We start from the raw sequence: 132,852 nt of genomic DNA, 5'->3' as shown, positions 1-132,852 counted from the left end.
GTGGAGCGGCCCCGGCGGGCGGTTCGGCGGCTCGGCGACCCTCCCCCCACGGCCCCCGGGGCGCTGCCGCGGGGCGTGCGCGGAGCAGGGCGTAGTCCGGGGCGGGGGCGCGGGGAGGACGGACGCTCGGAGGAGCGCCGGCTGGTCCCCGCCGCAGACTCGGGGCCCTTCCCCGCCGGCGAGCTAGGCCCCGCTCGGCCCTGCGGGCGGAGGGCGCGCGCAGCGGATGGAGGCTTCTCGCGGTCTGCAGGGCCCCCCTCCCCGGAGGCCCCAGATGCTGGGCCCGGGCAGCGTGCTGCGTGGGCCACCGACGTGCCCCGGGGTAGGGCCTCGCAGTAACGAGGTGGCTGTTACCCCATGTTAAAGATGAGGAGTAGGTAAAGGGCGAGTGAGCCGTTCCAGGGGGGAGTTCTGATCGCGGTCACGTTGCTTCCAAGGCAGGTGCTTTTAACTTCTTGGAAAAAATCAGAAAACTGATGGGTGCTGAGTGGTACTTAACTGGTTTTTATTTTTTGTCTCAGCACCAATTTGCCCAGTGAAAAGGGAGAGCAAGCTTTTGTTTTGCTGGGTGTCTAAAGTTAGAAGTTTCACGCTTGTTTGCAAACAGGAGTTAGTAGGTCCACTTAAAATGCATTTTTAAAAAAATCGAATCCGTAAAGTGGTAGCTTGAACCTATACAGTTGCGTGTTTTCTTTTTTTTTTTTAAGTTTATTTGTTATGAAAGAGAGAGCGAGCACGAGTGGGGGAGGGGCAGAGAGGGAAGGAGAGACTCCCAAGTAGGATCCAGGCTGTCCGGGCAGAGCCCCACTGGGGACTGGACTTGGGACTCCAGCTTAACGAACTGAGATCATGACCTGAGCGGAAACCAAGTGTCTGATGCTTAGCCGACTGAGCCACTGGGTGCCCTTGGATGTGTGCTTTTTAATTTTTAATTAAATTTTTAATTTTTAATTAAAGCAAATATGATGCAAATCACTTAGACGAAGAGATAGCATAATGATACTTTTTACTTATGACTTATCAACGTGCTACACAAGAATAAGCTGGTATCCACCTTGTAAAAACCCAACGCCTCAATACTGGAAGTTAGCCATCTATTTAATATTCAGAAAATCAAGGAAGTGGAAAGGTGCTTATTGATGCTTATCTCGGCAATGAGCCTTTTCCCACATACTTAACATCACTGAACCATTTCACTTGGAGAGTGACAAATGTCATTGATAAATGTCTCCGTGAAAATATAATCTTCAGCATAGGTGCAAATACTGCTCAATGTCCCATTTCAGGAGCGGAGATGGGAATAACCTCAGGAAAGCTAACACTTAAATGACAAGACATGTGTGTGAAAGTGTTGTGTTTTGGGGGCAGAAAAGCAGTGCCCGTGTTCATCGGTCTCTCTTCACTCCTCAGCTCTGGGCAACCCCTAATCTACTTTCTGTCTCTCCAGATGTACCTATTCTGGACATTTCTTAAAAGCGAATTCATACAGTCCTTGGTCTCTTGTGGCTGGCCTCTTTCCCTTAGCCTAACCTTCATCCATATTGTAGCATGTCAGCATTTTATTCCTTTTAGCGGCCAAGTAGTACTCCATTGTACGGATGGATGTCCGCATTTCGCTTGTGCGTTCGCCAGCTGGTAGACTGTGGGGCTGTTTTCACCTTTTGACACCGACACATAATGCTGCGGTGAACACTCACAGGCAAGTTATCAGATGGATGTGTTTTCATTCCTCTTGGGTAGCTAGCCAGGAGCGGAATTGCCGGGTCATTGGTAGCTCTGTGTGTAACATTTCGAGGGAAGGGCCAGACCCTTCCAAACCAGCTGTACTATTTGAGATGGTCCCCAGCAACGCGCGTGGGTTCCAGTTTCTTCACATCCTTGCCATTGCCTGACTTTGGACATAGCCCTTCTAGCATGTGTGAAATGGCAGCTCATTTTGGCTTCATAGTGACTAATAATGTTGAGCACCTTTTGTGTGCTTATTGGCCATTTGTATATCTGCTTTGGGGAAAACTCTGTTCGGAGACTCTGCCCATTTTAAATTGGGTAACGAATGGTAAGACCTTTAAGAGTTCATCCTGTATTCTAGGTTCAAGTCACTTATGAGATAGGTGATTTGCAAACATTTCCTCCCATTCTGTGGGTTCACTTTCTTGATGGTATCCTTTGCAGCACCAACGTTTTTGGATGCTAGTGCAGTTTATCAGTTTTTTACTTTTGTTGCTTATGTTTTTGGTTAGAGTATCTAAGCCATCTAAGGTTATGAAGATTTCCTTCTGTGTCCTTGTAAGAATTTTATAGTTTTCCTATATTGAGGTCTGTGATCTGTTTTGAGGTAATTTTTGTGTATGGTGTGAGGAAGGGGTCCAACTCCATCCTTTTGCATGTGGATAATCAGCTGTTGCAGCACCATTTGTTGAGAAAGCTCTTTCCCTGTTTACTCATATTGGTACCATCGTGGCACAGACGTTACAGACTAAAATAAGCTTTTCAAGAATTTGGTACAGAATCACTTGGGACAACTTGATTTGTCCTAGAGAACAATGCATAGGAGTTTCATCATTTTATTTTTTATTTTAAATGTTCGCTTAGAGAGCGTGAGCAGGGGAGGGGCAGGAAGAGAGGGAGAATTCCAAGCAGGCTCTGCCCTGTCAGCGCAGAGCAGGGACATGGGACTGGGGACGTGGGGTGGGGTGGGGTGGGGTGTTGTCAGGAGATCATGACCTGAGCTGAAATCAAGAGTCAGAGGCCTAAATGACTGAGCCCCCCACATGCCCCTCCTGATTTTAGAATACCTATAAAATGCGTATCGCCTTCTATGCTGTGGCAGATGTGTCCATTGAATCCTTATATAAGGTGAAAATACCGGAGCTCTGTCTAAACAGAAGTACATATTTTAGTATCAGTGAGTTACTGCTTATCCACCACTTAACTGAACAGTTGTTCTCCTGTGGTGGAAATTGCTCCCCAAATGCTCCTATTTTAACGAATGACTGAACAACTTTTCATTCATATGAGGAAAATTGGTTTGAAACTAATTCACGTCTAGGCCTGTAGGGTTACTTTTTTTGGTCTCTTGCCTACAACCTGATTAACATTTGATGAAATGAACTAAATCAACAAAGATTAGAGGGAGTGGAGAGAGAGAAGTGGGAGTTACTCACCGGGGGTTAGCGCCACCCCCATGTCTCATATATAAAACTGGATGAAATTGCTTCCTGCCTTGTAGTTTAAGCTTTGGTTGAGTTCGTCATGTCACATGTAGGGAAAAGGGGGTGAAGCTGCACTTTTCGCTTCCGTATCTTTTCAAAAATATTCGGAATGACCCGTCTCCAGAGAAAGGGCCTTTGGGGCGCCTGGGGGGGCTCTGTCGGTTAAGCGTCCCGACTTCGGCTCAGGTCACAATCTCATGGTTCATGGGTTCGAGCCCCACGTCGGGCTCTGTGCCGACAGCTCGGAGCCTGGAGCCTGCTTCGGATTCTGTGTCTCCCTCTCTCTCTCTCTGCGCCTCCCCCGCTCATGCTCCGTTTCTCTCTCTCTCTCTCTCAAAAATAAATATTAAGGAAAAAAAAAAGTAAAAAGTCCTTTGTCCTTATGCCATCCTGGGTCAAACCTGCTCAGCAGCACATAAAACCAAAGGTTCATCATGCCTGGGCTTCCCTCCACAGGCAGGCCGTGAGACCAGAGAAGAGTCAGCATTTGCCCTTGGGGGACACGTGCTGAGATGCAGACTTTTTGCTATTGGCCTTTTTCCTCCTGCTTGGATATTTGTGCATGTGCTCAACAGAGAGAATAAGAACCCAACAAATTAGCAGTTCTAACACAGAAATGAGCCCTTAGGAAAGTGGCATTGTAAATCAGCAGAATCCTTTCTGTATTATCCTGATGACTGTAAGAAGCCTACGCTGGCAAAAATATTAGAAATCTAAATGTCTACAAATAGGGAAGTGGGTAGAAGTTAAAACTGGCAACCAGAAGTGATTTAGTCACTGTAAAGGAAATTATGAAATCTCAGTACATACTGTCTGTAATATAGTATTTATATGTGCAAATAGATTGCATATGCATTATATATAAGTATATACATGTATTGTCATAAGTATATAATACATTCTGTCAGACACTAGGATAGATTTCTCAGACTATGATCACAACTTTGTAAAACTTATAAATTTTATACACAAAGAATTACTAGGGGTGAAAAGGGAATCGGATACCGTGAAATCTTTACTCATGTGTGACTTTCTTTCTGTTAGTATGGAGACTCTAGATTTTGAGGCTAATTTTTACTGCATAAATTCTCAATTTGTGGCGACATGGTACTTAGTACCTTTACTATGAGAACATACCCCTCCCTCTAATAGAGGGCATTTAATGATTTGGAGAAAAAAATTAATTTAACGGCGTTGGCTTAATTAGAATTACAGAACTATTATGTACTCTACTCAGTTCCTGATTGTTTGTTTTTTCTTCACAGCAAAGTATCCAGAGATAAAGTCCTTGATGAAACCCGATCCCAACTTGATCTGGATTATAGTGCTGATGGTTCTCACTCAGCTGGTTGCGTTTTACTTGGTGAAGGACCTGGATTGGAAGTGGGTCCTGTTCTGGGCGTACGCCTTCGGCAGCTGCATTAACCATTCCATGACCCTGGCTATCCACGAGGTCTCCCACAACAGCGCCTTCGGCAACAACCGAGCTCTGTGGAATCGTTGGTTCGGAATATTTGCTAATCTTCCCATTGGTGTTCCATACTCCGTTTCCTTTAAGAGGTATCACATGGACCATCATCGCTACCTTGGGGGTGATGGCATCGATGTGGACATTCCCACCGATTTTGAAGGCTGGTTTTTCTGTACCACTTTCAGAAAGTTCGTGTGGGTTATCCTTCAGCCTCTCTTTTATGCTTTTCGACCTCTGTTCATCAACCCCAAACCGATTTCTTACCTGGAAGTGATTAATACTGTGATCCAGATCACTTTCGACATTATAGTTTACTACGTTTTTGGAATTAGATCTTTAGTCTACATGTTGGCAGCATCCTTACTCGGTCTAGGTTTGCATCCGATTTCTGGACATTTTATAGCTGAACATTACATGTTCTTAAAGGGACATGAAACTTACTCGTATTATGGGCCTCTGAATCTACTCACCTTCAACGTGGGTTACCACAACGAACACCATGACTTCCCCAACGTTCCCGGGAAAAACCTCCCACTGGTAAGTAAAGGATTTGAAACATTCTAATGTCATTTGAAACATTCATATGACCAAAATCAGTTGTAACTTGCCCATTTTATTTTTTTATTTTTTATTTTTTTAATGTTTCTAAGAAAGAGAGAGAGAATGAGCAGGGGAGGGGCAGAGAGAGAGGGAGACACGGAACCCCAAGCAGGCTCCAGGCTCCGAACTGTCAGCACAGAGCCCAACGCAGGGCTCGAACTCAAACGGTGAGATTGTGACTTGAGGCGAAATCAGACACTTAACTGACTGAGCCACCCAGGTGCCCGTAACTTGCCCGTTTTAAAAGGAATCTAATGTATTTTGTCCACCTGAGTTGCTCATCAAAGCAGACAACAAGTAGAGATCCCGAGTCCGCCCCCCGCAGTGTTACAGGGTTTACTCTCCGAATCCCTAAGTCTGGGGGTGGCCCTTGGGGGTTAGGAGCTAAGGGTCTGCCAGCTTGCGAAGTATATCCGAGATGGAGCAGTGCCTATGCAAAGGGAGCCGGAGTTGACGTTGCTTTATCACTGTTAGATCGATGGGCTCAGCTAAGATTTATGTGCTGGCTTGTTGGGAAATACACACGTCCTATGGAATTGGCCTGCACGGTCTGTGAACGATCCATTCCAGAGCTGCAAACGTCCCGCGGGCAGGGACTGTCTGTCTCCCTGCCCGTCAGACTTGTATGTGTTGTTTGTGGAGCACATGAAGGAACACGCTTGGATTTCCCTGTAGGTTTTTAAATGCTGACTGATGACAGACACACATCACATGAACACTAAATGGGGACAAATCATTGTGGACTGGATTTGTGCTTGAGGAAGGAAAAATCCAGAGAGAGGACTTTGGGTCTGTGGGGAGGCTTTCAACCTATACCGTGTAATAGCTAATACCGTGCGGATACTCACTTTCTTGAGTGTGAACATGGTATCATGGCTTTGTGGGAGAAGGTCTTTGTTCTTGGGGAATACTGAGGTGGAACGTGAGGGTAGGTTGTCACAGAATGTCTGCACCTTACTCTCAAAAGGCTCAGCAAAGAAAGCAAATTACGTGGCGCGAATCTGTGCAGAGAGAGAGACTCAACGGTTTCCGTTGGGGGGCCAGGGGAAGGGGCATGTGTCTGTTTTGCTCTTCTCTCAACTTTTCTCTAAGCTTCACGTTTTTCAAAATAAAATGGAATCCACACAGCTGAAGACAACTTTGAAAGCATCTTAATGTGACACTGGCACAGCTCCTTTGTGTCTTTCTGGCCGAGTACAGGCCTGAAGACAGCGTGCGGCCCGTGTTCACTTCTGCCCTGAGGAAGTGGACTTTTTACTTACTTGAAAAAAATTTTTTTAATGTTTATTTATTTTTGAGAGAGAAAGAGAGCGTGAGCAGTGGTGAAACAGAGAGAGAGGGAGACACAGAATCCGAAGCAGGCTCCAGGCTCCGAGCTGTCAGCACAGAGCCCCGGGCTCGAACTCATGAGCTGGGAGATCATGACCTGAGCCGAAGTCGGACGCTTAACCGACTGAGCCACCCAGGCGCCCCTTTGCTTACTTTTTAAAGAGGCTATAAAGGTGGTTGCCCTTTGGACAAAGTCATTTTTTCAACATTAACCATACAGTTGATCCTTGCACAACACCGGGGTTGGGGTGCCAACTCCCCGCATGGCTGAAAATCCACATGTGACTTTTGACTCCTCCCAAATGTAACTGTGAATAGCCCTCCTGTTGACCGGAAGCCTTACGGATGACGTAAACAGTCGTAAACAGTGGGTCCACACATGTTTTGTATGTTACAGTGTTGCGTACTGTGTCCTTGCAGTAAGGTAAGCTGGAGAAAGGAAAATGTTAAGAAAATCATAAGGAAGAGAAGACACATTTACAGGACTGCACCGTGTATCTGGAAAACACGTCTGTGTGTTAAGTGGACCTGCGCGGTTCACACCGTGTTGTTCGAGGGTCAGCGGTACTTGAACTCACGAGTTTCCCGAATAGCCCCCAGCACGCTTGGCCCGGTTCAGGTTCACTTGACGTAAGGCCCAGGGCTCTGTAGTGTCCTCTTGGCTCCCGCTCAGTGCGTGCGGTCTTAGTCCTTAGCTCCTTACACGTGTCCGCGTCCTCAGTGCTGTGGTCGCCTTCCCTCTCCTGCCCTTCCTGTCCAGTGCGTATCAGGGAGCATTCTGCTTCCTCCGCGAAGAGCTGGTATTTACCAAGTAGTGACAATGCGCGTAACTAGCGCGTTGTTAACCGGTGTGCATGACGAGGTTTCTTTTGAACACTTTATTGAGCTGTAACTCGCGTACACAGCTCACCTATTGAAAATACACAGTTCAGAGCGTGATGGGAAAGAGTCCATAATCCTCGAGGGTCAAGTATATTTTGGTGTTGAAATGCAAACTGCCTTGTGTTAGAATTCCCGAAGCTGCTGCCTTTCCCGAAGTGCTGGCTTTCCGGAGGGCGGAAGGTCTGGTGGTTTCTCCGTGTCCGTGTCGGGCATCCGTCTGTCCCGTTCGATTGCACTCGGTCAGCGCTCACTACCCACGTTGCTGTGTGTTTGCTCTCGTAGGTGAGGAAGATAGCGGCTGAGTACTATGACAGCCTGCCTCACTACACCTCCTGGGTCAAAGTCCTGTACGACTTTGTGATGGATGATACAGTGAGTCCCTACTCGAGAATGAAGAGGCACCAGAAAGGCAAGGCAGCACTGGAGTAAGTGTCACTACGGCCGAAGGAAGGTCCTCTGTGAAACTTCACCACAGCTGAAAAGTGGCATTTCTGCAGTATTCATCCAGGACCGCGATGTTGAGAAGCCCCTCTTACGGTGTCTGCACGTGACCCCCGCGCCACCAGGAGCTTACGTGGCTGTCAACAGCCGGCCCGCCCGGCCGCCTTCAGCTGCGCTCACAGGAGACGTGTGTGCTGCGTCATTGTGGGGGAAGTTTTCCCTGGTGTCTGAGGTTTTGTAAGCATATCATAAAAAAGCTTTAAAAAAGCTCTTTCTAGTATGTTATTTTCACTATAAAGTTGTACTTTATTAAAACAGCTAATAAACTGAGCTATTAATCACGGTAGCGTTTGTGACATTTTCGTACTTGACTGTCCTCATCTAATACGGTACTGGGGTGAGTCTACTTCAAAATGTCACTGCCCTCCAAAAAGAACGATCCGTACACCTCTTTCCCTGTAAGCCGAATTTTTAATTTCTCCTGTTGTACACAGAACTTACATCACGCTGCTGAAACTCGTAGCCTGTTCCCAAAGAAGGTGCCGCGTTTAATCACATCCAACATTTCACTTCCTTTTTCAGACGCACAGACTCAAATTAGGAGCAGCTGAGCTGAGGTTTCGTGTCATCTCACTGCAGCGGAAGCGGGCTGCGATCTGGTGGCAAGGAGCGGCTTCCGGCAGCCGGCATCCCGGGTGTCAGGCTCGCAGCCCTGCGTCCCCGGACGGTCACGTGGGTGAATTTAGTGTAATGCGGTACAGTATTTAAAGATAATACGCGGGATCAAAAAGTCAAGGAGGTCTCCAACACAGCCCTCAGGTAGCCGTACTGTGAGATGTGACAACATTCCTCTAACGTCATGACCGCCCCGCTCAGGGTGAAAACAGAAGCCTTGGCCTCCGAAGGGCCAGCAAACCTGCTTGACGGACCTCGGCTCACCCCCACAGGACTTTGCTTTCCCCTCCTGGCCCTCCCGCCTAGGAAAATCCCCGGTCCCCGAACTACTGCTTACAGAACCATCGCGTGAACAGTGAGCAGCGTTCAGAGCACTGACACGATGCCAGACGACACCATCTGTGCAGCACGCCCTGGACTCGATGCGTTGAGTCTGCTGTGTCCTCTCCTGCTGTCCTTGCCTGCGGGACGCAGCCACGCAGGCTGATGGCCCCCGAAGCCCCCCCGTCAGGCGGCTCTGCCTTCTCCGAGCCCTGTCACTGCACAAGTACACGCCCAGTTGGTCACCCTCAATATACTTGGTGCACACGCTTCACCCTTCCCCAGGCCTGCGGCTGGCGGTCCCGTCACCCGTCCTCACCTGGGTGGTGGGTCTCCTGACCCAGCAGCCCCTTTTCTGTCCCCAGCAGTGACTTTTCCCAAGCGAGGCCTCTGACTCGGGGGGCCGGACCCAGCGCCCGGGGAGCTCCAGGGCGGGGCGTGTGAAATCCTCCCGTGGCTTTGCACAACTCCCTTCTGCCCACATTTCCTTTCCCCTTCCGGTCCGCTTGGCTCACCTCAGAACTCACGCCAGCCCTCGCGGCCTGTCCCCACTCCCCAGCAGTCCAGCGCCGCTCCTGGACTCCCCGAATGATTCACGGCCCCGCGTTCTGCTTGTACATGTGTGGTTTGTGTCCCCGTGAGGCGGTAGCTCCCGGGGGGCAGGAAAGATCTTTACTGTCATCTGCCAGACCTAGCAGGGTCCACGCTTGGCTCTGAGGTGGGCTCGTAGTAGATGGAGAGCAACTTACGGAGATGGTCCTTGAACAAAGCCAAAGGTGGAGGGCGTGTGGGGTTCCGAAGACAACGACCCTACCGCTCACGGAGCCTGCATCCGGCCTCCTTGGGTTCATCCTTCCGCGACGCACACAGAGACGGCTTGGCAGCGCTGAGACTGGCCCGAGGCCGCCCTGGGCGAGTGGCAGGGGCGGCTTATCTGCCGAGCCCGGCTCAGGAACACGCAAGAACGAGTTCCTTCCAGGGCCTGGGCGAGCACTTCCTATGTGCCTGCGGTCAGGCTGTATCTCTGGGGTTTAAACTTTTAACCATCCAAACTCTGGTGTTTTAGAGTTTGGCTTTTTATCGAACGTGTCGCAGCAGGGGTTAGTCAAAAAGCCCAAAGGCCAAGCTGCCGCCAGACGTCTCAGATTCTTCCTCTTGTGTCCACTTTCTCCTGGGGGGAGGGTGGCACCGGGGGGAGGGCAGGGCAGCTCCCCCAGCTCCTCCGCTGCCCGTGAGGCCCCCGATGTGGATGCCGGCCGGCGCCTCTGCAGACGAGCCTGCCAGAGAGGTTCAGTATTTACGCCGGCATCGCTCTCCCCTAAGTGACGTGCCCGTCATGCCCAGGAAGGGGACCGAGGAGACGCGGGCGGCGTGCACACGGCTGCCGGGCGTGGTGAGCGCCAGATGAGGCGAGGGCCTCACCCCGACGCACCCGAGCGCCTAAGCAGAAGCTGCGGAAAGGGCCGGCCTAAAATGCTACTCTGGAACATCAGCGTGTAAACTCAGAGCAAAAATGCATTTCCTTATTCAGTCTACAGGCACTGCGTCAGGCAGTGAGGACGTGGCCAGAACCCGGTCCCAAATTAAAGAGCTGATGCTCTGGGGCAAGGACTGCGTGTGCAGAGATTCCCCCTAAAACGGGGGGGTCCCGTGCGGCTACCGCCGAGGGGGGGGGCACACAGCCACCTGCAGGCCACTGCGTACCTCGTGCTGGGCTAGCCCGGAGGGAGCCCACACTTTCTCAGGAAGAAACGTGGGGCCCGAGGGACTGGCCCGAGGATGTGTGCGGAGCGGCCGGGCCACGGCCCGGGCGCCTGTCGCACTCGCCCGGCCGGCTGGGAGGCTGCGCGTCGGATGAGGAAATGTGTTCTCTCTTGTCTTGCCGGAGCATCTTCCAGGAGCCTTAGTCATGTGGAATGAAGAAGGATGGGCCGGCAGGCCCGGAAACGCCACCCCAGAAGCCCGAGACCCTGGAGCGGCAGCAGCTGGTGGGGAGGCCAGGGGGAGGAGACAGAGGGCGGGAGCCACGCGGGGCGGAGGCGAGTGCCACCTCCCGGGCAGCCCCAAGTGGGAGAAGGGCAGGCCGTGCAGGTTGCATCGGGCCGGTGCACTTTGGAAAGTCGCCTACGCGGTCGAGGACACAGAATGAGGAGCGGGGGTGGGGGGGGGGGGCCAGGGCGGCTTCGTGGCTTTGTGGTCGCCGGGTCCGGCCCGCCGTGGCCGACGGCCCAGGAGGGCCCAGCGGAGGGAAGCTCTCCCCCACACCGACGCACGCAAGCCTCGGGGCGGTTGGGAAGGCAGCTCGGGCGGGCGTGGCTCAGCAAGGGGTTGGGACCCTGTCCGAGACGTGTCGTCTGTCACGGGGCTGCGTGGGGGTGCGACACACCCCTTCTTGGCCTGGGACACACACCTGGCATTTTCTCCCAAAAGGCAGGATGCACAGACACACAAAGAGCGTGTTCACAGCCCACGTCCTTTTATCGGTGGCCCCGGCGAAAGGAAGAGAATGGGGCTTTGTGGGAAAGGCCTGGAGGAATTGCAGTGTCCTCCACGTGGGGCTCCGGATCCTTGCAGACCAGCAGTTTGCTGATCCAGGACGGCCTCTAATCTACCCCCACAAGGCCGCTGGACGGGCCGTCGGTGGGGGGCGGGGGGGGTGGGAGTGACCCTGAGTGAGCAGCCACTTGTCAAAATGGGGACAGGGCCGGCAGGAGCCCGGGGTGGGGGGTGGCGGTTTAGGCCTCGAGTTTCCCTCCCACTTAGCGGAGGTGTCCCAGCCCCAAGCACACACGCACCATCCGCCTTCCTCTGCGGTGGCTGTTGTCTTGACCGGCACATCGTGTCCCCTCGCCAGCTGGGGCTGTCAGAGCGCTGACGGGAAAAGGGCCCCCAGCCCCGTGCCCCTTGCGGCCCCTTCGGCGCCCTGGCGCTCCAGGGGCATCGGCTCTGGGCCACCCACAGCCAGGTTCCCCGGTCAGGAGCCCGGTGCTTCTCCTCGGCCGAGGGGGCTCCCCGCTGCGCCCCACTTGCAGACTCCAGTTCACACGCTGCCTCCTCCCCAGTTTTGTAAAAGCGACTCTTAATCTCCGGCTACCGTCTCAAAAACAGACAAATACAAGCGAGAGGGCTCAGCGACAATCAAGACGGAGTGACAAACTCAACACACTCTTGACAGTTTCTTTCTCCCCCTTGAACGCATGTGACCCGCGGACCCCAGGCCGCGCTCTGGGCTTCCCCCGCCACCCACCGGGGGCCCGGACCCCAGGACAGACCCAAGCAAAACCCAAACTCCCGTGGCCCCTCGGGAGCGGAGGTGGTGCCCGGCTAACGGCTCCCGAGCCCCGGGCCCCACGCGGTCCACCCATCCCGGTGTTGGCTCCTTTCTCCGTGGACCAGAGACGCGTGACGACGCCCTACGAGAATGTAGCCACGTTATCTCCTTTCAAATCAGACGACTCGGTTAAAGGAGCAGGACAGAGACAAAGGCCGGCCGCCCGCTCTCCGAGGAGCCACAGAACGACAAGCTTCAACTAGATCCTTCTAAGCAGGAGCCCTTGGCGCCAGGCCACCTGCCTCCCAGCACCCGCCTCTCTCGGTTCCCCATGTGGACCGAGGGCGCTGGGCCACGTACGAGGGGCCCTGGGTCTGACTGGGGGGATGTTCTGCGCTGAGGGCTGGGCCCCAACATCTCCCCGCCTCCCAGGGAGAAGGACCAGCCGTCTCTGCACCTCTAGGGGCCACCTGGCACGGCTCCAGGCCCCGGGCGACCCGGCGGCTCAGACGCTGCCCTAGCTCTGCACAGGTTTGCACGGGGCCATCTCTGCCGCTTTGCAGAGTTACATGTTACGAGGGCAAACGAATTTTCTGAGGAGGAGAAGCCAGCGGATGCACATGAGCTACATATGCACAGAGTCCTGCCCGGGGGTGGGGGGTGGGGGGTGGGGGGCTCGCGGTGCCGAGGGGGCTCCTGGGGGCGGGGTCTGCCCATGTGCCGTGAGTCCCATCATCCTCATTGTGCAGCTAAGGAAACAAATTCAGAGTCTGTGAGATTTTTCTTGAATCCAGGGCCCACTTCCTAGTCTGACAACTGAAGTGTCAAAGACGGGATCAGGTCTGTCACTCCCAGGAATGTGGCCCTCCTCCCCCACCTCCTGGCCATGTGGCCGGGCGGGTGTGACTGCTGCTCTTCAAGCTGTCTCCTCCAAGTGCTCCCGAGGCCCGGAGCGCACATCTAACCTAGCATTTCTTTTTTTTAATGTTTATTTTTGAGAGAGAGAGAGAGTGTGTGAGCAGGGGAGGAGCAGAGAGAGAGGGAGACACAAAATCAGAAGCAGGCTCCGGGCTCCCAGCTGTCAGCACAGAGCCCGACGCGGGGCTCGAACCCACGAACCGCGAGATCGTGCCCTGAACCGAAGTCGGATGCTCAGCTGCCTGAGCCACCCAGGCGCCCCAAACCGAACGCTTTTAAGAGCTGGCTCAGGGGGCAGCTGGGTGGCTCAGTCAGTTAAGTGTCCGACTTCGGCTCAGGTCATGATCTCATGGTAGGTGAGTTTGAGCCCCACGTCGGGCTCTGTGGTGACAGCACGGAGCCCGGAACCTGCTTCGGATTCTGTCTCCCTCTCTCTCTGCCCCTCCCCCACTCACACTCTGTCTCTCTCAAAAGTAAATAAACATTAACAAAAATAATAAAACAAAAAATAGTTCAAAAAAAAAAAAAAAAAGAGCTGGCTCAGAATCATACGGTTTGCAAAGGACGCAGCTCTGTAGAGACCATCCCGCCCCTGTTCTTGGAAAAGCAGGCAGGACCTGGGCCCAGTTAGCCAGCAAGAAAGGAGGTGGGCACGGGACGCAGTGAGCACCCCCGCCTGGGAGGACGGGAGTGGGGGGGCGGCCGCTGCAGACCCAGCTCCAGGGCCCAGGGCCCAGCCCCGGCCTGTGAGTGGGGCCCTGGGAAGGGAGCCCGGCCGGGCCACCGCTGTTCCGTGGCGCTTGGAGGACACCACGTCACCTCTCGACACCTTGGAGACAACAGGGAAGAGAAACCGCAGCAAAGCCCTCTGTGCCGCTTCCCTGTCCTTCCGTCCATCTCCCAGGGCGGGGGAGGGGGGGACGTGCCGGGGGACCCTGTATTGAGGGCACGGTCACTGCCTGGCCTTAGCTCCTCCTGCCCCTGGGAACGCCGCGGTGTTGAAACTGGTCACCAGCCATCTGCCGCACGGCTAGCTCTGGAACGGGCCCCCCTACGGAACGGGCGCGTCTACACCCACGGGACGACTGCCCAGACGCTCCTCCTGCCCCCGAGGCCACCACTCCGCCTTCCGTGCCTGTGATCGTGACGCGGGTATTCCTGTTTGAAAAGAAGCGCAAGTCTTAACCGCGCACCGGCACCCACAGCAGTCGCTGCGCGGGAGGCCTGTGTAGGGGCAGCCGCGCCCACCCCGCTCGGCTGGAGGCAGCTGCCGGCCCCTGGTCCAGCCGGCGGCTGGGGTCCACGGGCACAACCCCGGCCCGCGGAAGGTCTGCCTGCCACCGGGGCCTCTGGGCCTGGGGACCCGCACGTCCCGCGTTACCGACATGACCTGCTTTTCTCACCGCCTGATTTGAATAGATTCTTGTCCCGGGACTGGATTGGCCGCGTGACGTCGGCTTTTCAAAACTCAGCTCGCCGTGAACGTGCGCCTGAATGTGGACGCGCGGGTGCAGTTGGGCGGCGAAACGGGACGAGCGGGCGGGCCTCGCGCCTTCTTCCCGCCTCCCCCGGGACTCACATACGTGTGAGCGAGCACACGCGCGCACACGCGGGACCCGGGGGCCCCGTGTGACGCGGCCTCGGCTCCCCCACTCGCTGGCGGGGCCCCGGCTGCGGGGTCTGCCGCGCACACGCTCGGAACCCAGCGGCTCCAGGGGCTCCGGCTGCCTCTGCCCGGAACCGCGTCTCTGCGGGACCCTTCCTCCCCGGCCCGCAGGGCGTGCCTCGGCCGCCTCCTCACCAGCTGCTGCCGGGGTTTCACCTAGGGCCCACCTGAGGTCACGGTGTGGGTACAAACAGCTTGTCTGCAAGGTGATCGCGGGGAGCGGGGAGCGGGATCAGGACAGAAGTGGCCCTCGAGTGAGCCTGGGCGGACGTGCCCGGGCAGTCCTGGCGGGGGCTGCAGGGTCGGGACCTCGGAGCAGCTCCCGAAGCCCCGCATCGGTCCCGTGTCTTCTCCTGGGTGTGCGCTGACGACAGAGGGGTGAGGGAGCCGGGCGTGTGCACCCGCCAAAGCCTGTCGCTCTGGTTGACCGTGTCTCCTGGGGACACGGCTAGTCTGCTGGGGAGGGGACAGGCAAAGCCCGGAGGCACAGAGACCGGGAAGGCTTCTGCACGACGTGGGTGGGAGGTGGGGTCCCCGAAGACCTGCGATGTCCCCTCGAGATGGAACACCCACGTCCGTCCACCACGCGGGTCTCCGTCCTGCCCCCGGGGCCAGTGCCAACGAAGTGTAAGCCTTGGAGCCACTGGCGGCACTGCCCTTGTCCGAGGCCCCAGGAGGACCCTGGCCTTGTGCTGTGCGTTGAACTGTCTCCCCCGAAAGACGTGCTGAAGCCGAGCCCCCAGACCTCAGAATGGGGGCCTTATCAGACACGGGGCCACGGTGGATGCAATCACTTCCCACGTGGTCACGCCGGTGTCCTTGTGATGGCCACCCTGGGCAGCGAACTCCCCGTGTCGGCACGTGCTCACACATGTCCCACGAAACTCGGGTCTGATTCATCTGCTCCAGGCGCACAGCGTCGTGCTCAGGGGCCTGCTCCCTGCAGGTACCAGCCCATCGCTTGGCCGCGGGGGCCGCCTCCCCTGCCCGGGGCACTCGCTCCCCACGGAGCCCGGCGGCGCTCGCCACCCTTCTGCCGAAAAACCAGCCGGGTCAGGCCTCTGCCCCCGTCCCTCGAACTGGCTTCCGAGGGGCCCTGGGTGCAGGGGGTGAGGTGTGATGTGGTGGCCGCCTCCAGCCTCCACGTGAAGCCCACCGTGCCTGCGCCTTGGCCTGGGGCTTTCGGGTGGTCGGCACCGCGGCCGGCGGTTTCTGCCGTCCAGTCATCTGGTGCGCGTGCCTCTGTTACGGCTGGGTGGACAGTGCGTGTGGGAAAGTCCTGCGTGTTTTCACTGACGGCAGAGGAGGGGAATTAAACACGGACACGAAAAAGAAAGCGCGACTTGGGCGCCGGCCCGGCGCACTCTGTGAAGCACCAGGCGGGCGTCAGGGAAACGTCCCGACGGTGGGGAGGCCCGCAGAGCTGTGGGATCTGTCTCCCAAGGGCCCCGTGTCCCGGAGGGAGCGTAGGGACAGAGGCAGGTGACCGGTCAGGGACGCGAGGCCTATTTGACGGGAAGCGTTGATCAGGGACAAAACCGCCTGGCACGTCTGACGGGAGGAAAACTCAGGCACAACGTTTGAAACACGTGAACAGTGCTGGTCTCGGGGACGTGGGATTCGGCCACCTTTCTGTAAGTTTCTAGGGACTCCTGTAGCGGCGGGAAGGTCAGCATCAGCATCACGAGCGAATCACAAGCTGGTCAGCGGACCCGGCGCCGGGCGCCCCCTCATCGCGTGGACCTGAGGCCAGGCTTCCAGGACTCGAGTCGTCTCTCCCCGGATGAGTCACCGCTCTGCCTCGGGACGGCTCGTGGAGCAGCGGCCCAACCCCGGACCAACTGTCCCCGACCGTCCTTTGTGTCTGTAAAGAAAGGGATTTTCAGCCACGAGGCCGGCCGGCTGCTCCTCTGGCTGTGGCCGGCTCCTCGCGCCGTCGGGGGTCACTTTCCTCACCTGCTGACCCGGCAGGCTGCCAGGACTGCCCCGGAGCGTCTTCGCGGAGGGGGCGGGACGGACGTACAGACACAGGACTGCCCGGCTGCAAGGCTGCGGCCTCGAGGGGCCCACGGGGCCCACACCGTGATCCCACGCAGGGGAGCCCCGCGGGCCTTGCCGGCCGCCTGTCTGCTATTCCCGACGTGTCCGCACACAACGGCACGTTCAGCCCCTGAGCCCCGTGTGCCCCGTGTGCACGTGAGCATCCGTGTGTCCGGCTCACTGACCGGACCCCCACCCCCAGGAGAGCCCCACGGGGACTCTGGGTGTGCTCAGAGCGGAGCGGCCAGGGACCATTTTTTGTTGAACCAATTCACGAAATCTTTGTCTGCCCTTGGGTCTCCAGTCCCAGGCCACGGTGGACGCCGGACGGCCGTGCCCACCAGCCTTCAGGACGCGCTTCCCTGATGACCTTGGTTGGCGTCACTTGCCGGCACGTACTACGGGCCCGAGTGGACAGAAACGGGGGTCCTTCACGGTTGGCGACCTGAGCGTCTCCCAGGTTCCTTCTTTGAGCTTTGCGGCCCTGCGTTTGTCCCTGATCCCCCCTCACTGCTCAGCCCGCCTGCCCCCGGCCCGGGCCACCCCGCAGACTCTCAAGCAGAGGCGCCCTTTCACCTCAGCAAACACCTGCCGGGCCTGGCGCTCGGGGAGGGCAAGGGCAGGAGCAGGTGCCGAGACGCCAGTCTGCTGGGCCGGAAGGTGCTCCTACGGGCTTCACCCCGCGAACAGGCAGGCCACCCGCAGCCCCCGAGGCGGGCACATCTGTGTGGTGAGTCAGGGCTGGAGGGAGGCTGAGGGTTCCCGGCCCGTGTAACTGCCTCTGTGACCTTGAACCTGAGATCGCGTCTCCCTCAGCGATTCTCTCAGTCGTGCCGTGTTTCCCGAAAGCGGCCCCGACTCTAAAAATGCTTCCTTTGTGAAAGATGCCACAGACACAGGAAGGAGCGTAAAATGTCCACCTAGCACTTGAACGGTCACAACAGAGCAAGGATGGGGTCACCAGCAGTCAAGGGCACAAAGCGTGTCGCAGGAGATGAACCGTGTGTGTGTCGTGCCCTGAGCCGTGATTACCAACGCCGCGCCGTCTGCCTACAAACTCAGAAAGCGGGTGGATCTAAGGTCACATGTTCTTATCACGAGCAGGAAAATTAATGAGGGTGGGAGGAGGTGACAGGTTTATGCCACGGAATGTCCTAATGACTTCACAGGTGGCCGCTTATCTCCAGTCTCCTCCAGCCGTAGTCAGTGGGCACGGCGGTTTTGTACACAGTTGTACTTCAATAATGTGGGTCAACAGGAACGAAGCAGGACACGCGCGCCACAGAGGACCCCGGGCGCCCGCCCCGCCCCACCCCGTCCCCCCAGAGGAGACCATTACGTGCCTCTTGTGCCAATCCCTTCCTTGTATTTCTTCTCTTTTTGTGAAATTCTCCACGAAAAAGTGTTCTGGAGGTTTTCGAGGAAGCGGAGATCAAAAGCACTGTGAACACACTACCTTCTAAATTGCTGCAAAACGTTTCTCATCTATTCGTTCATGGAATTTCTTCAAATTACTGCCACAAATTTTTTTTTTAACAAGATAACACTTTTTCATTAAAGCATAATCGGCGTGCGATGTTCTGTCCATATTTCAGGCGCACAACAGTGTGGTCACCCTCTGCCATCACACGATGCCGTGACAGGAGTACCGACGGCATTCCCCATGTCGCACGTCACATCCCCGCGACTTACTTCTTTGTAACTGGAAGGTTCTGCTCTGGATCCCCCTCGGCCTCCCTGGGGCTCCCTGGGGACGCCGAGGCAGGTGCCAGGCGCGGTGTGAACGAGGTGCCCCCTGTCCGGCAGGAACCCGATCAGAAGCTCGGAGGGAGTGCGCCGCTCTGGGCCTCCTGCCTCCAGGCCTCGCTGGCTGCCAGACGGCGGAATCCGCGCACTCGGGTGCTCGGGAAGCGAGGTGACCAGCTCTCCGGGGAAGGGACAGAACACGTGCTGAGGGAAGGGGGCCAGGCAGGCTTCATGTTCAAAAGACCGTGGGAGGCGGGCGTTCGCGCCGTGGTTACGCCCCGTGGCGGGTCCGTGTTGTGAGCGGCTGCAGGCTGGGCAGGCGGCCTCCCCGAGGGCCCCCGGCCTCCTCCCTCTGTCCCCCGTCTTCTGTTCCTTCTGTTCCTCATTCTGGTGGGGCGCATCCGGACACCCTCCTGAAGGGTGGAAGGGGCGGAAGTAGACAAGACACCCCCTGCTTCCCGGGACCCACCTCGCCTCCCTGGAGGTTGGGGGGGAGGGGTCCCGGAAGAGGGCTTGCCACTGGGCTCAGGAGAAACTATCAGAGCAGCCTTCGGGGCCGATGGGGTCGCAGAAGACTTAGGAGGGGCAAGTCCCAGCCCGGAAGAACTTCCGTGAGACCTGGCTGGCCGGTGGGAACCCTTCAGAAAGCGGTGAATGGAAACCCCGGGCCCTCCGGGCAGGCTCAGACGGGGGTGCGTCCCACGCCGGTGTAGCCGCTCTTACTGCCCGGAGCCTGGACGCGAGGCCTGGGCGCCGGGCACCCTCCATGGAGCACGTGAGGTCTGAAGGGTTGGGGTTCAGACCCGGCAGCCAAGAAAGAATTCTTGAGAGGTCTTCCGTGCAAAAAGGTGGTTTCATTAAAGGACGGGGACAGGATCCGGGGGTAGAAAGGGCCTCCCTGGGGTCGTGGGGAGTGACTGGTTATAGAGTTGGGGGAGGTAAGGACAGAAGTTTCCAAAAGGACTTTCATATGTGAAACTCCCAGGATCCTGGAGGCCTGGCTATTGTCAAGCTAAGGTTGTTTTTCTCTAACAAAGCATTAACGTTAAGACGTTAAGGCGTTAAGGCAGGGAGTTCCTGGAGAAACGTTTTCCTCTGCCAGCTTCAGGTGTCCCTCAATGGGCTGCAGGTCATAAGGAAACTTAATTTTTTCTGCCATTTCCTTCTGCCTTTGTTCCCATTATCAGAGGATAGGCCAGCCGGCTCTGCCCAGGAGGAGGGGCCCCGCCCGCGGTCTGCTCTGCCCCTGCCCATGTGCTGCAGGGGTGGTGGGTGGGAAGGCGGTCTCAAATCAGTCCAAGCCATCATCTCCCCATCTCAAGGCTGGCGAGCGTTTGCGGTCGTAGGACAAGCACCTGGGCCCCACCCCTGGGCCCCACTGATGGTGTTTTTGGGCAGTTCGTTCCTGGGTTCCCCACCTTTAACTGCAAGGTGGGGTTTTACGGGTCCTCCCCGGGGGAGACCGAGTGAGCGGGGCCCCCCACGCCCCACCCGGGGACCCCGAGTCAGCACGTATCACGGATGGGACACCCCGACAGGCGACTCACAACCCAGAAGTTCTGAAAACCAACCGCAGATAGTATTTTCCCAAACGAAATCCAAATGGTGCAAACGGCAGTGTGCCGCGTGAGCTCAGCCCCTCGGTGGGCAGCCCCAGAAGACACGTCCACCGTTCTCCGGAATCTAGAAACCACTTCTGCTTCTGCGGAGGATAGGTGGGCACATTCCTGACTGTCCCGGGGGTTAAACATTCACCCATTTCCTTAAATCTTTGACTCGTGAGGCTGGACAACAGGGTAGCGATTTCTTCGCCCCCACGGTATCCATTTAAAAAAATCACTGAACTGAAATAAATACATATGGATTAAACGATACATGGTCTCAGGTTCATTTCCCAGTAATCCATGGCGGGCAGTCTTGAGGGACGGACAGAAGGAATGAGACTGGCCACGAGCTCATCGGCGGAGAAGCCAGGTGCGGGCGTGTGGGGAGTCACCCTGTCTGGACCAGGTGACATTGCTGTGTTTGGACCAGGTGACGGTACATTGCTGTGTTTGAGCTGCAAAACAGCCGCTGCTTATGGTTTAACCAAGTACTGTTCTTCCATATGTATTCAAAAGTTTCCATAGGAAATCGCTAAATCACACATTTGTTTTTACCTCAGTGGCTACATCTTGCTCCATAGACCTTGACCTGCAACCCGACAGTCATTTCAACAGGCGGTTGGTTTTCACAACTGGAGAGCTCACAAGTGGCTCGCGCCTAGAGGCTTCGGATGCTAGTTGCTCGAATTCAAAGAAACGTTATCCATTATTTTAAAAAGATTATCGTTGTTTCGAGTCATACTCGTTAATGGAGGCAGGACCTCTTACGGACCCAGGAGACACGACACAGAATTCCACTTCCTAACAAAGCAGCCAGTAGGATGTAGGAGGACAGAGGCTTTAGACTTAAGCCAGTCTTGGTTCGAATCCCCAGATGTCACTTGTTAGCTGTGTGACCAAGGGCAAGTTGCTTAACCTCTCTGGGCCTCAGTTTTCTCAAATATAAAAGGAAGATACTCTATTCCTCAGTTTTGATGTTTTAGTAAGATAATGTCTACAGTTCACCTTCCTCTGCATGCCCAACCCAGGCCACCGGGCACAATGGCAAAGCCGTGACGTTTTGTGTTAAAGCACAGATACTCCAAACCTGTGCCCTGCAGAGCGTATGATGATAGTGGAAGCACGTGAGTCCCTGTTTAATAAGCAAATCTAAGCTGGAAGCAAGGGTTGAAAGGTCTGCTCGTTACTTCAACATCAAAGTTCTTCGTGAGCTAAGAATCAAGGAGGCACCCGAAAGTCAGCAGATGTGAGGCAGGGCTCACGAAGCGTGTGTTGAATTAACACGAGAACTCGCATCCGGCGCTTAGAGCTGATCTGGTGTGGGGGCCACAGTCCAGGTGGGCACAAAGCAGTTTGTGCAGAACCCAGAGGGAGGGATTGGGCGGGGCTGCTTGGGAAGAGGCACTTTCGGCCCGGGGCGGGGGGCTGTTCCGGGGAGCAGGGACATCCCAGCAGTGGTTCCATGTGAAAGAACAATGCGCCTCACTGGAGTGACAATAAACGTGGTCAGGGGAGGGGGCGGGACAGGGGCCAAAGCTGGTGTATCACAAAGGTCCCTGTGTTAACCTGAGAAGTGACACTGTGACCCAACAGTGCACAAGTGACGAGAGGCTGATGGCTGTTCCAGGCAGGGATTTACTGGGGCCCCGAGGAGTCAGGGGGGGTTGGGGGGGGGGAAAGGCAGGGACAGGTCAGCATGTCCCCGAGGAGAGGTCAGGGAGGGTCAAGAGGGAAGGCAGGGACAGGTCAGCACGTAGAGATGGGACTTTAAAGGTCCTGCTGCTTCTTGGGCTGTGAGTCTGCTGACACGTTAAACCTCCGCCCTGGGCATGGGTTTTAGGATGGTAATGAGGGAGCGCGGGGGTCCATCGAGGCACAGATGGGGTCGCCAGTCCCTGCTCGGCTTCCTTCCTACCACATGGGCTTCGCAGGCACCGGGTTTTTACGTCTTTCCCTCTTCCGCACGGAGCATCTGGGTCACGCACTGGATCTGGTGGCTGGGGCTGAGGGGACCCGGGTGCTGGCCCTGCTCTGTGTCAACAGGAAGAATTAGAGATCTGGAAGGGCGACCCTGTGCGACAGTGTGCGAGGCTGGAACGGGACAAGGCGCCGCCGCCAGGGCCGCGTCTGGGGAACTCTCAGAAACGCTCCTACGGAAGCAGGGCCTCACCGCCACTCGGAGACCAGAAGCCGCCTTCAAGACTCGAGCGCGGGAGAGCAGGGTGGCAGGTGCAGAGCAGGTGCTGCTGGGACAGAGGGACCGACCCACGTTCGAGTTCCTCTGTCTCGCTGTGGTCTTCGGAGACGGAATATTCTGGGCCCTGACAGAACGTGCACTACTGGCCTCCGTGGCTGAGAGCCCCAACCTGACAAGCCTCCCTCCTGCCCCGGGGCAAGGCTCACTCGGTTGCACAGTCATATCAACACCCAAGAGGGGAAACGGTCCAGGAGGCAACTTCTGTCTACCCGCCCTCAACGGCTCACCCTCTGCTCCTGGGAGCACAGAACAGCACTGGCGTTCAGGCCAACTGAAATAACGCTCCCTCCCTCTTTACCTCAGTTTCTCACCAGCCATGGGATGGGGGGACTGCTCTGTTCTTAATCTTCAGTTTCCCACTATTGAAAGTTTTAATTAAGAAAAACATTTTTAAAGGTTTTTATTTTGAGAGACAGAGCATGAGTGGGGGGAGGGGCAGAGAGAGGAGGAGACAGAATCGGAAGCGGGCTCCAGGCCCCGAGCTGTCAGCACAGAGCCCGATGCGGGGCTCGAACTCACAGACCGTGAGATCATGACTTGAGCCGACGTCGGACGCTCAACCGACTGAGCCACCCAGGTGCCCTCAAAATGTTTACTGTAAATCACATCACATAAAGGATTGTGAATTATAGGGAAAATTGGGAAGATAGTTTAAATTCTTTGAGGTGAAGACACAGGAAAGAGCCCAGCACAGGGAGTGAGGACTTGCCACAGAGGCCATGCGCCCGTGTGCTGGGCACTGGGTCCAGACCCCTTCCAGGCACCACCAGCCCAGGAGTAACCATCAGCCCGACTGCTAACGGCATCCGTGGCCGTGGCCTATTTGAACTTGATACGTTCCCGAGCAGGATGCGCGAGGTCTGGGATCCGAGAGCATCGCCTGTGCGGCTGCAGGGTCGCACCCCAGTGACTGGGACACCTCGAGCGGCCGCTCCACTGCTGACAGATGTCGGGGCTGTCCCTGGTTCTGGTCTGGGATGGACTCTGCCCCTGTTTGGTGAACACGTGCACACGTTTCCGTCGGGTAGACGTGCAGGAGTGAGTTGCCGGGTTACAGGCTCTTCACGTGTCCCGGCCTCGGTTTCTGTACGACAAAGTCAGATTTCTATGACCCGATGAATCCACGTCAAGTCCGCACGTGGAAGGGCCACGTGCCAGGCAGCAGTCTCCTCGCGATGGCCTCGTAAGACCGGAGAATTCACTTTCGTTGGACGCGCCCCGGCACCAGGCCCTGGCTGGGTGAGGAGACCAGACGGGCAGGGAGCTCAGCGGCCGAGCCGGGGTGGGCGTCAGACGACTGCAAGGCTTGAAAGTTTAGCTGCGTGTTTGTGTTTTTATACAAGTAAGTTGAAGATAAAAGGCAAATGTTGACCCTAGCGATTGGCACGGTTCTTACACATCTAGAGCAATGGGACCATGGACGGCGTCTGAGTGAGGAGGGCGCCAACTTAGGCTGGATCCGTGGCTTCTCAGCTTTGGAACACGAACAGGACAGTTTCCGAGTGAGGATCTCGTCCGCTGTGTCCAAATGTGTTCAGTCCCCGAGTTCAGGCAGCAGAGCCTGGACGGCGAGACACCTGCCACGCGGACGCGTGTGTCAAAAACGCACAGGGTGATTAGGTAACTAATCGGGTCATTAGGTTACTCTGAGCTTTTGGAAATAAGATCCTCCTGCGGACACGACTTCGCGCGGTTGTGGCGATAACCTGCGAACGAAAGGGAACGCCCACCTGCTCCCCAGGGACACCGGCCCCAGGTCTGTTCTCAGTTCAAGTTGCTCCTTCCCTTCCGGCATTTCCATCCTGGCCTCCAGGGCTCAGCTGAGACCTGACTTTCTCAGAACTTCCCTGGCCCCGGTGTGGCCCGGCCGCCCGACCCCAGCCCTCCTCTTACCGCGTCAGAGCTCTGCTCGCGCTGGTTCAAAACTGCCTCTTTCCTGGTCTGAACACTGTGTTAACTAGGCCATTATTAGTCTGGCTGCTCTAACGGAGACCAAAATATAAATGGCTTAAGCCAGACAAAGGTCCAGTTCATCTGAGTCTGAGAAAACCGCTCACAGGTGCCCAGAGACCTTGGCTTCTTACCCCTTGTGGCCCCACTGCCTCCCGGAGTACCTGGTGCCACCAGGTACCTGGTGGAAGGGGTTTGTGATCACAGAGCACAGCCCGGCACAGGGCAAGGGTGGCGTTGCAAAGCCACACAGAATTTTCGTTTTCCAACAGCAGTTGTGGTCTCTGGGGACGATCCCAGAGGCTCTGCTTAACGGCCTCAGATCCGAGGCTTCCACGCGGGCTGCCCCAGGTGGGACCGGCCACGCAGGCCAGGCCGGGTCCGGTCAGGCCACTGTTGTCAGCACACCCTGTCACCAGAGGAAGAAGGGCGAACAGATCGTGGGGGGCCACCGCTGTTTGTGCCACACACAGCAGCCTGGGCGAGGAGTTGAGGTCGTCAGCGCCAAGCGTTCAGGGAGGCCACGGAGCGTTTCCACATGAGGACAGGACAGAACTCCAGGTGTTTCTGAGCACAGGCCCGGGTCTTTCTCACAAGTGGACCAAAAGCTGGGCAGGTTCAACTAGAGAGCCGTATTCGTGAACCAGCTCTGGGCCTCGCTTCTGTCCGACGAAATGGGGGCGGCAACTGCCCCCCGGCGTCAGCTGGGGACCGAGAACCCATGACCGTGTGCGGCCTGCACGTCGTGCCTACGTGGTGGCACCTTTCCTTCCTTCCGGACAAGCACGGGCAGCACGCACTGTGACCCTAGAGGGTTGGTCTCCCGCCTAGGAAGCGCCTGCCGTCCACCCAGGCCCAGCTGTCGGTGAGGCTCAAGGACACGCGGCCTGTCCGCTCGCTCACGCTCAGGCTGAGCTCAACTACTGAAAGGAAGGGTGCTCAGACCTAACGTTCAAGTGCCACGAAAACCTTAGCCTTTTCTCATGATTTGCCAGCTGGCTTTCTCCTTCTATCTGGCTGCAAAAACAGTCGAACCTACTACTCAGATCTCGGGCCCCAAACCTTCCGGCCTCTAATAACTGCCCTTCATCCTCCGCCACCTCTAGCACGTGATGCCGTTCCACTGCCCCGGCGTCCCGTCCCCTAGGGTCCCAGAGGGCTGTCCTCCCAGCGCCCTGCCCCACGCAACAGCACCTGCGGCAACTGTGGGAGGGGTCACGGCAGAGGTCGCCGTGCTTCTTGCGGGCTCCTCAATAAAAAGGACGGTGTCTTATCTGCCCGGTGTGCTTTCCTGGTGTATTTCCTCCCCTTCATCAAGTCCATTCTTAAAAGTAGCATAAACATTTCTGGAGCATGAAGGAGAGACTCTGGGAGGGGCTACAGCCGCGGACCCCACCGTGGGGGGCGCGGTAAACGGGGTGTAGCAGAAACACAGCACAGAGTGGGGCTTTCAGGACAGAGCAGTGACCTGTGGAAGCCTCAGAGGGGCTGTGGAAGGAGGACAATCTGGACGCCACGGGGACACAGCTGAGTCTGATGAGGAAGGAGACACTTACCTGGTTTCCAGCACCTTCCACAGGAGGGCACAGCTGGGGCAGCTGGAGATCTGGAAGGGGCCTGAGGCCACGGGACAGCGGGTCCCACGGCTGCTTTCTCGGTTGTGGGGGTGTCCTGGCGGCAGGAAACAAAGTATCTGGGGGTGACGCGGCCTCAGGTTGGCAACGTACCTCAGACGGCTCACGGGAGAAAAGCTCTTTTTGCTGTGATTGCAACTTCTCCGCAGCACAGTTGAGAACGGTTCAAAATAAACGTTTTATTTAAAAAAAGTTATGTGATTTTGTTTCAGCAGTTAAACGTGTTTTACTTAAAGAGAGGGGAGGGTGTTCCCACGCGCGGCTGGTGGATGGGAAGCGTCTTCGGCTCGGAACGGGCCGCCATCCGCGTCAGGTCGGAAGGGGGGTCACCGGCTGAGGGACCGCTGCAGGGCTTCGTACATCACCTGGTCCTGAGAACAGGGGACAAGACACAGAGCTGGTGAGCGTGAGGTGGGCTGAGCCGTGCCCCCGAAACGCGTATGCGGACATCCCAGCCCCCCAGGGCCTCACGTGACCGTGACTGGAGAAAAGATCTTTAGGGAGGCGATTACGTTCAATCGAAGCCCCCGGGACGGGCTCTAAGCCAGCACGACCGGTGTCGCCGCTGCGAGAAGAGGGGCGAAGACCAGACAGGTGCGGGGACACCGTGCGAGGACGCCCAGTCTCCGGGCCGAGGAAGGAGCCGCCTGCTCGGCGCGCGGCCCGCCCCACGTGCCCCCCTTCCACGGGGACAGAGGGTCGCCGTAAAAGTCGGGTGACGAGCTGCTTACGGCTCCATCCACGCAGCAAAGAAAGCCGGATTCTAAAGTGTTCTGAGCATGGCCGGGAAGGGGACAAGCACCTGCAGGAAGCTGCCGGGGCAGCTCCACCGGGGTGGGGGGGGGGGCTGCCTTCAGGGGGATGCGCCGCGGGGTCTCGCCGGGGCCACACACGCATCTAAGGTCTGGGGAAGCGGCTCGCCCGCTGCTTGTTTAGGCCGAGGCAGGGCGTGCTTGTGTTTCGAGCCCTCGAACACCTGTTTTTAAAATCCGATGTCGTTCTTCTTTCGGATGCGCGAGGTGCTCGCGAGGTTCGAGGACCCGACGCAGTCGCAGAGTGAACGAAGCCCCTCCCGTCGACGCTGTTAGGTCTTCCTTCTGTGACACGAGCACGGACGCCGCTGCGTTTCCCTCGTGTTTGACTGAAGCGGCGGCAGAGCACACAGGACCCCTGCTTCCCGACGGCACGTTTAGAAGACACTCCTCTCTTCCGAGTTGACCCGTCAGAGCCTCACAGCCGAGCCACCGTCGAGTCCGCTCCGCTGTCGTGAGTGCTTCCAGGGGACGTTCCCAGAGCCGCCGGGCCAGCCGCAGCGGGAATCCGGTTCGGTCCCGGGAAAGGGCTGTGCCCCCCCATCTCCTCGTATCCCGGCCAACAGGCATCACCAGGTTCGGAGACCTTTGCCTGCTGCCAGGCAAAGACTAGCATCTTAGTTGCTTTTCTTCCATTATCGGTAAGGTGAGGAGTTTTCCGTTTGACCAGCCCGTTGGCTTTTCCGTGAAGGGTCTGTCCCTGTTCTTCACCTAGAGCCTCTTTTCCAACATTTTCTGTGTCGGTCTTTTCCTCATCAATTTCTGGTCGTTCTGATTCACCCTTGGTGACATTAACTGCAGATATTTTCCTTATTTGGTCATTTGTCTTTTGACGAGTTTCTTCGCGCAGAAATTTTTATCCTCGTGTGTCAGATTCTGAGTCTTTCATTTATGTTGCCGGGTTTCGCGCTGAGAGGAAACAAGGCACGCCCCGCTTGAACTTCCAGACAAATCTCTGGTCTCCTCCTACTTTGATGGTTTCAGATTTTACTTTTAAACTCTCCCGCCGCCCCCCGCCCCCGTCCCCCACCCGCAGTGTGACATGCGAGTCCGACTTGAACTTCTGGAGACGGCTTCCCAGCTGCCCCGACATCGATCACCGTGTTTCCATCACTGGTGTGGGGGACACGGTTATGTACTGTATACTACGATCAGTTCCGGTGCCATTATCACAATGTTCTAATCACTGAGGCTTGTGTTTTTTAGGCCCCGCCCCCAGCTTGTCCGTTCTGCAGTTTCCCCAACTGTTCCAGTTTGCTTGGTTTTCCACATGCTCTTTGAATCGTTCTGGTTTGGTCCCCAAAACAAAACGAGCAAAAATGAAAACAAAGACCAAAGAGTAGGGCCACTGAAATGGTTTCAAACAGTAACAAATGGCCTCAGCACTGACGTGTCTGCCGGCCTGCTTGGGGAACCTCTGCCAAAGGGACATGGACGTCCCGGCTTCCGGCAGGCACGAGGACAGGGCTGCTGAGAGGTGCGCAGAAATGCAGCTACGCTCGGCACGTAGCAGCCACGCACGGCAGCAGCCACGCACGGCAGGCTCTTCAGCACGTATGAGGTTGCTGACCTTTTACGAGTGAGTTTACAACCATTACCTTTTTCTGAGGACAGCCCTGAGTCAGATAAAGGCAGAACGGATGTTCTCTCTAGGCAACGACTCAGAGCCCTGAAACAGAGGGCAGGGCGGATTTTCCACTCAAGAAGGAAACCCATTTCCTGGACTGTACTCAGTGTTTACCCCGGTTTGAGAGGCGGATTTGAAAAAAATAGTCTATGTACTTACTTGACTCATTTTTCCAAGTACCTCTCAAACGGTTTCAAAGGTAAACATAGAGTAGGTATTAGTGAAATGCCCAATTAACTTTGAAATAGGATAAAGAAAGGGTCCTTGTATACCAATATCACTGCTAAATCATAAACAGTAAAAAGACATTTTAAGCATGCTTTGTTTATAACCAGGTTAAAACAATTCCTTTTTCTGCAGTAAAATAATTTTAAAATTCTAAAACATGATTTATTGGAGAAATATTAGAAAATATAGATCAGCAAAAAAAAAAAAAAAAAAACCAAAAAAACAAAAAACTCATTTCCAGAGGTAACTACTATTATTTTGGTCTTCCAGAACTTTTAAATTACTATTTTGTCAATTTTGAATTCTTTTGAATAGGTGGTGCATTCTCAAGGTTCAAAGTTCAAAGAGGAGAAAAGGTGAACTTTTACACCCCTGTCCCCCTCCCCCACCCCCACCAGTCTCTCCCTACCAGCAGCTGTCACCCGTTTCCTAAGTAGCTGTCTCACGAGGGCCAGTTAATCTGCCAAACAAGGAGGGGGCTGCCTTCACCCTGATGTTATGCCTCCTTTTTAAAAGATCAAACAAATTAAAAATCAGTTTGGTCATCTGCTTTATTTAGTATTTATTCAAAATTCATACTATGCCTACCTCCAAAAGAGAAGCTGTAGCTTCTTATTCACCAAGTTTTCCAGAAATCAAATATTTAAAGTTTAAAAATTTATGATCACCACAAATATTAAACAGAATAAAACAGTACAGAGTCTCACCAGCCCATACATGTAGCCTTCCACGGATGTTCCTAAGAGAATAAAAAAATTCTACAAGGTCTGGAATGATAGGTTCAGAAGTGTTTTTAATAAAATCACTCACACCGCCTTTGTCATGCGGCCGAGACCCTTTAAGCAAAGGCTGCACGCGAAGCACCTGCGACGTGGATGGAACTAAGGGGCCAGGTTAGTCCGTGTTCTGTGCACAGGGGCCCCGTCTTCTGCAACTTCTGCGTCTGCGAGCCCAGCACAGGGCCTGCGCACGTGCAGAGCTTCGCGATCAAGGCTGAAATCTGGATCTCAGGCAAGCTGTTAAAACACAGCTAGGGGAGAAGGGACTCTGACTTGAAACGTTTTTCTCTCAAGTGTCAGTGCGGTAGAAATAATCAGGGAAATGAGTGACCCATGTACTCCTGAGTGTGAAGAAGAGAATCAAAGAGCCACGGCCACGACTTCGATGAGCTAATAAGCAGTTTCGTGGTGTGGCTTTCCTAGAGGAAAGAAAGAAAATCAGACCGTATGTTTGAGTGGGGTTTCCTTCCCAAGCAGAGTAAAAAGACTCTCCTCTGAGGCAATAAATATCTGGGGAAATGACCTCAAGGCCTCAACACTTATCAACGGCTAACTGGGTCTCCGGTCTCTGGTGAGCAGTGAAACCTGCACGGCGGTTATGCTGTGCTGGCCCATGAAGCGACACAGCCTAGACACAGGGCTCTGAATTCTGAGACGCGGCTGGCGGACGGCCGTCTGGTCGGGTGTCCGTCCTCATAGGGTGACGACCCGTTAGGTCCTCTCAGCACCAAACAGGACCTGGTGGCCCGGGCAGGGATCTTTGGAGGAGGGAGCGAGGACAAGCAGGGATGGGGAAAGGGAAGGTCTGCTCACTGCCGTCACCACCCACCCTCAGCCAGTTACCGAGGGTTTCCTGGGTCGGGCGACACACCGCTACGTTTGGCCTCCGAACTATGTCCGCCAATTAAGTGCGGACACGGAGTCCACCTGACGTGCTGTCACTGCCCAACTCCAAATGAAGAATCATGTGGTGCCAGGGAGGAAAGCGCTCTAAGGTAAGAAACGGCGCCAGCTGGCAGGCAGGTGCACCCGGCTTAAGAACGTGCTGGATATTTCCGGACTAGAATGACTGGCCCCGCAGATTTGGGGACAGTACGGGCACACCTTTCTTCCTGGATGTCTCCTGACCATTTATTCAGTGTTAACGCGTCTCGAAGCGATTGCCACCTCTGTAAGTACGTCTTCGGGCTAAAACGTGATGCGTTCCTTTTGCATTTAACAAAATCTGGTGATTCTTTTTCAGCGTGAAAAGATGACTCAAAATCCCAACCCGGCCACTAACAAGTCAATTAACTTGAGTACCAGAATCCTATCTACAGATTTTCATTCTAGGTCTTGAAGTCATGACCTTTATAAAAACTCTGTGGCCCTCACAACCCAGCCTGGCCAGAGTATCTAACTTCCTAACTGGCCACACTGGTTGGTTCTGGCGTGGGGTCCTAAACTGGGCTGGGCCGACCGCAGACTCCCCGGACACTCTCCCACCAGAGCCGGCAGGGAATTCTCTTGCTGGGGGGTGTCTGGGGCTGCAGGCAACCAGCTTCCCCCAGGAAACCCGTAACGAGGTTCCACAGCCAGCGTGCCCAATGCCAACCGTGCTCTCACGACCCTTGCTATGTGGACGAGTTCTGTTTCCCCCACTTATCTTAGCTGGATTGGGTTTCCATCATTTACAACCAAAAGAGCCCTAATATTAAAAGCAGAAAGAGGTGGCTTAAAAATGGGCCACTCAGGTTCACATCCAGAAAAGCATCACCACCAATGCCAAACCTTTCTTTTGGTTTGATTTTATTTCCTTTCGGTTTGGCTTCTGAAATGGATTGTGTGACTCTGCCTGTGCCTCGAATTTCAATGGAACTGTCCTTAACCAGAAGGAAGACGTTCTTCGCCACCACCCAGAACTGAGAAGACCAAGAAAAAAGAAGGAACGGAGACCCCTCCAATAAACATAATATACACTGGTTTCAAATTCACCAGCAAAAGTATTATACAAAGGTGGTAAAGCAGACTTAATCCTTAATTATCATAAAAAACACGGGCAAATTTAGGAATCAGGTCAAGCAATTATCGAGCTTTGGATCACACATTTGTGGCTATTAGTAATATAATCGCTTGAGCAACAAACATGGAAACTTCAAAATTACAGCAGAAATTTAATCTAGAAAATTGATCTTTTTGGAGGCAAAACAAGTAAGAGAATGACAAATGAACCAGCCAAGGTCAATATATAAAAACGATTAGAAAACAAAATGAAAAACATTGACAAACAACATAAAAAAGTAGAAGTTATTTGGGAATGCAGTTGATGAAAGATGTGTAAGATATTTCCACCAAAACTCACAACATTACTGAATAAATCAGGTGGATCTAATAAGTGAAATGAATTAAAAAATGAATAAACTCTGAGAAATTAAATGAATCTAAATAAATGGACAGATGTACTAAGTTTATTAATTTTTAACTTCTGCTCTCACAGCTGATATACAGATTCAGTCTCATTCAAAATCCCAACAAGCTTCTTTTTCAGGAAGCGATTAGCTGATTATAAACTTTATATGGAAACGCAAAGGGCCTAAAATAAACAAAACAATTTTGGGGGGGAAAAGGGACAGATTTGGAGAATTTATACTACCCGATTTTGAGACTTATATATCTATAATAGTCAAGACTGGTAAGAAAGATACAGCAGCATAAAGTCAGACGTAAAGACCAATGGAACAGCACAGAAAGAGATTCTTGCATTTACAGTCAATGGGTTTTCAAACAGATGGTGCGGTAATTCAGTAGGAAAGTTTTTCCCACAGTCAGGTCAGAGTCAGTAGGCAGCTGCATGGAAAAACATAACCATGACCCCTAAGTCGCATCAAACTAAAACAGTAATTTGAAATGGATCACAGGCCTAAACGTAAAGGCTAAACCTATTACGCGTCTAGAAAAAAACTAAGGAGAGAATCTTTGCAAACTTGAAATAGCCCAGACTTCTTATGACAGAACACATAATACGTCAGCCTTCATCTAAATTAAAAGCTCCTGCATGATTTTGGCTCAGGTCACGATCTCTCATTCCGTGGTTCAAGCCCCGCGTCGGGATCTGTGCTGACAGCTCAGAGCCCGGAGCCTGCTTCGGATTCTGTGTCTCCTTCTCTCTGCCCCTCCCCTGCTCCTGCTCTGTCTTCCAAAAATAAATAAATGTTAAACAAAATTTTATATAAAAAAATAATAAAAGCTCCTGCTCTTTAGAAAGTTATCCTCTGTGTGCCCATCTGATAAAAGCCTTCAATCCAGACTAAGGTAAGAATTTGTACAAACACTTATAATAAGGAGAGAAACAACTCAAGTTTTTAGGGGCAAAGCACAAGGACAGGAAACAAGAAATCCAACTGACCGGCAAGCATGTGAGAATATGCTCACCTTCCCGGTTGTCCGGGAAATGCCCCCTTAAACTACATGGGACACTGGTTCACGTCCCTCGGACGGCTGACATTAAAGGACAGTCACACTCTGGTGTTCGTGAGCCCGTGGAGAAGCAGAAGCCCTCACCAAGCACGGGTGGAGCAGCCCGCGTGCGAGACCCAGCCAGGCCCGTCTGGGTGCTTACCACGAGAAGTGAAGACCCGTCCCCCCTCTCTCCCTTGCTCTATCTCACACACGTTCAAGGGACCTTTATTCATAAAAGCCAGACCCCGGAAACGGCTGAGCGTCCCCCAGCAGGAGAAAGGACGAGACACTGTGGTACATTCTTACCCTGGGAAACCGCTCTGCGGGAGGAAGGACCAAACTCCAGACGCACAACACCGTGCACCTCAGAGACATCACGCTGAGCAAAGAAGCTGGACGCGCCGAGTGCGCCACACAGCTCCACGTGTGCCAAGTCCTCAGAGGGAAGAAGTCAGAGCGGGAAGACGGGTCAGGCCTGGGGTCGCCCAGAACACCGGCCTCCACGGACGCCCCAGGACCTCCTGCGGGCACGGAGGGTCCTGGCGCTGGCCACAGCTGTCGCATGTGGCAGGACTGTGCTCTGCTCCACTGCGCGTCAACTACATTTCAACTGAAAAGAGGGAGGCTAGAAGGAACGGCAAATGTGGGGCCACGTCCACATCTAACCGCTGGAAAGGCCCCAGACTCCCACTGCAGGTGAGAAATCATTTCAGCCGAAACAATCTTTTGCTGACGAAATCTTTGGGGGCTTACATCACTAGTCTCTTGTTGATTAGCAGGAAAAGCCCCAGGACTATGAACTGTCAAACTGTCCCCAGTTTTAATCGAGAAGACAGTGTTTTTTTTATTTTTTATTTTTTTTAACGTTTATTTATTTATTTTTAATTTTTTTTTTCAACGTTTATTTATTTTTGGGACAGAGAGAGACAGAGCATGAATGGGGGAGGGGCAGAGAGAGGGAGACACAGAATCGGAAGCAGGCTCCAGGCTCTGAGCCATCAGCCCAGAGCCCGACGCGGGGCTGGAACTCACAGACCGCGAGATCGTGACCTGAGCTGAAAGTCGGGACGCTTAACTGACTGAGCCACCCAGGCGCCCCCAAGAAGACAGTGTTTTACAAGAAGATGCTCAGGGGAACGAGCACACATCCCCGTGGTCGACAAAACGCCCGGGAGGGGAAGGCAGACGGTTGTTTCTCCACAGACGGGGAGGACTCAGTCCCGGTGCAGCGGACTCTCGCTTGACTGCAGCCGGAAAAGCAGTCAGTCACATGCCTAAAAGATCCCACCGGCCCACACCAATGAACCGGTTGTTGTAGTTAACAGTGGTAAGGCTGGGGGCTCCTGGCGGGCTCAGTCGCTAGGACGTGCGACTCTTGGTCTCGGGGTTGCAAATTTGAGCTCCACGATGGGTGTAGCCATCACTTAACAATGAAATCTTTACAGAATAACTACACGTGGGAAGGTGGCCACCTCACCGAGAATGTTCAGAACAAGCCCGGAGGCTCTGGGACAGGGCAGCCCATCACCTGTAACCGCTAGGACTTTGACTCCCCATTTTCGATCAGTACAGTGGGAAACACCAGGCCTAGGGTAATAAATGGCTAATGATTTAAAGGAAGTTTGAGTCCAGCAATAAGCAGGTCTCATGGCTAAGGCATACAACACTCGTTAAAAGGACATAAAAGACATGAAAGTGAATCAGACCAATGATGACGGAACCCAAGATAGAGGCTTCCTAGGGTTGGCCCTGAGTCACCGCAGCCACCCGAGTTACTACAGACGGGTCACCTTGGCACAGTAAGAGGCAAACACACAAAATCTGGTGTTTTATGTAAAGAAATGTCAGCCATTTCCTTTAGCCCTTCGCCAGCCTTCCGCAAGGACATTTGCACCGGCCTGGACACCAGGGCGAGTCTGGCTCCAGGCAGATAAAAGGCTGCCTGCAAGGGTGGAGAAGCTCAGATAACTGGTGAACCAGACTGATTAGAAATCCCAAGAGGGTGGAGACAGACACGAGGGGTCATTCCCTCTGGCTTCAGTCTTCCAAGAAATACAAAAAACTACAATCTCTCAAGAATGTTCTCACAAAGGCAATTATTCTCCTTGTCATGAGCTACCGGTCTTGATTCCAGTCTCTTTTCTGTGCACATTTTGAGAGCATTTCTTACCTTTTTTGATATAGATGATTTTACTTTCTTGAAAGCTTCTTCAAAGTGCTTCTGACTGACCTTGAGCTCACCTGTGGGGCAGACGCACAGACACACGGGTGGGTACAGTGTGCTCACTTCCCATCGGTCAAGGGAATGTGGGGAAATGAGCGATCACATTGCTTCTGCTTTTTTTCAGAATGATTCAAGCCTGAAACAGTCTGCTTGTCACATTTTCTGGACATTTTCTCATTTTCATTTAATTTACACACACCTGACCATATTTAATCTTACACACAAGTGCTTAAGCTTTATATCGGTGTCTATCGAGGCAATCAAAACAGTTTATTTTGGGACAAATTCTATACAAAAGTACTTTGCTCACCTTTAATTAGAGATTCTTACACTTTGAAAAAAACAAAAGTCCGTGATTTCATTACCCGCCCCCCACTGTTTACCGAGCTATTATTAACATCTAACACACGTAAGTTTAAGGTGCGCCGTGTGATGGTCCGATACACGCACCTACATGTGGGAAAGTGCCCACCACCACAAGGTTAGTTAACACCTCCCTCCCCTCACACAATCACTTTGTGTATGTGTGGTAATAACTTTGAAGATTTACTGGCTTAACATCTTTCAAATACATAATCCATATTGCTAATTGTAGTCATCACGCAATACATCTGCTCCCCAGAACCTGCTCATCTTCCAGCAGGAAGTCTGTACCCTTTGACCAACGTCTCACCATTTCTCCTACCTTGTGCTCATCAGATTTTACTGCAGGATACCTCGAAGAGACATCACATACCCTGTGGGGGGCCCTCCTTTAACACTGTTTACCCCTGAATGGTGATATTTAATGAAGAATAACTAGAACTGTTCTTTAAAAAAATTTTTTTCTTGGTGTTTATTCATTTTTTTGAGAGAGACAGCGTGCGAGTGGGGGAGGGGCAGAGAGTGAGGAAGACACGAAATCTGAAACAGGCTCCAGGCTCTGAGCTGTCAGCACAGAACCTGACGTGGGGCTTGAACTCATGAACCGTGAGATCATGACCTGAGCCGAAGTCAGATGCTTAACCAACTGAGCCACCCAGGCACCCCCGGAACTGTTCTTTTTTAAGATAAATTCCAATAATTTAACTAGGAACAGACAGTATTATTCCATGGTAGTTACGAGTCCATGGAGCACCTGGGCGTCTCAGTCAGTTAAGCATCTGACTCTGGCTTAGGTCATGATCTCATAGTTTGTGAATTCAAGCCCTGCAATGGGCTCTGCACTCATAGTGCAGAGTCTGTCTGGGATTCTCTCTCTCTCTCCCCCTGTCCCCAACTCCAGCTCTCTATCTCAAAACAAACAAAAAGAGCCCATACGTGTAATTAGATGTTATGGAATTATAATATATATATAATGTACAAAGATAATAACACAACAATGGGTTACAAGGAGCTCCGATTCTTTTTAAAATTTTTTTACAATTTTATTTTAGGGGGCGCCTGGGTGGCTCAGGCAATTGAATGTCCAACTCCTGGTTTTGGCTCACGTCATGATCTCATGGTTTCATGAGTTTGAGCCCCATGTTTGGTTCTGCGCTGGCAATGTGGAGTCTGCTTGGGATTCTTTCTCTCTCCCCTTCTGCCTCTCCCCTGCTCACACCGTCTCTCTCTCTCTCAAAATAAACTTAAAAAAAATAATTAAAAAAATTTTATTTTAGAGAGAGATGAGTAAGCGAGAGAGAGGGGCAGAGGCAGACAGAAAATCCCAAGCAGGTTCCATGTCCAGTGCAGAGCCCAATGCAGGGCTCAATCCCACGACCACGAGATTGTGACCTGAGCCGAAAACAAAATGTGTAGTCGAAGGCATCAGTCAGCAAGAGACCCGTTCAGAGTCCCTGGAGGACAGGGAACTAGAAATGCTAAGTGCAGCAGGGCAGGGGCATCAGAATGTGCTGAACAATCACCAAGTCACGTCCAAACAGCATTATTAGTAGTAGCGGCCAATATGTGGAGAGAGGCCTGTAGATTTCCAGCGAGAAATCCTTAAACGCTGTCAGACTCGGCTCTCAGGCAGCACGCTCACATGTCGTTCCTCTCAAGATACCCTAATTTTGCAAGTTACATCACTTACTTCCGAGAGGAATTTGAAACAGCTTATGATAAAAGAAGTTCAGATGCCTGAATCCGACAATTAAACGACAAAAATTATGGAGTGGGTGGTGGGTGCTGATGAATGTGACCCACACAGATGCTGGGTGACGAGGAACAAAAGTTAGTTCGGAGACTCTCGGTAGCCAGAGGAAAGAAGGGAGGAGAAGAAAGAGAAAATCAGTAGGAATAAAAAAAGACAAGTTTTGGAAATGCACGGAACAAAAGATCAATATGGACTTGACCTGCGGATGAAGTGCAGGCTGAGAGGACAGGGAGGTGCGTGTGAGGGTCCGTGGGCCTCGGGAGAGCGCGGCCACGAATTGTAGGCGACCAGGCAAATGTGGCAGAAACCAGGCGAGGTGTGGGCTCCTGGACAGGCCGCAGCAGAACATCAGTGCTAACATCACAGATAAGAGCTGCTATGACAGGGTCACTTTCCGGGTCAGTAGTGGCTTTAAGCGATACGGAGTGCTAAGTAAGTGGAATTGAGAAATTCTGGAATGAACGGTACCTTTCTTGCTCCCACTCTTTGGTTCTGCCATTTCCTGTCTCAGAGCACAGACAGAAGCTTCTCGTACCAAAGCAGAGAGGTCCGCACCCCTGCAAAAACATAACCATACTCACTGATTTATTCTTAGACACTGCAAAGAACAGAAAGAAGTCTGACAGCAATTTTCAGTCACATATTACACAATTAGGAAAGAAACCAACCGATAAAGGTGGGGTAAACAGATGATGGTCAGTAGGAAAGAGCTTCTCACTTTTACTTAAAATATTTCTAACTTTTAGAAGAAAGGTAATTACGATGCAAATAAAGCAATGAATCGTAACTACTCCAATGCTAATAGCAATAGATACTGTTAATGCAAAAAGTGAATCGCCAAGTCAAGAGAAAGAAACTGACACATTTGTCGTAAAATCTTCATTCCCAAGGCCTAGGCTGCCGACAAGCTGACCGCCCACACGCTCGCTACCTGACATCTCGAGTAAGCTCAGATAACAAGTCATTTATGGCACCTAGTTCAAAATAGGGAAACACAAAGGCTAGAAAGTCTTTAATACCCTTGATTCAAGCCTGAGCTGAGTGGACCTATCATAAAGGGGCTAAAACAGGAAAACCAGCAAGCCTTCACATAATTATTCTGGGCAATAAATAATATGCCGTGTCAACATGGTTCCTGAGTTCAGCGGAAAATGCTGGTGCTGACTGGTGCTTCACCACATCACATCTTAAACAGAATTCCTGCAGCCCTTCGGGAAAGAGTGTGAATCTGGGGGAGATACCTCACTTCTAGCCATTAAACCTATTTAACGTCTGAAGTTGATAACCCCGCTAATATATAAAATTTAAATGCCCACACAGCTTACATTGTGAAGTGAATCCAATGTTTCCGCGGTTAGGTGCTGGTTTACAATGCTATTTAATAATTACACACACACTTGGGTGTTCACTGCTCTCCTTAACACTGAAACCCCTTACACAGGTGTGGAGGCGTCTTTATCACAAACGAGTAGCTGAAGCCTAGAATCATTGGTCTCTCAAAGCGATTACAGGAGCATAAACCCTAAGCACACACCGTTCAACGTTAACCCTGACCCTTTATAATGCACACCCTACGCTGTGTAACCCAAGGATGTGGCCCGGGCTTAGCTCTGCTGTGACACGGCCTTTGCTGTGAACGGAACATCTTTTCAGATTTTAGCGCTTGAAGCTGTAAACTACTCACTTAAGCCTTTGCCCCGTTAACAGTAACTTCCCAAGAGGGCTGGGGTGAGGTGGAGACACTCTCCTTACAGGGTGGGAGGGACGTTCACACGCTGTCACCACAGTGCTCTGATCACGTCCTGTCATCCGGACAACCCCTGCACCTCGGGGTTCCTCGGGGCCTCAAAATGGGTGGTCCCTTCACTAAGAAGGAAGAGGCCGACAGAGGGGTTTCACCCCTGACTCCGTGCTCCCCGCAAGACCACTCTGCCTCATTTCGCGCCTGAGGAAACGGAGCCTGGGAGACATAACGGGCCCGAGACCCGGGTACTCACGAATAGCAGTCACAGCGAAGGTCCCCAGCAAGGGCTTCCAAACTGACATCTGCGGCCAGTGGGGGTTTGGTGCCGTTCTAAGAGAGAAAACACCAGCTTCCAGTGAGGCTTTCGAGAGCAGTACCTTTCCACATTCTAGGCTCTTAGTAAATAGTCACGGCCGCTGGACTAAACGAGTATCACTGACCAGTTTGGGAAGAATTTAAAAAATTTCAGTTTCGAGAAGAAGGTTAAGAAGCAGATGCCAACACAGACGAAGCAAAAGCAAACGACTGATGCCTATGACGTCCAAAGAAAGCGTGCAGCCACAGCAGGAACAAAACCCGCCCCCCGAAGCTGTCCAGAGGGGAGGAACACCTCCCCTTGGCAGGTTACACGTGGTGGACACTCGGGCAGTGCTCCGCTGTGACGCGGGACCGGCCGGGAAGGCGGAGCGGCTCAGAACTTGACCAGGGACGACGACACAGCCCTTTGGGCTCCGCGTGTTGCTTCCGGAGGCCTTATCTGAACCTCGATCCAGACTTTGGTGCCAAGGCCCCTCTGGCTTACACACCGAGGGAAGCCGGAGAGGACGAGCGTCACAATACGCCCCACGGCACCTTGCGTGCGCACACTGCGGATTTGGTGACATTTCAGTGACTGAAACCGCAGAGGCAAACTAAACAGTTTCTAGTGAGTTAAGATGTATGACCTGGTCAGAGGGTAGGTATCTGCTTTACTATCCTGACTCACAACTTACATACACTGCAGGCGGTCTTTCCGTTGTAGCAAACGCTATGTTAGAACACACAGGAAATAAGTGAGTAAACACGCCACTCAGCCTCAAGGTGAGTATTAGGTATCAACGCGGCAGGCGCCCAGAGCAGAGGTTGCCGCCAGACGGCCGGGCTCTGCACGCAGACGTCCGGTGTCTTATCACTTCTTCCCAGCTCGGCCTGCGTAAGGATTTCACAAGCTATACAACTGCGAGCTGCTATTATTTGATAAAACACAGATGCTCATCTAACATAGGTTCAAGAAACAGTGGTGTTTCCCGCTCGATGCACTCTGATCCGGGAAGTCCTCACGGGGAATAAACTCCAGGGGACCTCAGGCAAACCATCTTGGTGCTTTTTTCTGCTTTCCCTCCAGTTGTGTGTAAACTAGACGGCCAGACGGCATGATCTCTTCTATTGCACAGGTTTTCCATCTAGTCGGTTAACCGTGGGCACAGGTGGTGGCAGCAGGGGGAGCACAGCTTCTGTGGCTCTGGTGGTCGCCTCTTCTCTTACTGTGGTAAAATGTACTTAACAAAATTGATCATTTTAACCATTTTTAGTGTAGGGAGTACGTCTGTGGCACTGTGCAGCCATCCATGTCTATAGCTGTCTTCATCGTCCCCAAATGAAACTTCGGACGCACTAACCACTGACCCTCCCCCGTACCCCCTCTCCGGCCCCGGCAACACCACTCTATGGATGTAATTGCTAACGTTCATGTACTTTTTGGAAAAGATTGTATTTAATTTTTAAAAAATTCTCTGAGCAGACGAAACCAGTCTCATCATACAAATGTTAATTTGCAAGACGAACTTGACCTGGGTAATGTCTTGCTCATACCTCCGAAAATAAGATTATTTTTTTCTAAAAAAATTTTTTTTTAATGTTTATTTATTTTGAGAGGCAGGGGGAGGGAGAGAAAGCGCACAAGCAGGGGAGGAGCAGAGAGAGAGAGAGGGGGAGAGAGAATCCCAAGTAGGCTCTGCGCTGTCAGCACAGAGCCCAATGTGGCGATCGATCGCATGAACCTTGAGACCATGACCGGAGCTAAAATCAAGTCAGATTATGAACAGATGGAGCCACCCAGGTGCCCCAAGACTTCACTTTTAAGTAGTCCCTACACCCGTGGGAGGTGAACCCACAACCTTGAGATCAAGTGCCACATGTTCCACTGACTGAACCGGCCAGGTGTCCCTAAATGTTCTCGTTCTTGATCTGGAGGCTTTGTTTACAAAGACTCTTACAGTGGGTATAGAACGATACGTCCACTTTTCTGTATGTGTATTGTACTTCATTAAAGAGGTCTAAAAAGAAGAAATAACTTTGGCCCAGGAATTAAGAAATCTGAGTTCTGCAGGTCAAGTCTGCAGCTGAATGAAGCTTTGGAAGTTCCTAAATCTTTGTTATTTATTTTGGTAATAAAAAAACTAGTACCTATGTATTCTAAAAAACAGAAAAGGATGGAAAATTTCCAAATTCATTCTATGAGGCCGGCATTATCCTGATACCAAAGCCAGATAAAGACACCACAAAAGAGAACTACAGGCCAATATCCTGATGAATATAGACGCAAAAATTCTCAATAAAACACTCGCAAACCGGGGTGCCTGGGTGGCTCAGTGGATGAAGCATCCGACTCTCGATTTCGCTTCAGGTCATGATCTCGTGGTTCCTGAGTCTGAGCCCCGTGACAGGCTCTGTGCTGACAGCTCAGAGCCTGGAGCCTGCTTGGGATTCTGTGTCTCCCCCTCTCTCTTCCCCTCCCCTGCTCTCTCTCTCTCTCTCTCTCTCTCTCAAAATAAACACACAAACTTTAAAAAGGTTTTGTAGATCAATATGATACATTACACCAGCAATGGATAAAAAGGGTAAAACCATATGATCCTTTCAACAGACACCGAAAAAGCATTTGACGAAGCACAACGTCCATTCATGATAAGAACCCTCAACAACTAGGGACAGAGGGAACATACCTCAATATCATAAATGCTGTATATAAAACACTCACAGCCAACATCACCCTTGATGGGGAAAAACTGACAGACTTTTTTCCCCTTATGGTCAGGAACAAGACAAGGGGTGTCCACTCTCACCACTGTTATTTACCAGAGTACTGGAAGTCTCAGCTTCAGAATCAGACAAGAAACAATTCAAAGGCATCCAAATCAGCAAGGAAGAAATCAAACTTTCACTATTTGTAGACCACATTATACTCTATAGAAAATCTGAAAGACTCCACCAAAGAATTGCTAAAACTGATACCTGGATTCAGTAAAAGTCACAGGATACAAAATTAATGTATGGAAATCTGTTGCATTTCTATACACCAATAATGAGGTAGCAGAAACAGAAATTAGGAAAACACCACTATTTATAATTGCACCAAAAACAACAGAATACCTAGGAATAAACCTCATCGAAGAGATGAGAGACGAGTACTCTGCAAACTGTAAAACGCCGATGGAAGAAACTGGAGATGGGGCGCCTGGGTGGCTCAGTTGGTTAAGCGTCCAACTCTCAGGTGTAGGCCACCTCCATCCAGCACACTTGCTTTTAGTTTACGTCTAGAAACTACAGTCCCAGAAGCTGCACATATCTGCAAAAATGGCAAAATCTTACTAGGCCTTTTTATGTCCTGAGAACTGAGTCTGGAATTGTCAGGTTGGAGGCTCAAAACTACGGCCAGACAGAAATGTGGGTTAAACTCCACTTGCAGCTTGGATCCCACCAACTGCTGCCAGCCCTTTGGGAAATTACAGCGGCCACCATGAGGAGTGTTACAAGTAGATACAATTACTTTTTTTAAATTTTTATTTATTTATTTATTTTTATTTTTTTAAATTCTTGGCCCATGATGTGAGACAGTGGGTTTTTTTTTTTTTTGAGGTTTTTATTTATTTATTTATTTTAGAGAGAGAGAGAGAGAGCACAAGTGGGGGACGGGCAGAGAGAGAGGGGGACAGATCTGAAGTGGGCTCTTCGAGGACAGCAGAGAGCCTGATGTGGGACTCAAACTCACAAACCATGAGATCAGGACCTGAGCTGAAGGCTGATGTTTCACCAACTGAGCCACCCAGGCGCCCCTTGATTACTTTTTTTTTAAAGGTAGGCTCTATGCCCAATGTGGGGCTTGAACTCATGACCTCAAGATCAAGAGTTGCCTGCTCCACTGACTGAGCCAGCCAAGCGCCCCTGATAGATCATTTAAAAAAAAAAAAATTTTTTTTTTAAATGTTTATTTATTTTTGAGAAAGAAAGAGAAACAGAGTGTGAACAGGGGAGGGGCAGAGCAAGAGGGAGAGACAGAATCCGAAACAGGCTCCGGGCACCGAGCTGTCAGCACAGAGCCTGACTTGGGGCTGGAACTCAGGAACCGTGAGATCATGATGTGAGCCAAAGTCGGCCACTTAACCGAGTGAGCCACCCAGGTGTCCCGTCCCTGATAGATCGTTTTAAAAATACACTTAAAAACAAGGGCTCCAGGGGCACCTGGGTGGCTCAGTCGGTTGGGCATCCGGCTTCGGCTCAGGTCACGATCTCGCGGTCCGTGAGTTCCAGCCCCACGTCGGGCTCTGTGCGGACAGCTCGGAGCCTGGAGCCCGCTTCGGATTCTGCGCCTCCCTCTCGCTCTCTGCCCCTCCCCTGTTCACGCTCTGTCTCTCTCTCTCAAAAATAAATAAACGTTAAAAAAATAATAATAAAAAAAAGGGTTCCGAAACCAAAGAGAGTGGGATACTTGTCTCAATTGGCACGAAGACGCCTCCAAAATGCTCCAAAACTCCAAAATTGCTACAAAGAAAGATCTATGGCAAATGCTAAAGCGAAATGAGGAACGAGAGGCCGTGAGACATCACTGGCTCCCCGCCTCCTTCTAGTTCTCCTCAGCCTCAACCCCTTTCACTCTGAGGAGACTATCAAATAGGTGCCTTTCCAAAGAAGACTACCCAAGGCCACAGCCACGGCAATACTCTTGGGGCAGCTCTCAATCCTCGGCCAACTGCCAAATTCAAGGTCCCAGCTAAATAATTTCCTAAACCCAAGGAGGATCCTTGAAGGTTTCTACACTTGCGTTCACTCCAAAGATTAATGGGTTGATAGAAGGCAGGAAACAGGATGACAGGCCACGGATCCGATTCTGAAGGACGAACTCTGGAACAAGAGTGAACAAAATCGGCCTAAGTAGCTCCAGCACAGACACCCCATCTCCCCGGTAAGGAGGGCCCCGCGGGCCATCCCCGAGCTGGTTGAGGCTGTGGGGGACCCGCTGGCTGGCGCGGCCTCACCCCCAGAACAGCCGGGGCAAGCGGAGAGGATACTTAGTGGGAAACCTTGTCAAAGTCTGGCAGGTGCAGGGCCTCTCCCTGTCCTCACACCTGCGTGGAAACTACACGTGGGATCCTGGAAACAAACAAGAGCCGCCCGGGGGTGAACGTGCTCCCCCCGAATCAGCCCTCCCAGACCTCTGTGTATCCAGCAGAAAAAGAAAGAGAAAAATTTTTCTGCACCCTATTTGGTGACGACTCTTTAAGTCCAAGGACTGGTTCGATATTGCCAGAAACATTTGCTGTTTGTCCCAGCTAAAACAGACAGCATATTTAAAAAGATTTTTTTAGTACTTGGCTAAAGTAGAAGCTGATATTCAGAGCCTGCTTAGGAACTTTTTCCCGGCCTTGTCCCCTAAACTATGTACCCAGACGGAAAGAAAAGCCTTCCAAAGGCTTTGTGGAAGGATTCCTAAGACTCTTAAAAATACAAAACCCAACCCAGGTGTTTGGAACTTTCTTTCCCCCAAGTTCACATGATCTAGGATAATCTTTGGTGACTAAAAGCTACTTTCGGTTTGTTGGTGTAATTAGAATAGACATGTCTTTGAACTAACATTGAATATAAGGCAACTGTTATTCTACCTGGTTTGCTAACAGATACATTCCTGTTACCAGTTACAAAACTGGCTGGTCAGAAAACTAACTATGTGCCCCAGGTCAATGAAGTTTTCATAAGTAATCCAGAGGCACTGGGGTGGCTCAGTTCACTGAGTACCTGATTCGATTTCAGGCCATCATCTCATGGTTTGAGAGTTCAAGACTTGAGTGGGGTTCTGGGCTGACACTGCAGAGCCTGCTTGGGATTCTCTCTCTCACTCTGCCCCTCCCCTGCTCGTTCTCTCTCTTCCAAAAAAAAAAAAAAAAAAGTAATCTAAACATAACTGTTAAGAACAAATGATTTACACAGATGTAAATGGGAACAATTTCTAGGTGGAATTTTCAGCAAATAGTTTCCAAAATCTTTTGGTTACTCAAAACCTTAAAGCTAAGGTTTGCTAAATGATGAGTTAAATGAAATTCACTTCATACCTAGGTCATTCCCAAATGAAATACCCAAAAACTACTAAAACCAGGTTCATCTACATTTGGCTTTGCAGAGGAACACGAGATCCTTGGGTCTGGGAGGAAACATGTTTTGTGTTGCCAAAGCATTTACTGTGAGGAAAGCATACAGTTCTAGCAATTATAAGTATTTACAGGGGCGCCTGGTGGCTTAGTCGGTGAAGCATCTGACTCTTGATCTCAGCTCAGGTCATGATCTCACGATTGTGAGTTCAAGCCCTACACTGGGCTCCATGCTGGGCATAAAAAAAAATAATAATAATAAAAAAAGAAGTATTTATAAATTTGCAAAGGCACAGAGGGCTAGTGAAGGGACAGTTCACGATTGTTCACTTCTTAATTTTCATTATAAATTAAGGTTTTTAAAAGTTGAGAAATAATTTTATGCACGGTCAAGGTAAGACTGAATTTTAAGGGTTAAAAAAAAAAAAAAGCTTTAATACCAAGTGTGCTTTTGCACAACTGAATCTGAACTTGATTTCATCTGTAGCAAGGACAAGTTTCCTTGGATTACTTCCCAATTTCAAATCCTAAATGTTTTGTTTTGTTTTTTTATCTTAGAATTAATTAATCTTGAAATTGACCAGAGGGCCCCTAAAACATCTCAAAAGATTTTTTTCTCTCCTTCTAGAGGGAGATGTTGAAGCGAGGCTCACTTGATATGTAAAACCAACATGTCAAGTAAGAAGTATAACCAGGGTGGTATTTGTGCAGTTACAGAACTATTGCAGAGAGAGTCTGAGATGTCCTGGAATAACGTTACCATCATAAAACCAGTTTTCATTTAAAAATGCTGCGTCACAGAACCAATCAGATCTCCCATCAACTCTATCACAATGAACTCTAATCAGATCTTTAACAATGGGCCCTGTTTGAAGGTGTTTGTCATTTATAGAGAGTTACTGTTTTACTCAGATGCTTTTGCAATAATGTTCCTGCCAAAGTGGGTCATCAAGGAGGTTCACAGCAACGCCCTGGCAAACACAGGTTTCTGGTGACTTCAAGATCATAAAAACGAACTGGGTAAGAAATTTCCAGAACTCATGGCAAAACCTGATTCGAACAGAACAAGAATTAGTAACGTGGGACTGAATGAACTGAGGTTACAGATTTTACCACTCTTGCTTGAGGCACGGGTTCTTTACGTTTTATTTTTCCAGATTTGAGGAACCAGACGTGACCTACAACAGTCAGGTAAAGGACACCTTCGGAAACAAAGATGAAACATGTACTATCTCCCTACCTGATCCCCTAACATCCGAAAAATGAAGGTAACTGTGGAGACAAACTTCTCTGCACCTCCGTCATCCTCCCTTCTAATCCTGTCAGGTGCCTCTGAGGCTTTGTTACCCACCTGTCACGAGACCGGTCCTGAATTCCAGTTTCCTCAAACATCTGGCTACAACTCTCCAAGATAACATTCCACTTCCCCGGCCCCCTTCGTGAATGAGGATCTCTGAAGGGGCCATGCCAGGTGGTCCTCACTGCCCAGAGGGCGGCAAACTTCGGGCTTCACCTCTGGGTACACGTCACACGGCACAAGAGGTTCCGCCCGCGCCAGCGGGACCCGAGTTGGGGGGAGGAGCGATCACCATCGAGGTGGCCTGCTTCCTCCCAGCACGCCGGACGAGGCCTCCACACGGTCACTAAACACAAACCCCTCTCCCTGGCATCGGCCTGAAAAGACAACGTCGTCATCCGTATCGCCCAGGCCAAGACCAAGGGGGTAATCCCACCTCCACATGACCGCTGTACTTGCCACGAGCCTCCTGCCTCGGTCTCTCTCGAACAAACTCAGCCCCCCTCCATCACCCCTGTCTCTCTGCGCCTACGGTCCATTTCCCTGTCTCTAGCAAACCCAAACCCAGGGAGCCCTGCGTCCAGGCTCCATACAAAGGAGACACAAGGCGCAGTTAACCAGGATAAAACCATCCGCGTGATCCTCAGACCCTTAAACTTTGCTGGACTCCCTGGCTGCACCAGAAGGCTCTCGTGATTCAAAATCAGCTCCTTCTGGCAGCTTCCGTGATTCTGGTTAGGGATAAATGTAAATGAGGCTAAGATGAGGAACTCTCCTTAACTCCTGAAAATCTGCCACTAAAGCAGAGTCATCTAATGAAACTCCTCAGACTCTGGCCCAAGTTGATTCCGATGGCAGGACAGGCCTTGATCACATCTTGGTCGCACAAGGGGGCGTCCGTGCTGCGGCCACCACCCCAGTATTAATGTTTCTGCCGAAGCCGAAACTCAGCCTCCTGAGATCACCGAACGAGCCACTTCCCGTAGAAGGGTCACCCCCTCAACACGGTCTTTCTCCGGCTCGATTGCGGCTGGTTCGGGTCTCGGGGGCCGTGGCTCTGAAGCGCACTCCAGACGCCGGGGCCACCCTGAGCAGGACCACCGCGGTCTCGCCGGCCGGCTGGACTCTCTCAGAAGCTGCGGAGGCCTGTTCGCAGCGCCGACCACCGGGCGCATCGGCCCCCCGCGACTGGAACGCCAGGAGAGGAGCGGAGACGAGGAGCCACTTAAAAGGCGTGGGCCTCAAGTCGCGACCGCGGGGCGTCAGCACACGCCGCCGGGCCTGCAGAGCGCAAGCGGGGGTGGCGCCCGGGCCTCACATTTCTGGCGTCCTGAGGCAGGCCGAGGGGCGGGTCAGAAGAGGGGGCGGTTGTTCGGAAGGAGACAAGGCCCCAAACGGACTCACTCGGGCTGAGTCCCAGTCGGCAAACCAAGACATAACACCCAACCCAACTGCGGTCTCGGCCTCTCCCAAAAGGTGACCTTCAGCCCGTCGGGTTGGAACCCCCGGTCCCCACCAGCCAGGGGACCTCTTGACACGGGGAGGGGACCATCTGACACGGGGAGGGGACCGTCAGCCGTCGGGTTGGAACCCCCGGTCCCCACCAGCCAGGGGACCTCCTGACACGGGGAGGGGACCATCTGACACGGGGAGAGGACCATCTGACACGGGGAGGGGACCGTCAGCCGTCGGCTTGGAACCCCCGGTCCCCACCAGCCAGGGGACCTCTTGACACGGGGAGGGGACCATCTGACACGGGGAGTGGACCATCAGCCGTCGGCTTGGAACCCCCGGTCCCCACCACCCAGGGAACCTCCTGACACGGGGAGGGGACCATCTGACACGGGGAGGGGACCGTCAGCCGTCGGCTTGGAAACCCCGGTCCCCACCAGCCAGGGGACCTCCTGACACAGGGAGGGGACTGTCAGCTGTTGGCTTGGAACCCCCGGTCCCCACCAGCCAGGGGACCATCTGACATGGGGAAGGGACTGTCAGCCGTCGGCTTGGAACCCCCGGTCCCCACCACCCAGGGAACCTCCTGACACGGGGAGGGGACCATCTGACACGGGGAGGGGACCGTCAGCGTCGGCCTGGAACCCCCGGTCCCCACCAGCCAGGGGACCTCCTGACACCAGGGAGAGTGGTCAGCACTAGTGAGACAATCCCCGCAAAAGGCCCTTCCGACCCCTCAGGAAGGTGTCCTGGTCTGAAACAACACACTTCTTGCTAATACACTTCCTTGTCCCACCTCCTTTCCGCCTTTAAAAGCCTTTCTTTTTCTATAGCTCTTCGGAGTTCCTTCTACCTGCTGGATGAAATGAAATGTTCCCACATTCATGAATTGTTGAATAAAGCCAATTTGATCTGTAAATTACTCAATTCAAGTGTGTTGTCTGACAACGTCAATGTACCAATGCCAAAGAATGGTACACTTAACAATGGTTAAAATGTAGGCAGTGATTTTCCCTGACCTTGGCCATAGAAACATTTTTCCAGATAGGTCCCCTCGGGCAAGGGAAAACCAAAGTGAAATTAAACTATTTGGACTACATCAAAATAAAAATCTTCTGCACAGCGAAGGAAATAATCAGCAAAACTAAAAGGGAGCCTATGGAACAGGAGAAGATATTCGTAGACGACGTATCCGATAAAGGGTTAGTATCCAAAATCTATAAAGAACTTTACACAACTCAACATCAACCCCCCCCCCCCGGCCCCAAATAACCCTGTTAAAACGGACAGAGAACCTGAATAGACATTATTCTGAGGAAGACAAACAAAAGCAATAGACACATGAAAAGATGCTCAACATCAAATATCAGGGAAATACAAATCAAAACCACAGTGAGGTATCACCTCACACCTGTCGGAATGGCTGAAATCAAAAAGACAAGAAACAACAGATGTTGGTGAGGACGCGGAGAAAGGGGACCTTCTCGCACTGCTGATGGGAATGCAAACTAGTGAGGCCACTCTGGAAAACAGGGTGGAGGTTCCTCAAAAAGTTAAAAATAGAACTTACCCTACGACCCAGCAATTGCACTACTAGGTATTTACCCAAAGAATACAAAAACACTAATCCAAAGGGGCACACGCACCCCAATGTTTATAGCAGCACTATCGGCGATAGTCGATGGAAAGAACCTAAGTGTCCATCGACTGATGAATAGATAAAGAAGATGTGGTATATATACATAATGGAGTAGTACTTAGCCATAAAATAGAATGAAATCTTGCATTTGCAACATCGTGGATGGAACTGGAGAGTATTATGCTAAGTGAAGTCAGAGAAAGACAAATATCACATGATTTCACTCATATGTGCAACTTGAGAAAACTAATGAACAAAGAGGAAGAGAGAAACCAAGAAACAGACTCTTAACTCTAGACAACATACAGCTGATCACCAGAGGGGAGGTGGGGGGCGGGGATGGGGATTAAGGGGCGCACTTGTGACGAGCATGTTGTATGAGGCGTTGGATCACTGTATTGTACACCCGAAACTAATAAAAATGAAAAAATAATGGTTAAAATGACAAATTTAAGTTAAACATATTACCACGATTAAGAGAAAGGAAGTTATGTGCTCCTTTCAGCAGCACATACACTAAAATTGGAACAGTAGAGAAAAAAAAGGAAGTTATGACCCATTTACACTACTTTTCCTAGAATTCTGATTAAATACTAGATGTATGGAAAGCTCAGGTTCAAAAATATCTCATGACGTACTATTACTTTTATTTCAATAACTAAATCTATCTTTAGTCAGAGAAATCTATTCTTTGTCATATAACAGCGTCTGGAATCAGAATGACATCTATTTATATAGTTGATTGAAAAAAATAAAGAAAATTAACATCATCTTAGCACCATTAATTTACAATTTCTTGCCAGTCTCTAAACATATACATACAGAAATATACATGTCTATACCCACTTTTGTGAGCTATGGTTTGCTCATCACTAAAATGGAAACGATAGTTGAATATTTAAATATCTCATTTCAAACAGTTCAAAAAGCAGTTGGAAGGATTAAGCATATCCATACATGCACAGTTATGACCTTCAAAAATATTACCTGTTGTTATATCTGATATTCTTGGCTCGTGAAAACTGGACAGATAACATTTCCAGGTGAGATATTAATATATATTTTAGTCTCATGGGACACAATTTAAAAAATGAATGGGGAGTTTGGGGTCTTTTAGTGGGATTTTTATTGTAACTTTAAAAACCACACATTATCTGGGGTGCCTAGGTGGCTCAGTCGGTTAAGCAGGGCCTCTTGATTTCGGCTCAGGTCATGATCTCATGGTTGGTGAGTCTGAGCCCTACGTCGGGCTCTAGGCTGACAGTGTGGAGCCTGCTTGGTATTCTCTCCCCCTCTCTCTCTGCCCCTCCCCTGCCCACTCTCTAACTCTCTCTCTCAAAATAAACATTTTTAAAAAAGCATTATATAAGAAAAGACTATTATCTCAAAGCCCTTGGCAGTTATCAAATGATCATTTTGGCTTTTTGATATAGGGCAAGTTCTAATGATGTTTATTTAAGGAAGAAATGGAAGTTAAAAGAAGAAATCCCCCTTGCCCAAGGGGGTTTTTACTGATAAGCCTCTTGTTACCACATCATTACCAGAAACACCAAAGAAAAGTAGGTTGTCATCACTAATTTTTCTCTTAAAGAGAAAACTCTAAAAGACTCTAAAAGATATGGAGAAGTTGCTCTGACCTACAGATCTTTTCAGCCTTTGAGGACCAAGATGAAAGAATTTTATTGTAATCTCTCCATATTATTTCATGCATTAATAAGAAGAAACAGCATATATAACAATCTGGGGGATTCAAGTAAGATGCCAGCCAACTTTGAAACCGGAAGGGTAAACATTGAAAATGCCACTTTTTCTCAGGTGGGACTGATTTATACAGTGTGTGCAGCCAGGGTGTCTGACTGTGGACCCTCCCCTGAAATCAGAGGCCTGAGTCCTATCCCTCTGCCCACTCTGGCTCTTTATGAACAAGAACATTCCAGGAGGGAGATGAGGAGGGGGGAGGGGGGGAGAAGGGGGAGTAGGGAGGGGAAAGGGGAGAAGAGGGGGAAGGGGAGGAGGGGAAGGGAGGGGGGAGGAGGGGAAGGGAGGGGGGAGGAGGGGAGGGAGGGAGGAGGAGGGGCAGGAGAGGAGGAGGGGGAGGGGAGCAGGAAGGGAGGAAGGGGCCAGGAGGGAAGGAGAGGGTGGGAACAGGACAGGAGGGGAGGGGAGGGGAGGGGGGAGGAGGAGGGGGAGGCGGAGGGGGACAGGAGGGGTGGAGTACACTGCAGTGTGGGCACCTCTCTGCAGGGTGGGCGCCCAGGCTCCCGAGGGAGAGCAGAGCACCCCCTTAACCCGAGCGGAACTACCCACTGAGGTCAGAGAGGAAGTCACCGAACGAACGCCTCCTCCGCCTGCACCGCTGACACAGGCTGAGGACCGAGCACGTAACAGTTCAAACCACAATGCTACAAAATGCTGCTTTTTAAAGTCAAACTGATTTTTCTATCCGAATGTCTTTTTGTTTTTTTTTCCTTTCCACATTCACAACTTTGTGCATGAAAGTTGCCCAAAGGACGTCTGTCTGATTCTCCGCTCTTCCTCCTAAACCTCTACATTTATGCCAGAAAACCATTCTTTAAAAAAAGACCCTCCCTCCCCCCCCCCCCCCCCCCACAAATATTCTACATGCTCACAACAGAATGTGTGGAAACACAAGGCGGAGGAGAGAAGCAGTCCTGGACGCCGGGCGGCTCCCAACACCGTCAGGCGGGCCTCACTGCTGCCCGGCAATGTCCACACTCACGGCCAGCCGGTGCTGTTCTCCTGCTGGACAGAACGTCACAGAACGTGGACATCACACAAGGCCGCCCCGTGACCAGGACGGACCAAGACAAAAATGACACAAACAAGCCCTGACATCACGGTGTCTGAACGCAGACACGCGCACACAGGGTCCAAGCCACAAAATGGTCAGACTCCCCCGTCCTGGCTAACACGTGACGGTGGCTCTGTTACCGACCTCAGTGTCCCCGCGGTCTACCCTCCCTTGCAGGGACATCTGAAGACAACCCCTCACAGCGTCACGTCCGCCTTTTCAAGGTGACTCGGGGCAAAGCCCCTTCCCATCTCCGCAAACCTACCGCCGAGGCGGAGCGCCGACCTCACTGAGGTGAGCCGCTCACAGCCCTCCCGGCGGCTGGTCCAGCGACGGTGCGCGGCTGGCGGTCAAAGTACGTGGCTGGTCTAGCGACAGCGGGCGGCTGGCGGTCACGGTGTGCAGGCGGCGGGCAGTGTGCGTGCGGCCGGAGGTCACACTGGGAGACGCCGACAAGGCCCCCTGGGGATGCGCACTCTGCATTCATACAGCGGACACGGCCGGGCTATCTTCCCTTCATTTTCCTCCCTCCTCGGGAACGAATGATGTGCTTGTTGTTTTATAAACATCATACTATCCTTTGGTCTGGAAGACAAACCCCTCAGCGGTAAGGCCTACGTCTTACGTTTTAGGGTCCTCAGAGTTCACACGCCATCGGGAATATAGGTAGTTTACAGTAACGCAGGCTCATCCTCTACTGTCTTATTTTCTTAGTAATTTTACCTTTACAGTGGGGGCCTTTGAGCATGCGCTCCTCAGTCTGAGGACTAATTATTTTGGCAAACAGCACTGAAAATTCTAGATGAAGAAGTGTCCAGTTGTCCCCCGGTGCCAAGCGCCACACAGAGGACGAAACACACCTGAAACAACCGTCGATCGAGGCCCTGAACGCCACCTGCGTCTTGTCTGGCACACGCGCTTCGGTCTCTGCCCTTAATGAGTGATATCCCAGGGGCAAGTGTGAGTTATCACATCATGGCAACTGCAGGGATCTGTGGGCACAAACAGCGAGCGCACGCACATGCTCGGGGGTGCTTACATCCGTACACAGAGGCTTTGACCAAAGCAAACAAAACCTCGGGAACGCGGCTCCCAGACAGAGCCGGGTGAGGGGGAGAAAGGCCACACGCTCGTCACCATACTCACTGGACACACAACCGCAGCAGGGTCCCCTGGTGTCACTGACGCTTTGGGTCGGATAACTCGTGTTGTGCCCCATAGGTGGTCCGGCAGCACCATCACCCCTGGCCTCCGCCCTACATAAATGTCCCCAGACGCTGCCCCGGGGTGGCCGGGTAGATCGAGAGCCCCCGGAACGAAGCGGCATGTCTTCATGTCTCTGACCTGCAGCCACGTGCTGGTGGCAGCCAGAGGGCTCTCGAGAACTCGCAAGCTCCGAGCTGACTCCAGCCTGGAAAAACCCCCCGGGGAACCAGAACCTCCAGCAGCATCACCTCCTCGTCCCCGGACCCTCATCTATTCAGCGGTCTGAGCAGAGAGTTCACCCTCTCGGTGTCTGCCCCTCGGCTCTACGGTCAGTCCAGCATCCTACGAAAACTGGACACGGTGCTCACACCCACGTCCTCTTTGCTGCGCCCGACACGGCCTGGGTTCCGGTGAGCCTCACCGCACAACCTCTGCCTCCCCTTCCTCCGAGCGGTCTTCCAGACTGCTGTCAGTGGGGGCCTCGGCCCACAAAGCGGGCCCTCGCTCCTCTGTCGGGAGGCGGCCGCACACGCCGCTCTCTGCAGTTGGGAGCAACGGCCCAGAGTCTCCCTCTGCCAGTACAGAAGGGGGGCGTCCTTCCCCCGGGCAGCCCTGCGGCACCGGGGGCACGGCCGTGGGGACGGGCCACGCTCTGGGTGGATAGGGCAGGTCCAGGTCACCACACGGGGCGTCCTCCAGGACGGAGCCCACTCAGGCGTCCTCGTGAGGGTGAACCTGTGCCAGCTCGGCTCCCCCTCCCACGCCAGGCATCAAGGACACGACTGCAAGGCAGCAGCAGCACCTGGCTCCCGGCAGAGTGGGAAGGGACGGAGGCGGGAGCGGGCCTCCCCACTGGGACAAGGAGGCAGCAGGGCTGGGGGTGGGGGGCAGAGAGAGGGAGGGAAGCACGGCGGGGAGAAGGGACGGGAGAAGGGACGATGGAGACAGTTAGGGAGCACAGGCGCAGTGTTCCTCGTGCTCCCAGTGTTCACCGGGCACAGTGAACACGGAGAAAAAGGCAAAAGCCAAAGCGCGGGACCAACGATAAGAGAGACAGAGCAGAAATCGGGCGCCTGAGAGGAGAAAGCCGAGCGCAGGAATCAGAGGTATCCAGACGTCCGACACACAGCCCCTTGCCTGCAGCAGCTTTGGCACCCCACGCCCAGAACGTGAGCCCACAGCCAGCAGGCCACCAGCGGCAGTGAGGCACCCGCTGCCCTTACTCAGCTTCCCAAATGCAGACCAGGCAGAAAAAAGCAGGTCATCCCCCAGGGGGAAGAGAAAGCGCGCAGCGGCCTCAGACATCTTTACAGATTCAACGTCCCAAAGGCATTTTGCAGACACAGACGCGCCTGGTGGCTCAGTCGGTCGAGTGTCCGACTCTGGACTTCTGCTCAGGTCATCATCTCAGCATTCGTGGGTTCGAGCCCTGCATCAGGCTCTGTGCTGATGGTGCAGAGCCTGCTTGGGATTCTCTCCTTCCTCTCTGCCCCTCCCCTGCTCACACGTTTTTTCTCTCTCTCTCTCAAAATAAATGAACATTTAAAATGTCAAATCACTATGCTACACACCTGAAACTAAAATAATATTGCGTGTCGACTATAACTCCATTAAAAGTAAATAAATAGGGGCGCCTGGGTGGCGCAGTCGGTTAAGCGTCCAACTTCAGCCAGGTCACGATCTCGCGGTCCGTGAGTTCGAGCCCCGCGTCGGGCTCTGGGCTGACGGCTCAGAGCCTGGAGCCTGTTTCCGATTCTGTGTCTCCCTCTCTCTCTCTGCCCCTCCCCCGTTCATGCTCTGTCTCTCTCTGTCCCAAAAATAAATAAACGTTGGAAAAAAAAATTAAAAAAAAAAAAAAAAAAGTAAATAAATAACACAGGCGCCCCACTGGCCCAGTTGGTGGAGCATGTGACTCTCAATCTTGGGTCATTAATTTGAGTCCCACGTTGGGCATGGAGATTACATAAAAAATATATATGTATATAAATAAAAGTAAAAAAATAATTTTGTAATTTCTACAAAGACCAGGAAGAAAGACTATATGACCAAGAAAAACTCAATTCCGGCTACTATGTCATAAGTATAGTAACAACCAACAGACATTCTTTGAAAGACTTAAAAAAACTTTTTTAATGTCTATTTATTTTTGAGAGAGAGACACAGAGTGTGACCAGGGAAGAGGCAGAGACAGAGGGAGACACAGAATCCGAAGCAGGCTCCAGGCTCTGAGCTGTCAGCACAGAGCCCGACACAGGGCTCGAACCCAAGAGCTGTGAGACCTGAGCCGAAGTCAGATGCTTACCTGACTGAGTCACCCAGGTGCCCCAACAACCAGCAGGCATTCTTTTTTTTTTTTTTTTTTTAATTTTTTTTAACGTTTATTTGTTTTTTGAGACAGGGAGAGACAGAGCATGAACGGGGAAGGATCAGAGAGAGAGGGAGACACAGAATCTGCAACAGGCTCCAGGCTCCATGCTGCCAGCACAGAGCCCAACGCAGGGCTCGAACTCACGGACCGCGAGATCATGACCTGAGCCGAAGTCGGACGCTTAACTGACTGAGCCACCCAGGCATTCTTAATCAAAGAAAGAACTCAAGGAACATAGCAGAATGAATAAACTATTAAAAAACATTTTTTTAATGTTTATTTTTGAGAGAGAGAGAGAGAGAGCGCGCGCGTGAGTGGGGAGGGGCAGAGAGAGAGGAAGACAAAGAATCAGAAGCAGGGTCCAGGCTCTGAGCCCCAGCACATGCGGGGCTCGAACTCATGAACTGAGAGATCATGACCTGAGCCGATGTCGGACGCTTAACGGTAGATGTAGAGTTTACTTAAAAAGAAGAAAAGAGGGACACCTGGGTGGCTCAGTCAGTTAAGCGTCCAAATTCAGCTCATGTCACGATCTCATGGTTTGTGAGTTTGAGCCTTGAGTCAGGCTCTGTGCTGACAGCTCGGATTCTGTGTCTCCCTCTCCCTTTGCCCCTCCCCCGCTCACACTCTATCTCTCTCTCAAAAATAAATAAACGTTAAAAAAAAAAAGAAGAGTGGGGCGCCTGGGTGGCGCAGTCGGTTAAGCGTCCGACTTCAGCCAGGTCACGATCTCGCGGTCCGTGAGTTCGAGCCCCGCGTCGGGCTCTGGGCGGATGGCTCGGAGCCTGGAGCCTGTTTCCGATTCTGTGTCTCCCTCTCTCTCTGCCCCTCCCCCGTTCATGCTCTGTCTCTCTCTGTCCCAAAAATAAATAAACATTGAAAAAAAAAATTAAAAAAAAAAAAAAAAGAAGAAAAAAAAGAGGGTACACATCAGCATGGAGGACAGACTCAACACTGTGGTTTCAAAACTCAGTTTTTCTCTGGATATTTATAACGGGCTTGTATTTATTGTCCAAAAGTTTCTATTCCATTTCAAATCCCTCTAAAGACAATTTCTGTAAAGTAACAATCAAAGATCTAAAAGAACAAAACAAAACACCAAAAAAAAGGGGGGGGCGCCTGGGTGGCTCAGTCGGTTAAGCATCTGACTTCAGCTCAGGTCATGATCTCACAGTTTGTGAGTTCGAGCCCCGCGTCGGGCTCTATGCTGACAGCTCTGAGCCTGGAGCCTGCTTCGGATTCTGTGTCTCCCTCTCTCTCTGACGCTCCCCCACTCACACTCTGTCTCTGTCTCTCTCTCAAGAATAAACATTAAAAAAAAATTAAAAAAAAACATTAAAAACAATTTTATATAAAAAAATTAAAAAAAGAACAAAATAATATGATCAGAGTAAAATCTCAGTTATATCAGTTGAGCATTTAACTCAAAACTTAACAAATATCCCTGTCATTTTAAGCAAATAACAAAGAATGCACCGTCTCTTCAATGATCAAAATCTGTCTTTGGGAGATAGCCGAGCAAATATTGAAAGCAACAGATGCTAGTCTGTATCTGCAATGAGACAAACACACCCCAAATACACCATTTCCTGTACTCACTTGGGTGATGGTTTTCAGGATGGCCAGGCGATCCGCTGGGGGCGGCAAACCCACAAAAAGTGTTTTGTCCAGGCGTCCTGGGCGCAGGATTGCAGGGTCAATGATATCTGGAGAAGAACGGAGAGTCAAGACTTCATAAAACAGAATCTTTTTAAATAATACAATTAACGTGAGAGGTGGGAAGAGCACTTTTTTTGAAAAGAAAAAACTGATAAACTAGACTTATTAAAAACTCCTGCACATCAAAGTATATCCTTAAGAAAAGCCCACCCACCTTCCTGGCCAAACCCGCTTGGCTCCAGGCCTCTCTCTCCCCTCTGAATGGGCGCCTTCTCCTGACCCTGCCCTCAGTCAGGGCTGAGGGGGGCTCCTCACTGGTCCCGTGTGTCCACTTCCCCACTCTGGGACCCTGTGTGGTGCCGGCAGAACTAGCCCACATCTGTCACCACGGCAGGCAGGCCCTCAAGACCTGACCGCGCCCTTTCTGGTGCCCTCTGTCATGTTCTCCTTGACTCCCACACCCCACTGACCAGACCTCTTGCTGTTCCTGAAACAACCTGAAGCCTCAAGCCTCCTCCTCTTTGCTCTCAGTGGTTCCTTCCTCTGAAACGCTTTCTTCCTCATTTACCCTACTGGAATTTTCAAACAAGGTCTCCTCCAGGAAGCCTTCCCTGAGTCCCCCAGAAGAAAGTTCCACCCTCCTTTGTGCCCACCATATTCTTGGTACCAGTAGCAAAGACCAAGTCCCAAACTGCCTGACACTGAAGTTCATTAGGAACAAAGAGCCCATTTCTTAAGCCTAATCGCTTCTAATGGTCCCTCAATCATTCCAGAGAAGCTTCCCAAAGCTCACAATAAGAAGACCTTTGTTCGTGTACAGACACACCTAGAAATGATGGGACTCGTGTTTTCTAATGCACGTATTGAGACTTAACCATTAATTTATTCTTCCATAAAGAAGCAGAGTTCTTTGGAGCTGAAATTCTGATTTTGTTTAGTTTTGTTCTTCAGTTACCTTGGGGAAGCTAAATACTTAATTCAGTGATTTTTCAATGTTCAACAAGCTACTGGACTTTCAAGATGCGAGGACAAACTACTCGGAAAGGGGGAAAGAAAGATTATTGCACGACACTCGCGGCATCGTGATGGAGCTGCCCCACGCGCCTGGGCGCCATCTTACTCTACAGGGCAAAGGGCCCCACACATTCAGGTGTCAGGAGACCTTTGCAGTTTAAAAACTTACAGAGGACCCCCCTGTGACCTTTCTCTCCTGCTCTTCCCTGACCCCATGAAAGTGCAAGCACGTTCTATGTGCTCTGCTTTCTTCTACTCAACACAATTATCCACATTCACCTAAGTTCCTGTGCGTGTCAGTACTTATCCTGTCTGTATTGCCGGGCAGTATTCCACTGTATGGACACGCCTCGCTTTCAGGACAGAAAGAAGTATTCATTCTTCTGTTGATGAACATGTGGTTTCCAGTTCTGGCCCACCAGAAGCACACGTGGACATGTGTTTGCGTGAGTTTCTCGTTCTCTCTGGTGAGTCCCTCCGTGTGTGGCAACATCACACTGTAGGATGTGCTGGTCTTAAAGAATCCGACAGAGCGTTTTCCAAGCTAGCTGTGCCATGTTACATCCCCTACAATTGCTTGTACGATCTTTCTAATTTTAGTTCTTTTTTTTTTTTATTTCAGAGAGCGAGCACGAGTGGGGCAGGGACTGTGAGGAAGATATTCCCAAGCAGGCTCCTGCCCAGCACAGAGCCCGATGTGGGGCTCAGTCCCATGACCGTGGGATCATGACTTGAGCCAAAATGAAGAGTCAGATGCTCAACACACCGAGCATCCCCCCACCCCCCGCCCCGGTGCCCTGGTTAATGTAGGGTTTGTAGTAGTCTCTCACGGCGGCCTTCACCTGCATCTCCCTGACGACCAGATGCCGAGCACATTCCCATATTTATCTGCCGCCGGGATCCCTACTGCAGTGAACGTCTGTGCAGTCCTTAGCCGATTTTTCATGTTTTTCTTTTGCTAAGTTTTGGGAATCCATCGCGTGCTGCAGATACAGATCCTTCATCAGAGACACATTCTGTAAATGTTGCCTCCACGTCTGTGTGGCTTGTCCTTGTGAAGAGCAGTTCAATTTATCCTTTTGCTCTAAAACATTGTGCTTCTGATGTCATACCTAAAAGATCTTTGCTTAGTCCAAGGTAGAAAACACTTCTCCTCTGCCTCCTTCCAGGAGTTTTACAGATGTGACTTTTCATTGGTCTTTGATCCATTTTGGGTTAATTTTTCATGTGGCTTCTAACAGGTTAAAGGTTATTTTTCCCACATATCTCACTGTCCCAGCACTATTTGTTTAAAACGCTATTCTTTCTCTACTGCATGGCCTTCGTGTTCTATAAAAACCCAATTATCCAGACCCTCTGCCTCCGGGACCGGACAACACCCTATTCTGAACTCAGCTCCTCGTTACCGATCAACCATGAGCTGCCAGGTTCGTCAGAATTATCCCACCGAGGTGGAGGCCGCCGTCAACGTCCTAGTCCACGCGCACCCGCGGGCCGCCTACCCCTCCCTCTCTCTGGGCTCCTATTTCCACCGGGAGGATGTGGCTCTGGAGGGTGTGGACCGCTTCTCCCACGAGTTGGCTAAGGAGAAGCGGGAGGGTGCTGAGCGTCTCTTGAAGGTGCAAAACCAGCACAGCAGCCTCGCCCTCTTCCGAGACGTGCAGAAGAGGTGCCGGGATGAGGGGGTGAAAGCCTGGATGCCATGGAAGCCGCCCTGGTCTGGACCAGGCCCGTTTGGATCTACACGCCCTGGGTCTGGCCCGCGCAGACCCCCAGCGCCGTGACTTCCAGGAGAAGCACTTCCTAGACGGAGGTGAAACTCATCAGGAAGATGGGCGACCCCCTGACTCACCTCCGCAGGCCGGCTGCCCCCCTCCCCAGGCTGGGCGAGGCCGGCATCTCTTGGAAAGGCTCACCCCCCCAGCATGACTCGGGGTCCCTGGAGCCCAGCAGCCCGTGAGGGCCCCCTCCGGCAGCCGCCGGATGCCAGGGCTGGTGCCCGAGCCTCTCTCTGTGGCCACCAGGCAGCTTTGCAACACCCTGGAGCCTGATCCCACGCCACGGACCAAATGGAAACAGGAAAGCTTTTCGCAGCAGGAAACAACAACAACAACAACAACAACAACAACAACAACAACAACCCCCCAAAAACTAATCATCCAGATACGTGGGGGAATATTTTTATAGGTATTTTATAGGTAGGTCCTATCATGTTTCAATGATCTGTACGTCTGTGTCTATGCCAATACCAAATGGTGGAAACATCTTTTAACTTGAATATACGAGTAGATATTAAAAGTCAGAGCTGCATGCTCAAAAATGAAGCCTGATGTAAACAATCCCGATCATAATTAGAAGGCACTTAGTTTAGGAATTTTATAATCATTTAATATCTCTAACTGACAAGCACCATATTTAGTTTATTACAAATTTATTTATTAGTTTATTTTAAGGCTTACTTCATTTCGAGTAAAAAGCACCCTGAGCACTTTATTTTTTTTTTTTTTAAAGATTTTATTATTTTTTAAGTAATCTCTATACCCAGTATGGGGCTTGAACTCATGACCTCGAGATCGAGTCGCAGGCCCTCAGACTGAGCCAGCCAGGACCCCCCACCAAGCACTTTATACAGATCTTACTATGGGATGGCAAACTACCGCTCTATCAAAAACTTTTCCAAAATTCGATGCATTACACCATCTCTCAAAGAAAACCCAGTGCTGTGTGTCTAGAGCTCGTAGGTACCAAGCAGCTTCTTACACTTTAGAGGACGATAAAGGGAAAGAGCGCAAGGAATGGGCGTTGTAGAAAGTGAGAAGCAGGCGCACACCGGCACCTCCCTGTGACAGAGAGCCATCTTGGACGTGACACACTTCACACACGCCCCGATCTTCTCCCATGTCCTCCCCGAACGGGGCAACCATGCTCTCTCCTGCCGTGGTTGAGGCCAGCTCATCCTTCCAGTCTTTCCGGCCGAGACCTGGAGGCGTGGCCGGGCTCCACTCCACTCACCAGTCCATTAACAGGTCCTGTCAACTGATGACACTTCCACACCCCAGCCATCAGCTGCTGAGAACACTAACTTCTCGCCCTGGGAGTACTGCTCCAGCTTGCTAAGTGGCTCCCCACCTCGATGTGGCACAGATGGAGTCTTCGGAGTCAAGATAATTCTCACATCCGCAGTGAAGAAGTCAGCCCAAGGCCCACCGCTATAAAGACAAAATCCGCTCACTCGCCAACAAGGAGGATGCGTGAAGAGCCCTCCCTTCCATCCGCTGGTGAGGAAGCCCTGCTCTCCTCCCGAGTACCAAAAAAAGCTGGCGTTTAAGAGCTAAAGGTAGTGACTTCCAACTTCAGGAAAAACTCCCTCTTGCTGCAAACGGACCCCCGATTTTCAAGAGGTGCCCCAACAATTCAACGGGGAGAGGATGCCACAAATGGTGCCGAGGCAAGTGGATGTCCACGTGCGAAAGGGTGAATCGGGACCCCTTCCTCAGAGCACACAAACATTAACTCAACATGAACCTAAGATCGAAGTGTGAGCACTGGAAGCGTAAAACCTAGTTCAGAGTCTCTATCCGTTGTAATAAGCCCTTAGTAGTGGACACAACCCAAATGTCCATCAGCTGGAGAATGGGTGAAACGTTGTACATCCACCACACACGGGGGTTAATCTTTGTGACCCTGAATCAGGCAATGAGTTTTTGAGACAGGACACAAATTGCATGTGATTAAAAATCTATCAATTGGACTTTACCAAAATTTAAAACTTTTGTTCTTCAAATTACACCAGCGAGAAAGTGAAAAGACAGCCATAGGCTGGGAGAAAATACATGCAAATCATACACCTGGCTGTGGATTTGTATCTGGAATTAGTTATTCTTTAAAAAGAATTTTTTTTTTTAAATATTTGTTTATTGTTGAGGGAGAGAGAGACCGAGCACGAGTCGGGAAGGGGCAGAGAGAGAGAGACACACACACACAGAATCGGAAGCAGGCTCCAGGCTCTAGGCTCTGAGCTGTCAGCACAGAGCCCAACTCGGGGCTGGAACTCACAAACCGTGAGACCATGACCTGAGCCGGAGTCGGCCCCTTAACCGACTGAGCCACCCTGGCGCCCCTAGAATTAATCATTCTTACTGCTCAATGACAAGGCATGACCCAACTAAAAAAAATGGGTGAAGGATTCAAACAGGTATTTCTCGAAAGAAGACACTACAGTACCTCACACCCACTGGAATGGCTGTAATCAACTAGAAAGGTTGTAACAAGTGTTGAGGGTGTGGAGAAATCCGAACTCCCACACTCGGCTTTGTTATAATTATCGGCAGGAACAGAAAACGCTGGGCCTCTCTGGAAAAGTCTGGCTGCTTCCTGGAGTGTTAAACACAGAGTCACCATGTGGCCCACAGACCCCACTCCTAGGTATCTACCTCCTGAGAAATTATGATATACGGCCACACGAAACCTTGTATGCGGAGGTTCACAACAGCCCTAAAGTGGACACGACCCAAATGTCCATCAGCTGGAGAATGGGTGAAACGTTGTACGTCCACACGACAGAACGTCATCTGGCAGTACGAGGAACGGAGTACTGACACCGCCACACGGATGCGCCTTGAACACAGGACGTCGAGCGGGAGAAGGCACACCCCGCAGCCCACATGTGTGACTCCACTTACACACAGAAGCGGAGGCCTAGGGAGACAGTGCTGCAGGTGGGGACGGATGGGGAGGGGCAGCTAACACGCACAGATCCTCTTGAGGGTGACAGAAATGTTCTCAAATCAGGCTGTTGGGATGGCTGCACAAGTCTGTTAATATCCTCAAAACCACTGAATCGTGTACTTAAAATGGGTAAAACTTATGGCATATTATAGATCTCAATAAAGCCATTTTCTTAGAGACTTAGAAACTGGACTAACAAGACCATCAATACTATGTCTATGAAAATTACCACAAGATCAGACGACCTTCACGGAACAGGAGTAGGTCTCTTCTTATAATTCACAAAACAGGGGCGCCTGGGTGGTGCAGTCGGTTAAGCGTCCGACTTCAACCAGGTCACGATCTTGCGGTCCGTGAGTTCGAGCCCCGCGTCAGGCTCTGGGCTGAAGGCTCGGAGCCTGGAGCCTGTTTCCGATTCTGTGTCTCCCTCTCTCTCTCTGCCCCTCCCCCGTTCATGTTCTGTCTCTCTCTGTCCCAAAAATAAATAAACGTTGGAAAAAAAAAATTAAAAAAAAACAACAACAACAAAAAAAACAATTCACAAAACAAATACTGAGTTTTATTATTTACGGTTCCTGAGAATCAGCAGAAATGATGCCAGGGCCTAGGTTATTTTTACAAGGGAAGCATTGTGCCAAAGGGCAAGATACACAGGTCGGAACACGGCACCAACTCAAAGAGAATTTAACAACGATCCAGGGCCATTCAGACTGGACACAAAAGGGAAGGTTTTACTTGGAACTTTAAGTGGCTGAATATCTTACTGTGTGTAATGGAATAAATCTCTTCTTTGTTGCCACCCATCGAGTTGCCTGACAAAAAACTACTAAGGGCTTATTACAATGGATAGAGACTCTGAACTAGGAACTTTGTCTCAAACACAAAACCGCAGACCTAATCCTTGTCCAGAAGTTTACCCTTCTGTGTGTCATAATTTACAGATTTCATTTTTCAACAGAGCTGCACAGAGAGCAGAAACTCCTTCTGGATCCTGTGTTGCTACTGTAGGAAACAGACCCCCGCTGAGCAGTAGAGACCCTACTCGGTTGGTGTGGCTATCTGGGTAGGAGTGTTTTTAACCAGCGGCACAGAGGATTCAGCAGGAACAGACAGTTCCTCTCTGAGAACGTCCTTTACAGGAGCCGGTACCAGAAGGAGGAACGTGCGCATGTGCGCAGGAGATGACAATCAGGGCACCGGTGGTCTTAGTGGACTTTGTCCAGGGACCTTGGTCTCCTGGGGCTGAGCACAGGGAAGCGGATTATTTCCGGGACAGGGGGTGGACTCTGGTGTTCCACACATCACACAAGGGACATCGCAGGTCTTGAGAGTAGTGAGGTGGGGGGGGGGGGGGGAATGGGGATAGAACAATTCTTTCCCTTGTTTTGTAGAAAGCAGCACCTCACAAGTTAGGGGGAAAAGTGATGACAGAAATGGAAAATAGGAGAGGGGCGTCTGGGGGGCTCAGCTGGCTTAACCATCCAACTCTTCATTTCGGCTCAGGTCATGATCTCACCATCTGTGTGATCGAGCCCCTCTTCAGGTTCTGTGCTGACAGCATGAAGCCTGCTTGGGATTCTCTCCGCCCCTTGCCCGCTCATGCTTTCCCTCTCTAAATGAATAACCTTAAAAAAAGAGAAAAAAAGTCTTCCAAGCAGAGGGAAGTGACGCCCTACCTGTACTGTTAGGACATTCACACGAAAGCAGGTTTGTGTCCAGAAACCATGAGGGCTGGGGGTGCCTGGGTGGCTCAATCAGTTAAGCGTCTGACTTTGGCTTAAGTCTTGATCTCACGGTTTGTCAGTTCGAGCCCTGCGTCGGGCTCTGTGCTGACAGCTCGGAGCCTGGAGCCTGCTTTGGATTCTGTGTCTCCCACTCTCTCTCAAAAATAAACATTAAAAAAAAAATAAGAAAAGAAAGAGAGAAAGAGAGAAAGAAAGAAGGAAGGAAGGAGGGAAGGAAGGAAGGAAGGGAGAAACCACGAGGGCTGGCATGAAGTGGCCCAATTTACAGGTATTGAAAGAAAAGAGTTCTGTCAACCCAGAACTCCATATAGGCTTCAAGAAAGAAAGAACCGGAAACCAAGGCATTCTTGGATAAATGAAAACCAAGAAAATTCGCCACAAGCTAAACACACCTAAAAGAACAACTAAAGGGAGTTTCTGAAACAAAAAGGAATGTCAGAAAAAAATTAAGAACATCAGAAAAGAAAAATCGATGGGAAGAGCAAAAATTTGGAAATACAACAAAGCCTCCTTTTCCACCTAAGTTTTAAAATTTTATTTGACAGGGGGCGCCTGGGGGGCTCAGTCAGTTAGGCGTCTGACTTTGGTTTCGGCTCAGGTCGTGACCTCACGGGTCATCAACTCCAGCCCTACCTCGGGCTCTGCATTAACAGCTCGGAGCCTGCTTGGGATTCTCTCTCTCCCGCTCTCCCTCTGCCCCTCCCCCCACTCACACTGTCTCTGTCTCTCTCAAAATAAATAAATAAATAACCTTCAAAAAAATTTCATTCCACAGCTGAGGCAAAAATAAGAACGCTGTCTGAGGAGGTTCTGAGACAGTGGAGAAGGGACACGGAGGACGGTCCCGAATGGGGCTGGTGCAGGAACTCCAAGGCAGGCAGTGCATGTACTCCTTGCCGGAACTGGCAAAAGAAATGCTGACATCAGTAAACAGTGAGAAGCTACGTGTATGCAGTTCTACAACCGCCTCATCCACAGAAACCACTCTACAAAGAGATACACTCAAAAATAACAGGTAAATCAAAATGGAATTCTAAGAAATGTTCAAGTGACCCACACGAAGGCAGAGAGAGAGAGAGAGAGGGAGGGAGGGAGGGAGGGAGGGAGAGAGGGGGAGAGACACAGAGAGAGAGAGAGAGGGGGGAAAAGCACGCGCACGTAAGCAGAGGAGGGGCAAAGAGAGAGAGAATCCCAAGCGGGCTCCTCGATCCCATGACTCCAGGATCATGACCCAAGCCAAAATCGAGAGTCGGACCCTCAACTGACTGAGCCACCCAGACGCCCCTCAGTCTGTACTTTCTGAGTAAGTTCTTGTTTCCAAATTTCTGAATTCAGGGAAACACCCAGCAGGCAAAGCATCCCCAGAGGGAACCGAAACTACCCCTTGAAGCAACAGGGACCGTCCTGCACCAGCAAGACCCCACCCACGACTGACCCCAAGACGATGACCAACCTTTCAGTGCCCACCAACTTTGTCCCACACTTTCCTTTCTGAACCTGGACCTTTGTTCAGCACTTTGGAGACAGTCTTTTGGGATGCTGGCCTCCCATCTCCCTGATGGGGTTTTGGAGTGGTGGTGGGGGTTCCGAGCTGATGGCCAAGTAAGAATTCTTGAAGACGTCTCTGGTACCAAAAGGGTGATTTTAGTAAAGCATGGGGACAGGACCCATGGGGAGGAAGAGCTGCACTGGGGTAGTGCAGGTGACAGCTTCTATACTGTGGAGTTGGGGCAGCCCAGGGGAAGTTTCCAGTAGGACTTCCGTACGCTAAGGAAGACTCAAGGATACTGGAGACCTAGCTCTTGTCAAGCTAAGATTGTTTTTCCCTCCAGCAGAGTATTATCACTAAGACAGTAGGGAGTTCCTGGAGATTAGGCTATTGATAAAATTGCCTTTTCCTTGTAATATTACCGAGATATTTATAAACTGATGGAGACTCTATCAGTCAACCGTGTGTCTTCTATCCTGTCCCCAGTCCTTGGGCAGCCAGGAGGGCCTGAGGAACGTCACACACATCCTACCCAGGCGGGCGGCTTGGGGGTGTCGGCCTGCCCCGTGCTCCCTCCTCATCCCTGGTGTTGGCCTCGCGGAAATAAATTCCTTTCCTGTCAGCAGGACTCCTTCCTCTGCCTTCGATTTTGTGCGTTGCCAGCGGCAGCAGCTGGTGTGTCTGGGCCCCACCAGCCAGGTGCTCTCGCCCCTTACGCCCTGGGTACCTGTGCTCACATAGCACCTCTGCAACAGCCTTCCTGGACCATCATCCCTAAGTCAGCCCGCACCCCCCCCCCCCGCCCTCGCCCCCGCCAAGTCGTTCTCTACCCTCTTAGCCAGTCTGTCTCTTATGTACCCAAGTTCCCCAGCCCCAAATCACAGTACACACAAAGCATTTTTCCAAACTCTTAGCCTTTGAATTCCCAAAGCCAGGGAGGACCAGGCACACGGTAAAAACTCCATAAATATTTGATGAGCAGAAGAGAAGCTGTGCTGAGAAATTAAAGAGCCTTACGCTGACCTGGTGGGTCTTCAACACCAAACGGAAAGGTGGAGCTACACCTTGTGCGATCACAGAGCGCGTCAGGAAAGAAACCTGTGTGCAAAGAGTCAGAGCGACCACAGGTGTTCACGCCCTGCGTCCCTGCCCCGGAACCTCAGCCTCCCCACTGCTGTCCCCCGGGCGCTGCCTCTAGCAGGAATGGCAGCCTCCACCCTCGTCTCCTGGAACCCTGCGGTCACGTGAGAACGAGGATGCGGGATCCTGCCAGCGGGAGCCCACGCCACCAGGAGAGGCCTGGAGAGGGGACGCTCCGTGAGGAGGGGACAGAGATGCCGGAGCGTCACCGCGGAGATGGTCCTCTGGCCCTGCCACTCCAGCTGATGGCACTGGGATCGGAGAGGAACCTCTGGACAAGCCCTTCCGGAGTCCCCGACCCACAAAATTGTGGGTCAGAGCAAAAATGGTGATTTGAAGCCACTGAGTATGGTGGTAGTTTGTCATGTGGCCAAAGCCATCAGGTGGGAAGAGATTTCTGGAAGCGGGGAGAAAACAAGTCACAAACAAACAGAATGTTGCAGGACAGCGCACTAGGGAAGAGAACCGCCACAGGCACGCCCATGGGTGACACGGGTGACCCACAGGGCCGCTCTTGGATTTCTGCAGGCAGCAAGGCAGCGAGATCTCTTCCGTGGATAAGGGGACGGGGGAGGGGCAGAGCAGAGGAAACAGGTTCAGGGACACCGGAAGGGACAAGACACAGGTGCCCACCGTGTTCCTGTCTCCCTCACCATGGCTAAAGTCAGCACAGGCTACTGTACTCAGCCCAGGCTTTCGCAGCTAAGAATCCGGAGAGCTGCCGAGAATTCAGAGAATTCAGAGGTGAACAGAGACCGGGAAAGGACACACACCTGCACTGTTTGAGGCGAGGATTCACGTAAAACCCAGGGACACGGGGGGACCTGTTACATTCTAGTCCACAGAGACTAAGCTAAAGATATGTGTTTACGATCACCAAACACGAAAACGGCGAGTGCCAGGTGAAGACAGGAAGGCTTATCGCAGACTATGGTGTCTTCTCGAAATCTCTCAGAAAAACTCTGCGTCTACCAGAAAACGCAGGGTGTGATTCTGCACAGAGATCTGTGAGGTTTTCCAGATTCCCCCGGGGACAGCTGTGAGTGTAGGACCTCGGGACCGCCGCCCTGGCTGTCACCAAACGTGCTCTTGGCAGAGGCAGTAGTTACTGAACAGCTCCTTGCCATACGCCGTGGGAGACACAATGCCCTTTACGACCATCCTGCCAACTGGATTATACTGCATTATCCTGGAAGTAACCTGTGCCCAGAGCGGAGGTGGTGTAACCAAGAAGCCTTCTGCTCTTTGTCCCCGGTTCCCCTCAGAAAGCTTCAAATAGCCTTGCCATTCCCCAGGGACGGGAGTCTTTGCTACGCTAATGACCAACTCAAGGTCGGCCCAAGATAGTAACTTCAGGATGGGCCAGTTGTCAGAAAGACCAAGCCCGTGGTTAGAGGGTAGAAGTGGGAGCCACATCTCTGGGGAGACAGGTTCAATTGCGCGGCCATCGACCAACAGTGACTAAGGCATAAAACCCCAAGGGAAGCTCTGGGCGGCAGAGCTTGGGAGCGTCCTGCTGACGAGCACACCGGTCTCCCAGGCTGGCGTGTGCCCTGGCTCCAAAGGGAGAGGGCCCCCAACGTCTGCACTGCCCCCCACACCTGGCCGTGTGTGCATCCTTTACAACAAACAGCAACTCAAGTACAGTGAGCCTTGAACAGCGTGGGCGTTAGGGGCACCGACTGCCCCCTTTCCCCAGCCCCGCGCGCTCAAAAGTCTTGTGTAACTTCTGATTCCCCCAAACACTACTAGTGGCTACTGTTGACTGGAAGCCTTACCGGTAACATAAAAATTAACACACGTCATGCACGCTCTCTGTGTTATACGCTGTATTCTTACCATAAAGTACAGCAGAGAACAAAAACATTACGGGGGCCATAAGGACGTTTATAGGACTGCACCATGTTCACGAGAAAAAGCCGCGTGTAAGTGGACCCACGTAATTCAAACCTGTGTTGTTTAAGGGTCAACTGTATGGTGCTTTCCTGCATTCCTTTACTGTTGTGGCGAATTACTGAACCTGAGGGTTCACCTGTAGCTGGCCGGTCAGCAGCGCGAGGGTCCTGGTGGCAGCCTTGCAGGCTCTGACACCAGCTCCGTGTGATCAGTGTCACACGGGTGACACAGGTGCTCGGCCGGTGTCACACGGGTGGGGGTGGAAACAGAACCGGTAAGAGAACAAGAGTTGTAGCCAGGACTCAAACCCAGGTCCGCCGGATTCCAGAGACGGTACTTTACTGCCGTCAAAGTACAAACCTTCATATAATTCACGGAGGTTTTACCTTTCAAAGTAACTTACAAGACCCGAAAGACAAATTCTGTGAGCTTGACGGTGGCAGACAGTTAACACCAGTGTCCACGCGGGGTGGCTACGACACAGCGGCTCATGAGGACCGCAGAGTAGTTAGCACAGGAAGAGACTCTGGGACCCTCAGTAAGAGCCGGGTGCTGACGTTATGAGCCTTTTCTAAGCCCCTCGGCTCCGATGAAGCTCGTAACAACTTTAAGTAACAGTTACCGCAGGGATGGTGACGTGGTCCCGGTATAAAACCTTGTGACTCTATCTTCAACCTTCACATGCAGTGAAGAGACTGGTCCTTGTTTCCTATAAGCTTGGGAGAAACCGCAGGACACAAATTCTGATAACATCTGTGTGGTCAAAAGCGGACACTGGGTTTTCTGCCAACGAGACAACCTTCCGAGGACCAACACAGAAAAATCCCCCAAATCTAAGCAATAAAAGTCTTTTTTACTATCACTCGCATAAAGGCTAAGGTTTTATTTCAACTTACGAGCCAACAAGGGATTTCCTAAACTTAACCCTCCTCTAGTGGCATGAATGTAAATCCCGGTGTCGTGGAGCGCTGACAGTCATGGGGAGCACCCCCTACCTGGCCGGTTGGTGGCCGCCATGATAAAAACCTGCTGCCGCGCTTCCAGCCCGTCCATCTCGGTGAGCAGCTGGTTCACCACGCGCACGCTCGCCCCCGTCTGAAAGGGAATGAACACACCTCCATCAGTTTCCAATAAAAAGAAAACCGCATCGTCATTCTTTTCCATACAAAGTAACGTACTAGCTAACTTCAAGAAAGCTTCTGTCAAGAGGTAAAGGCGATTATTTTCTCAGTGGTTGCTACATCCCGGCACTGTGCAACACAGGGGCAGGAAGTCCCCGGAATCGTGTTATCCACTGTTCCACGAGGAAGCTGAGGCTCGGAGAGGCCACGTGTCCAGGCCTCACAGCCAGACAAGGGCAGGCCTGGCTGATCTAAATCTCGTGCCTCCAAGTTATTCAAAGATCCAATGGCTACGGGGCACCTGGGGGGCTCAGTCAGTTGAGCGTCTGTTGGTTTCGGCTCAAGTCATGGAGCCCTACATTGCGCTCTGCGCTGAGAGCGTGGAGGTTGCTTGGGATTCTCTCTCCCTCCCTCTCCACCCCCCTCCTCGAGCATACATGCATTCTCTCTCAAAATAAATAAACTTAAAAAAAAAAAAAAAGAAAAGAAAAGATCTAATGGCTGTGGGGAATAAGTTTAGGAATTCCCTGAGCTTGCACCATGGGTTAATAAGGCATAAAGAATTAGAAAGTCACAGGGTGAACACACCCAAGTTTGGGTAAACGAGATTAGGTAAACAGGGCAAAGGCCCCCAGCATAGGACAAAGGTATAGGAATAGGAAATCTGAAGATGAAAGCATCCAAGATGAAGTAAACAAGATTAGGTATTCAGGGTGGAAATGCCCCCCAACTTAGTACAAGAGCAGAAAGCTGCTTTCACAGGAAGGAAGAACCAAAATAGGTGAACAGGTAAACAGGACTTAAGACCACAGCAGGGTGAAGTTGCCCAGAGTGGAGCTAATTAGCAAAACAAAGGTGCCTTGCAGACCCTGAGGTAGCCTGCTCCTCTTTCTCCTCTCAGTCCCCTAGGCCAGTTTAGGTAAACAGAGGTGGGGCCTCCTGTCTGCTGTAAACAACCTTCCACACAGCCAGGATTTTGTTTTGTATTGACACAAACCCTAACACAGCATCTCTCCAAAACCCCCTTTCCCCCACGCCCATGAGTTAATGTTCAAGACTCCACTGTCTCTTTGTGCACGTCCAGTCCATCACGCTTGTAAGCCTTCTGATCCAAACAAAAACGGAGCCAGGACCCTTACTCGGGGCTCTCGTCTCCTCCAGGACATTAGCCTCTCTCGCATTTTCAATCCTGTGTCCCAGTCTCTTGCTGGACAAGAGAGAACTCTACATCCAGAGTCGCAACAGATTTCCTACTGGGCAAATGTAGACTCAGCCTCACGAGAGCCCCTGGGATGTGAGATGTTCCAGATCTTCGGACTGGGACACGAGGCTTCTTCCCAGAGGCACACAAGCAGATCTACGGCAATACCCAAGGGAAAGGGCAGGGTGGTGGTGGACACAGGGGAACTCACTCTGACACAGAAAGGTTTTAAATGCCCAATGGAAGAAATGAGAAAAGTAGTGCTGTGTGTGTGTGGCGGGGGGGCAGTGGGATTACTGCGTTTCTTCAACACAGAGGTGGTAACAATTTCTCCAGAAAAGAAACGGTGCATGTCACCACTCCTTGAGGACACAAAGCTAATGTCAGGAGATGCACATAGTGACAATCCTGACTCAGAACAGTAAAGCAGCCCCAGACACCAACCAAACACGGTCCTACCTAAACCAGACAAAATCCTCAGAATCAGCACAGGAATGTGAAAGGCAGGTTTTACTATAACAAAATTATAACACTGTACGTAATAAAAAAAATTAAAGGTAAGTGAGAAGACTGGGAAAAACGTGCCAACACACACAATCAGACAATGGATTAATTTCTAGCACACGTAAAAGCTCCTATAAATAAAAAAGAAGTTTTAATAGCAAAAGGATCAAAGTATCCGATCAGGCAATTTCTAGAAGATGAAATACAAATTCACTGAAGACAATCAACCTCACTGATAATCAGGGACGTGAATACTAAGATTTAATGTCACGTTTGACAATAAAACTGACGAAAGATTAAAAGATGGGTATTAGCCATTGCTGACAATACTGTTGGCAGGCATATGTATCCGGTATTTTTTTGTGAAAGATGATTTAATGTCAGCTCCAAAACACAGTATGTATAGGTCCACATACATGTGCACAAAAGCATGTGATTAGAGTGTTATTGCAGTTCTGTTTGTAAGAAAAACAATTAGAAACAATGTGAACGTCTAAAACAGAAAATTATTAAAGAAATCCTTCTGTTTCCAGACTGTAGAATATTTATGCAATCGTTTAAAAATTAAGTCATTAAGCACATGGGAAAATCATCAAGATGCATGACCACATGCATGACCATACACGTTTTTAAGTTTATGGAGAAAGTTGTAGAATAACAAATGCTACATACAAAACTGAGAGATAACCTCCAAGGAGAGTAATAGAGGGAAATAGGAAGAAGGACTCTTGATCTACTAACATGTGTAGAACTTAATTTGAGTTCTGTCACAAGCGTGTGTCCATGCATAACTCACGCGCTAAAAAAAGAAATATGTACTCCCATTTTTCTCCCTATTTCTCTCCTTCAGAATCCCCTTCGGGCGAAAACGTCCAAAGAGAAGAACACAGGTACTGGAAAATGGAAACACGTGTTAGTAAACATCCAAGAACGAGCGAGAACCCAGACGTCAGAGCACGGTTCGTGTGGCCACAGACCTCTCTGTGGCAATGGCCGACCAGCCGCAACCCACTCGCTGCACCTCTCCAAAGTCAAAATCACCAGCCGTTAACAGGCGGCTGCAAACCAACATAGGGGCTGTTGACAAATGAAGGGTTTATTCAGAACCAAAGACAAGGAGATAAAAAGGAGTCAACTCCAGAGCACAACATGCCTTGACCAGCCGGACAGAAAGGGCAGTGCTTTGCTCTGGATCCCCCACCAGATTCCAGGATCTGCCAGCTGGCGGGGTGACCTGGGAAGGACCTCTGCGTGGCCACTGACCTCACCCCCAGAGATAAGACCAGAAGGATTTTCTGGGATGCTACTGATGACTACCGGATGAGGAAACAGAATCACTGCGACATGAATCACACTCACATTAGTCAAGTTTTGTTCTTGAGACTTTGGAATGTTTCTGGAGATTCTAAGTGAAATGAATTTAATAAATGTTTTACAGCCTAAGGGCACACACAAGATAACTATCCGAAGATGAATCACAAGAGAAACATAATCACTTCCTTAGTCATCGTGTCACAAATGTACCCACTAGACAGTCTTCATACTGGTTTCCAGAAGGCCACGTGCTCTTTACACCAGTGGACTCTGGGACAAGGTCCTTCTGATAACGACTGCTTCCAGGCCCCGGCTGTGCTGACATTCCCGTGACCAGCGACGCTGCAGACTCGTGCAGGCGGAATGCAGTACAGGCCCATTTCCCGTCCTCCCCAGGCACGAACGGTACAGCGTCAGAAAGCGCACCGCCTGACCCCATTCTGGGTGTGTGGAACCGCGAGGCACATTTTCTTGGGCCTCAAGAGCCCGTTCACCTGATGAGGATCAAGATTACGAGGTGGGCTATTCACAGCCACCATCACTGCAACCCCCAGCTGCTCACCCCTGTGAGTCACAAGTCTGCCACCAAAATGACACAGACAAATGGATACGATGGCTGATAACAACACAACTGTTACGCCTAGGCCCTCACTCCAAATTACCAGGTTTCTTCACTTAAAGAACCTCAGTGTTCTCAGGAAATGACTTCATAAGAACTTACAAAAGGCTTACGGTGCATATGCCTACCTCTCGGTCTGACCTTCGAGGGCACAGGGCGTCCACTTCGTCGAAGAATATGACACAGGGCGCGGAGTTCTTGGCTCGCTGGAACACCTGTCGTACTGCACGCTCACTCTCACCAACGTACTGAACATACACAGAAATAAAATGCAGAGACTGTTCAACTTTGGGGCTTTGGGCCAAATTACAGTAAAACTAGTTTTAAAAGACATTTAAATATCAGAGTCCACAAAGTACTAGGCTGATCCGCATGGAACTGCTGATATATAACCATTTTTGATGCAGAAACACAGCCAAGTGTATATGGTTCAACTTAATAAAATCAGCTATTATTGAAGCCTATAGATTACCTCGTTTGTAAAACAAAGACAAAGTAAATGTAAGCTCTTCTCTAGGACAGACACAATCCCATAATTCTACACTGTGATTTTGGAACTAATCTCCTGAGGGGCACCTGGGTGGCTCAGGAGGTTTGAGTGACCAACTGTTGATCTCGGCTCAGGTCATTATCTCAAGGTCTGTGACATCGAGATCCACGTCAGGCTCTGTGCTGACAGCACGGAGTCTGCTTGGGATTCTCTCTCTCTCTCTCTCTCTCTCTCTCTTCCCCTCCCCTGCTTGTTCTCTCTCTTTCAAAATAAATCAATAAACATTAAAAAAAAAAAAAAAAGAACTGATCTCCTACGCTGTATGCATATAAAACACCCAGCAGTAATTTTCATTAATCCAATACTACTTTACTGCCATTTCCTGCTCGACCATCATTTCCATGTGGGTCAAGTTGCTAATGAAAGATCTACTTTGTCACTTGACATCAGAGAATGCGAAGTGAGCCAGTGAGGCCTCCAACAGGTTTCACTGGACATACCATACCGTAAAATCTAAGTCAAAACATAAAACAGTAAGATCAGTCAAGAAACACAGTAATTCATAACGTCCTATAACATTAGGACAAGTTAATGCAGAGAGCTACATGTAAGAATATGGTCTCCCTGTTCATGAGGCCTAAGAGACTGTTCTCGTAAAATTTCAAACTAGTGAACCAAGCATGTTTTTCTCCAAATAAAATTGCTAAATAGGACAGAGTCTGCAAACTGTTTCCAGTGCCGACCCCACCGCCGGTGTTTGTTACGCTCTCGTGACCACATGGCCGTGATAAGTAATGCAGGCAGAAAGCACACGCCATGGATGACAGTGACGGGAGGGTTTTCTGTCTTCTCATCTGTCCTGTCTTTTCTTGGTACTTTTGCTCAAGGTGCTTCCCTTACTTGATGTCTTCCAACCTGCCTCCACTTCTCCTGGTATTCGAGAAGGTCCCCGACTTTCTTCCTATTGCTCTCCCCACACTGCCCTCACAGAGTCTCCTGCTACTGAGACTCCCGGCTGGTCTAGATAGTCCTTGGGAAGCAGAAGTCGTGGCCTTGATCATAACATCTTGTGTGGTATATAAATACACTAGACTGGCTCAATTTCCTAAAGAATCCAAGTCAGCAAAAATTATATTTGAAATGCTGGACCAAAATAGTAGATATTTTAAAAGAAAAAGTAACAGTGAGCTGGGAGAGGTCAAGTATCAGACAGGGGTCGACGGAAACGATCAACACAGCTGGCAGATGCACTGTGGCTAGAGCAAACCAAATGGCCAAAGGGAAACTTAATTTAGGGGAAGATAAACCTACAATTTCAAAAGGACAGATTAAAAATCAATCTTCACAAAGGTGACAGTGATTAAAAATAAGCAAACAGAAGAAAATCCCACTATCTTGGCCTTTATGAAATATTTCAAATAAGGATCCTATAGCTATCATTTCTAACTTCTTACTTGCCTTTCAGTTTTCAACCGTGATAACCTGGCTTTTGCAAACACCCTTATTGAAAACACCCTCCCTGAAGTCACCAATGACCTTCTAGTTGCCAAACCCAAAGCCCTGCTTTCGGTTTCTCATACGCTGTGGTTACTGACAAGATTGAAGAAACAGCCTCCTGGATGTTCAGGCTCAGAAAGTCTTGGGCGTCCTCCACCCTTACAAGACCAGTCTCCTCCTTCCCCATCCCCAGCAGTGTTTTACTGGGGTCAGGGACCCCACTGTTTGTCCCCAGGGTTTCCAGTGCCACCCCGAATCTCCTGAACTCCGGGCTCACATCCCTGTGTCTGCTGGAAGTCTCTGGACTCCTTGGTTCTGAATCACCCTACAGCAAACTCATTATCTAATCCCAAGAAGTTTATCTTCCTCATCAGATCACCTCATCTCTCCCAGTCATTCCAGACTCTGCCACAGACCTCCTCCCCACCTTTCCCTAGGAAACAAGTCAGAACACAATGAGAACAAGGCTCAGTCCTCGGATTGGCAGGAATGGTGTGGATGTGGGACAGCGGGAACCCCCACTCCCCGCTGGTGGAGGCGTAACAGCAACAACCGTCTTGGGGAAAAAGCTGGCAAAACTTTCTCTTTCAGGAGTGAAGATACAGCAATTCTCCTTCGGAGAACATACCCTCGGGGGAAATAGCTCACTGATGAAAGTAAGGATGTATGTATGTAATGTTCGATCTGAACCTCAAGAAAGAAAGAAACTGATTTTTTTAGAAGTGTGGTTCTGTTCATTCAGCGGAATGCCACACGGAAAACCGATGAACTAGAGGTAAACACATCAACAGAGATAAGTATTACTGCGATCTAATGATTTACAAGAAATATACATCTGATCACTCAGATGACTAAATGTACTTCTCAGACATACCTGGTGTTCCCCAAAAGTTTCTGGAAACTGGCAGAGCCACAAAAGCGAGTGGAGGTCTTGTTAATATGGATTCCACTAGAGGGCGGGGCTGGCTGCCAGGAGGGCCAACCCCATGGTTACAGGGTGGAACTTTCAGTGTCTCCCCCCCCCACCCCCCCCCCCACACCTCCAGGCAGGGGAGGGGGCCGGAGACTGAATAGACAAAGGTCAATGACTCAGCCAATCATGGCTCCACAGAAACTTAAGGGCAGTTTTTGGTCCTTCCAGACCTGGGGAACCATGGAGCCAGGCCCCAAGGCCCATGAGACTCCAGGTTGGGACTGTGCCCTATGTACCTCTTCATTTTGCTCTTGATTCTTCTTCTTTATCATGTCCTTCAACAACCTGGTAAATACAAGTGTTTCTGGCAGTTCTGCCAGCTGCTCTGGCAAATTAATCAAAACTGAGGAGGAGTTGGTTGGAGCCTCTAATCTGTAGTCGGTGTGTCAGAAGCACAGGTGACAGCCTGGGGCCTGTGACTGGTGTATGCCATGGGGGGTGGGGGACACTCCTGTAGGACCGAGTCCTCAGCCTGTGGAATCGGATGTCGTGTCCTGGTAGCATCAGAACTGAGCTGAACTGAGTCGGTTCTCAGACACCCTGCTGGTGTCCAGACTGCTCGAGGTCTTGTGACCACATACTTCCACAAGTTAGTCTGTGCTCCTCCGGGTAAGTGTGCTCCCGTCCCCGTCACCTGCTTCACCGGTCCCTTAAAAATTACTGTCTTGGGGCGCCTGGGTGGCGCAGTCGGTTAAGCGTCCGACTTCAGCCAGGTCACGATCTCGCGCTCTGTGAGTTCGAGCCCCGCGTCGGGCTCTGGGCTGATGGCTCAGAGCCTGGAGCCTGTTTCCGATTCTGTGTCTCCCTCTCTCTCTGCCCCTCGCCCGTTCATGCTCTGTCTCTCTCTGTCCCAAAAATAAATAAACGTTGAAAAAAAAAATTAAAAAAAAAAATTACTGTCGTAACATCGAGTATCCAATGAGTGTTCAAATTTCCAACTGCCTCATTAAACATTTTTGAAACACGGACAGTAATACTACATGCCGTTTAGGGATAAATATACATATGTAGTAAAAGCAGAAAGTACACAGAACAAAGACCAAATTCAGGATTACGGTAAATTCTGTGGGAGAGAGAACAGGGGACGTGGTTAGGGAAGATCTGCAGGGGCTTCGCTGGGTGACAGATACGTTACTCTTCCTAATTTCTCACGAGCCTGGAACAGATCCTCAGAATGTGAAGCAAGGTTGTGCCCTTGCTTACAGCCTCTGTCGGCTCTGGTATTCCGGAGACAACACCCAGCTCTGGCTGGGGATGAGGGCCCCTCACTGTCAGGCAGAACTGTCCTTCCCGGCTTTCACCCGCAACAATCCTCTCCCTTCACCTCCTCTGCCAGGAAGGCAAAAGAAGCACAAGGAAAGTAAAGACGTAGGCAGAAAGCCCGCAGGAAATGCTTAAATACAAATCCTTATTTTAGGAGGAAAGTAACACATACAATAGGAACATATACAAACTGGTAAGGGGGATACATTTAAAAAGCCTTTTGAGGGGCGCCTGGGTGGCGCAGTCGGTTAAGCGTCCGACTTCAGCCAGGTCACGATCTCGCGGTCCGTGAGTTCGAGCCCCGCGTCAGGCTCTGGGCTGATGGCTCAGAGCCTGGAGCCTGTTTCCGATTCTGTGTCTTCCTCTCTCTCTGCCCCTCCCCCGTTCATGCTCTGTCTCTCTCTGTCCCAAAAATAAATAAACGTTGAAAAAAAAAATTTAAAAAGCCTTTTGAAACAAACAATACTTTTTTTTTTTTTAAGTATGCTCCACACTCAATGTGGGGCTCGAACTCACAACCTTGAGATGAGTCACATTTTCTACTGACTGAATCAGCCAGGAGCCCCCAAACGATACTACTTTTACTTCTTTGTCTGAATGTGTTACAGAACGGAACGGTGTTTTTACTTCTCATAAGGACGAAGGGATAATACAATATTCAAAATCTCTAAAATCTGATATCATATAAACTGAACGCAGAGAGGAGTTACTGTATAGTATTGTAGCATCTCCCCCGCAGAGTACTCTTACTTTTTGAGACAAGTCGTGTGAGCTACCGGACAATCAGGATGAGGCAAGCACGCTGGGAGTCACGTAGCCCAGGCTCAAACCTCAGCTCTCCTCCCCCAGGGCCACTGGACTTTGGCCAAGGTGTGTGACACCTCCAGACTTGAGTTTCCTTGTTAGCAAATCAGGAATCAGAGGAAACAATAACCCGGATCTCACAGGACTGTCACCGTGAACAAGGCAGGGGTTGGGGGCTGACCACCCACCCTGCTGTTGAAGATCCACGTGTAACTTTTTACTCCCCTAAAATTCAACTTGTGATAGCCTGCTGTTGACCTTGGGAAGCCTTACGACATGAAGTCAACTGACTTTTGTCGGCTGTGTGTTCTATGTATCAAACTGTGAATTCTTACCATCAGGTCAGCTAAAGAGAAGAAAATATCAGTAGGAAAATCATAAGGAAAATACACTTACAGGACTGTACTTATTGAGAAGTCTCCGTACATAGGTGGGCCTGCGCAGCTCAAGCCCGCGTTGTTCAAGGGTCGGCTGTATATGTAGAGTGCTTGACGAATACACGGCACAGAGTATACGCTTTATTTATTTATTTATTTATTTTATTTTTCAGAGTACACACTTTAAAGTGTCACCTGGGTGGCTGAGTCAGTTAATCAACTGACTCGATTTTGGCTCACGTCATGATCTTGTGGTTCATGAGTTCAAGGCCTACACTGTGATAGTGCGAATCCTGTCAGGATTCTCTCTCTGCCCCTCCCTGTGCTCTCTCAAAATAAATAAATGATCTTTAAAAATTTTTTTAAAGTAAAATAAAATGTCCACTTTTAAAAAAAGCTTATTTGGGGGGTTGGGGGGCGGGCAGGCAGGGCAGAGAGAGAAGCAGGCTCCACACTGTAAGCACAGAGCCTGACTCGGGGCTCAAACCCACAAACCGTGAGATCATAACCTGAGCCGAAGTCAGATGCTTGACTGAATGAGCCATCCAGGAGCCCCTACAATGTCAACTTTTTGATTATTTCCATTTTGCAGGAGGGAAAATGGGAGGCTCAGAGCTGAAGAGACTTAGTTAAGAGAGCACTTAACACACTTCGTACAAGAGAGCAAAGCAATGTCTTCACTCCTGCGCTGGAGACTTCACCAAAACGTCCCGTGTTTCCAGGACGCAGGGACGCTCTGCTCGTAACTGGAGCAGCCGTTAGTTCTCATCTACGACCAAGGCTAACGCCACAACTTACCATATTTAGCAATTCGGGGCCCTTGACAGATATAAAGTTCAGTCCGGACTCATTTGCAACCGCCTAGTGAGAAAAAAACCAAGATACAAATCAGAAAAATTTACAGTAAACAGTAATTTGTGACAACACAGGACTTTTTGCAGTTTATACTGTTTCTCTCATCAGAGGAAGGAGATGAAAAGGAAAAGGAGAAATGGGTTAAAAGAAAAATCAAAGAAACATCTACAACTTTCTAAGAATCACTCAGACGAGAAACCAGACAGGGTGATGTGGACCATCTGTGTGAAGGTGTTGCTCACACAAACATGCTTACATACACACGTCTGTAGCCCGGCTTGCAGTTCCAGTGAAATCCCAGTCTGTGCAGCAAAGCGTGCCTTGCCCAATGAAAGCAATCGTTCACTCATAAACCAAAATTCAAAAACCTCAGTATTCGTCTTGGCCACGGGTCAGCGCTCACAGATTACTTTTAGTAACGAGTAAACTGCACGGCTCAAAGCCAACACGGTCGTACGTGTAAAAGAACCCGAGAGAGGTCACCTGAGTGCCGAGAAGAAATGTGAATACGTCACCAAGGATCAGGGAACAGAGTCCCTTCTCTCCCCGGAGCCTGGCCTCGGAGCTCCAGAGCCACACCCGACAGGAAGCTCGGCATCTCCTTCCGGACCTGATGTCTCAAACCCGTCATTTCCAAAGCAGGACGCCTGGATCTGTCCCAGCTCCCTCCACACCCCACGTCCCCAGCTCCGACAGCTTTTAGCCCCAGACCCTGGTGGCCCCCTTGACCCTTGTCACATCATCCAATCCGTCTCCAAGTCCCGTCAGCCTGAGGCCAAAATGTCCGCGTCCGACGCTTTCTGCTCCTCCGCCACCCACCCCTCACGCAGACCACCTGGATGTGCAAAGAAACCACACCGAGACTGGACGAGACGACCCTCACCGGTCCCCTTCCACTCTCGCTCTCCTCTACCACTCACCAGAGTCCCCTTGTAGGAACGCCAATCACATCGTCTCCCTAGGACTCGCCTTTATCCCTGAATACAACTTGAAATATTTACCACAGCTCACCAGCCTGTAGTCTGGGACACGACAGTTCCACTGGCTTTCTCGGGGTCCCTCCCCGCTTCAGGGCCAAACAGGCGGTCAAGGCCGCTACGCAGCTGGCGCCAAGCACCGCGGCCACCGCTGGCAGAGGGACGCGCGTGGGCTGCCCACACCACTCAGCTTCCTCCTCCCGGCCACCCAACACCGCGCGTGACGGAGAGTCAGGGCACATCGACTCAAGTGTGACTCCTCCGCATCAGCTTCCAGGCTTCCACGTGTCACGTAAGTGAGATTTAACCCACCGTGACCGCCGGCATTTCCTGAAATTGCCGGAGATCTTCCCCGTCTCCTACGTCTCCTACGTGGGACACGGTGACCCTACCGTACGTTTTCTTCCCGGACGTCACCATGAGCCTCACCTGCGGCGTCAGCAGCTGCCTGCGTCCGCGCCAGTGTCCCAGGTGACAGATGACGTTTATTAGTCACCAACCCACAGCGTGCTGGCTCCGGGAATCACACACCTGCACTTTCTGCTGCTCATGGACTTCCTATGTCCTCGCGCATAGGAAACTCACTGCGATGGTGAGTGAACCAAAGCAGGAAGACCAAGCCCAAACCCTCATCTTCTAACCAGGTTCTGTCCAGCACGCGGATCCACAACTTTCCCAAGGTAACATCTCGCTTCTGCCATTCGAGGGCATTTTCTACTATTTCTACTATTCTATTCTTCCAGGCATGAACCTCTTGGAGCATCTGAAGAAAGTGGTGAGCCCTCTCCCTGGAAAAAACACCGCCCGCATCCAGTGGGCTTGAGGCCCACCGGTGGAGTCCCGGGTAAGACTCCCTGTTCTGGACGAGCAAGGTGCCAGAAAGCTGACTGCACAGACAGGTGCCAAATTGCTGACAGTGAGGGGAGGCAGGAGCAGGGACAGGAGGATAATCTGCTCTGGTATCTAACAATATCCATGGATTTCAAATAACCCGTCTCCTTTCTGCCAGGAGCAGGGCTACTCAAAGGCAAATGTAACTCATTAAAAAACAAACGATACAAGGCACCCGGGCCAGGGAACTGCGTCCACCTGGTGAACTGACATGTTCACGTGCAGGACCTTCTTTCGGGCTACATTCTTCCCAAACTGCTGTCAAGAAAACAGAGAACTACCTCTGCCGGTGTTCCCACCCCCCTCACAGCAATGCCTCGCAAGAGTACTGGAAGCGTTAAGCAAGGAAACTCAGTAGTATCAGTACAAATAAGTTAGGAAAACTTCATGTATGTATTACACACGTGCACATGAATACACACGTGAGCAAATGGCACTGTGGGTATCTGATTATTTACGGAGCACTCACAAATTATTTGGCTGTTGCAGTACTTCCTAAAAAGTCCTTACTTTTAATTTCCTAAGTTAAGAGTAATTCAAATAATTTAAAAAGTTGACAAAGGCTAAGTAAGTTATAGGTGGAACATCATACAGACATTGAAAACGACAGCTAACACGGGGCGCCTGGGGGGCTCAGTCGGTTGAGCGCTGACTCTTGATTTCGGCTCAGGTCGTGATCTCACAATTCGTGGGATCGAGCCCCATGACGGGCTCAGCATTGGTGGCATGGAGCCTGCTTGGGATTCTCTCTCTCCCCCTCTCTTTCTGCCCCTCCCCCATTCACGCTCTCTCTCAAAACAAACTTTTAGAAAATTGTTGAAGCAAAAGGGAGACACATAATTTACAATCCTCTCTCCTCCACCTACTACGAGCCACTGCTTCATTTTGTTGTCAGCCCTTCTCGATGTTCTTCCGTGACGCGGATGTCAAGATAACGTGTACCATAACTTTTACATGAATTCTGACAAATACAAGCTTTTTAAAAGTGCTTTTCTCACATAGCAATATTAAACATCTTCCCATACCAATATATGCACACGTCTGTATTTTCAATGTCTGTGTAGAATTCTATCGTAAAGGTATTCTATACTTTACGGAAATGACCCCCACTGAAACAACACTACATTGAATAGTCCTGTACTTAAATTTTTGTACCTCGACCAGTCATTTTATTAGAACGCGCTTCTAAGTAATTTTTCAATAAAAGGAATGTTTTTAAAGCTTTCGACCTGTTCCACTTGATCAAAATGACCCATTACCAGATCACATCTGCTTCCTTACCAAAGTGCCTTCTAGACCGTCTGTGCGGATTCTACCCTGTCGCCTGAGTGTCTATCTTGCACACACTGAAGGAGTGACAGCCATTAACATTGCTTTTAACCTTTGACGGTCTGGGAGGCAAAAATGGTTTCTTACGCTTCTTAAGTGGCATTTTAAAAATTACCAGTGGGCTTTAAAGACTATTCTTGTTGGCTTTCACTTTCTTTCTTTTAAAGTTTATGTATTTTGAGAGACAACCCAGGAAGGGGAGAAGCAGAGACAGGGAGAGACAGAATCCCAAGCAGGCTCTGCATTGACAGTGCAGAGCCTGATGTGGGGCTCGATCTCACAAAGCTGTGAGATCATGACCTGAGCTAAACCCAAGAGTCAGACACTCAACCAACTGAGCCACCCAGGTGACCCAAAAAAAAAAAAATTCTTAAAATAACAATTATAGGGAACAGCGAAGAAAACACTTAGGTTATAAATAACTACAGCAAAGCAGAAAACAAGGTCAGCTACTACAACTATGCGATAGTACTCGTTAAAAAGCCACAGTTACAGGGAATACGATACTTGCTATATTAAAATTGATGGAGCCATGGCTCATGTAAAAAACTTTTTCTTTCATGGGGGTGTCTGGGTGGTTCAGTTAGTTAAGTGTCTGACTTTGGCTCAGGTCATGATCTCGCGGTTTGCGGGTTTGAGCCCCGAGTCAGGTCTGTGCCGATAGCTCAGAGCCTGGATCCTGCTTGGGATTCTGTGTCTCCCTCCCTCTCTGCCCCTCCCCTGTTTGCACTCTCTCTCTCTATTTATTTAATTTAAATAAAAATTAAAAAATTTTTTTATTTCACAAATGTCCAATGATGTACCTTCTGTAATTAAAATAAAAGCGGGACACATTCCTGAAAACTGTCAGTCTTACGAAAACGACCTTGTGAGAGAAATTATGTAAAACTAGCCCACTCTAACACGTAGGCTAAATTCCCAGGACCCGACGAGACAGCAGGGGAGAAAACCCGCAGCTGCACTCAGCGCACCTTGGCCAGCAGCGTTTTCCCGCAGCCGGGCGGGCCCGCCAGGAGGACTCCAGCTGGGGTCACCAATCCGAGGGCTCTGAACTGATCGGGGTTACGTACCGGTGCCTGTAAAAAACAACGCCAGAGTTGATCCATTACGAATGTCCATTCACACTGCGCGTCCACGTTCTCTCCAGATGCAAGCTGCCACCGTGACCATGGGGTCCAGAGGTAAGAACAGTGCTGGCAGGGTGCTTACCTCCGCGCCAAGCACGGGGTACGTGGTGATAAATCAAGTCCCTGCTCATGAGGAAATCACACCTAAACGTAAGTTCTGAAAGCACTTCAAACATAAAGACACAATACCTTCCGCATCTTAAAATCAAGGTTTTTAAAAAAACTACCCAAACTTCCAGGCTACGAAGCTTTCAGAAGGTGTCCTAGAGATGGAGGAGAGGCCGTGCTGTCCGTGGTCAGGAGCCAGGCACGCCCAGCCCCTGCACCTGCTCCTCTCCCAGCAGCTACACACCTCTATGCAGATCGTTCCTCATTAAAGATCAGTAAAGTGGAAAAGCAAGAGTGAACGAAAATCGATCCAGACTTTTATGAAACTTCTCTGACCCACAGGAGTGGGAGCGAGTTGAGAGAATATTTCTCAAATGGTCGGCTCTTGGTTGAAACCCAACTTTTTTTTTTAATTCACTGCCACAGAATTCAAGCACAACCACTGAATGAGCCTAAAACAGACTTCGAAAGAACAAAACAGGTTGCTGGAGGCTGAACGATAGTACAGCAGAACACATGAGAGAAAACGTACAGTCGAGCCCACCTGCACCTGTCACATGGGCCAGCGCCGTTCCACGGCGGACACACCTACCAGGATGGCCATGGTGAGCTCCTCTCTGACATCTTCCAGGGCACCGACGTCTGCCCAAGTCACATTGGGGACAGTGACAAAGCCCTCCCTTTTGGCCGAGGGCTGGACGGAGGACAGAGCAACAATGAAGTCATTCAGTTCAATGCGCAGCCCTTGCAGCCGCTCCTCTGAGAGGGGGTCCTGGTTTCGCAGCAACACCAGCAGCCTTTGCAATTCATCCTTAAAGGGAGCGATCGAAGGGAAAAGTGAAAAACTGCATATTTGTTGGAAAACTTATTTTTGTGCTTTTAAAAATTATTACTGCAATACTTCTTTAAGCTATAATGAACTACTGTGGATTTTCACAATTTTCTCCACTGACAGAAGCCATTTCTTTTACTCTGTGTAGATGAAGATCTGGCCGAGGAAAGGTCCAGGGACTAGAACCAAATACAGGACAAGGACGTCCGTGTGCTAACAAGGGCCAGCTGTGGCAAACACGGGCAGCTGGTAACAGTCATCTCTGCAACTATTTCTTCCAGTTTTCATTTACAAATAATCACGAAGCAGCTGAATCTTGATGAAATTCAAACAAAGTTACTCTGGTGGCAGTAGAATTCAAAACAAGGTTCCTCGAAGGGCACTACGTGGAGCCTTGAGCTTTGGAGGCAAACAGACTCCTTGTTCTGAGGAGACTATAAAGGTGGGAGGAAAGTAACCCGGAGTCAGTCTGTCAAGTCCTAACTTCTGTGTGTCTCGTATGAGGAATACGCTTACTATTCTTTTTAACAGATGGACTGTGGCTCCAAGTGAGTGAGGAGGAAAAAGACATCTGACAACCACGGACTGGGACCTGCTCTGGGAAGCAGCTGTGTGGCCCGGGCAGGCCATGGTCGCTTATGCTTCGTTCCTTCGATGACAGGGCCGTATGAAGCCCGCGCACAAAGTATGAACTCCTAGAGCTCACAGCTGCAGCGTTGACCTTGGACACACGAGTGCCCCTCACGCACGTACTGTCCTCCAGAGCCGCGCGGCGCCGGCTCACGGACACAGGGCGCCAGAGGATCGTCCCGGCGCACCTGACCAGAAGGTGACCAGGAAATACAACCGAGTGCCCGGCGCTCCTACAGCAGCCGACCAGCTCTCTCTGGCCAGGTCTGCAGGGTGTGCACCGCAGGCCTGTGGGCCGCACAGTCGCGCGCCAGGGACCCCTGTGGGGGCACCGCTATGAAGTGTGGCGGCAGGGAGGCCACATGTAAATACAGGAGTGCGGCTACGACTTCAGTTTACAAGATAGGCAGGCGGCGGGGAGGCCACAGCTTGCCAACCCCTGGTCCAGAGCCTCATAATCAATACCGTAAAAGGAATTTATTCAGGATCAGCTAAAAAAGTAAAACAATTTGTACTTTTGAAGCTACAGACATTCTGGGTGTGACTGATAATTAGTCTGTGGATAAAATGCCAATAAAACATAAATCATAAACCTCAACCATACCGACGCTTGCTGGGCGGCCGACACGAAGGACAGGTTCGGCACCTGCGGGGAAAGCTCCTGTGCTTCGGAAGTGGGATTCGTTCCGATCCCGTCTCCCCGGCCTCCTCTGGAGAGCAAAGGTTCCATCTCAGGGTCGGCCCGCGGCTCGGGCAGCTTCATCAGGACCCTACTGACCGCACACATGGCTGCCTCTCGGCAGAGCGCCATCAGGTCAGCGCCAACAAAGCCTGGAGTGAGGTGTGCCAAGTGGTGGAAATGAAAAGTTTCCGGAAGTCTTAGTTTTCTGCACAAAGTTCGAAGTATTCTGTAGGAAAGACAGGGAAGAACTTCAGCCTCCTTACCCACCAGAAAAAACAAGTCACCAAACACATCTGAGGTCAATTCTGCTTTTAGAAAAGATGAAATGGACACCTGCTGGAAATAAAAGCCACCAGACTCCGAGTAAACCATGAATTCCATCCATCACAAAAAGCTGTAGTGATACACCCCTTGCATCCAATTTTATATTAGGATGGTTACTTCTCCAACTTCACGGGATCGTGCGTATGCAGAAGTCTACTCGCCTGAACCACAACGTGGCACGGGCCAGTGACCCGTGGGCCTCCAGGTCATTATTATGAAGGAGTCCCTTAACAATCTGTGTAAGACCCAGTGAAGAAAGTGTGAAAGTGGGAACAATGGTTAGGGCGGAGGCTCTGAAGCCAGCTCTACCACACAGTGACTGTCCTCGCGCACCTCAATTTCCTCACGCGCGAGCTATAGGAGCGCTCTGCGCAGGGTGAACACACACACACACACACACACACACACACACACACACACGGCCTTCAGAACAGTGGCCGACCTACGGCGAGGGCCCAAGGGTTTGTTATTATTACCATTCACACACTGTGATATTCCAAATTAACTCAGACAAGGAAATACGTTTTGCAATTTTCAAATTTGTAGCAGAGAGGAGTATTTTCAAGTGTCAAGCCAATGGACAGTGAGTTAGAGAAAAGTCATCTGAGATCATGTCAGTGAACCAGAGGGAAGCAGGTGAACATTACCGACCAATGAAAAATTACTCAGGTACTTTACACACCAGCAACCCACAAAAGGCTCCATGACAGAACCATTTCCTGAAGACTCAGACCTTATTCACTGCATTGTACAAGGATACTAAGCAACTTCCAATGTTATGAAAAATAGCTCACACAAAGTAAGTGTCACCCGTTTCCCAGTTACAACTTGTATTTCTGAAAAAGTGTGGACACTTCCATTCATCATACTCTGGGAACTCCAGAGGAGGAGAAAATAACCAGTAAGAGAGCTCCAGTTTCAAGATGGTAGATGTTTCAGCAACATTTCCTCTGCCGGAAAAAAAAAAAACACCAAGAGGCACAAACTCCACAGTGAACGTAACTAGGAGGCTGCCTGGACACCCCCACTCCTGCCCCCGTTCTGGGAGGGAACTGCAGGGAACTTGCAATACAAGGATCTGCCTTTATTTATTTATTTTTTAAATTTTTTTCAATGTTTATTTATTTTTGAGAGAGAGAGAGAGAGAGAGAGAGAGAGACGGAGTGTGAGTGGGGGAGAAGCAGAGAGACAGGGAGACAGAATCTGAAGCAGGCTCCAGGCTCTGAACTGTCAGCACAGAGCCCGATGTGGGGCTCGAACCCACAAACCGCGAGATCATGACCTGAGCTGAAGTCAGACGCTTACCGACTGAGCCACCCAGGCGCCCCATGATCCGCCTATATTCTTACGAGGACTTTAACCAGGTGTCAGCACTGGGCTTAGGCCACAGGCTTGAGTGCTGCTCTATACAGAGAGGTAGGGGCGCCTGGGTGGCTCGCTCGGTTGAGCGTCCGACTTCCGCTCAGGTCATGATCTCATGGTCTGTGGGTTTGAGCCCCACGTCGGGCTCTGTGCTGACAGCTCAGAGCCTGGAGCCTGCTTCAGATTCTGTGTCTCCCTCTCTCTCTGCCCCTCCCCTGCTCATGCTCTGTCTCTGTCTCAAAAATAAATAAATGTTAAAAAAAAAATTACACAGGGAGAGGTACTTATGCTGCTCGGATACTGAAAGAACAGGTGTTTGGGGGGTTCTGAGGTTTACACGTCTTCCTAGCAAAGAAGAGAAAGGCCTCTCAACACGGGGCTCTGTGTCAGCTCTAGCTGATGCTCTAAGGTCGGTAAATCCTTAAAAAGATTCTGTTAAGGGTTCCCAGAATAAATGATCCAGATTAATGCTATATTTGGCTATAAACAGGATGAGTTTTAACAAATTCTTTAAAAAATACACCTTTTATTTTGGAAGTTTTAGATTTACAGAATTATTGCACAGACAGTAAGTCCAGGGAGTTCTATGTACCACAATACCCCTCTCCTATTAGGACAGTTTTGAGAATTAGTGACCCAGAACTTTGTAGATTACCCCTCAATGGGGGACTAGTCTGTTATTTTTATGGCGATTAGACTAAGTCAATGTATTTGGGGGAAGAAGACGACAGAGGTGAAGCATGGTCCCCACTGGTCCCATCAAGGGTACACACTGTCGGCCCCCTCACCACCGGGATGCGAAGCTGACCACCAGGCCTTACGCCGTGTCTGGAAGGGTTTCCACCATGGGGTTGTAATCCTTCGCCCTTTTCCGTACTGCACTCTGCAAATAAGTCGACGTGCCCAGCTCGCATTTTAGGGGTAGGCAGTGGGAGTCCACTTCCTTCAGGGCGGTGCGTCCACACACATTATTTGGGATTCTTCTGCACCAGAGACTTGCCTCTTCTCACCCGTTTAGTCAATCATTTATCCATACCAGCACAGGCCAAGAGATATCTGACTGCCTGTACTCTCCAACCACGTTTATCAAGAACGGAAGTAGAGAATGGTAACTGTCCAGGAGAGGGCACAAAGTCAGAATCAACCTTTTTCAGAGAGGTGCGCTAACGAGAAGGGAAGTGTATCTGTCTGGCGAACTCCAAAGACCAGGAACGGGAGGCCTCAAAGTGCTGGACCATGGAAACTGGGGCCACAGCAGAGCCCAAAACCCAAGTGCTGGGAGTCGTGCGTGAGACGTGCTAAGACCCCACATCCTCCCCACGCCGCCTGCCAGCAGAACAGGGAAGATCTGGGCACGCGCTCCACCAGGAAAACAGGGTGTACAGTTCCTCAGCATCCTTCTGACCTGCCTGTGTTGGAAGACCGGCAGCTAGACCCACAGCCCATGGTACGGTCTCAACACCTTCTCCTGAAAGATCTGAATCGACTCAACAAAACGCATCTTCAGAAATTGACCCTTGGAGGTTTCTAAGTAAAAAGTCAGCTGGTCATCTGCTTTACAGGGGGGCCAAGCTTCAACAAAACAGCTTACATTGCAGATGTCCTATCAGCCGTGCTGTTAGAACAGAACCTCAGACGAGGACTCCCATTGGAGGACAGCAGCAACAGGAGACAACAGAATTCACACCAGACTCTGCTGTTCCGACTTCACATCCGCTATTTCCTACTGCCTCTCACCGTCACATAAGGTAAGGGACAGACCCACACCCGCGCACAGGCACTTGGAGGAAACACAGAATGTGAAAAAAGTTGCAAGAAGGTTAGTAAATGACAAAAACGTGGCAATCGTGGATTCCAGAAAAGTTACAAAGGTAAAGAAAGGATGTGTGATCCTAACATGTGACTTGGGCTGGCAGCGAACAATCCCTGTGCAGATGAGACAGGAACACGCTACATGTGGTTATACTGAAAATCCGTAATGGTTTTATACCTCAAACCTATGGATGTGGTTCGGACATCGGATGTATCAAAGAATTATTAGTGAGCACGTAGGTTAAACAAAAAGTCTTCACCCGTTAGATTCTGAAGTATTATTGTGGAAACAATATGGTGCCCGAATTTTGCTTTAGACACTCCAGGAACAAGCATGGGGGACAGACAGAACAGGACTGAAACGGCGAGGATTGTTTGTGGCTGGGTCATAAGACCCGGGCTTCACCATCATGAGGGTCTGAAAGGCATGTATGCACGTTCTCGGCTCTCCTCTTCTGGAGTCTGGGCTGACCTCAGCGGCTGGTCAACAGCACAGAGCAGCGGGACAGACGCTATGAGACCGCCCAGCTCTGAGAAGCCCAAACTGTCCCGTGAAGGGAGCCACACGGAGAGGGGAGGAGGGGGACAGGCATGCGGAGACGCAGCCGAGCCAGGTGAGACAGGCAGGTGTGCAGACGCGCACAGCCTGGCTGCTCCAAGCTCCAGCTGCCACCTCTACAACCACACGGGAGCCAGGCCGGGCACAGAACCGACCAGCTGAGGCCTTTCTAAATTCTCTACCCACAGGGCTTGTGAGAGACAATAAAATGACTGTTGCTGAAAGCCACTAAATTTTGCAGTGGCTTGTTCTGCAGTACCAGAAACTAGAAGAATTGTATCAGACTGCTTTTGTGTACACTGGAACGTTCCGTAACAAGATACTTTCAAAGTCCAGGAAAACACCAAGAGCAACCTTAACATTTCTACGGGTCAGAGGCTGTGCTGGGTTTATTGATGCAATCCTTACGAGAAGCCTTTTAAAGCGGGGGTACTGTTCCCATCGTAAAGACAAAACAAGGCACGTTACTATTATTACTTTGTTACAGGCAACCAAACAAAAGCTAGGATAGTTAGGAATCTGGGGGAAAAGGCAGAGGGACGTGGGGCACCCGCCGCTACTTCTTCCGTCCCTCCCCAGGTCCCCTCAGAGAAAACCAGCAGCACAGAGGCTCAAATCAGAAACCTGAGGGGCGCCCAGGTGGCTCAGTCGGTTAAGCTTTGGACTTCGGCTCAGGTCATGATCTCACGGTTCGTGAGCACAGGCCCTGCCCTGGGTGAGCCCTGCTTCTCTCTCTCTCTCTCTGCCCCTTGTGAGATTCCGTCTCTCCTGGCCCCTCGCTCATCTGCACCCTCTCTCTCTCAAAAAACAAAAACAGATAGAAATGGGACTATTCCTTCCTGCTCAATCACAGCTCCCACCTTCCACACGTACCTTCTGCCAAGAAATGCAACCCACTGGGTCTACTGGCTCAACGACTGATCACTCCAGATGCGCTCCACCTGTGTGCTCCCACCAGGCACCGCTCCGCTTATCTCCACCTATTGCCCATCTCCTTAAGCCCATCACCATCTCGTCCAGGCATCCTAACAGCCCCGTCGCGGGCTCACCAGAACCTATTCTTGCTCTTTTTCCCTTCATTCTTCATGCTGCAGCTACGACGATCTCTTTCCAAATAAAAAGTCTGTTTCCATCACTGTCTTGCTTACATTAATTGCTTTAATTCCTTCCCACCACTCACAAAGAGGTCCAAAATCCTTACCAACTGTATGTGAACTGCCTTCTGCATCCCTTGCCAGCCTTTCCACGCTTTATCTCTTCTACAGCCATAGTGTTCTTCTTCTAGGTTCCTGGACTCACCGAGCTCAGTCACCTCAGGGCCTCTCTGCACATGCTACTCCTACCAGGGACACTCTCAGCGTCACGTTATCAGTTAATTGCTATTATTCTTAAAGTCTCAGCTTCCTCAGAGAATCCTTTAAGAAACCCCCAGACCAGGTCTGCTTTGCCTGATATATCCTCCCTAAGACCCCGTTTCTTTTTGTACTCAGCGTTCTTCTGATCACTCAGAAGTGACTGAAATGCCAACCGCTGTGCCAAATGTTAATTTTGCAGGATTAAATTGCAAAATGAAAAAGTACTAGAAATTTGTTCCAAAGTAAATAAAAATTAATATTCCTAAACCATACTGTTAAAAACGGTTAGCATGGTAAATTTTATGTGTTTATTTTTACCAGAATAAAATTTTTTTTTAAATATACTCACTTAAAAAATTCTCACTCATGATTATATTCAAGAGCTATCATCTTTCAGGCTTTGACCCCACTCTACCCACCTGGCCTTAAACACAGCGAACACCTAACATCCCCTTCATTCTGAGACACAATCCCTGCGCTGGCTGCCGTGACTGAGCCAGGCCACCCAGCCTACATGAAACACCGATGTGAACGCCAACAGACCTCACGCAGAGTCTCACATGGAATTTGGACAAACTGACAACAGGCAGCCATAAACACCCTTTGGTGCCAGAAATATCTGGATTACGTTAAGAATAAAGGAAAAAGGTACCTTTAGAGGAGAAAACTCTTGACGAACTTCTCAACCGAGTGACCGGACTTAACAGGACGAATAATGACACAAAGGAACACTCGGAGCCTCCTGAGAGGACGCTGAGGACACCTCACCACCCAGGCAGTATTTTGCCCAAAATGCCTACGCTGAGTCCCATCAGGAAGAGACGGTCAGGCAAGTTTAAACTATGAGGCACCTGGGAAATGTGAATGTCATGAAAGCACTTCCTCCCTGAAGAGGCAGGTTAAGGTTAAAGGGTCACATTGACTAAACAGCAGGTTTGATCCCAGAATGGATGACACATGAAACACAAAACTACACAAAATCAAGAAGAAAGCAATTAAAATGGACATTTTAGGGGCAACTGGGAAAATCAGAACAGACCGTATGTTAGTATTATTGCGTCAGTGTTAAATTTCCTGAAATGGTGTGAAATGGAGTGACAGTCACCCCGGGAAGCACTTATGGCTGAAGCGTCATCCTGTTGTCCTCCGTCTTCAAATGGCTTGGAAAAAAAAAAAAAGGTACAGGGGCGCCTGGGTGGCGCAGTCGGTTAAGCGTCCGACTTCAGCCAGGTCACGATCTCACGCTCCGTTAGTTCGAGCCCCGCGTCGGGCTCTGGGCTGATGGCTCAGAGCCTGGAGCCTGTTTCCGATTCTGTGTCTCCCTCTCTCTCTGCCCCTTCCCTGTTCATGCTCTGTCTCTCTCTGTCCCAAAAATAAATAAACGTTGAAAAAAAAAAATAAAAAAAAAAAAAAAAGGTACACACACACATGCACACAAATATACGTAGGTTTTCTGCAGAGACTGGAAGGGGGTGTGGATGTGCGAGTGAGTGGTGCCCCCAGCTGAAGGGTGTGCACATACTCATCGTACTATTCTTTTAACTTTTCTATAGGCTTATATTTTTCAAACCGTGGCCCTCAGCAGAAGCCTTTTAAGGACTCTGTCGATGAGGGTATGCTGGGTAGATGAACGAAGGGTCCTGTCTAGCAGCGAAGACGGGCCCCACGTGTCCCTCTCTCTACGGAAGGTGGGCACAGGAGGAAAAAGGCTCCATAAAGGACACAGGCCTCTGGAAAGCAAGAACTCGTCACTCTTCATATTCCTCACAATGCCTTCCAGAACGTACCAGCACACGCCATACACTCAATACATGTTTGTGGCGTAAATAGGAACAACTCCGACATTAACTATCATTTTGCGGCAGGTTAAACACACTAAACAAGCCTGAGTGGCTGCGTGACTGTTTAAACATCATACATGTGGCAGTACGAGGAGCACATGAGCTGGACCGAATACGGTAACCGAGGAAGGAATGCAAACAATCAGAAGCTGAAGCACATCACATACGGGGAAGAAGGAAGGTCGATGCGCTCCTGTCTCACTCTCTCTAACCTTCTCTCCCACCACGTGCCTTACAACCACGTTTACTTCCGCGAAGCCTCCTGCCTGTCACCCCTTCCCTCCGTCACCGTCCTGTGACTGTTTCTTCTCACTACATGCCACCCACTCCTCGAATCACATACACCAATTTTAGTGTCACAAACTTAAGCCCAAAGCCACGACAGACACGGCATTACAGAAAAACCCTTTATCAGACCTCTATGCGCTGCCTCAACGGTGCCTCCCACACCTTCCTTGCTTATTGAGACACTGGCAGAGATTTCTTTGCTCTCCAGACGTTCAACCCTCATTACTAGGAAAGGCTGGTCCTGCAAAATACACAGACAGCTTTCACTTACAACTCTCCAGCTGCCTTGTCAGGAAACCTGTGGTCTTAGGCAGGTTAGTGGTCAATGCAACTGACAAGTGGGCCAGTGAGCACACTCTGTTCCCCAGCTGCCCACACTGTCCCTACGTTGATCTGCAGACTCCATGACACCAGCCACCGTCAGTAGGACCAGACCAAGGGGTATACACACATACATCCACCATCACTACTGGGAAAACAGCCTGAAACAATGGCCCTGTTATTGACGAGCACGTTAGTTTCTTAAGTACTAATTTAAAGAGGGCCTTTTCCTGTCCAGGTCAAGGTTACTGGGACAAGAACAAAGAGAAAAAAAAAGGCTACGTGGTTTTTGTCACCTCTTGTTTTCAAAACATTCAGTTCAGATGACCTGTGACATACGAAGAGTGTACCTTTCCCTGGATGCTTCATCTGGGATACCCAGGCATATTTCTCGGTCGAACCTTCCTGCACGTCTCAAAGCAGGGTCTAATGAGTCCGGGCGGTTAGTGGCTCCAATGACTAGGACCTGAGCGGTGGCAGCCATGGTATTCAGATCTAGTAAGAAGCAGACACAGGATGAATGGTGGATAAGGCCCCAGGGACGGAGGACGATCACGTTCACAGAAGTGGTTTAAGTGGCTAGAGAGTAGTTCACATTTTGCCAGCAGTATGGACATAAAGCTATCATTTACTAATTGTCTAATATGTGAAAGCTGTAAAGAAAACAGACACTTTGTCCTCAAGAAGTTCACAACCTACGGAGAAAGCCACGGGACAAATTCCGTGACACAGTAACAGGTATAAACAAAGCAACACAGGAATCCAACGGAAGAGAGCACGGATTCTGATGGAGGACCGAGGGAGATTCAGAGAGGAGGTAATGTTTGGGGAAAGCCTTGAAGGACGAGGAAGGACGCTAATAAGCGGACACGCGTTGACGAAATCCACGGGACGACACGGTGTGAGCGACAGCACGGAGGCACGAACACGTGTGGGAGCAGCCCAGCAGCCGAGTCTGGCAGGGATGAGGAGTGGCGGTCTCACAGCAGACGTGTGGCGTGGAGACAGGGCGTGCTACCGTCTGCGCTGCTCTGGCCCAATCTAGACAGTTCTAGGAATGACGGACCACGCGGCCCCACGTGTACCCTTCCTTTGGATTACTGCCTTCAACTGGACTCAGGTGGGCCGGTGGGGAGTCTGAGGTCACACTCCTCATGGGTAACAAGGGAGTAAGACGCTAAGTAAGTACTCTGACATCCAAGACACGAGAAACTTGTAGAATATCCCTTAGCCAACAGGAAGCCAGGAAAGGGTTTTTCTGATAAGGTGTGTTTCAGGAAGACAATTCTGATGGTAATTTGAACAGAGTAAAGAGGAATACAGGGAAGAGCTTATTGCGGTCTGATCACAGCCATCAGGCGAGAGGAGAGAAGGTGGGGAACAAACAGGAAACACCCAATTCCAGGGCAGCTGCAGACACAGTGGAGGGCACGGAGAAGGGAGAGACACGAGGGCCTCCTGTGGACGATAAGGAGGGAGGGGGTACTGCTGGCTGAGCGCAGAAATGGGAGGGAAAGGCAGAGGGGCGACGGGGGGAGAGGGTCCGGCCTGGGACACACAAACTGTGACGGATCTCGCAGGCAGCCGGGAACAGGTGTTGGGAGGCTTCTTAGATATCGAGGTTACAGATGAAATTTGTGTCTCATGAAGAGTTGCACAGGAGACGGTTGGGAGATGGGCAGAAGGCAAGGAGAAGACCGAGTGGGAAACCTTACAGAGCACCTCTGTACAGAGCATGGGGGGAAGCAGGCAGGCATGGAAGGGGACCAGTGAGGACGGGCCGGAGAGCCGGGGGGCCGCCAGAAAGACAACGGTCATGCTCCAGCCACCTGTGCCGACGACGACCAGGACGAGGGGGTTGGCCACATCGAACACTGCTGAGAACTACCGAGCTGACCTGGCACTCACTGCTTGCCAGGCACCAGGGCACAGTGGGCCTTGGCCAGGCCCCACCACACCTGCAACAGGTAGGTCTATAGATGAGGAAACTAAAGAACAAAGGTTTGGAGAGGTCAGCGCTGGGATGCCCCACGATCATTCCATGATGCGCCTCAGTGCGATGGCAGAGGCGGACGTGGAGTTATGGGTGAGGTGCAGGGTGGAACAGGATACAAACGTGTTTACTTGACAGCGACTATGCCTTTGGTAAACCTCAGGGTGAGAAGAGAGACACAAGGTGGGAGGTTTCAGTGACACAGGAAGGCTCTTACATACTTGATGAAAACTGCATAAAAGCTCAAGGAAGAGGTTCATGCTATGAGGTCACTGCACGAGCAAAAGAAAGTACAGGAAGGGAGGTGGCACCTAATACTTCAGGCAGCATCATGAGCTGCACACGCGCGTTCACGTGATGACGCTCTGCGCGCGCTGAACGCCCCTGGGGCTGCGACCGGGATGGGAGCAAAGCTGATCCCACTGCTGAGGCATGTGGGTTTTAACGCCCGCAGCCAAGAGGACGAGCAGCAGAACTCTGTCCTAAAGAGAACCCCGTAGCAGTCAAGCAGGCCAACACAAAGGCACTGAAACAGCAACATTTCCCACATGTACTGTTAACATACAAACAACCAGGGGCGCCTGGGGGGCTCAGTCGGTTGAGTGTCCAACTCTTGATTTCAGCTCAGGTCATGATCTCACGGCTCGTGAACCTGCTGGGGATTCTCTCTCTCTCTACCCCCTCTGTCTGCCCCTCCCCCACTCATGGGCCTGCATGCTCTGTCTCTCTCTCAAAATAAATAAACAAAAAAGATGCAAACAACAGGTTATATATAACAAGGTGTATGGTGCGATCTCAGCATTGTAAGAAGCAAAACAATGTCAGTATATTTCTGTGTATACATGCATTAAAATAACTGTCAGGGGGCGCCTGGGTGGCGCAGTCGGTTAAGCGTCCGACTTCAGCCAGGTCACGATCTCGCGGTCCGTGAGTTCGAGCCCCGCGTCAGGCTCGCATCAGGCTCTGGGCTGATGGCTCAGAGCCTGGAGCCTGTTTCTGATTCTGTGTCTCCCTCTCTCTCTGCCCCTCCCCCATTCATGCTCTGTCTCTCTCTGTCCCAAAAATAAATAAACGTTGAAAAAAAAAATAAAAATAAAATAAAATAACTGTCAGATGCACTCCAAAAAATTAATGATCTAATTCTTTATGAAAAGGATTTTTTACTCTCAGCTTTACTCTACCTGAATGGCTCATGTCCTCACATGTTACTTACACTGGTAAAAGAAACACAATTTATCATCTTAAAATGAACGTAATTTTTTAAACTGACCGTCCATGCAGGTTAGGAGCTGGGCCACAATCCTTCGTTCCATATCTTTTGAAGCAACATCTCTTTTGGGGGTAATGGCGTCAATTTCATCAATAAAGAGGACACAGGGTGCATTTGACTGGAAATAAAAATACCACAAAAGGCCATCATAAACTGGAATTTAAATAAAAACTTAGAAAAAAATATTTTCTCAATTATTGCTAAAATACAAGTTCTCTTCTAATTTCTTACCAGCTTCTATACTGGCCATGTTCAACAACCTTTACATATTCTGGGTGCAAATAATGACATAAAGTTGATCTTTTCACTTTTTCTTAGTTTTAACTACAGTGACAACTAGTGACTCTCAAGTGTGCACAATGTCACAGCATCTACAGGGCATCTGCCATGAGCTGGGCAGGCCACTGAGGGTTTGTAAGGATCTTCCCATTTAATACGCCCCAAACTGCCATGAGATTTGAGCATTATTATTTTCTTTAAAGCGTATCTATTTTGAGAAAGAGAGAGGAGTGCAAGTGCCAGCAGGAGAGGGGCTAAGAGAGAGAGAACCTCAAGGAGTCACTGCAGAGCCCGAGGAGAAGCTCGGTCCCAAGACCATGAGTCTATGACTTCATGACCTGAGCCAAAATCAAGAGTTGGACGCTTAGCTGACTGTGCCAGCCAGGCATCCCTTGAGTAATGTTATTAACCCAGCTTCCCGGCAAGGAAACTAAGGGTTACAGTGGTTAAACCTCTTCTGTCCACGACCAGGCGGTCAGTGCATGGAGGCACGAGGACTGGAGACCATGACTCCGACTGGCAAGCATAGGCCTGTAACTATCACGTATCCTCAGGATAAAGTTCTAATAGGATGTAAATGTCTTCCCCAGATGTTCCTAAACACCCACATTTTAATAGTGAATTAAATAGTAATTTAATAGTAATTAACAGTAATTTAATAGTAATTAAATAGTAAATTCAATAGTAATTCAGAAATAAATTACAATTAGGATAAAGTCCAGTCTCGTAATTTCTCTGGTTAACAAGATTTTCTTTGTACAAGTTCAATTAGGCAAAAGAAGAATTTATCCTGGCATTTCTATGGTTGTTTTTAGAATGTGATAATCCTAAATGTTAAAAATTTTCATACTACTTACAAGTTGTTTGGTAACTTAATTTGTGCAAAGTGAAAGTGACAGAAAATCTCACAAGGATAATGGATTTTCTTTTTTTTTTTTTGATGTTTGTTTATTTTTGTGGGGTGTCTGGGTGGCTCAGTTGGTTAAGTGCCTGACTCTTGATTTCAGCGCAGGTCTTGAACTCAAGATTCAGGAGTTTGAGCCCCACATCAGGTTCTGTGCTGACAGTGCAAAGCCTGCTTGGGATTCTCTTTCTATCTCTCTCTGCCCATTCTCCACTCACATTCTCTGTTTCTCTCAAAAGTAAATAACATAAAAGAAATTTTTAAAAAATATTTTTTTTTGAGAGAGAGAGAGAGAGAGATCGCATGCACACACGCTAGTGGGGGAGGGGCAGAGGATCCAAGCAGGCTCTGAGCTGATAGCAGAGATCCTGACGTAGGGCTGGAACCCATGAACTGGGAGATCATGACCTGAGCCGAAGTCAGAAGCTTAACCGACTGAAGCTTAACCTAGTGAGCCACCCAGGTGCCCCAGGATATCTATTTTCAGCAAACACCCACTGGGTGTGACAGCCCAGAACTTTTCACCAATTACAGTTACACTTGATTTCAGACTGAACAGACGATGTTATCCAACAGTCTGTATCAGTGGATCTACTTTAAATATTTAGTCATCACGGATAACAGATCACCAAGTTTACAAGAGGATGGCAGGCGACCAGGCTGACAGACACTGGCCCTGGATGGACAGGCTCTCCGTCGTAACGCCGCACGAGCCGACAGCCCGACGTGGGTCACTAGCTGACTCACCACTGCCTGCTCAAACAATTCTCTCAGCTTCTGCTCAGACTCCCCAGACACTCCGGATACAATCTCCGTGGCAGCTACTTTCAGAATTGGGAGGTCCAGTTCCTGGGGACAAACACAGGAAAGAATGACCACATTTTGAAAATTTATCTTCCCCCTCCCTTTTCCTTATTCAGTCCCTCTCTCAAAAGTGAATTTTTTTTTAAAGTTTATTTATTTTTGAGAGAGAGAGAAAGAGCATGGGGGAGGGGGTGGACAGAGAAAAGGAGAAAGAGAGAGAGAGAATCCCAAACAGTCTCTGCACCATCAGCACAGAGCCCGACGCGGGGTTCGAACTCGAACTGTGAGATCATGACCTGAGCTGAAGTCGGATGCTCAACTGACGGAGCCCTACCCAGGCGCCCCTCAAAATTTAATTTTTAAAATGACCTCTTTTCTGAGGAATTTCATCTTTTGTGTTGGTCCGATGAAAACCATTATTTAAAAATCTACAGTTTAATTCAAACACAGTGACTAGATACTTCCACCTGTTTTTACTTCATAGGAGTCACCATGAAATTGTCGTTACGTCTTCTGAATAAAGGGTCTTGAATCTGCAGAGACATGTTTACCCCCGACTTATAGCTGAGCCAGAACAATTTTTTTTCCTTAAAAAACTTTTTTTTAATGTTTATTTATTTTTGAGAGAGAGACAGAGTGTGAGCAGGGGAGGCGCAGAGAGAGAAGGACACACAGAATCCGAAGCAGGCTCCAGGCTCTGAGCTGTCAGCACAGAGACCGATGCATGACCTGAGCTGAAGTTGGACGCTCAACTGACCGAGTCACCCAGACACCCCGAGCCAGAACAATTTAATAGGAAAGGGCAAGGGTTGTGACAGTCCTTCCCACTCACGCTACAGGCACTTCTCACCCCTGCATCCAGAGGAGGAGCCAGTTAGTCGGCAGAGGACAGGTTCCTGTCATAAAGGAGCAGCAGCCACTGCGGCCCCACCAGCACGGAGGGCAATAAGCCTGCCTCAGCCCTACTCATCCTCAGGCTGTTCTGAAAATCACTTCCTCAACCATGGGCAACCTGGGACCAGCTAGCATCCCACACTTCCTGTCTCCCACTCATTTCCGCTGTGACCGTGCACAGCGTTTACTTGTATGATAGCTGCTTAATGTCGGCCTCTCCTATTAGACTGAAAAGCTCCTTGAACGTAAACCTGGGTTTTCTGTACTTATCACTGTTTTCCAGCATCTGGCATGCACCTGTCACAGGACACTTTGTTCAACAGAGGAACAAGCGAGGCAAACCTGTCGTCCCGTAAGAGCGCCGATCCCGCAGATCCTAACCTATTAGTAGCCACTATGACACGCCATTCTTCAAACTGAAGTCACTGGGACATTTTGCATTTACCACCCAACAGTTTCCAAAAACAACTCATGGGATGAAAATAAGATTGCTAACTTTATTTTGCCAACTAAGTATTATTACCATTTCAGAAACGTTATTTTAACACTAAAAAGTATAAGAACATGACTCTGAATGGAGATTTTCAGTATATTTAGCTGTGAAAACCAATATAGTCCTTGGTTTCCTTATTTACTGCTTTTGAGAATCACTGGCTTAAAGGGAAAAAGGGAACTAAAATATACACTGTGTGTTAAAAAAAGGGTATTTACAGCCATATTATTTTGCTTCCCACCCAACCTTTGCCATATAAATAATCGGATGCATTAAAAAAATAGCATCTCACAAAGAGCTGCATGAAAGAGGTGAAAAATGAAGGGAGGGTCAGTCCTCCTGGGAATACGTCAAGTCCGGTTCAAGTTGACCAAAGAGGAAAATAAAGACAAACAGAACAAAAGCAACAGAAGCAAAGGCGTGTCAGCAAAGCTCACCCCTGCAATGGCGTGCGCGAGCAAGGTCTTCCCGCAGCCCGGCGGCCCGTGAAGGAGAACCCCACGTGGCGGGGTGGCGCCCAGGTGGCGGTACACCTCCGGGTGACGCATGTGGATGAGCATCTTGCAGACTTCCTAGCAGGGAATAAACAGGAAAGAGGTCTTTCACGGCCCGAGAGAGAAGGAATCCAAGTGGAAGGAAACCTGTTCTGCAAAGCAGCAGACTCATGAGTTTGAGCCCCGGCTCTGAGACCTACGGCGGGACTCCACAGGAACCTGCCTAAGCCTCCGTGTCCTCAGCTGTGGTAACGGCTACCTCGCACTGATGATGGAAAGTAACCACCACGGTAACTGGCAGAGTAGACACTGGACAATAACTAACAGGGTTACTTACAGTTTGGGTAGTGCGTTTGAGTTTCTAGGAATCTCCATTTCTTCCAGATTGCCCAGTTTGTTGGCATATAATTTTGCACAGTATTCTCTTAGAATTTTTTGCGTACAACAGTATTACTTACAAAGCATGAACCTTACGTACACCGTAATTAGTGGTGGAAAAGCGGAAGGTACTGTTTCTTTTATCCCTCAGCACCCTGCGGGGTACAGGCCAAGTTTCACCACCACCACCCCCCCCCTTCCAGGCTGCTTTCCGTGAATACCTGATTGGCAATACACCATCTGAGTAAAATTCTGAATGTGAACTAACTTTTAATGTTGTATCGCTGCCTCCAACATCTTCAAATTTCACCTTGGAGATCTGTAATTCCAGCCCCTTGGCTTTAGCTGGCAATCAAACGAGGAGACAAAAGATTAGTGATTCAGTAGTAACTCAGCGCTGCATTTAATAATGTTTAAGTAAACAGACCATGAGACACTGAAGTGTTTTCTCATGAACCGCACACAGCAGGCCCCCCAGAACGACAGCTGGGACTAGCGAAGCCTCTTTCACAGAATGTTCAGCCCCCCAGACCCATGGCTCACCTTTCCTCTGCAGGACATCTTGTATTTCTCCGTCTACTTCCTGAAGGTCTTTCTTCCTTTTGTTTCCCTTGCGCTTCAGCCTGCCTTTCCTTTTTTCATTACTCTCCAGCAGAGAAGCGTCTTTGGAATCCTGGAAAGAAAACAAATTTAAATATGCCATGCTTGAAATTACAATGGCAATGTTTTCTTAAAGAGGGCTGTTATTTAGGCGCACCTGGCTGGCTCATTGGAAGAACATTCAACTCTTGATCTAGGGGTCATGAGTTTGGGTGGAGAAATTACTTAAGTAAATAAAAAACAAAAACCAGGGACGCCTGGGTTTTTTTTTTTTTTTTTAAACAAAAACAAAAAGGTGGTCATTATTTACAATACCCCATTTCTTTTAGGTGTATTCTTATTTATTTTGAGAGAGAGAGAGAGAGAGAGAGAGAGAGAGAGAGAGAGAGAGAATGTGTGTATAAGTAAGGGAGGGGCAGAGGGAAAGGGAGACAGAGAATCCCAAGCAGGCTCCGCGATGTCAGCACAGAGCTTGACGCAGGGCTTGAACTCATGAACAGAGAGATCATGATGTGAGCTGAAATCAACGGTTGGATGCTTAACCGACTGAGCCACCCAGGTGGCCCTAAAATACCCCATTTCTGCCCTGGCACTTGCACCTACCTTGGCTATTCCCAACCTCTCTGCTCCAGGATGGTAGCTGCTGGAGAGCATCCTTCTTTTCCACAGCTGTAAAGCTCAGTTTATGCCCTGACACACGATTCTTCTCGTTAGAGTTAATCTCATGCCCATATTCCCAGAACGCTGAATTTGCAACTGTATTATAGCCTACCACAATCTGCCCTGTGTTTGAGCAACTCTCCTTGTTTCTTTCATGGGAGGTGAGATGCTCATGTTCACCTTTAATTTCTCACTGAGCTTTTCACCAGTTGGTCTTCATGTGATGCCTGATGAACCGCTAAATTAAATATGACTACAGAGCTGCTTTGAAAGCCATGAAAAAGTATAACTCAACTTAAGACTCAAGCTATTCCCTTAACCTTGCAATAATGTCCTCTAGAAACATGATTAACACAAAGAGGTTTGAAAAAGGTCTAGTGAAAATTCAAAAGGAGAACGGTTTTGCCACATCAAGTAAGTGGTTCTCGAAAACCACTTACAGTGGTGTTGTCCAAGAGAAACACAATGTCACATACAAAATTTTAAATATGTTCTAGTAGCCACATTTAAAAAAGGGGGAAATCAACAAGTGAAATTTAGTACCTTACTTAACAAAATATACTCAAAATATTATCGTTTCAACATACAGTCAGTATAAAAAATTGAGAGGTCTTACATTATCTTTTATAGTAAGTCTCCAAAGTCTAACATGTATTTTATGCTAATAGCACATCTCAACTTGTACACTAAATTTTAGTGGGAAATATTTAATTTGCATTTAGACTTCATAAAACTTACAGCTGAAAGAGTACATTCACATGCCCAAGTTGTTCCAAACATACTTAGAAGTTTTTTTGTGTTTTAATTTTTTAAAAATGTTTATTTACCTGTGAGAGACAGAGATAGAGCATGAGGGGGGGAGGGGCAGAGAGAGAGAGGGAGACAAGAATCTGAAGCAGGCTCCAGGCTCCGAGCTGTCAGCACAGAGCCCGATGTGGGGCTCGAACTCATGAACTGTGAGATCATGACCTGAGCTGAAGTCGGACGCTTAACTGACTGAGCCACCTAGGCGCCCCATATTAGAAGTTTTCTAATAACTGAAGTATTATTTTACAAATTTAAATGAACAATTCAGTTCCTCATTTGCACTAGCCATATTTCAAGTGCTCAAGAGCCACGGGTGGCTAGCACTTACCACACTGGACAGTGAGCCCCGGGGGCATACTCAGGGTCTATCGCGGGACAGATCACTGTAAATCCCCTCTCCTAGGGGATCTCCTAGGGGATCTAATGCCAGGCATTAGAATCAGTTAAGGGGGCACCTGGATGGCTCAGTGGGTTAAATGTCCCACCCTTGATCTTGGTTCAGGACATGATCTCACAGTTGGGGAGATGGGAGCCCCACGTTGGGCTCTGTGCTGACAATGGAAACCTGCGTGGGATTCTGTCTCTCTGTCTCTCTCTGCCCCTCTTGCACTCGTTCGCGTGCCTCTCTCGCTCTCTCTAAGAAAAAAAAAAATCAGTTAAGGATGGTGCCCAGTGTGTTCACTTTGTGATAATTCATCCAGCTTCACTTTTATGTACAGTATACTGCAACTTACAAAGGTTAAAAAAAAAGGGTGTCCCTTATTCAGTACATTTTCACGGTGTGCCTGTTTGTACAGGCTCCCTGAAGGCATTACCTTAACACGAACCACACAGCTATTTCACGAGCTGACTTCCCTTCCTCTGACAACAACCAGCCTTCCAAACATAACACGCACATGAGGTACCTATTCTTTAACTCGCACTAGTAAATGCACCTCGGAAAGTTCATCAGGCACGAATTCGACCAACTGCCTGACAACAACGTGCTGGGTGCATTTTAGCCAGGGAGACACTATGAAGCAAAACAAAGGTCTTGCTCTCCGAAGCTGAAGACAGAAGACAAAGAAGAAACCCAACTAAACAATTCTACAGTAAGTTCTAAGTGGTCACAAGGGCTTGACCAAAAGGAGATGAGGCAGGAAAGAGCATCCCACGACGTGCTATTTAACACGTCAGTATGTGACTCTGCGAAGATTACAGGGAAACAAGATGGTGTGAGTCACAGGAATCTGGGGGAGTTTCAGACAGAAGCATGAGTGCAAACGCCCCAGGTGAGAGTGAGTGGGTGCTCTGGAAACAGCGCCAGGCCACGGTGGCTGAGGCGAAGCGGGGAGGCGGGCAGCAGATGACTGAAGTGCCAGCAGGACAGCCACGCACACAGGGCTTTCCCGGCCATTACTTGTGAGGACTCTGATTCTAGACTGAACGGAGTCATTCTTAATACGCGAAAGAACCACCCGACTTAACTCGTAAAAAGACATCTGCGTGTGGAGACTAATCTGGAGGAAGGTCATCTCCGTCACAAGGCCTGCGCTTGGAAAGAAGCGGTGGCGGTAACGGGGCCGTGAACACATCACTACAAAAGTACCTCTCTCTCAGATCCTGGCTTCTTGTGCTTGCTCTTCTCGCCTGCCAGGTCCATCTTTCCACCGGGAGTTCTATCAATAAACCACCCTCCCTCTGAACCCCTGGCAGGGGTCTTCGAAGGAATGGAGTCTGTTCCGGAAGGTGTCCGTGGGGCCGAGACGGTGGCTTCTCTGTGATCCATCTCGGGAGTCCGTGAAGCAGAGTCGGGATGTCCTTTCCGATATAAGGAGAGCAGGGAGCTGTTCATGTGATTTGCCGCCTGGCAGAAACACGACATCGCCTACGTCACCGCGCTGGCACGCACGGACACGGGCTACCCGCACGAGCAGCCACCAGCAGCTTCCCTCACAGCACTTCCAGTCAGAAAACACGGGTGTTGACAGATGCTTCACCAACATTTCCTGTTCAAACAGATGTGCCCCCGCTTCACCGCCACTTAATAAATGAAAGTTAAAGAAAACCGAGGAAGCGTGCTCGCTTTTTAAAAATATAACATAGGGGGCGCCTGGGTGGCTCGGTCGGTTGAGCGTCCGACTTCGGCTCAGGTCATGATCTCACGGTCCGTGAGTTCAGGCCCTGCGTCGGGCTCTGTGCTGACAGCTCAGAGCCTGGAGCCTGTTTCGGATTCTGTGTCTCCCTCTCTCTCTGCCTCTCCCCTGCTCATGGTCTGTCTCTCTCTGTCTCAAAAATAAATAAACGTTAAAAAAAAAAAATTAAAAATATAACAGAATTGGGGGCCCCTGGGTGGTTTAGTCGATTCAGCCTCTGACACATGATATTGGCTCAAGTCATGATCTTGCGGTTGTGAGCTTGTGCCCTGCATCCGGCTCCTCGCTGAGCGTGGAAACTGCTTGGGATTCTCTCTCTCCACCTCTGCCCTGCTCACTCTCTCTCTCTCTCTCAAAATAAATAATGAACTATTAAAACATATAACAGAACTGGGCTTGACAATGAGCTGGCCAAGAAGAGCCACTATTATCTCATCAACTCAAAACCAGATCACATGTCATTATCATCCTGATTTTGTCAATAAATCAAAAAAATGGAATTACCAATGGGAACAAAAGAGAGTAAGTTATAAATCATCTGGAATCACTTAAATATGTCTCTTAAATGCAACCTTACTTATTGGCAACCGCAGCCCTTTAGCAGAAAATGTATCCTTTTCTCAATTTTTACTATTAATTCCCCTTTCTATTCCTGTGTACCCTTATTTCAGGCCATTCTCTTCCCTTCTTCTTCCTATAAAACAGGCCATAAACACAAATACTGAAAGGATGGCCTTCCCAAGGACTCCTCAACACTGTCCACAGAAGTATTGATGAAGATGTTTAAAAATTTTTTTTTAATGTTTTATTTATTTTTGAGACAGAGCGAGACAGAGGGTGAGCAGGGGAGGGGCAGAGAGAGAGGGAGACACAGAATCCGAAGCAGGCTCCAGGCTCCGAGCTGTCAGCACAGAGCCCGATGTGGGGCTCAAACTCACAAACCGCAAGATCATGACCTGAGCCGAATTCGGGACGCTTAACTGACTGATCACCCAGGCGCCCCTTGATGATGATGTTTAAATCTCTTATTCTATTCCACACTTTTTTTTTTTTTTAAGGAGGGTTCATAATGACTAAAAAAAAAATAAAAGTGGGTCCATTAAATGTTTGGCTTACCTGTGGATCTGGGTAATCTTCCATATTTGAATCATGATCTGAAGAGCTTTCAGTATACCTCAGTAAGAAGAGGAAAAGAAACATTTTAAAGGCTTTGCTCCCACATCCTAAAAAAAATTACTACCCCAAACAAAAAATTTACTAAGGCAAAGTATTATGGTGCTTAAGAGCCCAAGGCTTTGCGATCTGAGAATTCTGGTTACTGGTTACCAGCTTCTACTTAACCTCTCTGAGCATCAGCTTTCTTATCTATAAAGAGAAGATAACATGTAATGTTCACATCTCTGAGTCAGTAGAGGATTAAACAAGCTGACAAAGTCCTTAGAATACACGTAAATGCTTAAAAACTGTGGTTATTTTAATTTTTTTTTTTAACGTTTATTTATATTTGAGACAGAGAGAGACAGAGCATGAATGGGAGAGGGTCAGAGAGAGGGAGACACAGAATCTGAAACGGGCTCCAGGCTCTGAGCGGTCAGCACAGAGCCCGACGCAGGGCTCGAACTCACGGGCCGCGAGATGGTGACCTGAGCCGAAGTCGGACGCCCAACCGACTGAGCCACCCAGGTGCCCCAAAACTGTGGTTATTTTAATGCACGCAATAAATAAAAGTGAAGTGCAGAGTCCTATCAGACCCAAAGGTCTCATTAGGAACATCAGATGCCAACAAAAGGAAATATTCCAGCAAGTAACTGAGTAACAAATTCACAAATTCAACATGACCCATCTGTGTGACCAGGGTAGCTTTCCCAAGTCTGCCCATGAGAAATGAAGGTAGGAGAGATTTTCATATGATGCATGAGAAAGAGGGATAAATCCTATTAACTACAAACTGTAGTGCAGGCTCAGCTCATTATAACCCAGAGGTGATGGACCCTGCTACTGTTCAATGGTGTTTCTTTAGAAAGTAATTAATAAAAAAAGGACTCTTCCTAAGTAAAAAGGTTTACATGCATGACATGACCCATCTTTATAATTAAGACATGAATTCTTTTGCTACTCATTAAATTCTATTAATATACTTTTGGGCGTTTCTAATCAATGTAAAGAAGGTGGATTATTCAACTATTTGGAAAAGAAATAATTTTGCCTTACAATTTATACCCTACAAAGTGGATTAAAGAGTTAAATGGAATGCTATAAAGAAATAAGGATTCCACATATTGTTGTGAGACGTCTTTCTGAGTATTTCAGCACAAACCATACAGGAAAAGACTGACATATCTGACTAGGTAAAGATGCAGAACTTCTTAACCAAAAGACACTTTTTTATTTTTTAAAGTTTGTTTGTTTATTTTTCAGACATACACACGCACACACACACACACACACACACACACACACACACACACACAGAATCCCAAGTGTCAGAGCAGAGCCCAAAGCAGGACTCGAACTCACAGAACTGCAAGATCATGACCTGAGCCCAAACCAAGAGTCAGCTCTCATATGACAGACAAAACCCATAAGCAAGCAACTAACAAAGGAAACATGAAACAGTCAAAAAGTTTTAATCTCACTAGTTATCAAAAAACTACAAATAAAAACATCAATTTTTGCCTAGGAAGCTGGCAAAGATTACATAACAGTGTAACTAGAATTGCAAAGGTACAGAGAAACGCACTCTATTTTTTTTTTTTTAAGTTTATTTATTTATTTATTTATTTAGAGAGAAAGACAGCAAAGGGAGGTGCAGACAGGGAGGAAGAGAAGATCCCAGGCAGGCTCCACACTGTCAGCAGGACTTGAACCCACAAACCGCGAGATCGTGACCTGAGCCTAAATCAAGAGTCAGACGCTCAACCAACGGAGTCACCCAGGCACCCTGAAGTCTTTATACAAAGTTGCTGGGAATATAAACCGAGGCAACGTTTTTGGGAAAAGAACTCCAAATGTAACAGAATTCTGAAAAAGACATCTTTGACCCCGGCAATACCACTTCAAGAATTTAACGTTAAAAAAAAAAAACATATACAAAGATATATGTGCTGCAGGATTATTTACTGTGTGTACGATAGTGCAAAACTGGAAACAACCAACTGTCCACGAGTGTGGAACGAGTTAAGAAAATAATGGTAAATCCAAACGAAAAGGCAGCAATGCAGCTATAAGGTGAAAAGGAGCGATCACCACAGATCCTATAAACATTAAAAGAAAAACGAGGGGTGCCTGGGGGGCTCAGTCAGTTTGGGTGTCCGACTTTGGCTCAGGTCATGATCTCACGGTTCGCGGGTTCGAGCCCCGCGTCGGGCTCTGTGCTGACAGCTCAGAGCCCGGAGCCTGCTTCAGATTCTGTATCTCCCTCTCTCTCGGCCCCTCCCCCACTTGCGCTCTGTCTCTCTCTCTCTCTCTCTCTCTCTCAAAAATAAATAAAATGTATGGGGCGCCTGGGTGGCGCAGTCGGTTAAGCATCCGACTTCAGCCAGGTCACGATCTCGCGGTCCGTGAGTTCGAGCCCCGCGTCAGGCTCTGGGCTGATGGCTCAGAGCCTGGAGCCTGTTTCTGATTCTGTGTCTCCCTCTCTCTCTGCCCCTCCCCCGTTCATGCTCTGTCTCTCTCTGTCCCAAAAATAAATAAATAAACGCTGAAAAAAAAATTAAAATAAATAAATAAATAAATAAAATGTAAAAAAAAAAATAAAAAAAGTATTTAACAAATGTAAAATCGATTCATGATAAAAACTCTCAATACAAACAACCTCAAGCCGTATGATAAGCATCATAACAAAGATCTGTAACCAGGAGCTAAGGAAATACTCAGGACGCCAAGGCCCCACAAAGGCACTAATGTGGCCTCTTGAAAGCTGAGTGGGAGTTCCTAATGGGAATGAACCCTCCAGCTACAGAAAACCACTCATACAAAGGCACAAAGAAAGAATCCAACCTCTCTGGGCAATAGTGAGCATTCGGTGTGCCCAAAGCAAAGGTCTGGAGAGGTCAGGTATTCTGCACAGCCTCGCTGGCAAGGAAAAGCCACGGAAAATTTCACAACTGGCAATGTATGTGATCAGGTTCATGGTTTTCAAGTCACCCTCTTTTCTGTAATCCTTACTCGTTTTCCTCTTCACCTTGTCTTGCTCTTTTGGCCAGATGCTCATCTTCTAATTCTGTTAGATCCTTAGGTTCTTTCTCACTGGTAATTACGCTAAATACTGAAACAAAAAGAAATAGTCGTGAGCTAAAACAATTCTTTAACTTCATTAATAATTCAGCTCTAACACTAAAAGACTCACCTTTTTCTACCTGAATCCTAAAAGCATTTCTTTTTCTTCGACCATAGTCTATACTGAAAAACAGAACAAGAAGCTTAGTACAATGGTCTCCACCAACATTTTCCCGTTAAAACCAATCTAAATTGATCCCATTAATTTGCATGAATATATAACTGTCACTGAATTCACACCGACCATAAGCTTAGTTTTGAGTAACTTCTGAGTTTACACTTTCACTACTGTAATTTTTTTTGGTTAGAGACGGGGTTACAGCATCAGAAACCCTGGTAGCTTGTACTGGAGGAGACAGGGAGGATGAAATGAAGGAAGGTGGCTGGACTTCTGGGATTCTACAGGAGAGGGGCCATCCAGCTGTAGACATGTGTTATCCTTCAAGAAAAGGGATGAACGCCTCAGAAGGAAGCTCAGAGGTTGGCAGGGTTTCCACCACCACCATCGGCCCAGGGGGCACAGGCCCGGGGAGCGGCATGGGCCCGGGGAGCGGCACGGTCTCCTCGGTTCCAAAGGGCAGGGCAGGGCAGCCATCCTAGTGGGCCCACAGGACAGAGCACTGAAGCAAATTAATCCAATACGACTGGTATTGTAATCAGGATAAGAGGAGTTACATGACTTTTATCTTATTCTATCCTATTCTATTCTATTTTGAGAGAGTAAGTGCAAGCTGGAGAGGGGGAGAGAGAGAAGAGGAGAAAGAATCCCGAGCAGGCCCCAAAGTACCAGCACAGAGACTGACACGGGGCTCAATCCCATGAACCATGAGATCATGATCTGAGCCAAAATCAAGAGTTGGACACTTAACTGACTGAGGCACCCAGGCACCCCAGAATAAGAGGGGCACCTGACTCTGGATCTCAGGGTTGTGAGTCTGAGCCCCACTTTGGGTATGGAGATTACTTAAAAATAAATTTTTTTTTTTTTAATTTTTATTTTTTTAAGTTTATTTATTTTTGACAGAGACAAACTGTGAGCATGAGCTGGGGAGGGACAGAGAGAGAGGGAGACACAGAATCCAAAGCAGGCTCCAGGCTTTCAGCTGGCAGTGCAGAGCCCGAACGCGGGGCTCAAACTCACAAAGTGTGAGATCATGACCTGGGCCGAAGTCGGACGTTTAACCGACTGAGCCACCCAGGCGCCCCTAAAAACAAAATCTTAAAAAAATAATAACACAAGAAGAGATTAGAATACAGACAGACACACAAAGGAAAGACCATGTTAGGACACAGGGAGAAGATAGCCATCTGCAATGCAAGGGAGACAGTGACCATTAACTTCTAGCATTCACAACTGTGAGGACTTAAACTTCTGTTGTTTAAGCTCCCCAGCCTCTGATACTTTTTTATGGCAATCCTAGCAAACTAATACACTGAGAAGAAAAAACAGGAGACTTTGAAATATACAAAGTGGTAATAATTAACGGAGGGACCTATCAGGAGGGGTGGGATTAGAGACACAAGAGAAAAACGGAATCTTTAGTAGGAAGCCTAGAGATGTTTCAAAGTAGCCAGGAAGCTCAGGCAGACCATGCCTACTGGTTTTAATCCTTTAATGAGATACGAGAAGAGGCCATACTGCTGACCAGTCTGGAAGGTACTGAAAGAGAAGCAGCAGCCATTGCCCTTAGTAACAAGGACAGCACGTTGCACATAACAGGTACCTGATAAATCTTTGTATAACTGAATTCTGAACCTATGGACTGGTGAACTAATGCCAGCAGCGATAATATCAACTGAAAATTTGGGTGAGATGGAAACTCAAAATGGTAGGAAAGAAAGGCAAGAATCTGGAGACTACATCTCTTTACCTGTACATTCTTTGTAAATCAGATGCTAAAACTCCAGTGTCCACATATTTGCCACATCTGTTACTGGTGAGGTACTGAAACAGAAAATACAACAAATATTCAACACTCAATCTTTCAAACCCAGATTTTAATCAGAGATTGAGCTACTCAAACATGTTATGCTATAATGTAAATTCATTATTAAGCATATCAAAAACATAAATAAAAATTACTAAATAATTGTCAAGTCTGGAACCAGAGAATTTAATTAACATTATTAATCGCTACGATGACACAATAGCAACAATTAGAATAGCTGTAAGGTAGTGAGTGCTTACTGTATCCTAAATTCCCAAATACGCCAGAACAAAGCACTAAACTCACAAGGGCATCAAAGGCTATTTTGAATTTAAGGGAACATATAACATTTGCCACCCGTCCAACACTGCAGGGACTTCCAGCCTGAGAAAATTCATGGTTTCAATATTAAATCACCTTTTGATGGTGTCATATTTTTACAAAACTGGGTTTTTAGCCATTGCTGTAAGTAAATCCCATGCAAAAATGAATGTGGAACAGGAAATGATAACGGCAGGGTCAATCTGATCCAACAGGCATACAAATCCCATTCGTGTGATCAGTTAAGAATGAAATACCACTATGTTAATTTTCCTTCCATTTTTACATGTTATTTTTTCAAAAAGCTACTCAGTTATTTGGACTATATAGTCACTAAGTGGCTTGAATGTAACTACCTAATAAACAGACCGAGCAGGTATTACTACTTTGGGCCTGGAGGCACCACGAAAAACTCCCAAGAAACTTGGTGCGCTTGGTGCGCTGTGCACCGGCTGCATCACATAGTCTTTCAGCAGCACTCACAATCCTATGAGGTGGATGTTAGTCTTCCCAATTTATAGATGGGAAAGTTTAAGAGACTTTAAAAGGCTAATTACTTGGGAGCGCGTAAATTACAGGACCAGATTTCAAACCAGAATGTCTGTCAGCTTCCACGTGTCCAGGCTTGCTGGTTATCCCGTCAAGGGATGCCTGCCTTCATACCGCAGCTTCTTCCCAAGAACCCCTAATGGTCTTGGCACAAATCCCTCCAGTGACAAGAGGCTAGACCCACAAAGCAGGACCGTTCCTGCGAACCCTCCCCTTCTCTGGACTCCTATCGCGTGTAGTCACTTGCTACAATTAATGTTGGATTACACATATTTGTGTACATCTCATCTCCACAAGCAAACAGTTCCTTGACGGCAAGAGAAATAACAGCTAAATTTGGGGGTGGTTATGCAGCAACATGTGACTAACACCCTTGTTAACAGGAGACAAACGCACTACGTGTGGGGAGTGGACTACAGTCTACCGCTAAGTGAACAGAGCAAGCAGAACCAACGCGGATGAGCCCGTCCGTGTGAATAAAATCTAGGCATATGTATAAACTCTCCATGCTGACCTCTACAGACATGAAGATGAAAGCAAGTCATTTTCTTTTACACCCTCTGTCCCTTCTATTTTAAACCGCAAGAACCTAGTGTTTTTATAACGAACCCAAGGAATAACAATAGGCGAAAACTGAGAATGTGAAGTGGTGAAGACTGAGAAGGGCCACTGGATCCAGCCATCAGGAGTCACTGCTGAGACACCTCCTGAATAAAGTGATGCAGCAGGTGGTGGAACATCCAAAGCCAGCTGAGAGCTCCCAGAGCGAAGGTCAGTGTGGTCAGGACAGTGGAAGCAGGCAGGACAGCAAGGGACACAAGGGCAAGGAGGAGACGGGGGCCAGAACGTGGCAGGCTCTGTAGGAGGGGTTTTCTTCAGCCACTCTGGGAGTCCACCGGAGCTCTGTGAGTGCGGCCCTGCAAGCTCTCTTTTTTTAAAAAAAAAAAAAAAATTTTTTTTTTCAACGTTATTTATTTATTTTTGGGACAGAGAGAGAGCATGAACGGGGGAGGGGCAGAGAGAGAGGGAGACACAGAATCCGAAACAGGCTCCAGGCTCTGAGCCATCAGCCCAGAGCCTGACGCGGGGCTCAAACTCATGGACCGCGAGATCGTGACCTGGCTGAAGTCGGACGCTCAACCGACTGCGCCACCCAGGCGTCCCTGCAAGCTCTCTTTAAAGGGACCTCCCTGGCGGCCCTAACGAAGGACAGACCTTATATAAAACCAGAATCACAGAGCTCACCTAGGGGGCTACGGTCATATTCTAATGAAGAGATGACAGTTTTGGGGCACCTGGGTGGCTCAGTTGGCCAAGCCTCTGACTCCTGATCTCAGCTCAGGTCGTGATCTCACGGAACTGTGAGCTCGAGCCCCACGTCAGGCTCTGTGTGGACGGTGGAACCTGCACGGGATTCTCTCTCTCTCCCTCTCTCTGCCCCTCTTCTGCTCTCTCCCTTACAGATGAAATAAAACGCTAAAAAAAGAAGAGAGACAGAAAGAGAGATGGTGGTTTGGGCACAGATGGTTGGAGGTGGAGATGGAAAGGAGTGGCTGGGTTTGGAGTATACAAATAAATTGCTAATTAATTGGTTATAGAAGCTAAACAGGGACATCTGAGTGGCTCAGTCTGTTGACTGTCCAACTCTTGATTTCGGCTCAGGTCATGATCCCAGGGTCATGGGACGGAGTCCCAGGTCAGGCTGGGGCTGAGCACGGAGTCTGCTTAATATTCTCTCTCTCTCCTTCTTTGCATCCTGCCCCCTGCTCACGCACTCTTTTCTCTCCTTCTAAAATTAAAAAAAAAAAAAAAAAAAAAAAAAGAACGTGAAACAAAGGAGTAATAATGGTTGTTAAGATTTTTGGCCCAACAATATGTCATTTACTGATACAGAGAACATTAAGAAAGGACAGGTTTGGAGAGAACACAAAAAAATTCAGTGTGGATATGTTGGTGGAGGCACCGGTCAGACACTCAGGAGGAAATGTTTAGTGGGCAGCTGGGTGTTCAAGATAAAATCCACACTGGAGACATAACTCTAGGAATATATGGATAGTATTTTCTAAAAAAAAAAAAAAAAAAATTTAATGGTTATTTATCTTTGACAGAGAGCGAGAGAGTGCACATGCGCGGGAGGGGCAGCAAGAGAGGGAGACACAGATCCCAAGCTGAGCTGTCAGCACAGAGCCCCACGCGGGGCTCGAACTCAGGAACCGTGAGATCATGACCTGAGCCGAAGTCGAGGCTCAACCGACTGAGCCCCCCAGGCACCTCTATAGGTAGTATTTAAAGTGAATGTCTTGGGGCGCCTGGGGGGGCTCAGTCGGTTGAGCCTCGACTTCGGCTCAGGTCATGATCTCACGGTTCCTGAGTTCGAGCCCCGCGTGGGGCTCTGTGCTCACAGCTCAGAACCTGGAGCTGCTTCGGATTCTGTGTCTCCCTCTCTGCCCCTCCCATGCTCGTGCTGTCTCTCAATAATAAATAAAATAATAAAGTGAATATGTCTTCATTTAATCTATAACTGTGTTTGTATTGGGCTTCGTGTTTATAGTATTTTTAGTGAATAGATAGTGTTTTTGGGTTTTAGATTGGATGAAATCCCCCAGGAAGTAGGTAAGAGGACAGAGAAACAGCACAGGGACTCAAGCCACTTCCAACATTTAGAATTTGGTGGAAGAAACTGATCCGCAAAGGAGGAGGCAGCGCTGGCAAATTAGAGAAAAACAAAGTATACATAGTCCCCCCCGGCCCCCCTCACCCCAAGTGCAAAGTGAAGGAACGGGCCCTCTCCTCCTAAGAGTATCTGCAGACTGTGCGTCTGCAAGGCATTCAGCACACAGACTGTCTACCCAGGGCTACAAAAATGACAAACCCTAGGCAGGGCACCTGGGGGGCTCAGGCCGCTAAGCGACTGACTTTGGCTGGGGTCACGATCTCACGGTTCGTGGGATCCAGCCTCGCATTAGGCTCTGCGCTGACAGTGCAGAGCCTGGTGGGATTCTCTCTCCCTCTCTCGCTCTCTCTCAAAATAGGTGAATTCAAACTTAAAACAAGAAAACCAGATGCAAAGGACCTATTACAACGTCAAACCCACTCCAAACACCCGCCCCTGTCCTGGCTCCTCAGGGTCCGCACCCGCCCGGTCCCCGGCTCCTCGGGGTCTACACCCGCCCGGTCCCCGGCTCCTCGGGGTCTACACCCGCCCGGTCCCCGGCTCCTCAGGGTCCGCCCCGCCCCCGTCCCCCGGCAGCCCCGCCGCGGAGGGAGGGCTGCCCGCACCCCGTCCAGGACCCGGGCCGCGGCGGACGGCTGGCCTAGGCTGGCCCGGGAGCCGCCGAGAAGGGGCCGCGCACGATACCCACCTGCACGACTCGCTGCTTCAGCCTGTTGTCCACGAACCTCGCGGGCCGGGGCTTCATCGCGCGTCCGGGAGGCCGCAGCCAGGACGCTGGGCTCCACGGGCACCGGGATCCTCACCGGGCTGCCCTCGGCGATCGCCGGGCAGGCCGCTCCGCCTTCTCCCGCCCGCCCGCCGCCCGGGCCGTGCCCCCGGCGCTGTACCTTCGCTGTCCCACTGCGAGTGAGGAGAACGCCACCGAGGACGAGGAGACCTGCCCACACCCGGGACTTTCCGGGCGGCCTATCCTGCAGGCTTGTCCTGCGGGCCCTGGATGCAGAGGACCCCTTTTGAACACGCTCAACTTTATTGTTCCCCGCTGCGGGGACACGGGCGCGTGGCGGCTGCTGGGGCTTCCGGCGAGCGTCTTGCGTCTTCCCGCTCGCGCGTCGGGGTCGGACCGCAGCTTGCGCGAGGCCGCCTTGGTCCTGGCGGGGGGGGGGGGGCGTCCGCCGCCTTCGGAAACCTGGCTGTCTTGCCCGATTTTCCGCCTCTGGTTTGTCTAGCACGTCCAGTGCCGGACTACAGCTTGACCTAGAAGCTGCCCAGAATTTTGGTAAATGTCCGTATTTGCCCGTAAAGTTTTATGCAGTTAAAGAGACACAAACGGACAGCGTTCACACACACGCGCTCGCAGTTATCGGCTTTCGTTTCCGTTTGCTCGCTTGGTTAATCGCGTGTTGAGGCTGGGGTCGGGGGGGGGGGGGGGAGATGGAATCAGAAGGCTGTGAGACGTGAACACATGACTCTTCTTACTCAAGGTACCGCAGGGTAATTTTTCCCTCGGAAGTGCAGATCACGTGGCTGCCCTTTTCAGTGGTCCTTATCCATATAGATGCTCACGCTGGTATTCAAAACTTTGGTTGACTTGGCTCCGCCTTCCTTCCTCACTTCACTGTGTGTGCACCCTGCTTGCAGCTAAGCAGCATTGCCTGCGTTTACGCGTCAGTACTGAGCACCGGCTGTGTCCCAGGCACTGGGTTCAGCTATGAAGAAACAAGAGATTCCTGCTGCTCCGAGGCTTCCGGTTGTCCTGGAAGGTAACGCTAATAGACATGTTGATCACACGCAGCTCTTGGCTCTCACCGACATCTCCGCTGGTCTATCATGCCCTTCCTGGCCAGTCTATGACTTGTAGATTCCTAACTAACCATCTCCCTTTCAGCCTTTCCAGATACTTCCCTTCGTTACAATCTCCACCCAGGGAACCCTCCTCCCACTGAACAAAAATTTAGAGTGCCTCCCAGTTCCGGTCCCTGCCCTGCCCTTGAGTCTTGTGGGGAAAAGCAAAAGAATTACGATTATACCTTTTTACAATATCTTTTTTTATGATTAGGTTACTTATGTACTTGATTATATTAAGCTTCAGGGAAGATTTCATACAGTAAATAACACAAATACAGTCAACGCCCAGTAACTTTTTAAACATAATTTAATTCTGTGCATGTGAAATGTATCACACAGAAAAAAGCAGGCTAAAGGGCCCAGCAGCATCACACTGCATACAAAGCAGCATGGTTTGTAGTCTGTAATTTGTCATAGAATACTATTCTACATTTAGGGCTGACTTCATGGGTGCATGACCTGTGCATGCACAGGTGCCCCTATATGTGTTTGTTGTGTTTTTTTTTAATGTTTTGCTTAGGGGTGCCTGGGTGGCCCAGTCGGTTAAGTGACCGACTTCGGCTCAGGTTATGATCTCAAAGCTCATGGGTTCGAGCCCTGCATCCGGCTCTGTGCTGATAAGTCAGAGCCTGGAGCCTGCTTCGGGGTCTGTGTCTCCTTCTCTCTCCGCCCTTCCCTGCTCGTGCTCTCTCTCTCTCTCTCAAAAATAAATAAACATTAAAAAAAAATATTTTGCTTAGGGGCACCTGGGTGGCTCTGTCGGTTAAGCGTCTGACTCTTCATTTTGGCTCATGTCATGATCTCATGGTTCGTGGGTCAAGCCCTGTATTGGGCTGCACGCTCACAGTGTGGAGCCTGCTTGGGATTCTCTCTCTCCCCCTCTCTCTGCCCCTTCCCCACTCGCTCACTCTCTCTCTCTCTCTCAAATAAACTGTGTGGAAACCAATTTGCCAATAAAGTTCATGTTAAAAAAAATAATAAAAATAAATAAACTTTAAAAATGTATTTTGCTTAATGTAATAGTATTTACAGTATTTCATTGTTAAAAGCATTAAACATTTAAAATATATGATATGAAATGCACCATCTTTGATAATTATTTTTTTGACCATCTTTTTGTCAACCCTAATTTAATTAAGAAATTTAATACCCTAAACACTAGAATTGTAGGCTCTTTAAAAATTTTTGTATGGCTGTCAAAGGAAGGTATTACTTTTAAGCAATATAGTATTTCTCATTGTTCCTAATCAAAGGATTTCTTTCTTCTTTTCTTGGAAATACAATTGACACACAGTGTTTCCACCTTGGAATTCTTAAAACTTTTTGAACAAGTAGCCTGTTATTTTAATATTGCACTGGGAAAGGGGCACCTGGGTGGCTCAGTCGGCTAAGAATCCGACGGCTCAGGTCATGATCTAACAGTTTGTGAGTTTGAACCCCGCATCGGGCTCTGTGCTGACAGCTCAGTGCCTGGGGCCTGCTTCGGATTCTGTGTCTCCCTTTCTCTGTGCCCTTCCCCCACTCATGCTCTGTCTCTCTCACATATAAATAAACATTTAAAAATTAAAAAAAAAAATTGCACCGGGAAAATTTGCAAATTATGTGACCCCTACAGACCTGAAGTACTTTTCTGCAATGCCTACTTCTTAAGGGCAAGCATTATGTTTTTCACCATTTTACCACATCAGGCGCAGCAGGCAGTGATTGAAAATAAGTTAATACTAGGTATTGATAATGGTACGCTTGAACATTTTCCAGTGGATTTCCTGCTGGTAATTATTTCTCTGAAGACAACTTCCATCAATTCTAGTGTTCAGATTAAATAGTATCATACATCTAAACCAAAAAGATGACTGACTAGTAACCAGAGTGCATACGATCTCAAGAACTTCCTGCAGTAATTGGAATGTCCTCCAACCCCACCTAGTGGTACTGGCACATTTCACCTTCTGTGCTTCACGCCTTGGCCCTCCCAAACTTCGTATCTCACTGGCAGCCTAATTGTGCTTTATAATTTGGGTGATCTATATCCTGACTTAGGATAGTCCCGATTTTTACCTCTTGATCCAGCATGGTTATTAATAGTGTAGCAATTGGTGGAAATACATGAAAATCTCCCAAATGAGAACAGGCAGACTATTCAGAACTTGGCAATAGCAGGGGAGGCCACCACCATCACTTGCATTCTGGCAGAGACTCAAAGGGACGCGGAGGGGTGGGGAAGGTTTGTGGCTGAAACAGGGACGGCTTCCGGGGTGCCCTGGTTGGAGACTGTTGGCCTGGGGAAGCTGTAGGAGGGCATATAGAAGCAGGGCATCCTATGTGATTAGGGGCGTGGACTCGGCTTTTTCTGGTTGGTCCTAAAGTTGGGAGTGGGGACGAAAACCAGGGAAACTGTCAGTTATTAATGGAGTCCTGGCCATGTGGGGCCAGTTGTTAATAGTTGTTTATTGTTTGGCCTCCTGGATTATTTGTTAGATTAATGGTCTGGCATTCTATCAGCCAGACTACTGGCTTCCTGGGTTGGATGGTGCAGGTTGTAAGGCAGAGTTCTGTTTGCTTGATTGATTGATTGATTGATTGATATTTATTTAGAGATGATTTATATTTATTTAGAGAGTGCAAGTGAGAGAAGGGCAGACAGAGAAGAAGAAAGAGAGTCCCAAGAAGGCTCCACACTGTCAGCACAGAGCTTGATGTGGGGCTCAAACTCACAAACCGTGAGATCATGACCAAGAGGTGGATGCTTAACTGACTGAGCCGCCCAAGCGCCCCCAGAGTTTTGCTTTTATATATAGCCTGGCTATCGTTCATTTGTATATTGGGTTTCTCACCTGATATCTCAGAAAGTTCCAGCTTGTACAGTACATTACGTGGTCACCCCATGTATGATAGGAACAAGGAGAAAAGGCGAGAGTATGCATGGCATTGGAGTCTCACCCAGGTTCCCAAGGGATGTTGCCTGCTTGCTGGAAGCTAGAGACTGAGTCTGTATCCTTGCTTTCTCAGGTTAAGGAAAAAACTTTGGGGGTCCCTGGGGGGCTCAGTCTGCTGAGCGTCACGTCTTCAGCTCAGGTCATGATCTCATGGTTCATGAGTTGGAGCCCTGCATCAGGCTCTGAGCTGACAGCACGGAGCCTGCTTGGGATTCTCAATCTCTCCCTCTCCCTCTGTTCTCTCCTGCTCGTGCGCTTTGTTTCTCAAAATAAATAGACTTAAAAAAATAAAAACAAAAGGAAAAAACCTTGATTTCTTTTATCTGATAAAGGCTAGTAATTCTTTTAACTTATAAAATTTTCCCTCCTTTGAGATGATTGCCTCACTCTAATTTTAAAAGTTTTTTAAAATTAATTTTTTTAACATTTATTTTTGAGAGACAGAGCATGAGAGGGAGACACAGAATCCGAAGCAGGCTCCAGGCTCCAGGCTCTGAGCTGTCAACACAGAGCCCGACGTGGGGCTTGAACCCATGAACTGAGAGATTATGCCTGGAGCTAAAGTTGGGCACTCAACCGACTGAGCCACCCACGCACCCTTCATGTCTCTAATTTTAAGTAAAATGAAAATAATACTTTGAACTGACATTTTGTGTATTGAATCCACAAACGTTTGTCATCTACTCTCTGCTGGGTCTGTGCTATAGTGAGGCTACAGTGACTGTCAAACAGATTATGGTCCTGAAGCTTAATGTTCCAGGGAGAGGGGCAGGCCCCAGACTGGCAAACAGTAAATGTATAGTTAGAACGATAAGAAATAGGGGCGCCTGGGTGGCTCAGCCAGTTAAGCGTCTAATTCTTGATTTCGGCTCAGGTCATGATCTCACGGTTCGTGGGCTCGAGCCCCACGTCAGGCTCTGTGCTGACAGCGTGGAGCCTGCTTGGGATTCTCTCTCTGTCTCTCTCTCTGCCCTTTCCCTCTGCCCTTTGCGTGCTCACGCAAAAGCTCGCTCTCTCTCTCTCTCTCTCAAGAAATAAACATTAAAAAAAACAAATAATGAGAACTAGCAAGGCTTTCACAGCCCCTGGAATGGTCCCTTTGGAAGAAGGTGTTGGATGGATGATTGTCGGGAAAGTGAATGAACGGGCTGAAGTAATTAATAGTGTACTCAGGTGCCCACAGTAAGAGGGAACCTGCTTCTGTCCAAGCGGCCAGGGGAAAACTGTGAGAACGTTACAGTTAAGGACCTCTGGGAGGGCAGAGACTGGTTGTGTTGGAAGTTTCTGGTCGAGAGAGTGAGCGTAGGTCCTAACGCCTCTGTTCCAGGAACGGAGAGAAAAAGTAGACTGACTTATTGCTTAAAGCACCGTTACTTGAAGTTTCTGTCAGTCAGAATCAACATGAATTTGAGCCAAGGTAGGTTATTCGGAGGAGTTTCCGAAGTTGAGTCCAAGATGAATATGGAGGGACAAATGGCCAGGAAGAGCCCATTTCCTGAAGGAGAACTCAGCACCTGCTCTCTCTCTTTTTTTTTAATTTTTTAAAAAATGTTTATTCATTTTTGAGAGAGAGACAGAACATGAGCGGGGGAGGGGCAGAGAGAGAGAGGGAGACACAGAATCTGAAGCAGGCTCCGGGCTCCGAGCTGTCAGCACCAAGCCCCACGCGGGGCTCAAACCCACAAACCGTGAGATCATGACCTGAGCCGAAGTCGGGCACTCAACCGACTGAGCCCCCCAGGCGCCCCTGCCTGCTCTTTTTTAAAAAACTCTATTGAGGCGTCACGTATGATGAATGCATCTGTTTTAAGTGCATAATTCCGTTATTTTCAAAACGGAGGTAGGGGCGCCCGGGTGGCGCAGTCGGTTAAGCGTCCGACTTCAGCCAGGTCACGATCTCGCGGTCCGTGAGTTCGAGCCCCGCGTCGGGCTCTGGGCTGATGGCTCAGAGCCTGGAGCCTGTTTCCGATTCTGTGTCTCCCTCTCTCTCTGCCCCTCCCCCGTTCATGCTCTGTCTCTCTCTGTCCCAAAAATAAATTAACGTTGGAAAAAAAAAAAATTAAAAAAAAAACGGAGGTAAAATTTATATAACCTAAAATTCTCCGTTGTAACTATCTTACACTGTGAGATTCAGTGGCTTTAGGGCGTTTGCAGTGTTGTGCAACATGACCACTACGTAGCTCAAGAACGGTTTCCTCGGCCCAAAAAGAAGCCCCGGGCCGTGTCCCTCCCAATGCCTCCCTTTCCCCTCCCTGGAAAGCACGGAGCTTCTCTCTGTCTCTATGGATTTGCCTGCCCTGGACGTTACATTTCAATGGAGCCACACGATACGTGACCTTTTGTGTCTGCCTTCTTCCACCTAGCACAGTGTTTCCAAGGCTTATCGGGGTTGTAGCGAATGTTGGTCCTTTGCTCTTTATGGTTGAATAATATCCCACCGAGTGGACAGATCACATTTGATTTATCAGTTCATCAGTTGATTGACATTGGGATTAGTTCCTCTCTTTAGCTCTTAAGAATAATATGCTGGAACGTTTCTGTACAGGTTTTTCTGTGAATACCTCGTTTTAGTGCTTTCGGGTACATACCTAATGGGGTTGGTGGGTCATTGGTGATTGAATGTGTACCTTTTTGAACAGTGACCCAACCGTTCTCCACGGTAGCTGCATTGTTTTACATTCCCACCAGCACTGCATGAGGTTCTGGTTTCTCTGAATCCTCCCCAAAACTTGTTTTCTGTCTTTTTTGTTTTTTAGTGAGAGCCATTTATGAAACGATATTTCATTGTGATTAAAAAAATTATTTTTTAATGTTTATTTATTTTTGAGAGAGACAGAGCACGAGCAGGGGAGGGGCAGAGAGAGAGGGAGACACAGAATCCGAAGCAGGCTCCAGGCTCCGAGCTGTCAGCACAGAGCCCGACGCGGGGCTTGAACTCACGAACCGTGAGATCGTGACCGGAGCCAAAGTCAGATGCCTAACCAACTGAGCCACCCAGACGCCCCATACCACATTGTAAATCCATTAATCCACTAGTGGACATTTGGATTGTTTCCTCTTCTGCTATCGTGAACAACACTGCAGTGAACATGGGTGTGCAAATATTTCTTTAAGATCTTGCTTTCAGTTCTTTTGAATATATACCCAGAAGTGGGATTGCTGGAGCGCATGGTAATTCTACTTTTAAGTTTTTGAGGAACCTCCATCCTGTTTTTCATAGAGGCTGCACCAATTTAAATTCCTGTCAACAGCACACAAGGATTCCAATTTCTTCACATCGTCACCAACAGTTGTTATTTTCTGGGTTTTGGTGGGGTGTTTTTTTTTTTTTGTTTTTGTTTCTGTTTTTTTGATAGTGGCCAATCTTAGGGGTATGAGGTGATATCTCATTATGGTTTTGATTTCCTGAGTCTGATAATTAATGATGTTGAGCACACTTTTCATCTGTTTGTTAGCTGTTTGTATATATTCGGAAAAATATGTTTGAATCCCTGCCAATTTTGTAATGGGGTTATTTTTGTTATTGTTGAGTTGTAGGAATTCTTTATTCTTGTTAACTCCTTATCAGATACATGATTTCAAATATTCTCCCACTCTGTAGATTGCCTTTTTGCTCTCAGCAGTTTCCATGGATGCACAGTTTCTGTGGGTTTTTTTTTTTTTTTTTAATTTATGATGAACAGACGTTTTTTAAGTTTGATGTAGTTCTATCCATTTTTGCTTTTGTTGTCTGTGCTTTTGGTGTTATATACAAGAAGTCATTGTCAAATCCAATGTCATGAAGCTTCCCAGTATGTTTTCTTCTGGGAGTTTTACATTTTACTTTTTTTTTTTTTTAACTTAATTTATTTTTACTTAAAAAAAATTTTTTTTTAATGTTTATTTATTTTTGAGAGAGAGACAGACAGAGTGTGAGTAGGGTGGGGCAGAGAGAGAGGGAGCCACAGAATCTGAAGCAGGCTCCAGGCTCTGAGCTGTCAGCACAGAGCCCAATGCGGTGCTCAGACCCATGAACCATGAGATCGTGACCTGAGTTGAAGTCAGATGCTCAACCAATTGAACCACCCAGGCGCCCCTGTTTTACTTTTTAAAAAAATGTTTATTTTGAGAGAGCGCGTACATGAATGGGGGAGGAGCAGAGCCAGAGAGAGAGAGAGAGAGAGAAAGTGCAGGCGGGGAAGGTATGGGGGAGGAGAAAAGAGAGAGAATCCCATGCAGGCACCTTGCTGTCAGCATAGGGCCCAAGGAGGGGCTCCTTCCCAGGAACCATGAGATCATGACCTGAGCTGAAATCGAGAGTCAGATGCTTAACCGACTGAACCACTAGGTGCCCCTACATTTTCCTGTAATTTTAAGGACAATTTTCTGCATATAGAATTCTCGTTTTAGAACTTTGATTTGGTTTCTTTTTTCAGCACTTCGATTATGTTATCTCAGTGTCTTCTGTTCTCCAGGATTTCTGATAAGAAATCAGCTTTAATCTTACCAAGATATGTGAGTAATCTCTTCTCTCTGGCCGCTTTCAGAATTCCATCTTTGACTTTAGATAGTTTGATTATAATGTGTCTTGGTGTGGACCTCTTTGAGTTTATCATACTCAGAATTCATTGAACTCCTTGGATGTGTAGGTTCATGTACATATTGGTCATTATGTTTTCAAATGTTCTTCCTATTCCTTTCTCTCTGTCCTTTTCTGGCACTCTCATTGCACACATACTGGTACTTTGACAGTGTCCTGCAGATTTCATGTGGTCTGACGATTGTTCTGTATTTTTCCTTTCTTCCTCTTAGGCTATGTAATTTCAGTTAGTGTATCTTCAAGTTTGCTGATTATTTTTCTGCCCGATCACACCTTCTGGTGAATTTTTCATTCTAACTCCTTACTTAAATTCTGTTGGGTTCCTTCTGTTGAAATCAGTGTGTGTCCTTCAACTTTGATTTTTTTTTTTTTTTCAGAATTGTCGTAGCTATTATAAGTTCTTTGTTTTACCATATAATTTTTATAATAAGCTTGACATTTCCTTTGAAGAAATCCTGCTGTGATCTTGATTGGTTTTATGTTGAATCTGTAGATCCATTTTGGAAGAATTGACATTTTAACAACTTCGACTCTTCTAAGCCATGAACATGGTATATCTATTTTAGGTCTTCTTTGATATATTTCATCAGTGTTTAATAGTTATCACGTACAGATACTGGAGATATTTGATCAGATTTATCCCTAAATATTTCATGCCTTTTGGTGATACTGTAAGTATTACTATTTTAAAATTTTGATTTCTGTTAGTGGGTAATAGAAAAATGCAGTTGATTTTTGTGTATTGATTTTGTGTCCTCCAACCTGGTTAGAAAGACAACCTATATGGACTGAATTGATTTCCTCTTTTCTAGTCCATATGTATTTTTTTCTTCTTTTGTGCTAAGCAGACAGCAGAGATGTACAACTGAACACAGCAAGATTAAGCGAGTGTCCTCACATGAAACCCCAGCTCCATTTCCCCATTTTTCCGTCTCAGAAATCTGGCAAGTTTGGCTTGTACTCTTCCAAGCAAGAGTTTGGATTCTTTTCTGGACTAACTGAAGGGCTCTAGGAAACAGACACACATTTGAGGAGGCGAGAGTCAACCACTGACCAAGTAGCTGACCACTGATCAACACACAGTGAAACCTACTAGTCAACCAGCCCTGCCCATCCACACTGAGCTCCCAACCACCTTTTTTGCATTTTTATTTTTTATCTTATTTTTAATTTTTTTTAATGTTTATTTATTTTTGAGAGAGAGAGCACAAGTTGGGGAGGGACAGAGAGAGAGGAAGACACAGAATCTGAAACAGGCTCCGGGCTCCAAGCTGTCAACACAGAGCCCAACGTGGGGCTCAAACTCACAAACCGTGAGATCATGACCTGAGCCTAAGTCAGAGGCTTAACCTACTGAGCCGCCCAGGTGCCCCTTGTTTGCATTGTTAAATTTAACATATGAACAGACAGACCATCAAGGATTAAAGTTAATCTCCAACATTGAAACACAGACCAAAACAAATTAGTGGAAACAGAAATTAGAGGTAAGAGAGGTAATGCTCAGAGCAGAATATGTCCGATACACCAAAATTTATATCCTCATGGAAATAAGAAGATACTGTATCACTGAAACAAGAAGAGGATAGTATAAAAAAAAGACAAGACAAAAAGGATCTCTTATAAATTAAAGAGAAAACAGTAAATAAGCTTCATCAGAAGGTTTGTCAGGTAGAGTTGAGGAATTCCCAGAGAAAGTAAAACAAACAAAATACACAGGGATGGAAATAGGAGAGGAACTATCCTGTGTCTAGGAAGTCCCAGTGTATTAATAAAAGTTGTTTTATGAAGCAACAAGGTACAAAACAGAAGTTTTACAAAACCTTAGCAACACTGCAAATGTATGAGAACTGGAAGGCATGTGTTTCACATCCACAAGTCCACTGAGTGCCTAACACAGTGAAGAAGACGTGTCGTCATGGCACTTCAGAACGTCAGGGAAAAGGGAAGGTCCTAAGTCTTCCCGGAAGAACGGACAGAATACATCCGTAGGACCAGGAACTTTAGAACGCACAAAAATTTCAACTTAGGCACTAATACAAGCGGGAAGACAAGGGAGCAATGCTGCAAAAATTATTCCGGAAAATTTCCAACCTGTATTTCTACACTAATTCAAACTATCGATCAAGATGGGACTAGAACAAAGCTAACCCCAGACATGCTAGGTGTCAAAGATTTATATCCATGTATCTTTTATCTGGAATCCTCACCCAGCAAGTGAGGAATCCATTCAGTTTGAGAAGAGTATGTATTCTGTTGGGTGGAGTCATCCATTGATTCATCCATAGGTGTGAATTACATCCTGTTGATTGATGGTGATGCTGCACTTGATCTCAGCCAAAAGGCCGAGAAGCGATGATTGATGGTGTTGTTGAGTTCAGCTGTGTCCTTACTGATTTTCCATCTGCTGTGTGTGTCCATTTCTGTCACAGAGTTGTTGAGGTCGCCAAGTCTAATGGCAGATTCATTTATTTCTCCTTGCAGTTCTGCCAATTACTACCTCACATATTTTGACGCTCTGTTAGGCGCATACACATTAAGGATCGTTGTGTCTTCTCGGAGGCTTGGCCTTTTATCATTATGCGGTGCTCCTCCTATCCCTGATAATCTCTCTCACTTTGAAGTGTGCTTGGTCTGAAATTAATATAACTTCTCCTACTTTCTATTTTTAATGTTTATTATTTTGAGAGAGAGTGTGCCAGCAGGGGAAGGGCAGAGAGTGAAGAAGAGACCGAGAATCCCGAGCAGACGCTGCACTGTCAGCATGGAGCCCTGTGCTGAGCTCAAACTCAAAAACGGTGAGATCATGACCTGAGCTGAAATTGAGAGTCACATGCCTAGCCGACTGAGCCCCCCAGGTGCCCCATCCCACCTTCTTTTGATTAGTGTTAGCATGGGATATCTTTCTGCATCCCTTTACTTTTTTTTCCCTCCAGCTTTATTGAGATCTAATTGCGTATAACATTGCCTAAGTTGAAGGTGTACAGCATAATTATTCGCTGCATGTAAGTAAGATTAATGAATACTTCCTTTGCCTCATGTAATTACCATTCTCTGGCGAGAATATTAAAGTTTTACTCTCATAGCAACCATCCCTTTACATTTAATTTATACGTGTCTTTAAAGTTTCTTCTAGACAGCATGTAGTTGGGTCTTGTTTTTTGATTCACTATGATAATCTCTGTCACATAATTTGTACGTTTAGACCATTAACATTTAGAGTGATTGTTGGTACAGTTGTATTCACATCTACCATTATTTGTTACTGTTTTCTATTCATTGCCTTGGCGTTTCTGTCTTCTATTCCTTTTCTGCCGTTTGGGATTTTAACAGAGCATTTTATATGATTCCTTTTTCTCTTCTTTCTTAGCATATCAATATCACTTTTTTTTGTGTGTGTGTGGTTGCCCTAGAGTTTGCAATACATATTTATGATGACTCCATGTCTGCGTTTAAATAATATGATCCCGCTCTGGCATTCACAAATGGCCACTTTTGCCTTCCCCTGTTGGAAGATTTTTCTTCAGTCTTCACTAGGAAAACCTGAGAGAACTCCAGGATGTAAGATTCACACTAGTGTGGCTGCTCGAGTTTTCTATTCAGCCTCGTCCCACTGAGCCTCCGACTTTGTGTCACTGTTGAGGGTTTCCTGCCCCAGTGGAGATTTCTGCCCCGACAAGTCATTATTGCGACAGCCTGTCTCTCTCTCGTGTATTTGAAGCAGTGACCTCACTCCTCTGATAGATGTAAGAAATGTTGATTTTTCAGTTTATTTGGCTTTTTATTTGTTAGGACCTAGGGGTAATTTGCTAGCTCCTTACAAGCCAGACTGGAAACTTTAACAGTTCAGTTTATCCTTTTAACTTTTTATAAGGTTACTTATTTATTTTGTAAGACACAGAGCATGAGTGCTCAAGCAGGAGAGGGACAGAGAGAGAGAGAGAGAGAGAGAGAGAGAGAGAGAGAGAGAGAATCCCAAGCAGGCTGATGGTGTGGAGCCCGACACAGGGCTCGAACTAACTGGGTTATCGTGACCTGAGCCGAAATCAAGGGTCAGACGCTTAATCGATTAAGCCACCCAGGGGCCCCTCAATTTGTACTTTTAAAAGCATAACCCATGTTTTATTTAAAAAAGTTTTTTTAAGTTTATTTCGAGTGAGAGAGAGAGCAGGAGCAGGGGAGGGACAGAGAGAGAGGTTGAGAGAGAAAATCCCAAGCAGGCTTGGCACTATCCGTGCAGAACCCGATGTGAGGCTTGGACCCATGAACCCTGAAATCATGACCTGAGATCGACTGAGCCACCCAGGTGCCCCAAGCTATATTTTAAACCCAAAGTCTTGATCTGTTTCTCTCTCTCTCTCTCTCTTTCTCTCTCTATGTCGCACACATACACACTGTTTTTGAATCCTGATCAACATTGTTCTCTCAAATTTTGTCATTGCAACCATGTTTTGAATTTTCAAGTAGAATGAGGCACAGACTGTCTTCATTAGAACTTGCAACTCTCACTCTTGATTCTGGTCCCAGATTTTTTTTTTTTTTTTTTTTACTCAGAATTAAACAGCACATAAAGAATATGGGATAGCCTGTTGTTTTCTGCTCCAACTTAAGAGGAACGTGAGATTAGGTTTATGTTTTTAATAAAATCTGGAATAATTTTAATGAAATTTCTCCTTAGAGTCCGTATAGGTCATTCATTTAGCAAACATTTATTAAACACCAGCTATTTACAGGATGGAAGCTACGGGGGTGTACAAAAACTAATAACATCTGTTACTTTCAGTGTAATCTAGGGCATGGCTGGCTGGGCACGTGGAGCAGTTGATGTGATGAACGCTCTGACAGTGGTGTGTGCAAGGTGTGGGGGAGTATAGTCCTAGCTGGTCTATCATCTGTTCCCTGTCTGGCATTAACCTATGAACCATTGGTGATCTTGTGGATTTATGCCCTGTCCAGGAAATCCTGTTGGTTTGCGGTCACATGGGTTCCCTTATTCATCCTCTCCTACGTGGTTTCCTTGCAGACAAACCTGACCCCTTCCATACCTATAGTGCACCACACAGAAGGATGTTTTTATTATTTTTTTAAATTTTTTATTAAAAAAATTTTTTTTTGATGTTTATTTTTGAGAGAGACAGAGACAGAATGCGAGTGGGTTGGGGCAGAGAGAGAGGGAGGCACAGAATCTGAAGCAGGCTGCAGGCTCCGAGCTGTCAGCACAGAGCCCGACGCAGGATTTGAACCCACAGACCGTCAGATCATGACCTGAGCTGAAGTCGGATGCTCAACCAACTGAGCCACCCAGGCACCCGTGGAAGGATGTTTTTAGAATGTAAATCAGACCAAGGTACTTTTATACTTAAAACTGTCCTGTGGTTTATCATCATATGAGAATAAAGGTGAAACTTGTGTGTGTGTGTGGCGGGGGGGGGTCCACAAGGCCTGTGTGACCTTTCCATGCCACCTCTGATGGCAGGTCAAAATTCTACCCCCTTGTTCATTGTAGTACGGCCACATGGTCCTTTTTTCCTGTTCCTTAAAGACGTCAAGTTTCTATGAGCAATGGGGCCTTTGCAATCCTGATTCCCATCTTCTGAAACACGCTTTTGTTCAGAGTTCAAATTAGATGTTAGCTGGTCAGCCTGGCTTTGTTCAGTCTGCAACGTTTCACCTCTCTGTCTTCTTCCAGTTACTTACAACTGCCTGTCAGTAATAGATTTTTGTTGTTGCCCTCGGTCTCCCCCATTGTAGTGGAAGCTACCGGAACGTAAGGACCTTCCCCGTCATTCTTCGTGTATCCGTAGGGCCCAGAAACTGGCACATATTAGCTGGCACCAGAAAATACTGGTGGGGGGATACCTGGCTGGGAGTTGCTTGGGCTTGTGACTCTTGATCCCAAGATCGTGAGTTTAAGCCCCAGGTTGCGTGTGCAGCCTACTTAAAAATGAAAATGAAATAAAAATAAAGTATTGGTTGAACAGATGTGTGAGTTTGATGGACTTTGCCTTTGAAATAAATCGCCTCTTCCCTGTGACTCCCGGCCTGCCTGGCTGGTTTTTGTGCCTGGGGTCAGAGCAGGTCTCGGCCGGCAGTGGGGGCGGGTGCGTGAATACTTGCTTAAGTGAACAAGACGACACACTGCGTCTTCAAAAATCCTAACGTCTGCGGCGGAGCGAGTGGGCCCTGCAACAGCTGAGGCAGGGAACGGTGAGGCCCGCCGACAACGCGGCATCAGGAGGGCGAGTCTCCAGCGGGGTTGTCGCTGTCGGACTTGCGCTTTGCCAGGAGAACCCCTTCCCGTGGCCAAGTCGGGTGCCCGGGGGACGCAAGCGTTCTGGGAATGCTCGCTGGTTACTTCTGATCACCGTTTCCGGACCGGTCAGGATGAAGGTGGAACCCCGCCCTCGCCTCGCGTCCACGTCGGGGCTCGCGAACTACACTTCCCAGCCTGCGTCGGGACGGCGGCGGCGGACTACAAGTCCCGGCATGCCGCGGCGCCGGGACTACGCGCCCCAGCGGCCCCGGCGAGGGCCTATCAGGGGCGGGCGGGCGCGCCGGGCGCCGGGGCCGGTTTGACGGAAGGAGCGGCGGCGGAGGAGGATGGAGGCGGTCGTGTTCGTCTTCTCTCTCCTCGACTGTTGCGCGCTCATCTTCCTCTCGGTGTACTTCGTATCCTTGGCTGAGGCGGGCGGAGGCCGAGGCGGGCGGAGGCCGGTCGGGCCCGGCGCCCGAGGGACGGGGCTG

The 132,852-nt window shown here is 49.3% G+C and overlaps 3 protein-coding genes and 1 long non-coding RNA gene across 7 annotated transcripts in view; 2 read left to right on the top strand and 2 right to left on the bottom strand.

Moving 5' to 3' along the window:
- Positions 1-4,477: 4,477 nt before the first annotated feature.
- On the top strand, positions 4,478-8,281 carry DEGS1 (delta 4-desaturase, sphingolipid 1). The gene is made up of 2 exons (XM_040451960.1): positions 4,478-5,220; positions 7,777-8,281. The coding sequence occupies exons 1-2, from the start codon at positions 4,504-4,506 to the stop codon at positions 7,921-7,923; spliced, it is 864 nt and encodes a 287-aa protein (XP_040307894.1). The 5' UTR covers positions 4,478-4,503; the 3' UTR covers positions 7,924-8,281.
- Positions 8,282-26,176: 17,895 nt separating this feature from the next.
- On the bottom strand, positions 26,177-117,749 carry NVL (nuclear VCP like). 4 transcript variants are annotated; one of them, XM_040451956.1, is made up of 23 exons: positions 117,437-117,747; positions 113,148-113,221; positions 111,347-111,399; positions 111,166-111,265; positions 108,115-108,172; positions 106,452-106,709; positions 103,340-103,469; positions 103,065-103,141; positions 102,362-102,496; positions 100,481-100,582; positions 98,551-98,668; positions 95,638-95,782; positions 87,348-87,651; positions 85,874-86,092; positions 85,018-85,122; positions 80,793-80,855; positions 74,719-74,838; positions 70,827-70,926; positions 57,760-57,866; positions 39,239-39,315; positions 37,710-37,798; positions 35,072-35,142; positions 26,177-26,388 (listed from the first exon to the last, which is right to left on the bottom strand). In XM_040451956.1, exons 1-23 carry the CDS (start codon positions 117,491-117,493, stop codon positions 26,344-26,346), a joined length of 2,607 nt encoding a protein of 868 aa, XP_040307890.1. In that variant the 5' UTR covers positions 117,494-117,747; the 3' UTR covers positions 26,177-26,343. The 4 variants fall into 4 exon arrangements, with proteins under 4 accessions (XP_040307890.1, XP_040307892.1, XP_040307891.1 ...); XM_040451958.1 differs by lacking the exon at positions 106,452-106,709 and having other exon boundaries at positions 117,437-117,749; XM_040451957.1 differs by lacking the exon at positions 85,018-85,122 and having other exon boundaries at positions 117,437-117,748.
- LOC121015184 (uncharacterized) lies at positions 61,052-62,805 on the bottom strand. Its single transcript, XR_005783682.1, has 2 exons — positions 62,485-62,805; positions 61,052-62,393 (listed from the first exon to the last, which is right to left on the bottom strand). It is a non-coding gene; the product is annotated as an uncharacterized LOC121015184 (long non-coding RNA).
- Positions 117,750-132,649: 14,900 nt separating the features above from the next.
- CNIH4 (cornichon family member 4) overlaps positions 132,650-132,852 on the top strand; it is a 15,479-nt gene continuing 15,276 nt past the window's right edge. Inside the window, exon 1 of the mRNA XM_040451952.1 lies at positions 132,650-132,777. Coding sequence (XP_040307886.1) covers positions 132,709-132,777 — 69 coding nt within the window. The 5' untranslated portion in view covers positions 132,650-132,708. The remainder of the gene's footprint in view (positions 132,778-132,852) is intronic.

Source organism: Herpailurus yagouaroundi, unplaced genomic scaffold, assembly GCF_014898765.1.
Source record: "Herpailurus yagouaroundi ecotype Mexico unplaced genomic scaffold, PumYag 205, whole genome shotgun sequence".
Classification (NCBI taxonomy): domain Eukaryota; kingdom Metazoa; phylum Chordata; class Mammalia; order Carnivora; family Felidae; genus Herpailurus; species Herpailurus yagouaroundi.
The sequence above is the reverse complement of the archived record's forward strand: the minus strand, read 5'-3'. Positions and strand labels throughout refer to the sequence as shown.

Bases quoted from the DNA above. Each gene is read 5' to 3' on its own strand.
- NVL (XM_040451956.1), bottom strand. From the start codon at position 117,493: ATGAAGCCCCGGCCCGCGAGGTTCGTGGACAACAGGCTGAAGCAGCGA. The intron at 113,222-117,436 runs GTGGGTATCGTG...TTTCTGTTTCAG, and splicing joins TGAAGCAGCGAGTCGTGCAG to TACCTCACCAGTAACAGATG. The intron at 85,123-85,873 runs GTAGGTGTGTCC...TGTTTTTTACAG, and splicing joins AGCTCACCATGGCCATCCTG to GCACCGGTACGTAACCCCGA.
- DEGS1 (XM_040451960.1), top strand. From the start codon at position 4,504: ATGAAACCCGATCCCAACTTGATCTGGATTATAGTGCTGATGGTTCTC. The intron at 5,221-7,776 runs GTAAGTAAAGGA...TTGCTCTCGTAG, and splicing joins CCGGGAAAAACCTCCCACTG to GTGAGGAAGATAGCGGCTGA.